Raw genomic sequence first — 107,250 nt, forward strand, 5'->3', positions numbered from 1 at the left:
TGAGGAAGGGTGTCGTAGTTTGCAGGAAGACTTAGACAGGTTGCAAAGTTGGGCCGAGAGGTGGCGGATGGAGTTTAATGCGGAGAAGTGTGAGGTAATTCACTTTGGTAGGAATAACAGATGTGTTGAGTATAGGGCTAACGGGAGGACTTTGAATAGTGTGGAGGAGCAGAGGGATCTAGGTGTATGTGTGCATAGATCCCTGAAAGTTGGGAATCAAGTAGATAAGGTTGTTAAGAAGGCATATGGTGTCTTGGCGTTTATTGGTAGGGGGATTGAATTTAGGAGTCGTAGCGTTATGTTGCAACTGTACACAACTCTGGTGCGGCCGCACTTGGAGTACTGTGTGCAGTTCTGGTCCCCACATTACAGGAAGGATGTGGAGGCTTTGGAGAGGGTGCAGAGGAGGTTTACCAGGATGTTGCCTGGTATGGAGGGGAGATCCTATGAGGAGAGGCTGAGGGATTTGGGATTGTTTTCGCTGGAAAGGCGGCGGCTAAGAGGGGATCTTATTGAAACATATAAGATGATTAGAGGTTTAGATAGGGTGGATAGTGATAGCCTTTTTCCTCTGATGGAGAAATCCAGCACGAGGGGGCATGGCTTTAAATTGAGGGGGGGTAGTTATAGAACCGATGTCAGGGGTAGGTTCTTTACCCAGAGGGTGGTGAGGGATTGGAATGCCCTGCCAGCATCAGTAGTAAATGCGCCTAGTTTGGGGGCGTTTAAGAGATCCGTAGATAGGTTCATGGACGAAAAGAAATTGGTTTAGGTTGGAGGGTCACAGTTTTTTTTTTAACTGGTCGGTGCAACATCGTGGGCCGAAGGGCCTGTTCTGCGCTGTAATGTTCTATGTTCTATGTTCTATATCAGTATCAACTACATAGGTAAGAAGAGGGATGGGGTCCTGAAAGCTAAATATAGGGAGCTGGGCAATAACTTAAAAGGCAGGACCTCCAAAGGAGTAATTTCAGGATTTGATTTGATTTATTATTGTCACATGTATTAGTATACAGTGAAAAGTATTGTTTCTTGCGCTCTATACAGACAAAGCATACCGTTCATAAAGAAGGAAAGGAGAGAGTGCAGAATGTAGTGTTACAGTCATAGCTAGGGTGTAGAGAAAGATCAACTTAATGCGAGGTAAGTCCATTCAAAAGTCTGATGGCAGCAGGGAAGAAGCTGTTCTTGAGTCAGTTGGTACATGACCTCAGAATTTTGTATCTTTTTCCTGACAGAGAGAATGTCTGGGGAGCGTGGGGTCCTTGATTATGCTGGCTGCTTTTCTGAGGCAGCAGGAAGTGTAGACAGAGTCAATGGATGGTTTGCATGATGGAATGGGCTTCGTTTACAACCCTTTGTAGTTTCTTGCGGTGTTGGGCAGAGCAGGAACCATACTAAGCTGTAATACAACGAGAAAAAATGCTTTCTATGGTGCTCATCTGTAAAAGTTGGTGAGAGTCGTAGCTGACATGCCAAATTTCCTTAGTCTTCTGAGAAAATAGAGGCATTGGTGGGCTTTCTTAACTATAGTGTCGGCATGGGGGGATCAGGACAGGTTGTTGGTGATCTGGACACCTGAAAACTTGAAGCTCTCAACCATTCCTACTTTGTTCCCATTGATATAGACAGGGGCATGTTCTCCACTATGCTCACCCCCAGTGCCATTTGCTAGTGAGAACTGGAGTAGGAGAATAGGCCAGATGAATGTATGGCTGGAGAGATGGTGTGAGAGGGAGGCATTTGGATTCCTGAGGTACTGGGACCAATTCTGGGGAAAATGGGACCTGTACAAGCTGCACGCATTTCATGCCAGCAGGGCAGGAATCAATATCCTCACAGGGGTATTAGCTATTGCTGTGGGAGAGGGTTTACACTAGAGTGGCAGAGGGATGGGAACCTGAGCAGGGAGAACATAAGAACATAAGAAATAGGAGCAGGAGTAGGCATCTAGCCCCTCGAGCCTGCCCCGCCATTCAATAAGATCATGGCTGATCTGAAGTGAATCAGCTCCACTTACCCGACTGCTCCCCATAACCCTTAATTCTCCAACTGATCAGAAATCCATCTATCCGTGACTTAAACATATTCAACGAGGTAGCCTCCACCACTTCAGTGGGCAGAGAATTCCAGAGATTCACCACCCTCTGAGAGAAGAAGTTCCTCCTCAACTCTGTCCTAAACTGACCCCCCTTTATTTTGAGGCTGTGCCCTCTAGTTCTGGTTTCCTTTCTAAGTGGAAAGAATCTTTCCACTTCTACCCTATCCAGCCCCTTCATTATCTTATATGCCTCTATAAGATCACCCCTCAGCCTTCTAAACTCCAACGAGTACAAACCTAATCTGCTCAATCTCTCCTCATAATCTACACCCCTCATCTCCGGTATCAACCTGGTGAACCTTCTCTGCACTCCCTCCAAAGCCAATATATCCTTTCGCAAATAAGGGGACCAAAACTGCCCACAGTATTCCAGCTGCGGCCTCACCAATGCCTTGTACAGATGCAGCAAGACTTCTCTGCTTTTATATTCTATCCCCCTCGCGATAAATGCCAACATCCCATTTGCCTTCTTGATTACCTGTTGTACCTGCAGACTGAGTTTTTGCGACTCCTGCACAAGGACTCCCAGGTCCCTTTGCACAGTAGCATGTTGTAATTTTTTTCCATTTAAATAATAATCCAATTTGCTATTATTTCTTCCAAAGTGAATAACCTCACATTTGCCAACGTTATACTCCATCTGCCAGATCCTCGCCCACTCACTCAGCCTATCCAAATCTCTCTGCAGGCCTTCCGCTTCCTCCACGCAATTCACTTTCCCACTTATCTTCGTGTCGTCAGCAAACTTTATTACCCTACACTCAGTTCCCTCCTCCAGATCATCTATGTATATAGTAAACAGTTGAGGCCCCAGTACTGATCCCTGCAGCACGCCACTAGTCACCACCTGCCAACCAGAAAAGCACCCATTTATTCCAACTCTTTGCTTCCTGTTGGATAGCCAATCCCCAATCCACGCTAACACCCTACCCCCAACTCCATGAGCCCCAATCTTCCGCAGCAACCTTTTGTGAGGCACCTTATCGAACGCCTTTTGGAAATCCAAAAACACCACATCCACCGGTTCCACTCCGTCAACCGCACTAGTCACATCTTCATAAAAATCCAGTAAGTTCGTCAAACACGACTTTCCTCTCATGAATCCATGCTGCGTCTGCTTGATCGAACCATTCTTATCCAGATGGTCTGCTATTTCTTCTTTAATGATGGATTCCAGCATTTTCCTAACTACAGACGTTAAGCTAACCGGCCTGTAGTTACCTGCCTTTTGTCTACTTCCTTTTTTAAACAGCGGCGTAACAGTAGCCGTTTTCCAATCAGCCGGCACTACCCCAGAGTCCAGTGAATTTTGATAAATAACCACTAACGCATCCGCAATTACCTCTGACATTTCTTTCAGTACCCTGGGATGCATTCCATCCGGGCCCGGGGACTTGTCCACCTTCAGTCCCGTTAGTCTACCAAGCGGGTTGTGTCCGGGAGACACAAGACAGGGAAACAAAGTTAAAAATGAAAGACAGAAAAGTAGAAAGTCAAAGTGGAAGGCAGAGGAAATGAGAGCGAGCAGCAAATAGGGCCATAGGACAAAGAAAAATATGTAACAATGTTATAAAGACAACGCGGCAGCACGATGGCACTGTGGCTAATACTGTTGCCTCACAGCTCCAGGGACCCTGGTTCAATTCCAGCCTCAGGTGACTGTCTGTGTGGAGTCTGCACATTCTCCCCGGGTGCTCCAGTTTCCTCTCACAGTCCAAAGATGTGCGTTAGATGGATTGGCCACACTAAATGTCCCCTTAGTGTCAGGGATTAGCTAGGGTAAATGCATGGGGTTATTGGGATAGGGCCTGGGTGGTTGGTGCAGACTCAGTGGACCGAATGGCCTCCCTCTGCACTGTAGGATTCTATGATTCGATGAAGTCTAAAGGCACTGTACCTGAGTGCACAGAGCATTCGAAATAAGTTAGATAAATTCACAGCACAAATTGGTTGGTGTACATGGGTACAATATAATTGCAATGATGGAGACATGACTGCGGGGTGACCAAGGCTGGGAATTGAATATTCAAGGATATTCAATATTTAGGAAAGACAAGCAGAAAGGGTGGAATGGTGTTGTTAGTTAAGGATGAAATCAGTGCAATAGTGAGAGGATATTGGCTTCAAAAATCTAGATATAGGCCGTAAATTTACCGGCATGCCTGCCCCGATTCCGGGTGGGCGAGGCTCGGAGAATGGCATTCTCCATTGGCCTTGGGCACGATCGTACGAAACCTGGGCGGATGTGCCGGTAAAATTCCGCCCATAGAGTCAGTCTGGATGGAGCACTAAAGCAACAATGAGTGGAAAGCATTAGTGAGAGTTGTCTAGAGACCTCCAAACATTAGTGGGAAGGTAGGGGATGGCATTAAATAGGAAGTTTGAGATTTATGTAACACGGTGCTACAGTTATCATGGGTGACTTTAATCTACATATAGATTGGGCAAATTAGCAACAATACTGTGGCAGATGAATTCCTGGAATGTGTTTGAGTTTTTTTTTGATCAGTACATCAGGGAACATGCTATCCAAAGTTGGTATTGTGCAATGTGAAAGGGTTAATTAATGATCTTGTTGTGAGGAGTTCTTCAGGGAACAGTGGCCATAACATGATTGAATTCTTCATTAGTATGGAAAGTGAAGAAATTCAATCCGAAACTAGGGATTAAATATAAACAAAGGAAACTATGAAGATATGAGATGTGAGTTGATAGATTGGGGAAATTCATTAAAAAGCATGATGATGAATGGGCAATGGTTAATATTTAAGGAATGAATGTATACATTGCAACAGTATATATTCCTTTCTGGCATAAAAACATAACAGGAAAAGCAGCTGAACCACAGCTAACAAAAGAGATTAAGGACAGTATTAGATCCAAAGTGGAATCATAAAGTTGCTCAGAAAATAGCAAGCCCTAATATTGGGGACAGTTTGGAATTCAGCAAAGGACCAAGAGGCTGATTAAGAGAAGAAAAATTGTGTATGAAAATAAACTTGCAAGCAACCTAAAACCGGACCACAAATGCTTCTATAAGTGTGTAAAAAGAAAATAATTAGTGAAGATAAATATAGGTCCATTACAGTCTGAAAGGGGAGAATTTATAACAGAGAACAAGGAAATGGTGAAAATGATTCAACAACAACTTTAGTTCTGTCTTCATTGAGGAAGACACAAATAACTCCCCAGGAATACTGGGGAATCAATGGGCCATTGAGAAGGAGGAATGGAAGGAAATTAGTTGTATTAAAAAATAGTGCCAGAGAAATTAATGGGACTGAGGGCTGATAAATTTCCCCAGGCTCGATAATCTACACAGTAAGAAGTCTCACATCACCAGTTTAAAGTCCAACAGGTTTATTTGGTAGCAAAAGCCACTAGCTTTCGGAGCGCTGCTTCTTGGGATTGTGGTCGCTGTAGACTCGATGGGCCGAATGGCCTCTTTCTACACAGTAGGGTTTCTATGATTTCTATGATTCTATGATTCATCAGGTGAGTGGGAGTTCTGTTCACAAACAGGGCATATAAAGACACAAACTCAATTTACAAAATAATGGTTGGAAAGCGAGTCTTTACAGGTAATCAAGTCTTAAAGGTACAGACAATGTGAGTGGAGAGAGGGTTAAGCACAGGTTAAAGAGATGTGTATTGTCTCCAGCCAGGACAGTAAGTGAGATTTTGCAAGCCCAGGCAAGTCGTGGGAGTTACAGATAATGTGACATGAACCCAAGATCCCAGTTGAGGACATCCTCATGTGTGCGGCACTTGACTATCATAGAACATAGAACAGTACAGCACAGAACAGGCCCTTCGGCCCACGATGTTGTGCCGAGCTTTATCTGAAACCAAGATCAAGCTATCCCACTCCCTATCATCCTGGTGTGCTCCATGTGCCTATCCAATAACCGCTTAAATGTTCCTAAAGTGTCTGACTCCACTATCACTGCAGGCAGTCCATTCCACATCCCAACCACTCTCTGCGTAAAGAACCTACCTCTGATATCCTTCCTATATCTCCCACCACGAACTCTATAGTTATGCCCCCTTGTTATAGCTCCATCCACCCGAGGAAATAGTCTTTGAACGTTAACTCTATCTATCCCCTTCATCATTTTATAAACCTCTATTAAGTCTCCCCTCAGCCTCCTCCGCTCCAGAGAGAACAGCCCTAGCTCCCGCAACCTTTCCTCATAAGACCTACCCTCCAAACCAGGCAGCATCCTGGTAAATCTCCTCTGCACTCTTTCCAGCGCTTCCACATCCCTCCTATAGTGAGGTGACCAGAACTGCACACAATACTCCAAATGTGGTCTCACCAAGGTCCTGTACAGTTGCAGCATAACCCCACGGCTCTTAAACTCCAACCCCCTGTTAATAAAAGCTAACACACTGTAGGCCTTCTTCACAGTTCTATCCACTTGAGTGGCAACCTTTAGAGATCTGTGGATATGGACCCCAAGATCTCTCTGTTCCTCCACAGTCTTCAGAACCCTACCTTTGACTCTGTAATCCACATTTAAATTAGTCCTACCAAAATGAATCAATTTTGCTCAGCGACTCTGCGTTGTCGTGAAGGCCGCCTTGGAGAACGCTTACCCGAAGATCTGAGGGTGAATGCCCGTGACCGCTGAAATGTTCCCCAACAGGAAGAGAACACTGTTGCCTGGTGATTGTCGAGCGGTGTTCATTCATCCGTTGTCGTAGCATCTGCATGGTTTCCCCAATGTACCATGCCTCAGGACATCCTTTCCTGCAGTGTATCAGGTAGACAACGTTGGCTGAGTTGCAAGAGTATGTACCGTGTACCGATGGTGGATGGTGTTCTCACATGAGATGATGGCATCCGTGTCGATGATACGGCGTGTCTTGCAGAGGTTGCTGTGGCAGGGTTGTGTGGTGTTGTGGTCACTGTTTTCCTGAAGGCTGGGTAGTTTGCTGCGGACAATGGTCTGGTTGAGGTTGTGCGGTTGTTTGAAGGCAAGAAGTGGGGGTGTGGGGATGGCCTTTGTGAGCTGCTCATCTTCATCAATGACATGTTGAAGGCTCCGGAGAAGATGTCGTAGCTTCTCCACTCCGGGGAAGTACTGGACGACGAAGGGTACTCTGTCCACCGTGTCCCATGTTTGTCTTCTGAGGAGGTCGGTGCGGTTTTTCGCTATGGCGCGTCAGAACTGTCGATCGATGAGTCGAGCGCCATATCCTGTTTTTATGAGGGCATCTTTCAGCGTCTGGAGGTGTCTGTTGCGATCCTCCTCATCCGAGCAGATCCTGTGTATACGGAGGGCTTGTCCGTTGGGGATGGCTTCTTTAACGTGTTTCGGGTGGAAGCTGGAGAAGTGGAGCATCGTGAGGTTATCCATGGGCTTGCGGTACAGTGAGGTGCTGAGGTGACCGTCCTTGTTGGAGATGCGTGTGTCCAAGAATGCAACCGATTCCGGAGAGTAGTCCATGGTGAGTCTGATGGTGGGATGGAACTTGTTGATGTCAACATATAGTTGTTTCAGTGATTGTTCACCATGAGTCCAAAGGAAGAAAATGTCATCGATGTATCTAGTGTATTGCATCGGTTGAAGGTCCTGTGCGGTGAAGAGGTCTTGTTTGAACCTGTGCATGAAGATGTTGGCATATTGAGGTGCGAATTTGGTCCCCATGGCTGTTCCGTGTGTCTGGATGAAGAACTGGTTGTTGAAGGTGAAGACATTGTGGTCCAGGATGAAGCGCATGAGTTGTAAAATTGCATCTGGAGACTGGCAGTTGTTGTAGACTGGCAGTTGTTGTTGACTGGCAGTTCTTCATCCAGACACGCGGAACAGCCATGGGGACCAAATTCGCACCTCAATATGCCAACATCTTCATGCACAGGTTCGAACAAGACCTCTTCACCGCACAGGACCTTCAACCGATGCAATACACTAGATACATCGATGACATTCTCTTCCTTTGGACTCATGGTGAACAATCACTGAAACAACTATATGATGACATCAACAAGTTCCATCCCACCATCAGACTCACCATGGACTACTCTCCAGAATCGGTTGCATTCTTGGACATACGCATCTCCATCAAGGATGGCCACCTCAGCACTTCACTGTACTGCAAGCCCACAGATAATCTCACGATGCTCCACTTCTCCAGCTTCCACCCTAAACACGTTAAAGAAGCCACCCCCTACGGACAAGCCCTCCGTATACACAGGATCTGCTCGGATGAGGAGGATCGCAACAGACACCTCCAGATGCCCTCATAAGAACAGGATATGGCGCTTGACTCATTGATCGACAGTTCCGACACGCCACAGCGAAAAACCGCACCGACCTCCTCAGAAGACAAACACGGGACACGGTGGACAGAGTACCCTTCGTCGTCCAGTACTTCCCCGGAGCGGAGAAGCTACGACATCTTCTCCGGAGCCTTCAAAATGTCATTGATGAAGATGAACATCTCGCCAAGGCCATCCCCACACCCCCACTTCTTGCCTTCAAACAACCGCACAACCTCAAACAGACCATTGTCCACAGCAAACTACCCAGCCTTCAGGAGAACAGTGACCACGACACCACACAACCCTGCCACAGCAACCTCTGCAAGGTGTGCCGGATCATCGACAGGGATGCCATCATCTCACGTGAGAACACCATCCACCAGGTAAACGGTACATACTCTTGCAACTCAGCCAACGTTGTCTACCTGATACACTGCAGGAAAGGATGTCCCGAGGCATGGTACATTGGGGAGACCATGCAGACGCTACAACAACGGATGAATGAACACCACTCAACAATCACCAGGCAACAGTGTTCTCTTCCTGTTGGGGAACACTTCAGCGGTCACGGGCATTCACCCTCTGATCTTCGGGTAAGCGTTCTCCAAGGTGGCCTTCACAACACACAACGCAGAGTCAATGAGCAGAGACTGATAGCCAAGTTCCGCACACATGAGGACGGCCTCAACCGGGACCTTGGGTTCATGTCACACTATCTGTAACCCCCACGACTTGCCTGGGCTTGTAAAATCTCACTTACCGTCCTGTCTGGAGACAATACACATCTCTTTAACCTGTGCTTAACCCTCTCTTCACTCACATTGTCTGTACCTTTAAGACTTGATTACCTGTAAAGATTCGCATTCCAACCATTATTTTGTAAATTGAGTTTGTGTCTTTATATGCCCTGTTTGTGAACAGAACTCCCACTTACCTGATGAAGGAGCAGCGCTCTGAAAGCTTGTGGCTTTTGCTACCAAATAAACCTGTTGGACTTTAACGTGGTGTTGTGAGACATCTTACCCCAGTCCAACGCCGGCATCTCCACATCATCAATAATCTGCAGCCAGGATATGAAAGGAGGTGGCCATGAAAATGGTGGATGCATTGGTTGTCATCTTCCAAAATTATGTAGATTCTAGAACTGTCCCAATGAATTGGAGCATCCGCATCCAACATTCCAGAACCGGCAGTAATTTGCTTTTATAGAGTTGAATTGGAGGGTGGCAAACGTAATCCCATTATTTTAAAAAGGAGGCAGGGTAAAAACAGGTAATTACAGACTGGTTAACCTAACATCATAGAGTCATTGAGGTTTACAGCATGGAAACAGGCCCCTCAGCCCAACTTGTTCATGCCGCCACTTTTTATTAACCACCAAGCTAGTCCCAATTGCCCGCATTTGGCCCATATCCTTCTATACCCACCGTACCCACTTAACTCTCTAAAAGCTTCTTGAAAGACAAAATTGTATCCGCCTCTATTACTACCTCTGGTAGATTGTTTCAGACACTCACCACCCTTGAAAAAATTGCCCCTCTGGACACTTTTGTATCTCTCCCCTCTCACCTTAAACCTATGCCCTCTAGTTTTAGACTCCCTTACCTTTGGGAAAAGATATTGACTATCTAGCTGATCTATGCCCCTCATTATTTTATAGACCTCTATAGGATCACCCCTCAGCCTTCTATGCTCCAAGGAATAAAGTCCCAGTCTATCCAGCCTCTCCTTACAATGCAAACCATCAAATCCCGGTAGTATTCTAGTAAATGTTTTCTGCCCTTTTTCTAGTTTAATGATATCCTTTCTATAATAGGGTGACCAGAACTGTAGACAGTATTCCAAGTGTGGCCTTACCAATGTCTTGTACAACTTCAACAAGATGTCCCAACTCCTGTATTCAATGTTCTGACCAATGAAACCAAACATACCAGACAGATCAGGCAAAAGCAAGACAGAGAGCAAGGGAAGACCAGATTAAACTGCATTTATTTCAATGCAAGAGGCCCGACAGGCAAGGCAGATGAACTCAGGGCATGGATAGGTACATGGGGCTGGGATATTATAGCAATTACTGAAACATGGCTACAGGGAGGGACAGGATTGGCAGCTCAATGTTCCAGGGTACAAATGCTATAGGAAAAATAGAACAGGAGATAAGAGAGGAGGGGGAGTTGCACTTTTGATTAGGGAAAACATCTCACAGCAGGACTGAGAGGAGATATATCCGAGGGTTCGGCCACTGAGCCTATATGGGTAGAACTGAGAAATAAGAAGGGGGAAATCACTTTGATAGGGTTGTACTATAAGCCCCCAAATAGCGGGAAATTGAGGAGCAAATATGTAAAGAGATTACAGAAAGCTCCAAGAAAAATAGGGTGGTAATAGTAGGGGATTTTAACTTCCCCAACATTGACTGGGACAGCCATAGTATTAGAGGGTTGGATGGAAAGAAATTTGTTGAGTGTATTCAGGAGAAAGTTCTCATTCAATATGTGGACGGCCTGACTAGGGAGGGGGCAAAACATGACCTCCTCTTGGGAAATAAGGAAGGGCAGGTGACAGAAGTGTTAGAACATAGAACATAGACCAGTACAGTACAGTACAAGCCCTTCGGCCCTCGATGTTGTGCCGAGCTTTCTCCGAAACCAAGATCAAGCTATCCCACTCCCTATCATTCTGGTGTGCTCCATGTGCCTATCCAATAACCGCTTGAAAGTTCCTAAAGTGTCCGACTCCATTATCATAGCAGGCAGTCCATTCCACACCCCAACCTACCTCGGACATCCCTCCTATATCTCCCGCCATGAACCTTATAGTTATGCCCCCTAGTAACAGCTACATCCACTCGAGGAAATAGTCTCTGAACGTCCACTCTATCTATCCCCCTCATCATCTTATAAACCTCTATTAAGTCGCCTCTCATCCTCCTCCGCTCCAGAGAGAACAGCCCTAGCTCCCTCAACCTTTCCTCATAAGACCTACTCTCCAAACCAGGCAGCATCCTGGTAAATCTCCTCTGGACTCTTTCCAGCGCTTCCACATCCTTCTTATAGTGAGGTGACCAGAACTGCACACAATATTCCAAATGTGGTCTCACCAAGGTCCTGTACAGTTGCAGCATAACCCCACGGCTCTTAAACTCAAACCCCCTGTTAATAAACCCTAACACACTATAGGCCTTCTTCACGGCTCTATCCACTTGTGTGGCAACCTTCAGAGATCTGTGGATATGAACCCCAAGATCTCTCTGTTCCTCCATGTTCCTCAGAACCCTGCCGTTGACCCTGTAATCCGCATTCAAATTTGTCCTACCAAAATGAATCACCTTGCACTTATCAGGGTTAAACTCCATCTGCCATTTTTCGGCCCAGCTCTGCTTCCTATCAATGTCTCTTTGCAGCCTACAACAGCCCTCCACCTCATCCACTACTCCACCAATCTTGGTGTCATCAGCAAATTTACTGATCCACCCTTCAGTCCCCTCCTCCAAGTCATTGATAAAAATCACAAATAGCAGAGGACCCAGCACTGATCCCTGTGGCACACCGCTGGTAACTGGTCTCCAGTCTGAAAATTTTCCATCCACCACCACCCTCTATCTTCTATGAGGTATGATGTGGAAATGCCGGCGTTGGACTGGGGTAAACACAGTAAGGAGTCTAACAACACCAAGTCAAAGTCCAACAGGTTTATTTGGTAGCAAACGCCACTAGCTTTCGGAGTGCTGCTCCTTCGTCAGGTGAGTGGGAGATCTGCTCATAAACAGCAAACAGGGCATATAAAGACACAAACTCAAGTTACAGAATGAATAATGATTGGAATGCGAGTCTTTACAGCTAATCAAGTCTTAAAGGTACAGACAATGTGAGTGGAGGGAGCATTAGCACAGGTTAAAGAGATGTGTATTGTCTCCAGACAGGACAGCCAGTGAGACTTTGCAAGTCCAGGCAAGTTGTGGGGGTTACAGATAGTGTGACATGAACCCAAGATCCCGGTTGAGGCCGTCCTCATGTGTGCGGAACCTGGCTATCAGTCTCTGCTCAGTGACTCTGCGCTGTCGTGTGTCGTGAAGGCTGCCTTGGAGAACGCTTACCCGAATATCAGAGGCTGAATGCCCGTGACCGCTGAAGTGCTCCCCAACAGGAAGAGAACAGTCTTGCCTGGTGATTGTCGAGTGGTGTTCATTCATCCGTTGTTGTAGCATCTGCATGGTTTCCCCAATGTACCACTCACATTGTCTGTACCTTTAAGACTTGATTAGCTGTAAAGACTCGCATTCCAATCATTATTCATTATACTGTAACTTGAGTTTGTGTCTTTATATGCCCTGTTTGCTGTTTGTTAGCAGATCTCCCACTCACCTAACGAAGGAGCAGCACTCCGAAAGCTAGTGGCGTTTGCTACCAGATAAACCTGTTGGACTTTGACCTGGTGTTGTTAGACTCCTTTCTATGAGATAGCCAGTTACTTATCCAATCGGCCAAATTTCCCTCTATCCCACACCTCCTTACTTTCTTCATGAGTTAGTGAGGGATCACTTTGGGACCAGTGACCATAATTCTATTAGTTTTAAGATAGCTATGGAGAATGATAGGTCTGGCCCAAAAGTTAAAATTCTAAATTGGGGCAAGGCCAATTTTGATGGTATCAGGCAGGAACTTTCAAAAGTTAATTGGGGGAGTCTGTGGGAAGGCAAAGGGACATCTGGTAAGTGGGAGGCTTTCAAAAGTGTGTTAACCAGGGTTCAGGGTAAGCACATTCTTCTTAGAGTGAAGGGCAAGGCTGGTAGAAGTAAAGAACCCTGGATGACTCGGAACATTGAGGCCCTGGTCAAGAAGAAGGAGGAGGCACATGACATGCATAGGCAGCTGGGATCAAGTGAATCCCTTGAAGAATATAGGGGGTGTAGGGGTAGAGTTAAGAGAGAAATCAGGAGAGCAAAAAGGGGGCACGAGATTGTTTTGCAAGATAAGGCAAAGGAGAATCCAAAGAGCTTCTATAAATACATAAAGGGCAAAAGAGTAACAAGGGAGAGAGTAGAGCCTCTTAAGGTCAACAAGGTCATCTATGTACAGATCCACAAGAGATGGGTGAGATCCTAAATTAATATTTCTCATCAGTATTTACTGTTGAGAAAAGCATGGATGTTAAAGGAACTTGGGGAAATAAATAGTGACATCTTGAGGAGTGTACATGTAATAGAGAAGGAGGTGCTAGAAGTCCTAAAGCGCATCAAAGTAGATAAATCCCGGAACCTGATGAAGGACATTGTGGGAGGAAATTGCAGGTCCCCTAGCAGAGATATTTGTATCATCGATGGTCACAGGTGAGGTGCCTGAAGATTGGAGGGTGGCAAATGTTGTGCCTTTGTTTAAAAAGGGCTGCAGGGAAAAGCCTGGGAACTACAGGCTGATGAGCCTCACATCTGTGGTGGGTAAATTGTTGGAAGATATTTTGAGAGACAGAATCTACAGGCATTTAGAGACGCAAGGACTGATTGGGACAATCAAGCATGGCTTTGTGAGTGGAAAATCATGTCTCACAAATTTGATTGAGTTTTTTGAAGAGTTAACCAAGAAGGTAGATGAGGGCAGTGCAGTTGATGTTTTCTACATGGACTTTAGCAAGGCCTTTGACAAGGTACCGCATGGTAGGTTGTTGCATAAGCTTAAATCTCACGGGATCCAGGGTGAGGTAGTTAAATGGATACAAATTTGGCTTGATGACGGAAGTCAGAAGATGGTTGTCGAGGGTTGTTTTTCAAACTGGAGGCCTGTGCTCACCGGTGTGCCTCAGGGATCAGTGCTGGGTCCACTGTTATTTGTCATTTATATTAATGATTTGGATGAGAATATAGGAGGCATGGTTTGAAGATGACACCAAGATTGGTGGCATAGTGGACAGTGAGAAAGTTATCTCGGATTGCAACAGTATCTTGATCAATTGGGCCAGTGGGCTGATGGATGGCAGATGGAGTTTAATTTAGATAAATGCGAGATGATGCATTTTGGTAGATTGAACCAGGGCAGGACTTACTCAGTTAATGGTAGGGCGTTGGAGAGAGTTACAGATCAAAGAGATCTAGGGGTACAGGTTCATAGGTCCTTGAAAGTGGAGTCACAGGTGGACAGAGTGGTGAAGAAGGCATTCAGCATGCTTGGTTTCATTGATCAGAACATTGAATACAGGAGTTGGGATGTCTTGTTGAAGTTGTTCAAGACATTGGTAAACCCATCCAGGGTTCCCTACTTCTACCAGCTTGCCCTTCACTCTGAAAGGAATGTGCTTATCCTGGACACTGGTTAACACAAATTGAAAGCCTCCCACTTACCAGATGTCCGTCAGTAATGAGGGAAATGCTAGAATCTGTAATAAAGGATGTGGTAACAGATCCCTTGGAAAATATCAACAGAATTAGACAAAGTTAGCATTAACAAACCTACTGGAGTTTTCTGAGGATGTAACTCACAGAATAGGTAAGGGTGAGGAAGTGGATGTGTTGTACTTGAATTTTCAGAAAGCTTTTATCTGACATAAGAGGTGAGTGTGCAGAATTAAAGCTCATGGAATTGGGGGTAATGGCATGGATTGAGAATTGGTTAGCAGACAGGAATCAGAATAAATGGGTCTTTTTCAGAATATCAGAGAGTGAGCAGTGGAGAAGCGCAGGCATCAGTGCTTGGGCCCCAGCTAATGTACATCAATGACTTGGATGAGGGAACCAATCTTTCCAAGTTTGTTGATGATACAAAACTTGGTGGGAATGTGAGTGATGAGGATTTTAAGAGGTTTCAAGGCAATTTAGACAAGTTGAGTGGACAAATACATGGGAGATGCAATATAATGTGCAAAGTTAACCACTTCATCCGGAGAAACAGAATGGCAGAGTAGGTGATAGATTGGGAAAAGTTGACGTACGAAGGGACCTGGTTGTCCTTGTACACCAGTTACTGAAAGTAAACAGGCAGGTGCAGCAAACAGTTAAGGAGGCAAATGGTGTATTGGCTTTCATTGCAAGAGGATTTGCATATGGGAGCAAGGATATTTTACTGTAGCTATACAGGGCCTTGGTGAGACCAAACCTGGTGTACCATGTGCAGGTTTGGTCTTCTTATCTAAGAAAGGATATACTTGCCACAGAGGAATAGTTTACCAGTCTGATTCCTGGGAAAGCAGGATTGTCTATGAGAACAGATTGGGTCGACTAGCCTTGTAACCACTGGAATTTACAGTACATAAGAACATAAGAAATAGGAGCAGGAGTAGGCCATCTAGCCCCTCGAGCCTGCCCCGCCATTCAATAAGATCATGGCTGATCTGAAGTGGATCAGTTCCACTTACCCGCCTGATCCCTATAACCCCTAATTCCCTTTCCGATCAGGAATCCATCCATCCGTGATTTAAACATATTCAACGAGGTAGCCTCCACCACTTCAGTGGGCAGAGAATTCCAGAGATTCACCACTCTCTGAGAGAAGAAGTTCCTCCTCAACTCTGTCCTAAACTGACCCCCCTTTATTTTGAGGCTGTGCCCTCTAGTTCTAGTTTCCTTTCTAAGTGGAAAGAATCTCTCCACCTCTACCCTATCCAGTAAGAAGTCTCACAACACCAGGTTAAAGTCCAACAGGTTTATTTGGTAGCATGAGCTACCAAATGCCCAATGCCCTAAAGGGGCAGCGCTCTGAAAGCTCTTGCTACCAAATAAACCCGTTGGACTTTAACTTGGTATTGAGAGGCTTCTTACTGTGCCTACCCCAGTCCAACGCCACCATCTCCACATCATTGGAATTTAGAAGAATGAGACAGGATCTCATTGAATCATATAAAATACTGATGGGGCTGGACAGACTGGATGCATGGATGCTGTTTCCTCTAGCTGGGGAATCTAGAACCAGGGGTCACAGTCTCAGGATACAGGGTAGGTCATTAGGACTGACAGGAGGAGAAACTTCTCTCAGAGGGTGGTGTACCTGTGGAATTCTCTATCACAGAAGACTGTGGAGGTTAAGTCACTCAATATATTTAAGAAGGAAATAAATTTCTAGATTATAAATGTGTCAAGGGGTATGGGAGGCAGTGGAGCACAGTAGTATGATGTTGAGGTGAAGGATCATATTGAATGGCGGAGCAGGCTTGAAGAGCTGAAAGGCCTACTTTTGCTCCTATTTTCTGTGTTTTTATGTACATATAGCCGAGGTATAGCCCTAACTAGGTGCTATCTCCATGCCTTCTCTCATATTCTCTTCATGTGATCTCTATATCATAATGTTTCCCCAGTCCCACATTAAACTGTACTAACCCAAACACCTTATACAACACCTCCACCCAATTCCTAACCCAAATATATTGACAATATAACATTTCTATGCTACTTCTTCCCACTCCCCCCACTTCCCGTGCCCACCCCCACACCGCACCCCCCCCCCCCCCCCCCCAAGTCTCTGGCTTTACAAATACAGATGATCTGGAGGCTTTACAACTCTTCCAGATCTTGTTCTCTTCCCATTCAGGGGAGTGGAGTCTCAGTGCTCACTTTTGTCATTCAGAATTGAAATAGTGATACACGATATTTCAAATATTTGGATTTCAACATCTGCTTCGCTTCTTACGCACTGGGGTATGTTCTTCTTTGTCAACAGTACGATTTGATCAGATACTTTTGGTTTAAACCGTTCCTTCCAGAGGGAATTTCCACTCTGTTCATTCTGAGACTGAACGTGGATTGTCTTTTTCAGCATTCTTCCTGGAAGTTTATGTTTCAAAAATGGAACTTTTGTTTCCACTTGTTAATTCTGCATTCTACCAACTGTTCTGATTCATTAGTAATTCCTTTTAATGTTCCAAGCATTTTTTAACTATAGTTTTCAAATACTTGAAGTTCATCAAGTTCTAATTTTTCATGATCAGGTTCACCTACACTGAACAGCTTTCCCTTAGCAGAGTTGAATTCCTTTACGCTGTCCTTCCAGCTCACATTCTTTCACTTTACTTCTGCTAGTTGATTTTAAAGCTCTTTGCATTCAGAGATTATTTTTACTTTCTCTTGCGACTGTTTGATATTTCTTGAAATGATTTTCATTTCAGCCTTAGGGATCGGTACTGGGGCCTCAACTGTTTACCATTTATATAGACGATCTGGAGGAGGGGACTAAGTGTAGGGTAACAAAGTTTGCAGACGACACAAAGATAAGTGGAAAAGTGAATCGTGTGGAGGGCGTAGAAGGTCTGTAGAGAGATTTGGACAGGCTGAGTGAGTGGGCGAGGATCTGGCAGATGGAGTATAACGTTGACAAATGCGAGGTTATTCACTTTGGAGGAAATAATAGCAAATTGGATTATTATCTAAATGGAAAAAAATTACAACATGCTACTGTGCAAAGGGACCTGGGGGTCCTTGTGCATGAGACGCAAAAACCCAGTCTACAGGTGCAACAGGTGATCAAGAAGGCAAATGGGATGTTGGCCTATATCGCAAGGGGGATAGAATATAAAAGCAGAGATGTCTTGCTGCATCTGTACAGGGCATTGGTGAGGCCGCAGTTGGAATACTGTGTGCAGTATTGGTCCCCTTATTTGCGGAAGGATATATTGGCCTTGGAGGGAGTGCAGAGAAGGTTCACCAGGTTGATACCAGAGATGAGGGGTGTTGATTATGAGGAGGGACTGAGCAGATTGGATTTGTACTCGTTGGAATTTAGAAGGCTGAGGGGGGATCTTATAGAGACCTATAAGATAATGAAGGGGCTGGATAGGGTAGAGGTGGAGAGATTCTTTCCACTTAGAAAGGAAGCTAGAACTAGAGGGCACAGCCTCAAAATAAAGGGGGGTCAGTTTAGGACAGAGTTGAGGAGGAACTTCTTCTCTCAGAGGGTGGTGAATCTCTGGAATTCTCTGCCCACTGAAGTGGTGGAGGCTACCTTGTTGAATATGTTTAAATCATGGATAGATGGGTTCCTGATTGGTAAGGGAATTAGGGGTTATGGGGATCAGGTGGGTAAGTGGAACTGATCCACTTCAGATCAGTCATGATCTTATTGAATGGTGAGGCAGGCTCGAGGGGCTAGATGGCCTACTCCTGCTCCTATTTCTTATGTTCTTATGTTCAACAAATGTTTTTAAGTGTGAGACATCCAGTGCTTTTCCTTCAGCGCAGATTTCCATTTCCCAACCTTGTTTCTGTATTTCTTTTTCTGTCTGCAGCAAATCTTTCTTTGACCTTGTCCTTCATTTTGATTTCACTGTTGGCCAGGTCTGTCTCTGGCTGCTTTAACTTCTTTCAGTTCTGCAATCATGCAATTCATGGCTTGAGTATCCACTGACAGCTTGGAAAGTTCTACGGTTTTTCCTTTCAATGCCTCTTCTCTTCCACTCACCTGGTTCTTCAGTCTAATAATATCCAAATTCACCAGCTTTTCAACTGGATATTCCTCAAAAGTGATCAAGAATTCTTTTATTGATTGTCAAATTGGAGCTGCAAGTTTTCTACATTTTTTTTTACCTGTACACAAGAATTAATCTTTTCCTTTTCTCCTGCAGTCTTTCACTTTGCAGTTTTCACACGCTCATCCTTTTGAAGCACAGCATTAACTAACTTGCTTTCCATTTCTTCATATATGCCTTTAAAAAAGTAATATTTTCAAAGTTTTCTGCCAAATGTCGTTAAGAACCTCGCTGATGTTAAATGCGAGGGTATCCCAAAAGGGTAACTTGGAACACTGGTTCTTATTGGTATAAGGTGAGGAAAGATATGCAAACCAGTGAGAAATAGTCAGCCTTGTTGTAATCAATTGGTAACTTAATTTAAAAGAAAACACACAAGACTACAATTCACTGCAGCAGGACACTTAACTGCAATAAGACTACACACACAGCATCCAATGAAGTTAACCCTTGTTCCCAACTACCTATGTTTCCTTAACTCTGAGAAATGCTCTTTTTCCCAAACAACAATCAATATCATATAACTCTATCAGTTAAATCCAGCATATAGTTAGCACCCACAGGTTATTTTCCAGATTTGGGAAGACTGTCTTCAGTTCAACTAGTGGTTTTCCTCTGTTAGACTTTTTTTAAACAGCAACTTTTGGCAACAACTTCTGGAGAGTTTGCTTTCTCCAACTGGGTGTGTCTATGATGGTAGCTGTTTCTCTCTTGCTGTATCCAGTTATTCTTCTATTCTTTTCCTTTGATGTTGTTTCTTAATAACATCTCGGACCAGGCCTTTAGCAAATTATATCCTTCTCGCTCCAGCTTGAACTCACCTCTTCTATAGTTCCAACACCTATTTCTATATACCATCCTTTTCCCCATCCCACTCAAGTAAACACTTGTTTTCCTATTGCTACACTACTTTGCATATCAAAAACACCTCTTCCGACGGCTGTATTCAACAGTTCCCCTTTTATCCAATTTCTTAATTTTATCCCAATTTCATTTTTAATCTTGATTTTACTCAATTCTTGAATCTTCCTTTTACTCCAATATTATCCAACTGTTTCCTTCCGCCCTACAGACTCTATCTTGTACCTCTTGGAATATTGAACATTGCTAAATCTTTTCGGCCAATTGGTTCTTCAGTTCTTTCAGCGTGACACTAAGTACATTTTGCTTCAATCATTACCCTTCAGAGGGACGGATTCTGACCTGAGGAATCCTGTGTGAAGGGCCTTCAACAGGTTTTCTTTTTCTTCAACGAAGTGCAATTGCTTCACATCGTTTTCTTGTAATTCAAGAAAATCTTATTGACTTTTTTCTGCTGTTGCTCAATTCCATAGTTGAGGATTCATCCATATCCTTCCTCATGATTACCTTGCTAACAATTTCACCAAATAAGTATAATCATGTATTAACTTACACTTTTTCCTTTAATTTTCTACTCAAGCCTGATGCAGTCTGGGAATCTAAACATTTCCTTGTTCATGGTGCCCAATTTCACACCCGTTCCAATCCTTAGGCAGACCCTGAGATGTGGAAAGAGATCCGGTTTGGACCAATAACATTTTGTTTAAAATAAAGTTTGAGATTCAAAATGTTTGCCAAGTGAATAATGCCACAAGATTCCACAGGTTTGAACAAATAAAATTAAACTTTACTATACATGTTCAGAAATATAAAACAATTTACAATATATGTTATAATCTAACATTCAGGTTAAGTATGAGGTACATGTGAATTAACAAGCAAGCTGCCATCAAGCACATCACATTACGCAATAGATTACAGATGTGATCAAAACAGATTTTCTCAACATCCCACCCAGGAATCTGTCACATTGTGAGCCAATTAATCTCACTGAAACTTTGTCTTTCTCATGAGTTTCCAATTTCCATTTTTGAAGATCTCTGCTTGGAATTCTTTCCAGAAGTTGCTCCCAGTCGGATGGCTTCAACAATGGTCCACCTCGCAAAGTTTTAATCTTGCCTTAAGATTCATTTCCCCTGAATCTCTGAGTACACTCAAGCTTTACCGTACAAACATATTTTGAGAACTTTAGCCATTCCAAGCAAAATACCACTGCTCCAAAGAGGTACCTTTGCTCCAATGACTCTATTTACTTAAGGTCTGCTCCCTGCAGCTCTTTAACTTAACTGAGACCTCTGCCTTTTTGTCTCTATGGCACACTTGCTGAGTCTCTGAAACGGACTAGCTCCAAACTGTTGTCCACTGCCCCTTGAACTGATCTGGCGACCTATCACAACATTCCAAGAGATTCCACCCTTGTTACTAGGCAAGAACCAATGTAACAAGCATTGGAACATCCTCTACTTTTAATGCTACGATCACTCCAGGCAGCACAGATTTAAAAACCTCTGGTTTGGTCCTTGCATGAGCTCAAATTGGTCTGAGAACTTTTCATAACATGGGGATACTTTATTTTTTTACCAGATGATGCCAAAGTAACCATTTTCTTCTTTTGCAGTTGTCAGGATTCGGCTGGCTACTGTTGCAGTCTTGCTCCTCGGTGAGGATGTAACTAGCAGGGTAGAAAAAGGGGAACCAGTAGATCTGGTACTTCAGGATTTCCAAAAGGCATTCAATACTGTACCACACAACATACAAACATATGTACGAACATACAAATGAGGAGATCCTGGATGATCTGAGTGTAAACTCCCACCCTTATTTCTCAAGAATCGGTCTATCTCTGCTTTAAAAATATTCAAAGATTCTGCTTCCATTCAGTGCCTTTTGAGGAAGAGAGTTTCAAAGACCCATGACCCTCTGAGAGGAAGAACAAGGAATATAGAAACATAGAAAATAGGTGCAGAGTAGGCCATTCAGTCCTTCGAGTCTGCACCATCATTCAATATGATCATGGCTGATCATGCACTTTCAGTATCCCACTCCCGCTTTCTCTCCATGCCTCTTGATCCCTTTAGCCACAAGGGCCATGCCCAGCTCCCTCTTGACCATATCTAACAAACTGGGCCCAACAGCTTTCTGTGGTAGAGAATTCCACAGATTCACAACTCTCTGAGTGAAGACGTTCTTCCTCATCTCAGTCCTGAATGGCTTACCACTTATTCTTAGACTGTGACCCCTAATTCTGGACTTCCCCAACGTTGGGAACATTGTTCCCACATCTAGCTTGTCCAGTCCCATCAGGATTTTATATATTTCTATGAGATCCCCTCTCATTCTTCTAAATTCCAGTGAGTACAAGCCCATTCGATCCAGTCTCTCTTCATGCACCCATCCAGATGCTTCTCAAATGTTGCTAATGCACCTGCTTCCACCACCTCCTCTGGCAGCAAGTTCCAGGCACCCACCACTTTCTGCGTGAAAGACTTCCCCCCTTTCACCTTGAACCTGTGCCCCTTATAATTGATATTTCTACCCTTGATAAAAGCCTCTGACTATCCATCCTGACTATGCCTCTCATTTTGTAGACCTCCATCGGGTCTCCCCTTAGCCTCGGTCATATGAAGAGAGCAGTCCTGCCATTCCGGGAATCAGTTGGGTGAACCTTCACTGGATTCCCTCAATAGCAAGAATGTCCTTCCTCAGACTAGGAGACCAAAACTGCTCACAATACTCAAGATGTGGCCTCACTGAGGCCCTGTATAACTGCAGCAAGAATCCCCACTGCTATACTCAAATCCTCTTGCTATGTAGGCCAGCATGCCATTAGCTTTCCTCACTGCCTGTTGTACCTGCATGCTGCCCTTCAATGACTGTTCCACCAAGAATGAGGCCACTCAGCCCATCGAGCTTGCACCGGCAACAATCCCACCCAGGCCATATCCCTAACTGATCAATCAGACGCAGCATGGATTCATGAGGGGAAAGTCGTGCTTGACGAACATGTTGGATTTTTATGAAGATGGGCGGCATGGTAGCACAGTGGTTAGCACTGCTGCTTCACAGCTCCAGCGACCTGGGTTCGATTCCCGGCTTGGGTCACTGTCTGTGTGGAGTTTGCACATTCTCCTCGTGTCTGCGTGGGTTTCCTCCGGGTGCTCCGGTTTCCTCCCACAGTCCAAAGATGTGCAGGTTAGGTTGATTGGCCATGCTAAAATTGCCCTTAGTGTCCTGAGATGTGTAGGTTAGAGGGATTAGTGGGTAAAATGTAGGGCCTGGGTGGGATTGTGGTCGGTGCAGACTCGATGGGCCGAATGGCCTCTTTCTGTGCTGTAGGGTTTCTATGATTCTTCTATGATTCATGTGACTAGGGCGGTTGATGGAGGAGAACCGGTGGATGCGGTGTTTTTGGATTTCCAAAAGGCGTTTGATAAGGTGCCCCATAAAAGGCTGCTGAAGAAGATTAGGGCACACGGAGTTGGGGGTAGTGTGTTAAAGTGGATTGGGGACTAGCTATCCGACAGGAAGCAAAGAGTCGGAATAAATGGGTGTTTTTCCGGTTGGACGAAGGTAACTAGTGGCGTGCCGCAGGGATCGGTACTCGGGCCGCAACTATTTACCATTTATATAGATGATCTGGAGGAGGGGACGGAGTGTAGGGTAACGAAGTTTGCAGACGACACAAAGATAAGTGGAAAAGTGAATCGTGTGGAGGACGGAGAAGATCTGCAGAGAGATTTGGACAGGCTGAGTGAGTGGGCGAGGATATGGCAAATGGAGTATAACGTTGAGAAATGCGAGGTTATACACTTTGGAGGAAATAATAACAAATGGGATTACTATCTCAATGGAAACAAATTAAAACATGCTACCGTGCAAAGGGACCTGGGGGTCCTTGTGCATGAGACACAAAAGTCCAGTCTGCAGGTACAACAGGTGATCAAGAAGGCAAATGGGATGTTGGCCTATATCGCGAGGGGGATAGAATATAAAAGCAGGGATGTCTTGATGCACCTGTACAGGGCATTGGTGAGGCCGCAGCTGGAATACTGTGTGCAGTATTGGTCCCCTTATATGAGGAAGGATATATTGGCATTGGAGGGAGTGCAGAGAAGGTTCACCAGGTTGATACTGGAGATGAGGGGTTTGGATTATGAGGAGAGGCTGAGGAGATTGGGTTTGTACTCGTTGGAGTTTAGAAGGATGAGGGGGGATCTTATGGAGACTTATAAGATAACGCGGGGGCTGGATAGGGTGGAGGCGGAGAGATTCTTTCCACTTAGTAAGGAAGTTAAAACTAGAGGACACAGCCTCAAAATAAAGGGGGGTCGGTTTAAGACAGAGTTGAGGAGGAACTTCTTCTCCCAGAGGGTGGTGAATCTCTGGAATTCTCTGCCTACTGAGGTGGTGGAGGCTACCTCGCTGAATATGTTTAAAGCGCGGATGGATGGATTCCTGATCGGTAAGGGAATTAAGGGTTATGGGGATCAGGCGGGTAAGTGGTACTGATCCACGTCAGATCAGCCATGATCTTATTGAATGGCGGGGCAGGCTCGAGGGGCTAGATGGCCTACTCCTGCTCCTATTTCTTATGTTCTTATGTTCTTAACTGCCCCTCGTATTTACCCTGCTAATCCCACAGACACTAAGAGGCAATTTATCATGGCCAATCAACCTAATCCGTACATCTTTGGGCTGTGGGAGGAAACCGGAGCACCTGGAGGAAACCCATGCAGGCACAGGGAGAAAATGCAAACTCCACACAGTCATCCAAGACTGGAATCAAACCCGGGTCCCTGGAGCTGTGAGGCAGCAGTGCTAACCACCGTGCCACCATGCCGCTCGAACAAAGAACAAAGAAAAGTACAGCACTGGAACAGGCCCCTCGGCCCTCCAAGCCCGTGCCGATCATGATGCCGGAACTTTTAAAAAACCTCATGCCCTTACTTGGTCCATATCCCTCTATTCCCTCCCTATTCATGTACCCATCCACATACCTCTTACATATAGCTATTGTGCCTACTTCCACCACTTCCTCTGGCAGCGCGTTTCAGGCACTCACCACTCTCTGCGTGAAAAACTTCCCCTGCACAGCTCCCTTGAACTTTCCCCCTCTCACCTTGAACCTGTGCCCCCTTGTAATTGACATTTCCACCCTCGGAAAAAGCCTCTGACTATCCACCCTATCTGTGCCTCTCATCATTTTTAGACCTCCATCAGGTCTCCCCTCAGCCTCCGTCTTTCCAATGAAAACAATCCTAGTTTATTCAACCTCTCCTCATAGCCAACACCCTTGAGACCAGGCAACATCCTGGTGAACCTTCTTTGCACTCTCCAAACCTTTCCACGTCCTTCTGGTAGTGTGGTGGCCAGAACACAATACTCCAAATGCAGCCTAATCAAGGTTTTATATAGCTGCAACATGATTTCCCAATTCTTGTACTCAATGCCCTTTCAAGGCAACCTGCCCATTCCTAGCATTGCTTCTAAAGCATTTATATCCTTCCTTAAACAAGGAGACCAATACTGTACATAGCACTCGAAATGTGGTCTCTCAAGCGGCTTGTACAACTGAAGCAAGGCCTTCCTACTTTAGCTCTCAATTCTCCTTGCAATAAACACCAACATTCTATTAGCTTTCCTAATTACTTGCTGTACCTGCGTACTAACATAACTAGGAGCAGGAGGAGGCCATCTGGCCCCTCGAGCCTGCTCCGCCATTCAATAAGATCATGGCTGATTTTTTCGTGGACTCAGCTCCACTTACCCACCCGCTCACCATAATCCTTAATTCTTTTACTGTTCAAAAATTTATCTATCCTTGCCTCAAAAACATTCAATGAGGCAGCCTCAACTGCTTCACTGGGCAGGGAATTCCACAGATTCACAACCCTTTGTGTGAAGAAGTTCCTCCTCAACTCACTCATAGAAACATAGTAGGAGCAGGAGGAGGCCCTTCAGCTCTTCAAGCCTGCTCCGCCATTCATTATGATCATGGCAGAGAGTGGCGAGTGCCTCAAAACCTCTCGCAATGAAGGCCAACATGCCATTTGCCTTCTTTACCGCCTGCTGCAACTGCATGCTTACCTTCAGCAACTGGTGCACAAGATCCTAAATCTGCTTCCCCTTATTTTGAGGCCATGCCCCCGAGTTCTAGTTTCACCTGCCAGTGGAAACAACCACTCTGCTTCAATCTTATCTATTCCCTTCGTAATCTTATATGTTTCTCTAAGATCTCCCCTCATTCTTCTAAATTCCAATTATAGCCCCAGTCTACTCAGTCTCTCCTCATAGGCCAACCCTCTCAACTCAGGAATCAACCTGGCGAATCTCCTCTGTACCCCTCCAGTGCCAGTATATCCTTTCTCAAGTAAGGAGACCAAAACTGTACACAGTACTCCAGGTGTGGCCTCACCAGCACCTTATACAGCTGGAACATAACCTCTCTGTTTTTAAACTCCATCCCTCAAGCAATGAAGGACAAAATTCCATTTGCCTTCTTAATTACCTGCTGCACCTGCAAACCAACTTTTTGTGATTCCTGCACAAGGACACCCAGGTCCCTCTGCACAGCAGCATGCTGCAATTTTTTACCATTTAAATAATAGTCCATTTTGAAGTTATTCCTACCAAAATGGATGACCTCACATTCACCAACATTGTACCCCATCTGCCAGACCCTCGCCCACTTTCTTAGACTATCTGTAAGCCTTTGCAGACTTTCAGCACCCTCTGCACACTTTGCTCTGCCACTCACCTTAGTGTCATTTGCGAATTTTGACACACTACACTTGGTCCCCAACTCCAAATCATCTATGTTAATTGTAAACAATTGCGGTCCCAACACTGATCCCTGAGGCACACCACTAGTCACTGATCGCCAACCGGAAAAACACCCATTTACCCCCACTCTTTGCTTTCTGTTATTAACCAATCCTCTATCCATGCTAATGCATTACCCATAACACCGTGCACCTTTATCTTATGTAGCAGCCTTTGGTACGGCACCTTGTCAAATGGCTTCTGGAAATCCAGATACACCACATCCACAGGTTCCCCATTGTCCACTGCACATGTAATGTCCTCAAAGAATTCCACCAAATTAGCCAAACATGACCTGTCCTTCATGAACCTATCCTGTGTCTTACCAATGGGACAATTTATATCCAGATAGCTCGCTATTTCTTCCTTGATGATAGATTAAAGCATTTTCCCTACTACAGAAGTTAAGCTAACCGGCCTATAGTTACCTGCCTTTTGTTTACCTCTTCTTTTAAACAGTGGCGTCACATTTGCTGTTTTCCAATCTGCGGGAACCACCCCAGATTCCAGCGGATTTTGGTAAATTGCTACTCGTGCATCTGCTATTCCCCCATCATCTCTTTTAGTACCCTGGGATGCATTCCATCAGGGCCAGGAGAGTTATCCTCCACTGTTCCTCAATTGTCCCACCATAAAGTTGTTGCTCATAGTCTACCTTAGCCAACTCCTCCCTCATCCCATTGTAGTCTCCTTTGTTTAAGCACAAGACACTGGGATTGGATTTTACTTTCTCACGCTCCATTTGTATTTTAAATTCAGCCATACTGTGATTGCTTCTTCCGAGTGGATCCCTAAGTGTAAGATCATTATTTATTCCTGTCTCATTACACAGCACCAGATCTAGGATAGCTTGCCCCCTCCCATTACATACTGTTCGAGGAGACTATCGCAGATACATTCTATGAACTCCTCCTCAAGGCTGCCTTGACCAATCTGGTTTGACCAATTGACATGTAGATTAAAATCCCCCATGATAATTGCTGTACCAGTTTTACATGTCAGTTATTTCCTTGTTTATTTCTCGCCCCCCCCGTGATGTTATAATTTGGTGCCTATAGACTACGCCTATCAGTAACTTTTCTCATTATTTTTAATTTCCATCCAAATGGATTCAACTTTTTTTTCCCCATAGAACCTATATCATCTCTCACTGCCGCCCTGATGTCACCCTTAAATATCAGAGCTACACCACCTCCCTTACCTTCCTGTCTGTCCTTCCGAACAGTCTGATACGCCTGGATATTTAACTCCCAGTCGTGACCATCCTGCAGCCATATCTCTGCAATGGCCACCCAATTATACTTGTTTGCAATTCATGACTCATTTGTGATTCATGCACCTCAGAGCTCTACATTTTCTCCTGTCTAAATTATACTTTTTCTCTTTTATTCTTCCTGCCAAAATGGACTATTTCATATTTGCCCACATCATATGCCATTTGCCAAACCATTGCCCAATCACATAACCCATCCATGTCCCTTTGCAGCCTCTGTATGTCATCTTCACAATGCACATTCCTACCTAGCGTTGGGTCTTCAACAAATTTAGCAACTAGACCTCCAATCCTTTCATCCAAGTCATTCACATAAATTGTAGAGTTGAGGGCCCCACACTGATCCCTGTGGCAAACCACTCATCATGCCTGCCAACCAGAAAATGACCTATTTATGCCTATCCTGTTTCCCATTTTCCATGCCAATGTTACCCCCTACACCATGAACTTTAATTTTCCACAATAACCTTTGATGTGGCATGCGTTCAAATGCCTTCTGAAAATGTAAATACAGTACATCCATCTGTTCCCCTTCACCCACAATATAAGGCTCCTTCAAAGAACTCCAATAAATTGGTTTCACTGTAACACTGTTGCCTGATTGCTTTGCACTTCCCAAATGCCGTGCCGCAATGGATGGAATTCTCCTGTCCGCCATGGGAATTGTAGCAGATAGGGGGCGACGGTCCAGTGACCTCAGGCGGGATTCTCCAGTTTTGAGGCGTGTGTGGCCGGAGAATCCCACCCAACATCTCTAATAACTAGAAGTAACTGGCAAGTAATTTCCTGCTTTCTATCTCCCTCCCTTTGGCATTTTCCAATCTAATGAAACCGTCCCAAATCTAGGGAACTTTAGAAAATTAAAATCAACCCACCAACTGCCTCAGTCGCCACTTCTTTCAAGACTCTAGGGAACCTGGGGATTTATCAGCCTGCTCTGTAGCACTTCCCTGGTGATTGCCATTTCCAGATTTAGTTATTTCTGGGATGTCAATTGCATTCAGTTCAATTAAGCTGAGGTCCCTTATTTTCCATTCATTTCTCAGACTCACTTTCTACAACTTTCTAGGACCAATGATCACTAACTGCTTTATCTACAGAAACTATCCATCTTGATATTTCTAGCTAACTTTCTCTTTTACTCTTAGTTCCTCAATCTTTGTCATCTTTTCTGTTCTTTCTATTGTTCAATTTTCAGAATTGTCACCAATCGTTGCACAATTATATGCTTTTTCCTTAAGTTTGTTAGTCTTTTTTTAAGTTAACCCAGATGATGGGCCCACCCACTTTTGGTATGTCTATTCTGAAATATCCCTTTAAATGTCTGCCATTGCATCTCCATTGATATACCCCATAACCTCATTTGCCATTCACTTTAGCTAGCTTTGCTTGCATGCCTTCATAATTGCCCTCAAGTTTAAACTAAAAGCATTGGACAATGCATGTAAAATCCAATTATCATCATTACTCCTAGTGGTACGTTCATTCTGAGGTTATCAATTAATCCTATCTCATTGCACAATTCCAAAGCAATTATCCTAAAAACATTCTATGAACTCTTCTAAGCTACCTTTGCCCATCTGATTTTTATGTAGATTAAAATTCCCCATGATTAACACTGTACCTTTCTGACAAGCTCCCATTATTGCTTCTGTTATACTCTGTCCTACCATGTAGTTACAATTAGGGGGCCTGTCCACCACTCAAGTCACTCCTTGACTTTATCCTTTTTCATTTCAACCCAAACCACTTCGATGTCCTGGTTTCCTGAACCTAAGTCACCCTTCTCTAATGTGCTCATATCATCATTAATTAACAAAGCCACCCCTCCATCTTTTCCTAGCCTCCTGTCCTTCGTAAATGTGTCTCACCCTTTACTATTCAGATCCCAATCTATGCCACACTATAGTCATGCCTATCAGATCATACTTCAATTTCTGCTCAGTTTACCCATTTTGTTGGGACGCGATGTACATTCAGATACAGAGTTTTGTCATATTTTTGCATTATCTAGCCTCGTGCTGATTTATTCCCCTTCTTGTCATGGTCTATTGGTTCCCATATTAATACCTTTCTCTCTACTCCTTGGTATACCACATCTTCTAAAATTTGATCCCTTGCCCCCACTATTTATTTTCATTTTCCTCATTGTCCCTCGTTGCGCAGCTCACTAGAACACTAGCCAAAAGATTAATACACAAGATAAGGGCTCAGTAAGTTGTGGGGTGGTATGATTAGCATGGCTAGTGGATTGGTAAGCAAACAGGAAGCAGAGAGTAGAGATGAGTGGGGCATTTTCAGGTGGGTAAGCTGTGACCAGTGGAGTGCTACAAGGATCAGTGCTGGCGCATCAATTACTCACAATCCATTTCCAAGACTTGGACGGAGAGACAGAGTAATATATTTGAAGAAAAAAGTGGGAACATTAGTTGTGATCTTTGGAATTCTCTCAGGACCCTGCAGATTTTCAGTCATTAAGTATTCTTAAAACGGACTGACAGATGTTTGGGAATAAAGCAGGAAGGAAAAGTTGGGAATGAAGGTCAACTACGATCTTAACTAGAGGAGCAGGCACATCCTTATTTCTAAAGTTACTTGTTTCTTATTGCAAGAAGCCAAAAGTTGGACACAAATACATAAATAATTCTACTAGAAAAAGTTAAAAAGTCTCAATAAGCTAAACACACTTTGCCTTTATTCTCATCACTTCCATTGAACCCAAAAGAAATACCATGTCCAGGAGGCCAAATTCAAGTCAAGCATTTCAACAAATAGCCTTGATATTGTTGTTGAGGCTTTCCGCCCAACTCTTCAAAATGGAAAGAGTTCTTCAAAACAATTCTCTCTTCCCAATATTATAACCCAAAGAAAAAAAGTGTTTGATGTGTAACCATAGTCCCCTTTCTGTGGGATATCAGTGAACACCTACTGATGTAAATAAAAGGGGGATTTATATCTCCTCTACCTCCCAAATGTTTAATGCAAACAAGGTGTGAATTGGCTACCAGTGTGTATAGAATTTGACCCAGTTCAATGTCAATTCAAGTGTGTGCAAGAGACGGTGCTGCTGCAATAGGGCAAAGAAAGCGCAATATCATTTTGAAACACTGCTGCTCTTTTATTTTACATCAAGAATGGCAACATTTCAGACAATCTTTGATAAAATCCTTCTAAATGTTTTGTAATTACTCCCAACTCTTGAAACATCATTGTCCAAATGATTTTATTGTTCATAAATCCGCAGTCACAGAATTAAGACAAAAACTGAATAGTTAATGGGGAAGAGAGATGCAAGAGATGAAATGGTAGCTAAATATTTATTCAAAAGTTGATTGAAAATAACAACTTTAAAAAGGATCAAGTATTCTCACATAAAAGCCCAAAGCAATGCGAATTACATTTACATGCAGCATTATTTAATATTTTACCCAGACAATTACAAATGGTGCAGAAACAGACATTCAAAAGCAATACGGCAAAATAAGCTGCAAAACATATATTCATGGCCCTAAACACTGATACCTGGGAATTGCCATTACAGACCTGGTGGCCTCCACATTATTTGGTCTGTTGCGAGGTTGAAGAGAGGGCAGTGTTCATTTCTAGTGCCATAAATGTTGTACAGTCAGGTTTGCACATGTTTACAGCAGGTTAAGTTCTGTACATTTAGTTTGTTGGAAATACTGAGACTTGTAATTTACATCAGGTCCCGACCCTGGTGCTGAAACTCAATGTGACTTTAGCTCATCAGGAATGCAAACAGCAACTACCTCAATGGTGGGAAATTGCCTCCTGCGAAGCTTAAGACATCTTCACTTCAAAAAATACATTATAGCTAACTCAACAATTGAATACATTTGGATGAAAGCACTTGATCAATATTGATAGGATCAAGGCAAGTGCGGACTGGAGCAATAACTCTGCCCCACTTACAGCAAGGTAGGTACAACACTCTCTAATTCCCTGGATAAGCAGCAAATGAAACAGGAAAGGGAATTGAGGCCTGCTCAGGAAAGGATGCGGAATGTGTTAATGGCCTCTGTCTCCACACAAAACTCATCTAGTGCTAAAACAAAAATCCTGATGTTTTGAAGTCTGACTGATGGAGCCAATCGTCATTGTGGAGTGTTACTTTATTACCAGACGTCACGGTGCACAATTGCGAATGGCAGCAAGAGTTTTCTGTCTAGTCCCTCAATCTACATGTTGACTTATGATTAATCTCTGGTTCTGAAATTTTTTTATGGACACAACAGAATGACAACTGTATTCAGATGATGAACGAATAGCAGCCTGAGTGTGAGAGAACCCTAGCCAGTAGAACTGACAGCAGTTAAGCAGTTCACAGAGCCTCTGCCTTCTTCCTATTACTTACAAGCAAGAGATCCCACCTCAGGCCAAATCCATTGGTTGGGATCTCCTGCCCAAGCTGTCCAGCAAGAGACTACCACATGGAGCAAGTGACAGCATCTTGTTGATCAGTGAGGAATTCCTAATGTTTCATGAAAATCCATTTAGTGTAAATCTTAAATTACACAATCTGAAGCATCAGTGTAGACGCCAGCACAAACATCACTGACGCAAACACTCCCACAGATCAGTGAACAGTGATTTCATTTGGCTCCACTCACTTTGAGGATAGGAGCAGAGATTTCATTCCACGTGGCCATTAGTAGATTCCGCGCTCTCTCTGTTAGCTCTGGTACATCGTCTGTGGTCAGGCCACGAGTTTCCAAAGGAGGAAGAACCTGAACTGTACACTTACCTGGAAATAAAGAGAAGCCACATCACATTGGGATAGGAGAGTTTTGCTGCCCCCGTATACAGTTCGGACGGTGCCACGGTTTAATATATTTCTCCATTCAACCCCAATAAAGCTGGGGGTGGGGGTTACACAATTCTTTCCAAGCACTGGAGTCTGTGCTGTTTAATGCAGCTCAGATTGGGTAGTGTTTGGGAGGGGGGGGGCACAATGTGAATGGAGACAGCCATCTGGCCTCTTGTGCCTGTCCTTTCAAAGTATCATGAAATTAATAGACTCCCCTGTTCCTCCCTCAAGTCCTGCAATGTTTCTTTTCCCTTCAAATATTTATTCTTTTTTTCATTATTGAATCTGCTTCCACTGCCTTGTCAGGGAACACATTCCAGATCATTAAGTTTACACAATTACTTCTATACGTGGAGAAAGATTTTAGTAAATCAGCCACACATTTCTAAACACTTCAAAGACTAGACTCAAGCGTTCGAGCTTGGCTGTAATTATGGGCGGCACGGTGGCACAGTGGTTAGCACTGCTGCCTCACAGCGCCAGGGACCCAGGGTGGCATGGTGGCACAGTGATTAGCGCTGTTGCCTCAGCGCCAGGAACCTGGGGTGGCACGGTGGCACAGTGGTTAGCACTGCTGCCTCACAGCACCAGGGACTCGGGTTCAATTCTGGCCTCAGGTCACTGTCTGTGTGGAGTCTGCATGTTCTCCCCGTGTCTGTGTGGGTTTCCTCCGGGTGCTCTGGTTTCCTGCCACAGTCCAAAGATGTGTGGATTAGGTGGATTGGCCATGCTAAATTGCCCCTTAGTGTCAGGGGAATTAGCAGAGTAAATATGTGGGGTTACGGAGATAGGCCTGGGTGGGACTGTTGTCAGTGCAGGCTCGATGGGCCAAATGGCCTCCTTCTGCACTGTAGGATTCTCTGAAAATCAGATTAATTGAAGAGCTGATGAGCAGGAGAACCCAGCTTTCAAATACAGCAGCTTTGAAGATGTGTTAAGGGAATTGAATCAATCATTTGAAAAGTTAAGTAAAAGTCGAGAAACAAGAGTTCAAACTCATTAATGCCACAATTCAATGGATGCAAAAATGATTTGTGTGAAAGAGTTGAAGGGCAGGAGTGTCTGTCCTTCAGTGAGTGGTCTTCAGATAAGAACAGAGGCAGCCTGTTTTCAGGCTGAGCCAACCCACGGTAACAGTTTTAAAACTTCTAGTTAATGAGCAGACTATACAGTCTGAGACGAGGAAAGGGCTGAAATGGGCCTTCTTCAGGCAAGTTGACAAAGTTCAGATACATACCAGAGGTAAACCTTTTCTCTGCTCTGTTGTAGAAGTCATTGTAAGAGGAGAACACCACTGGGATAATTGGAACCTGAAAACAGTAGATGTAATTAAACAGTTCAATAATCAATGTTGGCTGGACTATTGCTTCCTCTGCTCCTGGAATCAGGTATCCAACTTCCCTGAAGTTTGGTACCCACGACCAAGATAAAGTAAGCAAATGTCAAATCTGAAATATATAAATAAAAGATTCTGGAACTGACAGCAAATTCTTCAGTGTGGGTGAAAAACTGGTAACATTTCAGATGCGACCTCTGAAAAAGACGGAGTTGACATTAGGAAGACTAAATCCGAGTAACACTGATTCTGAATAGAAAGAGGTTAGTGAAAATGAAAAGGATAATCAGGTCTCAGCACTGCTCCATAATCTCAATAGGACTTTCAGGAGCTTTGAACATCTTTCCTTCCAGTCAAATACCTTCAGCTAAAGGCAGAAAAGAGAGCTGGCCCTACATCCCCCTCTTTTCCTCACTTTAAACACAGACTGTGGGTATGGAAGCTGAGCTGCGTCTCACGGTCATGGCTTGAAGCTCGACTTAAAGCTGAGCAAAAGCTTTTCGGCTACATTTCAGTGCCGGGGCATGGGTGGGTCACAAGGCAGAGGGTTGGGTGTGGTGGTTGAGACTGCGTAATTGGGCTACAGTGTCAGAGGGGCAGAGCCTTTCAGATGAAATGTCAACCTGAGGCCTACAGCTTCCCATTCACATGGTATGATTTGAAGAGCTGTGGAATTCTTCCTGGAGCTCTGGCCAATATTTACACCCAACCAAACACTTCTAAACATTATCTGGCCTCACACCTACTGTTTGTGGGAGCTTGCTGTGGACAAATTAGCTGTCATCTTTTAGACTCTGGACCAGCTTTGTGATATCCTGTATAAATGCAAGTCCTGTCATTTTTACCGTCCAAAGCAGATGACTTTTGCACATTTGGGACTTTGCACAGCTCTCCAACCTTCATACAAAAATTAGGTCGGTAAAAAGTTATTCTTCTGTACTTTTGACCACAAATAGCCCCCTTTTTCCAGTTTTCTATTGGCTTGTTCACACATCTTTTTTAAGTTCAAACTGATGTGGTTCAGAGACAGAGCTGGGAAGATGAGAACATACTCTGATGTGTGGGATGTCAGTATATTCCTCAGGATCTGTATTGGGCCTCACTTTTCATCTTTCAATGAAGGAAGAAAGTTATTTATCTAAGTTTGCAAATGACATTACTGACATCAAGCTTGGAGACACAATAAGCTGTGTATATGATAACACATCAGTCAAGAAAGGTACACTGCTGTAGTAGGCAGCACACTGAAAGACACCAGGATATTAGAGTTAAACAATGAGGGTATGTTGCATAAACGTGGCTAGGATTTCCTCGAGCGCACAATACAACAGGTTTCGGCAACACACACACTGCAATACAATAGGTCCTCACTTAGTGTCCCCAAAAATCACGTCAAATGAAAAAACTTTAAGCGAAATAAATGCAAAAACTCTGACGAGTCACATGGACTTGAAACATTAACTCTTACTCTCCCCACAGATGCTGCCAGACCTGCTGAGTTTTTTTCTGACTAAATGAAACATTGGTTCCCATAGGAATCAATATTCAAACTGTATTTAGGTTGTACATGAACCTGTTCATCAGAAAAAAACAAATATTCAAACCTTATACCCTCAAGTTGAAAGATTTTACATTCCTACATCGGTAAATGAAATAAAAGTTTAAAAATAAAGAAAAAAATTCCACTTCATGTATTTCCTGCACACTGCAGATCCTACTTCCCAAACTTCCTGCTCCTTGATCCTTCTGGATCTCTGAGTTCTGGCCTCCTCGTCTCCCCTTCCTGACCTCTCCGTTCCGACCATGTGACCTTTCACCCTCTTGCTGCTTCCCTCTCCTGAACCCTCACTCTGCACAGGGGTTCAGAAGAGCAGCAAAGCAAAACTTTTATTTTTTAAGGACAGATTGTAGCAGCCAAGATCAACACTTATCAGAACTTGGGCTCTGGATTGGATCTGGATCTTCACCAGGAACGTAAGTCTGGGAGGGAGCAGGGAAGAGGCCACAACTTGGGACACTGAGGGGCAGAATAGGGCGCTCCAAACTGGCACCAATCGGATCACACAAGAAGCGGCATTAAAATGAATCTCACGATGCTCAACGAGATGACATGCCCCATTAACTAACTGATGTCCAACACACAATGAGAACTTATTGCACACAGAACACGTTTGGACCACTAAATGCCAAACTGAAAATTCTTTGTTTTCTACACAACCTGAACCCAGGAACCCCACATTCCAAACCCCAGTGGAACCTCACCTCTCTGTTAGCACATTTCCCACATTGGAACTGTTTTTACCTGTGCCTGCACGGCCAAGTGGAAAGCTCCTCGCTTAAAAGGCAGCATGTTGCCATCATGATTTCTGGTCCCTTCTGGAAACACCCACAATCTGATCTGGAGGGAAACAGAGGTAATATCAGTACAGAATATGGTTAAGCTAAAAGCCAAAGCATAACCTCAGTTTGAGGTTTATTACCAAATAGCACTCAAAAACACTTGCTTTAAATTTACATTAAGCTCCTAGAGTACTGCATCAATCGTTACCTCTTCATGGTCCGGTCTGGCAAAAGATCATCAGCCTAAAATGTTAGCGGTTTTATTCTCTCCAAATATTTCCAGCATCCGCAATATTTTACTTGTGTTATGACCTGGAAATTCTGCCAGAAAACCTCAACTTGAAAATATTAAAGACACAACTAGGGACAGCTCTCCTCGAACAGCAAAAAACACTTTAGCGGGAGAAAACAAACAGGCAAATAGAAAACAGCAAAGATTCATCAGATATTTGAAGGAATGGTTTTGGGGAGGTTCTGAAGCAGAGAGTATTCGACAGGGGCAGAGCAGCTAGCTGGGCACCCGGACCTCAGGGCCAGAATGCCCAGTGGGCAGCCAGACCTCAGGGCCAGAGTGCCCAGGACACCAGGGCTCATTGCGTCTTGGAAGTGCAGCAGAGAGGGAGAGATTCGCGAGAGGAGTGCTGCGGGTAAGCGCTGTTATTTTTTAACTTACTTTTTCGCGGGTTTTTTCTTTAAAAATATCTAAACCCGGAAGTGGTCGCGCAGGGAGGTCTGGGAGAGAGAGATTTTTTTTTCCCCCCAATAAATTGGAACAGAGAGGAATCCCGATACTCTACACTTGTAGAGTATCCCACCCTCCCTCCTCCTCTAACCTAAAAAAAAGACTCAGTGAGAGCAGGGCTTTGGAGAAAACAGGAGGAGGAAAGGTAAGTTTAAAATTTTCATTCACTTTTTTTTTCCCTGTGTGTTTAAAGGGGCAATTATGAGTGTGAGGCCAGTATGTTGTTCCCAATGTAGGATGTGGGAGGTCCTGGAGGCTCCTAGCCTCCCGGACGACCATATCTGTGCTGGGTGTGTTGAGCTGCGGTTCCTAAGGGACCATGTTAGGGAACTGGAATTGCAGCTCGAGGACCTTCGCCGGGTTAGGGATAGTGAGGAGGTCATTGACAGGAGCTATCGGCAGGTGGTCACACCGGGACCACGGGAGGAGGGTAACTGGGTAACAGTGAGGAAGGAGAAAGCTCGGTTGATGGTGAGCACCCCGGTGGATGTGCCCCTTAATAATAAGTACTCCTGTCTGAGTACTACTGGGGTGGACAGCCCACCTGGGGGAAGCAGCGGTGGCAGTGTCTCTGGAGCTGAGCCTGGCCCAGTAGTGCAAAAGGGTAAGGAAAGGAGGGTAGTGCTAATTGGGGACTCTACGGTGAGGGGGTCAGATAGGCGTTTTTGCGGACACAGACGGGGCTCTCGGATGGTGGTTTGCCTCCCTGGTGCAGGGGTCCGGGATGTCTCTGGTCGAGTCTCAGAAATCCTGAAGGGGGAGGGAGAGGAGCCGAAGGTCGTGATGCATATAGGTACTGCTGACATAGGTAGGAAGAGGGAAGGGGTCATGAAAAGAGAATATAGGGAGTTAGGTAGACAGCTGAGAAAGAGGAATGCAAAGGTAGTAATCTCGGGATTGCTGCCTGTGCCGCGGGAGAGTGAGAACAGGAATCGGTGGAGAATGAATGCGTGGCTGAGGGACTGGAGCAAGGGACAAGGATTTGGGCATTTGGATCATTGGGACCTCTTTAGGGGCAGGTGTGACCTGTTTAAAAAAGACGGGTGGCACTTGAATCCCAGGGGGACCAATATCCTGGCGGGAATGTTGGCTAAGGCTACTGGAGAGACTTTAAACTAGAAAGGTTGGGGGGAGGGAATCGAAATGAGGGGACTGAGAGCGAGGAGGTTAGCTCGCATATAGATAAGGAATGTAAACAGGGTAAGAGGGAGGTTAGACGAGTGATGGAGAAGGGAAGTGCTCAGGCTGAAGGTCTGAGATGTGTCTATTTTAATGCCAGGAGTGTAGTGAATAAAGTGGATGAGCTTAGAGCGTGGATTGCTGCTTCGAATTGTGATGTGGTGGCCATTACGGAGACTTGGATGTCTCAGGGACAGGACTGGGTGCTTCAGGTGCCGGGTTTTAGATGTTTCAGGAAGGACAGGGAGGGAGGCAAGAGAGGGGGGGGAGTGGCACTGTTGATCAGGGATAGTGTCACGGCTGTAGAGAAGGTGGACGCCGTGGAGGGATTGACTACGGAGTCTCTGTGGGTGGAGGTTAGGAACAGGAAGGGGTCGGTAACGTTGCTGGGTGTTTTCTATAGGCCGCCCAATAGTAACAGAGATGTTGAGGAGCAGATGGGGAAACAGATCCTGGAGAGATGTAGGAATAACAGAGTTGTCGTGATGGGAGATTTTAATTTCCCAAACATAGATTGGAATATCCCTAGGGCTAGGGGTTTGGATGGAGAGGAGTTTGTTAGGTGTGTCCAGGAGAGTTTCCTGACACAGTATGTGGATAAGCCTACTAGAGGAGAGGCTGTACTTGATCTGGTGCTGGCTAATGAACCTGGACAGGTGGAGGATCTCTCGGTGGGTGAGCATCTTGGGGATAGCGATCATAATTCTATCTCCTTCACGATAGCATTGGAAAGAGATAGGATCAGGCAGGCTAGGAAAGTGTTTCTCTGGAGTAAAGGGAAATACAGTGTCATCAGGGAGGAAATTAGACGGGTAAATTGGAAGGAGGCATTCTTGGGGAAAAGTACCGAAGGAAAGTGGAGGATTTTCAAGGAATGTTTGTCTGGAGCTCTGCATGACAACGTTCCGATGAGACAGGGGGGTGTTGGTAGGGTACGGGAACCATGGTGCACGAAGGTTGTGATGAACCTGGTGAATAAGAAAAGAGAGGCGTACAGAAGGTTCAGAGAGCTAGGAGGTGTTAAGGATTTAGAGGAGTATACGGGATGTAGGAAGGAGCTTAAGAAGGAAATTAGGAGAGCGAGAAGGGGTCATGAGAAGGCCTTGGCGGGTAAGATTAAGGAGAATCCCAAGGCTTTCTACAAATATGTCAAGAGTAAAAGGATGAGATGTGAAGGCATAGGACCCTTAAAAGGTGAAGGGGGAAAAGTTTGTGCGGAACCGTTAGAAATGGCGGAGGTGCTTAATGAATACTTTACCTCGGTATTCACGGTGGAAAGGGATCTGGGTGGTTGTACTGCTGGTTTGCGGTGGACAGAAAGGATCGAGCATGTGGACATAAAGAAAGAGGATGTGTTGGAACTATTGAATGGCATCAAGGTTGGTAAGTCGCCGGGACCGGATGGGATGTACCCCAGGTTACTGTGGGAGGCGAGGGAGGAGATTGCGGAGCCTTTGGCGATGATCTTTGCATCGTCGATGGAGATGGGAGAGGTTCCGAAGGATTGGAGGATTGCAGATGTGGTCCCTATATTCAAGAAAGGGAACAGGGACAGCCCGGGAAATTACCGACCGGTGAGTCTAACCTCAGTGGTTGGTAAGTTGATGGAGAGGATCCTGAGAGACAGGATTTATGATCATCTAGAGAAGTTTAGTATGATCAAAAGTAGTCAGCACGGCTTTGTCAAGGGCAGGTCGTGCCTTATGAGCCTGGTTGAGTTCTTTGAAAATGTGACCAAACACATTGACGAAGGAAGAGCGGTGGATGTGGTCTATATGGACTTCAGCAAGGCGTTCGATAAGGTCCCCCATGCAAGACTTCTTGAGAAAGTGAGAGGGCATGGGATCCAAGGGGCTGTTGCCTTGTGGATCCAGAACTGGCTTGCCTGCAGAAGGCAGAGAGTGGCTGTGGAGGGGTCTTTCTCTGCATGGAGGTCAGTGACCAGTGGAGTGCCCCAGGGATCTGTTCTGGGACCCTTGCTGTTTGTCATTTTCATAAATGACCTGGATGAGGAAGTGGAGGGATGGGTTGGTAAGTTTGCTGATGACACCAAGGTAGGTGGTGTTGTGGATAGTTTGGAGGGATGTCAGAAGTTGCAGCGAGACATAGATAGAATGCAAGACTGGGCGGAGAAGTGGCAGATGGACTTCAACCCGGATAAGTGTGTGGTGATCCATTTTGGCAGATCCAATGGTATGAAGCAGCAGTATAATATGAAGGGTACCATTCTTAGCAGTGTAGAGGATCAAAAGGACCTTGGGGTCCGGGTCCATAGGACTCTTAAATCGGCCTCGCAGGTGGAGGATGCGGTCAAGAAGGCGTACGGCGTACTGGCCTTCATTAATCGAGGGATTGAGTTTAGGAGTCGGGAGATAATGCTGCAGCTTTATAGGACCCTGGTTAGACCCCACTTGGAGTACTGCGCGCAGTTCTGGTCACCTCATTACAGGAAAGATGTTGAAGCCATTGAAAGGGTGCAGAGGAGATTTACAAGGATGTTGCCTGGATTGGGGGGCATGCCTTATGAGGATAGGTTGAGGGAGCTTGGTCTCTTCTCCCTGGAGAGACGAAGGATGAGAGGTGACCTGATAGAGGTTTACAAGATGTTGAGAGGTCTGGATAGGGTAGACTCTCAGAGGCTATTTCCAAGGGCTGAAATGGTTGCTACGAGAGGACATAGGTTTAAGGTGCTGGGGGGTAGGTACAGAGGAGATGTCAGGGGTAAGTTTTTCACTCAGAGGGTGGTGGGTGAGTGGAATCGGCTGACGTCGGTGGTGGTGGAGGCAAACTCGTTGGGGTCTTTTAAGAGACTTCTGGATGAGTACATGGGATTTAATGGGATTGAGGGCTATAGATAGGACTAGAGGTGGGGATGTGATCGGCGCAACTTGTGGGCCGAAGGGCCTGTTTGTGCTGTGGCTTTCTATGTTCTACCCTGATTGGCAATGGGAATAAGGCTGGTTTTACCCACACTATGCCATCCTGAAGGCCTGCTATTTCTCATTTGTTTATTTATTTATTAGTTATAAGTAGGCTTTCATTAACACTGCAATGAAGTTACTGTGAAAATCCCCTAGTTGCCAAACTCTGGCACCTGTTCGGGTCAATGCACCTAACCAGCACATCTTTCGGACTGTGGGAGGAAACCGGAGTACCCGGAGGAAACCCACGCAGATACGGGGAGAACATGCCAACTCCACACAAACAGTGGCCCAAGCCGGGTCCCTGGCGCTGTGAGGCAGCAGTGCTAACCACTGCGCCACCATGCCACCCTGCTGCACTGGAGAAGGTGCAACAGTGATTCACCCGAGAGCATTTAACAGCTCGGGAAAGGCTGAACAGTCTGGGAAATCTGTCTCTAGAAAAGAGAAAACTGAAGGGCGACCTGATGGAAGTTTGTGAAGCAACAGAGGATCATCGGAGTTAGGAGCAGGAGCAGAGGCCACTCAGCCCCTCCTTGAGCCTGCTGCCCCCCCCCCCCCAATATCCCTTGATCCCTTTAGCACCTAGAGCTAAATCTAATTTCTTCTTGAAGTCACATATTTTGGCCTCAAGTCAGCTTCATGGTAAAAACTGGGCGACATGGACAAGTTGGGCCAAAGGGCTTGTTTCCCTGCTGTAAACCTCTGACTCCATAACTATATTCTGTGGTAGTGAATTCCACACATTCACCCACCTTCTGGGTGAAAACATTTCTCCTCACTTCAGTTCTAAAAGGTTTCCCCCTTACCCTCAAACTATGACCCCTAGTTCTGGACTCTCCCACCATTGGGAACATTCTTCCTGAATCTACCCTGTCCAACCCTGTTAGAATTTTATAAGTTTCTATGAGATCCCCTCTCTTCTAAATTCCAATAAATATAATCCTCACCAACTTAGTCTCTCCTCATATGACAGACCTGCCATCCCAGGAATCAGCCTGGTCAACCTTCGCTGTACTCCCTCTATAGCAAGGACATCCTTCCTTAGATAAGGACACCAAAACTGCACACAATACTCCAGGTGAGGCCTCACCAACTCCCTATACAATTGCAGCAAAATATCCCTATCCTCAAATCTTCTTGCTATGAAGGTTAACATACCATTTGCCTTCTTTATTATCTGCTGTACCTGCATGTTAGTTTTCTGTGACTCATGAACGAGGACACCCAGATCCCTCTGCACCGGAGCACCCCGAAGTCTCTCCCCAGTTAAGATAATAAGTCACCTTCCCATTTTTCCGACCAAAATGCACGACCTCACACTTATCCATGTTAAATTCCATCTGCCATCTTTTGGTCCACTCTCCTAACCGATCTATATCCATTTGCAAGGTTCTTATTTCCTCATTGCAACTCACTGTCCCGCCTATTTTTGTGTCATCAGCAAATTTGTATCGAAGTCGTTAATATAGATTGTAAATAGCTGGGGCCCGAGGACTGAACCCTGTGGCACCCCCACTCGTTACTTCCTGGCATCCAGAAAAAAAACGATTTATCCCAACTCTGTCTTCTGTCCATCATGATGTGGAGATGCCGGCGTTGGACTGGGGTAAGCACAGTAAGAAGTCTCACAACACCAGGTTAAAGTCCAACAGGTTTATTTGGTAGCAAATACCATAAGCTTTCGGAGCGCTGCCTCTTCGTCAGATGGAGTGGTTATCTGTTCTCAAACAGTGCAAACAGACACAGAAATCAAATCAGTATTCTGTAATTTGATTTCTGTGTCTGTTTGCACTGTTTGAGAACAGTGAACAAATATGTGGGGGTAGGGCCTGGGTGGGATTGTGGTCAGTGCAGACTCGATGGGCCGAATGGCCTCCTTCTGCACTGTAGGGTTTCTATGATTTCTATGATAACCACTCCATCTGACGAAGGGGCAGCGCTCCGAAAGCTTATGGTATTTGCTACCAAATAAACCTGTTGGACTTTAACCTGGTGTTGTGAGACTTCTTACTGTTCTGTCCATCAGCCAGTCACCTATCCAAGCTAACAAAATACCCTTAATCCCATGTGATCTAAACTTGTGAATTAACTTTTTGTGCGGCACCTTATCCAAAGCATTCCGGAAGAATCCGGTACTGTATCCTCAACAATGACCAAAGCAGCAGAACTTCCATGAGGACAGGCAATGATATCCACAAGATATATTTAGAATACAGGAGGGTACACAAACACCAATAGATGTCTGTTAGTGGTTTTCTTGGGTATGGCCAAGAGCCAACAGGGGGGATTATTGTAGGGTAATATCGGGGATTGTGTCTTTTGTATTTTAATTTATATGTCCATTCATATTTAATTTAATTGAGTTTTTTGAAGGGGTAACCAAGAAGGTCGATGAGGGCAGTGCAGTTGCTGTTGTCTACATGGACTTTAGCAAGGCCTTTGACAAGGTACCGCATGATAGGTTGTTGCATCAAGTTAAATCTCACGGGATCCAGGGTAAGGTATCTAAATGGATACAAAATTGGCTTCTTGACAGAGGGTGGTTGTAGAGAGTTGTTTTTCAAACTGGAGGCCTGTGACCAGTGGTGTGCCTCAGGGATCAGTGCTGGGCCCACTGTTATTTGTCATTTATATTAATGATTTGGATAAGAACATAGGGGGCATGGTTAGCGAGTTTGCAGATGACACCAAGATTGGTGGCATAGTGGACAGTGAAGAAAGTTATCTCCAATTGCAACAGGATCTTGATCAATTGGGCCAGTGGGCTGATGAATGGCAGATGGAGTTTAATTTAGACAAATGTGAGGTGATGCATTTTGATAGATTGAACCAGGGCAGGACTTACTCAGTTAATGGTAGGGTGTTGGGGAGAGTTACAGAAAAAAGAAATCTAGGGGTACATGTTCATAGCTCCTTGAAAGTGGAGTCACAGGGGGACAGAGTGGTGAAGAAGGCATTCGGCATGCTTGGTTAGATGTGCATTAATGTGTAGGTTAGATGGATAGGAAATGTGTGGGGTTACGGGAATAGGACCTGGGTAACGTACTCTGTCGGGGAGTCAGTGCAGACTCAATGGGCCAATTAGCCTCTTCTGCACTGCAGGGATTCTATGATTCTATTCTCTTTGGACCAAAGGAGATTTGATAGAGGTGTACAAGATTATAAAACGCTTAGATAAAGTAGACAAAGAAAACTGTTCCCATTAGCAGCTGGTACAATGACCTAAGGATTTAAGTGCTAGGTTTTGGGCAACAGATGAAGAAGGAATAGGAGGAATAACTTTTTAAATGCAGACCTGGAACACACTGTCTAGGAGATCGATGGAAGCCAAGAAAATGAAATAATTGAAAAGGAAATTAGATGGGAACTTGAGGGAAATAAACTTGCAGGATTACAGGGATAGAGCATGGGAATGATTCCTTAAAAGAGGGCTGACATGGTCTCAATGGGATGAATGGTCTCCTTCTGGCCCGTAAAGACTATGACACTGAAGAAGTTTAACACCATCAAAGTAGCCTGCTTGATTTGACACTCCATCCACCACCTTAAATATTCGCTCCCTCCATGACTGATGTACAGTGGTAGCACTGCGTACCATCTACAAGATGCACTGCAGGAACTCACCAAGGCTCCTTAGACAGCACCTTCCCAAACCCACAACCACTACCACTTAAAAGGATAAGGGCAGCAAACACAAGGGAACATCACCACCTGAAGGTTTCCCTCGAAGTTACTCACCATCCTGACTTGGAAATATATTGCCATTCCTTCACTGTTACTAGATCAAATCCTGGAATTCCCTCTTTAACAGCACTGTGGGTGTACCTACACCAACGGACTGCAGCGGTTCAAGAAGGCAGCTTGCCACCACCTTCTCAAGGGCAATTAAAATATAGGCCGAGCCAGCAAGGCCCTCATCCAATGAAAAAAATTAAAAACAATACCACATTGAGTGGGCTAAGGTGACTAGCATAGATGCAGAAGGGGAAACTCAATAAACATGCATGGATAAAAGAAACAGGGTATTTTATAACTAGATAGAGGAGGATAGGAGGCAGCTAGAGTGGGTCAAATGGCCTGTAAATACTTGGGAACTTCAAATTCCCCTCATCCAAGAGATGGGGGAGAGTGGCAGAGTAGTAATTTTATTGGACTAGTAATCCAGAGACCCAAGCGAATGCTCTGGTGACAAGATTTCATGGGAGCTGATGAAATTTGAATTGAATTAATAAAACTCTGGCACATAAAGCTCGCCTCAGTAATATTATCTATGAAACTATCATCGATTGTCCTAAAAATCCACCTAATTTACTATAGGCCTACATGTGACTCTAGACCCACAGCAATGTGACTCTTTACTGCCCTCTGAAATAGGCAATAAAATTTTGGTCTTGCCAGTGAAACCCATACCCCATGGAAGAATAAAGGAAAAAATATAAACACTGCCTTTAACTGGGTTTGAGTCTCGAGATAAGGGAAGAATGGAGGAGGAAAGGTGTGGGAATGGGTAGAAAGATAAGTGGAGAACACATGGCATAGTTAGAATATCATTGAATAATATAATTTGGATATCATTGTAATCTTACTGAAGTGTACAAGATTCTAACAGGACAGATGTAGGAAAGATGTGTTCTCCGGTGGGGGGGGCCTAGAACAAGAGGGCACAGTTTCACAATAAGGATAAGCCATTAAGACTGAGTTATAGAACATAGAACAGCTACAGCACAAACAGGCCCTTCGGCCCACAAGTTGCGCCGAACATGTCCCTACCTACTCGGCTTACCTATAACCCTCTATCTTACTAACTTCCATGAACTTATCCAAAAGTGTCTTAAAAGACCCTATCGAATCTACCTCCACCACCACTACCGGCAGCCGATTCCACGCACCCACCACCCTCTGAGTGAAAAACTTACCCCTAACATCTCCTCTGTACCTTAAACCTGTGACCTCTTGTGGCAACCATTTCAGCCCTGGGTAAAAGCCTCTGAGAATCCACTCTATCAATACCCCTCAACATCTTATACACCTCTATCAGGTCACCTTTCATCCTTCGCCTCTCCAAGGAGAAAAGACCTAGCTTTCTCAACCTATCCTCATAAGGCATGCCACCTAATCCAGGCAACATCCTTGTAAATCTCCTCTGCACCCTTTCTATGGCTTCCACATCCTTTCTGTAATGAGGCGACCAGAACTGGGCACAGTACTCCAGGTGGGGTCTGACCAGGGTCGTATACAGCTGCAGCATTATAGAACATAGAACAGTACAGCACAGAACAGGCCCTTCGGCAACACGATGTTGTGCCGAGCTTTATCTGAAACCAAGATCAAGCTATCCCACTTCCTATCATCCTGGTGTGCTCCATGTGCCTATCCAATAACCGCTTAAATGTTCCTAAAGTGTCTGACTCCACTATCACTGCAGGCAGTCCATTCCACACCCCAACCACTCTCTGCGTAAAGAACCTACCTCTGATATCCTTCCTGTATCTCCCACCACGAACCCTATAGTTATGCCCCCTTGTAATAGCTCCATCCACCCGAGGAAATAGTCTTTGAACGTTCACTCTATCTATCCCCTTCATCATTTTATAAACCTCCATTAAGTCTCCCCTCAGCCTCCTCCGCTCCAGAGAGAACAGCCCTAGCTCCCTCAACCTTTCCTCATAAGACCTACCCTCCAAACCAGGCAGCATCCTGGTAAATCTCCTCTGCACTCTTTCCAGCGCTTCCACATCCTTCATCTCACGTGAGATGCCATCATCTCACGTGAGAACACCATCTACCAGGTACACGGTACCTACTCTTGCAACTCAGCCAACATTGTCTACCTGATATGCTGCAGGAAAGGATGTCCCGAGGCATGGTACATTGGGGAAACCATGCAGACACTACGACAACGGATGAATGAACACCGCTCGACAATCACCAGGCAAGACTCTTCTCTTCCTGTGGGGGAGCACTTCAGCAGTCACGGGCATTCAGCCTTGGATCTTCAGGTAAGCGTTCTCCAAGGCGGCCTTCACAACACACGACAGCGCAGTCGCTGAGCAGAAACTGATAGCCAAGTTCCGCACACATGAGGACGGCCTAAACCGGGATGTTGGATTTAAGTCACATTATCAGTAACCCCCACAGCTTGCCTCCTGGGCTTGTAGAATCTCACTAGCTGTTCTGTCTGGAGACAATACACATTTCTTTAACCTGTGTTTAATGTTCCCTCCACCCACATTGTCTGTACCTTTAAGACCTGGCTGGCTGTAGGATTTGCATTCTAATCAGTATTCTGCAACTTGATTTTGTCTGTTTGCCCTGTTTGAGAGCACATTTCCACTCCATCTGACGAAGGAGCAGTGCTCCGAAAGCTTATGGTATTTGCTACCAAATAAACCTGTTGGACTTTAACCTGGTGTTGTGAGACTTCTTACCGTGTTCACCCCAGTCCAACGCCGGCATCTCCACATCATTTCGATCAGATAGCCAGTTACCTATCCAATCGGCCAACTTTCCCTCTATCCTACACCTCCTTACTTTCATCATAAGCCGACCATGGGGGTCCTTATCAAACGCCTTACTAAAATCCATGTATACGACATCAACTGCCCTACCTTCATCAACACACTTAGTTACCTCCTCAAAAAATTCTATCAAATTTGTGAGGCACGACTTGCCCTTCACCAATCTGTGCTGACTATCCTGGATTAATCCGCACCTTTCTAAATGGTCGTAAATCCCATCCCTAAGAACCTTTTCCATCAATTTACCAACCACCGAAGTAAGACTAACCGGTCTATAATTACCAGGGTCATTTCTATTCCCTTTCTTAAACAGAGGAACATTAAACATTATCTCCCGATTTCTAAACTCAATTCCTCTATTGATGAAGGCCAGCATTCCATACGCCTTCTTAACCACAGCCTCCACCTGCGACGCTGCTTTGAGCGTCCTATGAACCCGGACCCCAAGATCTTTCTGATCTTCCACACTGCCAAGCATCTTACCCTTATTATATTCTTTCATCCTATTCGACCTGCCAAAATGAAGCACCACACACTTATCTGGGTTGAAGTCCATCTGCCACTTCTCCGCCCAGTCTTGCATCTTATCTATGTCTCGTTGCAACTGCTGACATCCCTCTACACTACCCACAACACCTCCAACCTTTGTGTCATCAGCAAACTTGCCAACCCATCCTTCCACTTCCTCATCCAGGTCATTTATAAAAATCACAAAGAGCAAGGGTCCCAGAACAGATCCCTGGGGCACTCCACTGGTGACCGACCTCCATGCTGAAAAAGACCCATCTGCAACCACTCTTTGCCTTCTGTGGGCAAGCCAGTTCTGAATCCACAAGGCAATGTCCCCTTGTATCCCATGTCCCTTCACTTTCTCAATAAGCCTTGCATGGGGCACCTTATCAAATGCCTTGCTGAAATCCATATAAACTACATCTACCGCTCTTCCCTCATCTATGTGTCTAGTTACATCTTCAAAAAATTCAATTAGGCTCGTAAGGCATGATCTGCCTTGGACAAAGCCGTGCTGGTTATTTCTGATCATACTATTCCTCTCCAGATGTTCATAAATCCTGCCTCTCAGGATCTTCTCCATCAACTTACCAACCACTGAGGTTAGACTCACGGTCTATAATTTCCCAGGCTATCTCTTCTCCCTTTCTTGAATAACGGAACCACATCCGCAATCCTCCGGAACCTCTCCTGCCTCCATTGATGACGCAAAGATCATCACCAGAGGCTCAGCAATCTCTTCTCTCGCCTCCCACAGTAACCTGGGGTACATCCCATCCGGTCCCGGCGATTTACCTAACATGATGCTTTTCAAAAACTCCAACACATCCTCTTTCCTAATGTCCACATGCTCGATCTTCTCAGTCCACTGCAAGTCTGCATTGCAACTACCAAGATCTTTTTCCACTGTGAATACTGAAGCAAAGTATTCATTGAGTACCTCTGCCATTTCTACTGGTTCTCTACAGACTTTCCCACCGTCACATTTGATAGGTCCTCCTCCTTCACATCTTATTCTCTTGCTCTTAACATACTTGTAGATTGCCTTGGGGTTTTCCTTTATCCTGTCTGCCAAGGCCTTCTCATGACCCCTTCTTGCTCTTCTAATTTCCCTCTCAAGTTCCTTCCTACTAGTCATATACTCTTCTAGATTTCTAACATTACCTAGCTCCCTGAACCTTTTGTAGGCTTTTCTTTTCTTCTTGACTAAATTCGTTACAGCTTTCGTGCACCATGGTTCCTGTGACCTACCAAAACTCCCGTCTCATTGCAACGTTGCTGTGTAGAGCTCCAGACAAATTTTCCTTGAAAATTTCCCACATTTCTTCTGTACATTTCCCTGAGAAAACCTTCTTCCAATTTATGCTTCTAATTTCCTGCCTAATAGCCTCATAATTGCCCTTACTCCAAATAAACACTTTCCTAGCTTGACTGATCCGATCACACGGTACGGTAGCACAGTGGTTAGCACTGCTGCTTCACAGTTCCAGGGACCTGGGTTCAATTCCCGGCTTGGGTCACTGTGTGGAGTTTGCAGATTCTCCCCGTGTCTGTGTGGGTTTCCCCCAGGTGCTCCGGTTTCAAAGAACAAAGAACAAAGAACAATACAGCACAGGAACAGGCCCTTCGGCCCTCCAAGCCCGCGCCGCTCCCCGGTCCAGGATTGAATCCTGAATCCAGGATCCCCGCCCAATTTTCCAGCCTATCTACATACCAATATCCTATCCACCGAGCTGTCCCTCACAGCTACGATGCTTTGTTCATTACAACCTATTAACTCACCCCCACCCCCCTATTCCAGACCATGTGATCCCCAGGGAGAGGCGAAAACCCAGAGTGAAAAACCCCAGGGCCAATATGGGGAAAAAAAAAATCTGGGAAATTCCTCTCCGACCCCCTGAGGCGATCGAAACGAGTCCAGGAGATCACAATGGCCCTGATCGGAAAATGCTTCCCAACCCTAGTCATTTCCACTTCCATGAACACCATATGAATTCCCTGCCCCCGAGACAGGTTCCCAACTATCCGCAGTCTCGCTCTGTACTGGCACCAGCAAGATGATCATAGAATGAAGCCTTGAAACGAGAAACAAGGAACAATTAGCCCGCGCCGCTCCCTGGTCCAAACTAGACCACTCTTTTGTATCCCTCCATTCCCACTCCGGTCATATAGCTGTCTAGATAAGTCTTAAACGTTCCCAGTGTGTCCGCCTCCACCGCCTTGCCCGGCAACACATTCCAGGCCCCCACGACCCTCTGTGTGAAATATGTCCTTCTGATATCTGTGTTAAACCTCCCCCCCTTCAAAGAACAAAGAACAAAGAACAGTACAGCACAGGAAACAGGCCTTCGGCCCTCCAAGCCTGTGCCGCTCCTTGGTCCAACTAGACCAATCGTTTGTATCCCTCCATTCCCAGGCTGCTCATGTGACTATCCAGGTAAGTCTTAAACGATGTCAGCGTGCCTGCCTCCACCACACTTGGCAGCGCATTCCAGGCCCCCACCACCCTCTGTGTAAAAAACGTCCCTCTGATGTCTGAGTTATACTTCGCCCCTCTCAGCTTGAGCCCGTGACCCCTCGTGATCGTCACCTCCGACCTGGGAAAAAGCTTCCCACTGTTCACCCTATCTATACCCTTCATAATCTTGTATACCTCTATTAGATCTCCCCTCATTCTCCGTCTTTCCAAGGAGAACAACCCCAGTCTACCCAATCTCTCCTCATAGCTAAGACCCTCCATACCAGGCAACATCCTGGTAAACCTTCTCTGCACTCTCTCCAATGCCTCCACGTCCTTCTGGTAGTGCGGCGACCAGAACTGGACGCAGTTCTCCAAATGTGGCCTAACCAGCGTTCTATACAGCTGCATCATCAGACTCCAGCTTTTATACTCTATACCCCGTCCTATAAAGGCAAGCATACCATATGCCTTCTTCACCACCTTCTCCACCTGTGTTGCCACCTTCAAGGATTTGTGGACTTGCACACTTAGGTCCCTCTGTGTTTCTAGACTCCTGATGACTCTGCCATTTATTGCATAACTCCTCCCTACATTATTTCTTCCAAAATGCATCACTTCGCATTTATCCGGATTAAATTCCATCTGCCACCTCTCCGCCCAATTTTCCAGCCTATCTATATCCTGCTGTATTGCCCGACAATGCTCTTCGCTATCCGCAATTCCAGCCATCTTTGTGTCATCCGCAAACTTGCTGATTACACCAGTTACACCTTCTTCCAAATAATTTATATATATCACAAATAGCAGAGGTCCCAGTACAGAGCCCTGCGGAACACCACTGGTCACAGACCTCCAGCCGGAAAAAGACCCTTCGACCACTACCCTCTGTCTCCTATGGCCAAGCCAGTTCTCCACCCATCGAGCCACTTCTCCTTGTATCCCATGAGCCTTAACCTTCTTAACCAACCTGCCATGTGGGACTTTGTCAAATGCCTTACTGAAATCCATATAGACGACATCCACGGCCCTTCCTTCATCAACCGTTTTTGTCACTTCCTCAAAAAACTCCACCAAATTTGTAAGGCACGACCTCCCTCTTACAAAACCATGCTGTCTGTCACTAATGAGATTGTTCCGTTCTAAATGCACATACATCCTGTCTCTAAGAATCCTCTCCAACAACTTCCCTACCACGGACGTCAAGCTCACCGGCCTATAATTTCCTGGGTTATCCCTGCTACCCTTCTAAAACAACGGGACCACATTCGCTATCCTCCAATCCTCAGGGACCTCACCCGTGTCCAAAGAAGCGACAAAGATTTCCGTCAGAGGCCCAGCAATTTCCTCTCTCGTCTCCCTGAGCAGTCGAGGATAGATGCCATCAGGCCCTGGGGCTTTGTCAGTTTTAATGTTCCCTAAAAAACCTAACACTTCCTCTCTCGTAATGGAGATTTTCTCTAACGGGTCAACACCTCCCTCCGAGACACTCCCGGTTAACACGCCCCTCTCCTTCGTGAATACCGATGCAAAGTATTCATTTAGGATCTCCCCTATTCCCTTGGGTTCTAAGCATAATTCCCCTCCTTTGTCCCTGAGAGGTCCGATTTTCTCCCTGACAACTCTTTTGTTCCTAACGTATGAATAGAATGCCTTAGGATTCTCCTTAATCCTGCCTGCCAAGAACATCTCGTGCCCTCTTTTTGCCCTTCTAACTCCCCGTTTGAGATCTTTCCTACTCTCTCTGTATTCCTCCAGAGCTCCATCTGTTTTCAGTTGCCTGGACTTAACGTACGCCTCCCTTTTCATTTTAATCAGATCCTCAATTTCCCTGGTTATCCACGGCTCTCGAATCCTACCTTTCCTATCTTTCCTTTTTACAGGCACATGCCTATCCTGCAGCCTTATCAATAGTTCCTTAAAAGACTCCCACATGCCAGACGCGGACTTACCCTCGAACATCCTCTCCCAATCAACATCCACCAATTCCTGCTTAATCCGGCTATAGTCAGCCTTCCCCCAATTTAGCACCCTGCCCGTAGGACAGCACTCATCCTTGTCCATTACTATCCTAAAGTTAACAGAGTTGTGGTCACTATTTGCCACATGTTCCCCTACCGAAACTTTGACGACCTGACCGGGCTCATTTCCCAGAACTAGGTCCAGTATAGCCCCCTCTCCAGTCGGGCTATCTACATACTGTTCCAAAGAACCTTCCAGTACGCATTTTACAAATTCCTCCCCGTCCGGTCCCCCAGCTCTAAGCACTTTCCAGTCTGTGCCAGGGAAATTAAAGTCCCCCACTACAACAACCCTATGTTTTCTGCACCTATCCAGAATCTCCTGACATATCCTTTCCTCCACTTCCCGTGGGCTGTTGGGTGGTCTGTAGTACACCCCCAGCATAGTGACTGCACCCTTCCTGTTTCTGAGTTCCACCCACAGCGACTCAGTACATGACCCCTCTAAGTTGTCTACCCTCTGCACCGCGGTAATATGCTCCTTAACTAATATCGCTACTCCCCCACCTTTTTTAGCCCCTCCTCTGTCTCGCCTAAAACACTGATACCCCGGAATATTCAGCTGCCAGTCCTGTCCTTTTAACCAAGTTTCCGTCACCGCAACCACATCCAAATTCCGCACAAGCATTAAGGCCCTAAGTTCGTCTGTTTTACCCGTTACACTCCTCGCATTGAAGCAGATGCACTCCAGACCTCCAGGCCCAGTCAGGTCCTCCTCCTCCAGAGTGCTCCTCTTCTTAGCTAGCCTTGCCCTGGCCCCCAGCTCGACCCCAGCCTCAGTATTTACTGACCTCCTGTTTTGTTCCCCACCCCCCTGCCACACTAGTTTAAATCCTGCCGAAACACTCGAGCAAAACTCCCAGCCAGGATATTTGCTCCCTTCCAGTTAAGGTGTAACCCATCCTTTCTGTACAGTTGCCATCCTGACTTGAAGATTTCCCAGTTATCTCTGAATTTAAAACCCTCCCTCTTGCACCAGTCCTTTAGCCACGCGTTCAACTGTAGAATCTCCCTGTTCCGAGCCTCACTTGCACTAGGCACCGGGAGCAGTCCAGAGATTGCTACACTGGAGGTCTTACTTTTTAGCCTAGCACCCAACTCCCTGAATTTCTCTCGTATGACCCCCCTGCTCTTCCTACCTACATCATTTCCCCCAATGTGTACAATCACATCCGTTTGACTACCTTCCTTTTTAAATATGCTTCCTACCCTCTCGGAGACATCCAGTACCCCGGCACCAGGGAGGCAGACTACCATCCTGGATTCTCGTTCAGTCCCACAGAAGCGCCTGTCCGTGTTTCTAACTATTGCGTCCCCCACAACTATCGCTCTCCTAAACCCCTTCTTTCCCTTCCGGACCCCTGAGCCTGTCCCCGTGGAGGCGATCTGGTCCTCGTGGCTTACCCCTGGAGGGTCATCCCCCTCCACAGAATCCAAAACAATATACCTATTGTGGAGGGGGACAACCACAGGGGATCCCTCCACAGACTGCTCACTCCCTTCCCTTCTCCCATCTGTTGCCCATCCCTTTCTCTTATGGGAGACTGCCACTGGGGTGCTTTCTGGCACATCACCCTTCTGACTATTACCCCTCCTAACCGTGACCCACGTGTCTTCCTTCCGAGACCCTGGTGTCACTACCTGACTATAACTTTTATCTATGACTCTCTCATTTTCCCTAACTAAACTGAGTTCATTGAGCCTCAGCTCCAGCTCCCTTACACGATCCTTCAGGAGATGCAGTTCCACACATCTGGCACAGATATGGACTTCCGGGAGGCAAGTTGTCTCCAGGAACTCCCACATCCCACACCGAATGCAGTATACTGGCCTCCCACTCATACCAGCCATGTCCTTTTTAGTTTTGGGGATAAAACAAAAAGGGGGTGTAACCGAAGAAAAACAAACAAACAACCTTCCTCGCCGAAGCCCTGTGAGCCAAAGCCCTTTTAGCTCTCACTCTGTCCCCTGCTCACTCCACTGCCCGCTAACGACGCTGCCCGCTCAAAGGTGCGGCCTACTTTTAAACCCTCCAAAATCTTCCCAGGCTGCTGCTGGGCCTATTTCCTGTTTAGAAAAAAAAAACCTCCGATTTTTTTCACTAATTGAACTGAAAAATAATTAAATAAATTAATTACTCTACTGCAGCCCGAGCAGCACTCCCACAGTGAGACACCAACTGTCACACTCTACTGCAGCCCGAGCAGCACTCCCACAGTGAGACACCAACTGTCACACTCTACTGCAGCCCGAGCAGCACTCCCTCACTGAGACACCAGCTGTCACTCTCCACTGCAGCCCGAGCAGCAGTCCCTCACTGAGACACCAACTGTCACTCTCCACTGCAGCCCGAGCAGCACTCCCTCACTGAGACACCAACTGTCACTCTCCACTGCAGCCCGAGCAGCACTCCCTCACTGAGACACCAACTGTCACACTCTACTGCAGCCCGAGCAACACTTTCCTCCCACAGTCCAAAGATGTGTGGGTTAGGTTGATTGGCCAGGCTAAAATTGCCCATTAGTGTCCTGAGATGCGTAGGTTAGAGAGATTATTGGGTAAATATGTAGGGATATGGGGCCTTGGGTGGGATTGTGGTCGGTGCAGACTCGATGGGCCAAATGGCCTGTTTCTGCACTGTAGGGTTTCTATGATTCTCTCCAATGCTAATGTAAAGGAGATAGAGTTAGGATCACTATCCCCAAAATGCTCTCCCATTGAGAGATCTGACACCTGCCCAGGTTCATTCCCTAATACCAAATCAAGTACAGCCTCTCCTCTTGTAGGCTTATCCACATACTGTGTCAGGAAGCCCTCCTGAACACACCTAACAAACTCCTCCCCATCTAAACCCCTTACCCTCGGGATATTCCAATCGATATTTGGGAAATTAAAATCTCCCATCACGACCACTCTGTTATTATCACATCTCTCCAGGATCTGCTTCCCAATCTGCTCCTCCACATCCCTGCTACTATTGGGCGGCCTATAGAAAACACCCAGTAAAGTTATTGACCCCTTCCTGTTGCGAACCTCCACCCACAGAGATTCCATAGACAATCCCTCTGTGGCGTCCATCTTTTCTACAGCCGTGACACTATCCCTGATCAACAGTGCCACTCCCCCGCCTCTTTTGCCTCCTTCCCTGTCCCTCCTGAAACATCTGAAACCCAGCACTTGAAGTATCCAGTCCTGTCCCTGAGATAACCAAGTCTCTGTAATGGCCACCACATCACACTTCCAAGTAGTGATCCACGCTCTAAACTCATCCATTTTATTCACTACACTCCTTGCGTTAAAATACACACATCTCAACCCTTTGGTCTGAGCGCTCCCCTTCTCCGTCACCAGCCTATCCTCCCTGTGACACTGTCTACAAGCCTCTTTTATTTTTAAGCTAACCTCCTCTCTCTCAGTCACCTCATTTTGATTCCCACCCCCCAACCGTTCTAGTTTAAACACTCCCCCATAGCCTTAGCAAACCTTCCCGCCAGGATATTGGTCCCCCTGGGATTTAAGTGAAACCTGTTCTTTTTGTACAGGTCGCACCTGCCCCTAAAGAGGTCCCAATGATCCAGGAACCTGAATCCCTGACCCCTGCTCCAATCCATCAGCCACGCATTAAGTTAAGCAGGAAATTCTTCAGTTAGAGGGTGGGATACAAGGATAGTGAGGGAAGATGGTGTTGCAGTAGATCAGTCCTATCTGGTTGGATGGCAGGGTGGGCTGAGTGGCCTACTCCTACCAATGACATTGCAGTCAAACAAGTTGCAAACATAAGCAAAAAGCATTTTTAAATAGAATGGTTCCTTATATCTGTTTGAGTTTCTTTAGCTGTAAATCAGCGATTTGGAATTTATTCTGCAGCATTCGTTGTGCTGATGACCTAGTTGAAGTCCAAAGATTTACTTCACATCTGTAAATTGTTCATTGGATACTAACTGCGCAATTTCAATTTGAAACAGGTTCATTTTGCTTGTATTGGCTCTCACTATATATTCAGAATCAGGAAGATTGATACAGGTTCAGACGCTTTAACCAGTGATCTTATTTACTCACATTCTCTTTCAGCATGGTCTGAGCAGCCTCGGTCATCACGCTTTTGGCATCAGTTTTTTTCTGCCGGTTGATGAAGATGATGCCAGCAAGCCAGCACACCAACCCCACTGTGCCAGCATACATCAGCTCTTTCTTTGCAATCGCAACACAACGATCAGGGAGGATCTCCATCATACCTGCAAAATGAGACCGCTATCACAATGATTTCCTCATATTAAAAAAATGGATAGGAGGAGAGGGCAGCTGGCACACAGTCATAGTCATCGAGGTTTACAGCATGGAAACAGGCCCTTTGGCCCAACTTGTCCATGCTGCCTTTTTTTAAAACCCCAAAGCTAGTCCCAATTGCCCGCATTTGGCCATTATCCCTCTATACCCATCTTACCCATGTAACTATCTAAATGCTTTTTAAAAGATAAAATTGTACCCGCCTCTACTACTACCTCTGGCAGCTTGTTCCAGACACTCACCACCATGTGTGTGAAAAATGTGCCCCTCTGGACCCTTTTGTATCTCTCCCCTCTCACCTTAAACCTATGCTCTCTAGTTTTAGACTCTGCATTAGGGTTAACCCTAACCTTTGGGAAAATATATTGACTATCTAACTGATCTGTGCCCCTCATTATTTTATCGACCTCTATAAGATCACCCCTCAGCTCTCTACGCTCCAGAGAAAAAAGCCCCAGTCTATCCAGCCTCTTATAACTCAAACCATCAAGTCCCGGTAGCATCCTAGTAAATCTTTTCTGCACTCTTTCTATTTTAATAATATCCTTTCTATAATAGGGTGACCAGAACTGTACACAGTATTCCAAGTGTGGCATTACCAATGTCTTGTACAACTTCAACAAGATGTCCCAACTGTTCTGACCAATGAAACCAAGCATGCTGAATGCCTTCTTCACCACTCTGTCCTCCTTCACTGCACTTTCAAGGAGCTATGAACATGTACCCCGCGAGCTCTTTGTTCTGTAACTGTCCCCAACGCCCTACCATTAACTGAGTAAGTGCTGCCCCGATTTGATCTACCAAAATGCATCACCTCGCATTTATCTAAATTAAACTCCATCTGCCATTCGTCAGCCCACTGGCCCAATTCATCAAGATCCCATTGCAATCCGAGATAACCTTCTTCACTGTCCACTATGCCACCAATCTTGGTGTCATCTGCAAACTTACTAACCATGCCTCCAGTATTCTCATCCAAATCACTAATATAAATGACAAATAACAGTGGACCCAGCACTGATCCCTGAGGCACACCACTGGTCACAGGCCTCCAGTTTGAAAAACAACTCTCTACAACCACCCTCTGGCTTCTGTCATCAAGCCAATTTTGTATCCATTTAGCTACCTCACCCTGGATCCTGTGAGATTTAACCTTATGCAACAACCTACCATGCGGTACCTTGTCAAAGGCCTTGCTAAAGTCCATGTAGATATCAACTGCACTGCCCTCATCTACCTTCTTGGTTACCCCTTCAAAAACCTCAATCAAATTTGACAGACATGATTTCCCACTCACGAAGTCGAGCTGACTGTCCCTAATCAGTCCTTGCATCTCTAAATGCCTGTAGATCCTGTCTCTCAAAATACCTTCAAACAACTTACCCACCACAAATGTGAGGCTCACTGGCCTGTAGTTCCCAGGCTTTTCCCTGCAGTCCTTTTTAAACAAAGGCACAGCAATGGCCACCCTCCAATCTTCAGACACCTCACCTGTGACTGTCGATGATTCAAACATCTCTGCTGGGGACCTACAATTTCCTCCCTAATCTCCCACAACGTCCTGTGATACACTTCATCAGGTCCCGGGGATTTATCTGCCTTGATGCGCTTTAAGACATCCAGCTCCGCCTTCTCTGTAATATGTACACTCCTCAAGACATCACTATTTATTTCCCCAAGTTCCCTAACATCCATGCTTTTCTCAACAGTAAATACTGATGAGAACTATTCATTTAGGATCACACCCATCTCTTGTGGATCCACACATAGATAACGTTGTTGATCTTTAAGAGGCCCTACTCTCTCCCTTTCTGCCCTTGATGTAGTTGTAGAAGCTCTTTGGGTTCTCCTTTACCTTATCTGCCAAAACAATCTCGTGACCCCTTTTTGCCTTTCTGATTTCTCTCTTAACTCTACACCTACACCCCCTATACTCTTCAAGGGATTCACTTGATCCCACCTACCTATGCATGTCATGTGCCTCCTTCTTGTCCAGGGCCTCAATATCTCGAGTCATCTAGGGTTCCCTCCTTCTACCAATCTTGTCCTTCACTCCAAGAGGAATGTGCTTACCCTGAACCCTGGTTAACACACTTTTGATAGCCTTCCACTTACGAGACGTCCCTTTGCCTTCCCAGACTCCCCCAATTAACTTTTGAAAGTTCCTGCCTGATACCATCAGAATTGGCCTTGTCCCAATTTAGAATTTTAACTTTTGGACCTGACCTATCATTCTCCATAGCTATCTTAAAACTAATGGAATCATGGTCACTGGTCCCAAAGTGATCCCTCACTAACACTTCTGTCACCTGCCCTTCCTTATTTCCCAAGAGGAGGTCAAGTTTTGCCCCCTCTCTAGTCGGGCCATCCACATACTGAATGAGAAATTCCTCCTGAATATACTCAACAAATTTCTCTCCATCCAACTCAAATACTATGGCTGTCCCAGTCAATGCTGGGAAAATCCCCTAATATTACCACCCTATTTTTCTTGGAGCTATCTGTAATCTCCTTACATATTTGCTCCTCAATTTCCCACTGACTATTTGGGGGCCTATCAAAGTGATTTCCCCCTTATTTCTCAGCTCTACCCATATAGACTCAGTGGCCAAACCCTCGGATATATCCCCCCTCAGTCCTACCGTGATGTTTTCCCTTATCAAAAGTGCAACTACCCCTCCTCTCTTACCTCCTGTTCTATCTCTCCTATAGCATCTGTCCCCTGAAACATTGAACTGCCAGTCCTGTCCCTCCCTTAGCCATGTTTCTAGTAATTGCTGTAGTATACCAGTCCCACGTACCGATCCATGCAGAGTTCATCTGCCTTGCCCGTCAGGCCTCTTGCATTGAAATAAATGCAGTTTAATCTGGACTTCCTTTGCTCCCTGTCTTGCTTTTGCCTGATCTGATTACTGACACTGCCTTTACTATTTAATGTGCTCTCTAACTTCTGTGCTGGCCTCAACCTTTTCTTCTGTCTCCCTACTGCTTTGGATCCCTTCCCCCTGCCAAACTAGTTTAAACCCTCCTGAGTGGCTCTAGCAAATTTCCCCGCCAGGATGTTAGTCCTGCATTGTACAATAGGAAATAAATAAGCCTCAATCATATATATTGCAGCATAGTAGATCATTCAGCCCAATATCCATGTTACGCATCAGCTGGTACACGATTCTAATCCCTCATTTCTCTGCAGATACAGGTAAAATCATAAGACTGGGTACAACTAGGCTTTCACATTGAACTCAAGCGCAGTCTGCTTTTTGGATTTTTAGAGGTTGCTTTCTCTGTATCTCTTGCTCTGTCTGAAGTGAAGACTGGAATCTGCCAAGAAATAAGCCTTTCTCTCGGAGATTTTACTGTTTGGTGGTGGAGCTCTCTCTGGAAGTTGCTGCATGAAAACTAGAAGACAAGTGTCTGGCTGGATCGCTCTCCAGAGGTGTCAAAATATCTATGTAAGCATCTTTGGTTTCTGTGCTAATTGGTCCTATAGGGTTGGGGGCAAGGGGGGGGGGGGGGGGGGAGAGAGGAGGAGGAAATACTGCTAAATTGAACGCTACAGATAGCTAGCTATTAAGAATTATATTTTGTCATGTTTAAATATTTTAATTGGTAAAAGCCATGCTAATTCTTTGTTATATTCTAACTGTTCTTAAATAAAGTTTGTTTTGATAAAAGCTTCCTAGTGGGTCAAATGAATCACACCTGGAGTGAAACACCTTATGCTCATCCTAATGCCAAAATCAAATGCAAAATTTCATCAAATATCTTGAGCTTCTGATCTGGTCCTTAACAATTCCCACAGGGAAAAAGATAGGACAACTAAATCCAGAGCTCCCTAAATGACAAGACTGAAAGAGGCAACAGAAAAAAGTTGGTAATATAAGAAGCAACCAAATTCAAGCAAGAAAATTCAAAGAAGAAGCCAGAAGGAAATCCAAGAGTCAATGAAGGATCATAAGAAGAAACAGGCAGCTAACTTAAAAGGGAATCCAAAAGTCTCCTAATAAGCATACAAATAGTAAAATAGTAAGAGGAGGGGTGGAGGTCGATTCAGGATCAATAAAGGAATTTACACACGGAGACAGAGGTTCTGACTGAAATGCTAAGTAAATCCTCTGAAAATACCTTTGTCAAGGAAGGTGCTGCCAAAGTTATAACGAAAGAGGAGGCAGTTGAGATACTGAATGGGCTAAAATAGATAGAGGAAGTTTTAGAAAGACTGGTTGTATTTAAAATTGGTAACTCACTCAGGCCAGATGGGATGTGAAAGGATGCATTGGCCTTGGAGGGAGTGCAGAGAAGCTTCACCAGGTTGATACCGGATATGAGGGGTGTAGATTATGAGGAGAGATTTATCCTAGGGTTCTCTGGGAGGCTAGAGAGGAGATTGCAGAGCCTTTGGCTTTGAGCTTCGTGTCGTCATTGTCTACAGGAACAGTGCCAGAAGACTGGAGGATAGCAAATGTTGTCCCCTTGTTCAAGAAGGGGAGTAGGGACAACCCTGGTAATTATAGACCGGTGAGCCTTACTTCTGTTGTGGGCAAAGTATTGGAAAGGATTATAAGAGATAGGATTTATAATCACTGAGAAAGGAATAATTTGATTAGGGATAGTCAGCACAGTTTTGTGAAGGGTAGGTCGTGCCTCACAAACCTTATTGAGTTCTTTGAGAAGGTGACCAAAGAGGTGGATGAGGGTAAAGCGGTTGATGTGGTGTATATGGATTTCAGCAAAGCGTTTGATAAGGTTCCCCATGGTAAGCTTTTGCAGAAAATACGGACACATGGGATTGAGGGTGATTTAGTGGTTTGGATCAGGAATTGGCTAGCTGTAAGAAAACAGAGGGTGGTGGTTGATGGGAAATATTCATCCTGGAGTTCAGTTACTAGTGGTGTACCGCAAGGATCTGTTTTGGGGCCACTGCTGTTTGTCATTTTTATTAATGACCTGGATGAGGGCGTGGAAGGATGGATTAGTAAATTTGCGGATGACACTAAAGTCGGTGGAGTTGTAGACAGTGCGGAGGGAAGTGGCAGGTTACAGAGGGACATAGATAAGCTGCAGAGCTGGGCTGAGAGGTGGCAAATGGAGTTTAATGCGGAAAAGTGTGAGATGATTCACTTTGGAAGGAGTAACAGGAATACAGAGTACTGGGCTAATGGTAAAATACTTGGTAGTGTGGATGAACAGAGGGATCTGGGTGTCCATGTGCATAGATCCCTGAAAGTTAGCACCCAGGTTGATAGGGTTGTTAAGAAGGCATACGGTGTGTTAGCTTTTATTGGAAGAGGGATTGAGTTTCGGAGCCAGGAGGTCATGCTGCAACTGTACAAAACTCTGGTGCGGGCACATTTGGAGTATTGCGTACAGTTCTGGTCGCCGCATTATAGGAAAGATGTGGAAGTGTTGGAAAGGGTGCAGAGGAGATTTACCAGGATGTTGCCTGGTATGGTGGGAAAATCGTATGAGGAAAGGCTGAGGGGCTTGAGGTTGTTTTCGTTAGAGAGAAGGTTAAGAGGTGACTTAATAGAGGCATACAAGATGATCAGAGGATTAGATAGGGTGGATAGTGAGAGCCTTTTTCCTCGGATGGTGATGGCTAGCACGAGGGAACATAGCTTTAAATTGAGGGGTGAGAGATATAGGACAGATGTTAGAGGTAGGTTCTTTACTCAGAGAGTAGTAAGGGCATGGAATGCCCTGCCTGCAGCAGTAGTGGGTTCGTCAACATTAAGGGCATTCAAATGGTTATTGGATAAACATATGGATGATATTGGAATAGTGTAGATTAGAGGGGCTTTAGATTGGTTCCACTGGTCGGCGCATCATCAAGGGCCTGTACTGCGCTGTAATGTTCTATGTTCTAGATTGAGCAGATTAGGTTTGTACTCGTTGGAGTTTAGAAGGCTGAGGAGTGATCTTATAAAGACATATAAGATAATGAAGGGGCTGGATAGGGTAGAAGTGGAGAGATTAAAACAAAGAACAATACAGCACAGGAACAGGCCCTTCGGCCCTCCAAGCTCGCGCCGCTCCCTGGTCCAAACTAGACCATTCTTTTGTATCCCTCCATTCCCACTCCATTCATGTGGCTATCTAGATAAGTCTTAAACGTTCCCAGTGTGTCCGCCTCCACCACCTTGCCCGGCAGCGCATTCCAGGCCCCCACCACCCTCTGTGTAAAATACGTCCCTCTGATATCCATGTTAAACCTCCCCCCGCCTCACCTTGAACCTATGACCCCTCGTGAACGTCACCACCGACCTGGGAAAAAGCTTCCCACCGTTCATCCTATCTATGCCTTTCATAATTTTATACACCTCTATTAGGTCACCCCTCATCCTCCGTCTTTCCAGTGAGAACAACCCCAGTTTACCCAATCTCTCCTCATAACTAAGCCCTTCCATACCAAGCAACATCCTGGTAAACCTCCTCTGCACTCTCTCCAAAGCCTCCACGTCCTTCCGGTAGTGTGGCGACCAGAACTGGGCGCAATATTCCAAATGCGGCCGAACCAACGTTCTATACAACTGCAACATCAGACCCCAACTTTTATACTCTACGCCCCGTCCTATAAAGGCAAGCATGCCATATGCCTTCTTCACTGCCTTCTCCACCTGTGCCGTCACCTTCAAGGATCTGTGGACTTGCACACCCAGGTCCCTCTGCATATCTACACCCTTTATTGTTCTGCTATTTATCGTATAGTTCCCCCCTACGTTAGTTCTACCAAAATGCATCACTTCGCATTTATCTGGATTGAACTCCATCTGCCATTTCTTTGCCCAGATTTCCAGCCTATCAATATCCTTCTGTAGCCTCTGACAACGTTCCTCACTATCTGCAAGTCCAGCCATTTTCGTGTCGTCCGCAAACTTACTGGTCACCCCAGTTACACCTTCTTCCAGATCGTTTATATAAATCACAAACAGCAGAGGTCCCAATACAGAGCCCTGCGGAACACCACTAGTCACAGGCATCCAGCCGGAAAAAGACCCTTCCACTACCACCCTCTGTCTTCTGTGACCAAGCCAGTTCTCCACCCATCTAGCCACCTCCCCCTTTATCCCATGAGATCCAACCTTTTGCACCAACCTACCATGAGGGACTTTGTCAAACGCTTTACTAAAGTCCATATAGACGACATCCACGGCCCTTCCCTCGTCAACCATTCTAGTCACTTCTTCAAAAAACTCCACCAGGTTAGTGAGGCATGACCTCCCTCTCACAAAACCATGCTGACTATCGTTAATGAGTTTATTCCTTTCTAAATGCGCATACATCCTATCTCTAAGAATCCTCTCCAACAACTTCCCGACCACGGACGTCAAGCTCACCAGCCTTTAATTTCCCGGGTTATCCTTCCTACCTTTCTTAAATAATGGGACCACATTAGCTATCCTCAAATCCTCTGGGACCTCACCTGTGTCCAGTGACGAGACAAAGATTTGCGTCAGAGGCCCAGCGATTTCAACTCTCATCTCCCTGAGCAGCCTGGGATAGATTCCATCAGGCCCTGGGGATTTCTCAGTCTTTATATTCCCTAAAAAACCTAACACTTCCTCCCTTGTAATGGAGCTTTTCGCTAACGGGTCAACATTCCCCTCCGAGACACTCCCAATCAACACATCCCTCTCCTTTGTGAATACCGACGCAAAGTATTCATTTAGGATCTCCCCAACTTCTTTGGGCTCTAAATGCCTTGGGATTCTCCTTAATCCTGTCTGCCAAGGACATTTCGTGACCCCTTCCTGCCCTTTTAATTCCTCGTTTGAGTTCTTTCCTACTTTCTTTGTATTCCTCCAGAGCTCCCTCCGTTTTTAGCTGCCTGGACATAACGTGCGCCACTCTTTTCTTTTTGACCAATCCCTCAATTTCCCTGGTTATCCACGGTTCTCGAATCCTACCCTTCCTATCCTTTTTTAAACAGGCACATGCCTATCCTGCAGCCCTAACAACTGTTCCTCAAAAGACTCCAACATGCCAGATGTGGATTTACCCTCAAACAGCCTCTCCTAATCAACAGCTGCCAATTTCTGCCTAATCCCACTAAAGTTAGCCTTCCCCCAATCCAACACCTTACCCTTGGGACACCACTCATCCCTTTCCATCACTATCCTAAAGCTAACAGAATTGTGGTCACTATTTGCCACATGTTCCCCTACCAAAACTTTGAAGACCTGACTGGGTTCATTCCCCAGTACTAGGTCCAGTATAGCCCCCTCTCTAGTTGGGCTATCTACATATTGTTCCAAAGAACCTTCCTGTACACATTTTACAAATGCCTCCCCATTCAGATTCCCAGCCCTACGCGATTTCCAGTCTATACCAGGGAAATTGAAGCCTCCCACTACAACAACCCTATTTTTCCTGCACCTATCCATTATCTCCTGACATATCCGTTCTTCCACTTCCCTTGGGCTGTTGGGGGGCCTGTAGTATACCCCCAACATAGTGACTGCGCCCTTCCTGTTTCTGAGCTCCACCCACAGTGACTCGTTACATGACCCCTCTGAATTGTCCTCCCTCTGCACCGCTGTAATATGTTCTTTAACTAATGCTGCTACTCCCCCACCTCTTTTGGCCCCTCCTCTGTCTCGCCTAAAACACTTGTACCCCGGAATATTCAGCTGCCAGTCCTGTCCCTCTTTCAATCAAGTCTCTGTCACCGCAACCACATCCAAATTCCTCGTAAGCATTAAGGCCCTACATTTGTCTGTCGTACCTGCTACGTTCCTTGCATTGAAGTAGATGCACTCCAGACCTCCAGGCCCAGTGAGGTCATCCTCCCCCAGAGTGCTCTTCTTCTTTGCCAGCCTTGTCCTGGCCCCAAGCTCGTCCCCAGCCTCTACACTTGTAGACATAATCTTTTGATCCCCACCCCCCTGCCATATTAGTTTAAACCCACCCGAAGTGCACTAGCAAAACTCCCAGCCAGGATATTCGTGCCCTTCCAATTTAGTTGTGACCCGTCCTTGCCCTCCACTCTTGAAAACTTCCCAGTGATCCAGGAATATGAATCCCTCCCTCCTGGACCAGTCCTTCAGCCAAGCGTTCAATTGTACTATCTCCCTATTCCTAGCCTCACTGGCCCTAGGCATTGGGAGCAGCCCAGAGATTGCCACCCTGGAGGCCCTACTTTTTAGCCTATTTCCCAACTCCCTGAATTGCTCTCGTAGGATCCCCCTGCTCTTCCCATGTACGTCATTTGCACCAATGTGTGCAATGACATCCGCTTCTTTATCCTCCCCTTTTAATATGCCTCTTATCCGCTCTGAGACATCCAGTACCCCAGCCCCAGGTAGGCAGACTACCATCCTGGAGTCCAGTTCGCACCCACAGAATTGCCTGTCCGTGTCTCTAACTGATGCGTCCCCCACCACTATTGCTCTCCTAATTCCTCTCTTTCCTTTCCGGACCACAGAGCCCGACTGTGTGTCAGTGACCTGATCACTGTGGCTTAGCCGTGGAGAGTCATCCTCCTCCACACTATCCAAAACAATATACCTGTTTTGGAGGGGGACAACCACAGGTGACCCCATCACTAATTGCTCAGACCTCTCACACCTGTCGCCGAGCCCTGGACAGCCACTGGAGTACTCTCTGGTACGTTACCCTTATGACTTTTACTCCTCCTAACTGTAACCCACGTGTCTTCCCCGAGGCCCCGGTGTAACTACTTGCCTATAACTCATGTCTATTTGTCTCGCATTCTCCCTGACTAGACTAAGGTCATCAAGCCGCTGCTCCAGTTCCCTGACGTGGTCCCTCAGGAGCTGCAGTTCCACGCACCTGGCTCAAATGTGAACCTCCGGGCAGCTAGGTGTTTCCGGGAACTCCCACATCCCACACCGAAAACAACAAACTGGCCTATCATTCATAGCTACCCTTTTCCTTTAGAGGAATGGGGAAGAGAAAAAAAAAACGTACCCCGCTATCGCCCTTTCCCCTGAAGCCCTGTGAGCCAAAGCCCTTACAGCTCACACTCTACTCCCTGCTCACTCCACTGCCTGCTCCCGACGCTGCCCGCTCAAAAGTGTGGCCTGCTTTTAAACCCTCCAAAAACCTTCGCAGGCTTCTCCTGGGCCTACTTCCTGTTTTGGATTTTAAAAAAACCTCCGATTTTTTTACACAAATTTAACTGAAAAATAAATAAATAAATCACAAGCACAAACACACTGCCTTACCCTCAGCCTGCTCCTGTGGAACAATGAGATTCTTTCCACTTAGAAAGGAAACCAGAACTAGAGGGCACAGCCTCAAAATAAAGGGGGGTCAGTTTAGGACAGAGTTGAGGAGGAACTTCTTCTCTCAGAGGGTGGTGAATCTCTGGAATTCTCTGCTCACTGAAGTGATGGAGGCTACCTCGTTGAATATGTTTAAGTCACGGATAGATGGATTTCTGATCGGTAGGGGAATTAAGGGTTATGGGGAGCAGGCGGGTAAGTGGAACTGATTCACTTCAGATCAGCCATGATCTTATTGAATGGCAGGCAGGCTCGAGGGGCTAGATGGCTTACTCCTGCTCCTATTTCTTATGTTCTTATGCATCTGAGAATGTTAAGAGGAATTACAGAGTCAGCCATTACTGTACAGAAGCCTGCCATTCAGCCATCAGGTCCATTCTGATTAGAGCAATCCAGTCAGTCTCATCCCCAAGCTCCACTCACATTGCCTTGCAAGTTTATCAAATGCCTACGCAATTTCCTTTCAAAGTCTCTGCAAACACCATCCTCCTGGAAAGAGGGTTCCAGGCTATCACTTGTTGTGAGAAAAGTTCTTCTTTATATCCTCGCGACATCTGTGGTTCAAAATCTTAAATCTGTGGGACCCCAAGTCTTTGTATAATCAGGCAAGAACAGCTTTCCTTTGTTTAGCTTATGAAAACCTGCCATAATCCTATACACCTCTATCAAATCTCTCTTCAATCTCTTTTGCTTCAGGGACAACAATCCCAGCTTCTCCAACCTGTGTCACTAAATTCCCTCATCCGTGGAACCATTCTGGTAAATCTCCTCACGGACCCTCCCATCCTTCCTAAAAAATGCTGACCAGAACTGGACACAATACTCTGGTTAAGGCCTAACCACAGCTTCCTAACTGTCAAGAACAGAAGGAATAGGAGTAGTAGGCCATTCAGCCCTTCTAATCTGCTCCACTATTTAATGCGATCATGTCTGATCTTTGACTTCAAACACCATTAGAAGCACTGGGAGGCCGTCAAGGAGGAGACAGCAAGATACAGGGCAAACATGCTCCTGAAAGACACAGAATAGGACCAAGACCAGAACCCTGGATATCAAGGGACATAAAGGTCTGGATTAAGAAAATAAAGAGAGGATTCTGGCAGGTACCGAGGGCTCAATACAGCAGAGTCCCCGGAGGAGTATAGAAAGTGGGGGGAAAACTTAAAAAGGAAATGAGGAAAGCTGAGAGTACATGAAAAAGCTTCGGTAGGTAGCATAAAAGGCGAAACCCAAAAAGGTTTTTTAAATATCTAAAAAGCAAGAGAATAACTAGGGAAAGAGTAGAGCCAATTAGGGACTACATAGAAAGTGTGTGTACGTACCCGGAAGACGTGGGTACTGTCCTCAATAAATACCTTGCAACGGTCTTCACAACGGAAGAGGATAGGTGCAGACATCAGGGTGGAGGACTGTGAAATACTAGGGGAAAGAGGTGGTACTGGCAGGTTTACCAATCTTAAAATGGATAAATCCGCAGGTCTGGATGGGACTTATCCCAGGCTGTTGAGGGAGGCAAAGGAGGAGATATCAGGGATACCTGCAGTAATTTTCAAATTTTCTCTTGCCACAGGTGAAATGCCAGAGGACTGGAGGACTGCTAACATTGTCCCATTATCAAAGAAAGGAGGTAGAGATAGACCAGGAAATGATAGGCCAGTCAGTCTAACCTCGGTTGTGAAGCAAGGCTTGTGAAGTTACTGGAAAGAATTCTGAGGAACAGAATATATCTGCACTTGTATAGACATGGATTAATCAGGGTTATTCAGCGTGGGATTGTTAAGGGAAGGTCATAGAAACATAGAAAAACTACAGCACAAAACAGGCCCTTCAGCCCCACAAGTTGTGCCGAACATATCCCTACCTTTTAGGCCTACCTATAACCCTCCATCCTATTAAGTCCCATGTACTCATCCAGGAGTCTCTTAAAAGACCCTATTGAGTTTGCCTCCACCACCACTGATGGCAGCCGATTCCACTCGCCCACCACCCTCTGTGAAAAACTTCCCTCTAACATTTCCCCTGTACCTACCCCCCAGCACCTTAAACCTGTGTCCTCTCGTAGCAGCCATTTCCACCCTGGGAAAAAGCCTCCGAGAGTCCACCCGATCTATGCCTCTCAACATCTTATATACCTCTATCAGGTCTCCTCTCATCCTACGTCACTCCAAGGAGAAAAGACCGAGCTCCCTCAGCCAATCCTCATAAGGCATGCCACTCAATCCAGGCAACATCCTTGTAAATCTCCTCTGCACCCTTTCAATCTTTTCCACATCCTTCCTGTAATGAGGTGACCAGAACTGAGCACAATACTCCAAGTGGGGTCTGACGAGAGTCTTATATAGCTGCATCATTATCCCCAGACTCCTAAACTCAATCCCTCGATTGATAAGGGCCAGCCCACCATACGCCTTCTTAACCACCTCCTCCACCTGCGGGGCCGATTTGAGAGTCCTATGGACCCGGACCCCAAGGTCCTTCTGATCCTCTACAGTACTAACAGTCTTTCCCTTTATATTGTACTCCTTCATCCCATTTGACCTGCTAAAATGGACCACTACGCATTTATCTGGGTTGAAGTCCATCTGCCACTTCTCCGCCAAGTCTTGCATCCTATCTATGTCCCTCTGTAACTTCTGACATCCCTCCAGACTATCCACAACCCCACCAACCTTCGTGTCGTTGACAAACTTACCAACCCATCCCTCCACTTCCTCATCCAGGTCATTTATGAAAATGACAAACAGCAAGGGTCCCAGAACAGATCCCTGGGGCACACCACTGGTGACCGACCTCCATTTAGAAAAAGACCCATCTATACCCACTCTCTGCCTCCTTTGGGCAAGCTAGTTCTGGATCCACAGGGCAGCAGCCCCTTGGATCCCATGCCCTCTCACTTTTTCGAGAAGCCTTGCATGGGGGACCTTATCGAACGCCTTACTAAAATCCATATAAACCGCATCTACCGCTTTCCCTTCGTCAATGTGTTTAGTCACATTTTCGAAGAACTCCACCAGGCTCGTAAGGCACGATCTGCCTTTGACAAAGCCATGCTGAGTATTCTTGAGCATACTAAACCTCTCTAAATGCTCATAAATCTTGTCCCTCAGGATCTTCTACATCAGCTTACCAACCACTGAGGTTAGACTCACCGGTTTTGTCACGTTTAAATCAAATTCTTTGATGATGGTAATGTATTTGATGTGGTCTATATAAACTTTAGCAAGGCCTTTGAGAAGGTCCCTCAGGGCAGACTGGTCAAGAAAGTAAGAGCCCAAGGAATCCAGGGCAAAATGGCACACTGGATCCAAAATTGTCTGACAGACAAAAAGGGGATGTTTGTGACTGAAAGTCTGTTCCCATGGAGTTCTGCGAGGCTCGGTGTTGGGGCCCTTGCTATATGTGGCATACATTAATGATTTGGTCTTAAATGTAGGGCGTATGATTAAAAAGTTCATGGATAACATGAAAATTGGTAGGGTGGTAAATAGTGAGAAGGATGGCTGTAGACTGCAGGAGGGTATCATTGGACTGGTCAGGTGGGCAGAGCAGTGGAAAATGGAATTCAAGAGCAGTCTTGGTGGGTCGAAGGGACTGTCCCTGTGCTCCACTGTTCTAGCCCAGAAAAGTGAGGTAATGCACTTGGGGAGGGCTAACAAGGCAAAAGATTACACTATGAATGGTCGGAGCCTGGAATGTGACGATCAGGAGGATCTTGGAGTGCATATCCACAGATCCTTGAAGGTGACAGGGTAGATAGATAGGATAAGGCATTTTATACATATATTAGGAACAAGAGGTGGCTAGAGAAAGAGTTGATCCACTTAAGGACAAAGGAGGGAAATTATATGTAGAACTAAAGGAAGTGGGTGAGATCCTTAATGAGTACTTTACATCGGCATTCACAAAGGAAAGGGACATGTCAATTGATGGTGTCTTGGAGGGGTGTGTAAACCCTTTAGAACAAGTATCATTATGAGGGAGTAAGTTTTAGGTAAATTAAAAAGCATTAAGGTAGACAAATGACCCCATTATTTACCCCACTAATCCCTCTAATTTACACATCTTGGGACATGAAGAGGCAATTTTAGCATGGCCAATCTACCTAACCTGCACATCTTTGCACTGTGGGGGAAACCCACGCAGACACAGGGAGAACGTGCAAACTTCACAGTCACTCAAGACCACAATTGAACCCAGGTCACTGGTTCAGTGAGGCAGCAGTACTAGCTATCTTAAAGTGCTAACCACCTCCTTAAAGACTGAGTGGAGATTTGATAGAGGTGTTCAATATCAGGAAGAAGTCTAGACAGAATAAGTAGAGAGAAATTGCTCCCATTGGCAGAAGGGTTAAGAACTAAAGGATACTGATTTAAGGTGGTTTGCAAAGGAATTAATAAAGGCAGAAGGAAAAACTTATTTTACGCAGGCAGCTAGGATCTGGAATGCCCTGCCGGAAAATTTGAGACAGATATATACAGGACTTTAAAATAGAGAAGTGAATAAGCACCAGAAAATAATTAAATTGTAGAGCTACGACAAAAGGCTGGGGGAGTGAGGTAACTTACACTTTCAGACCTGGCTGATGAATGGCCCCTTTCTGTACTGTAATCATTCTATACTGTAATTTCTTATTTAACATTGTAGTTGTGTTCCCAAAAAATTCTAATCTGTGAAACATTATTAAGCAAATCATATTTTCCCATTGCAACCAATGCAAAAGCTTTAGCGAAGACTTTCATCAGAAAAAAAACCTTTTATAAATTCATAAATTGATGTGGGCGCCCTGGCTAAGCCAGCATATATTGCCTCAAGAAGGTGGTGGCGAACCCGCTGCAGTCCATGTGATGTAGGTACACCCATAGCGTTGTTAGGGACGGAGTTCAGGGTTTTGACCCAGCAACAGTGAAGGACGAGAGATTTTTTAAAATTCTTTTGTGGGACATGGGCGTTGCTGGCTGGCCAGCATTTCTTACCCATCCCTAGCCTAGTTGCCCATGAGAAGGTGGTGGTGAGCTGCCTTCTTGAAACACTGCAGTCCACGTGATCCGTTGGTTGTGGGATCACTTAGCTCTGTCTACTACTTGCTGTTTGGCATATAAGTAGTACTGCTGGGTAGCTTCACTAGGTTGACACCTCATTTTTTAAGGTGTGCCTGGTGCTGTTCCTGGCATTGAACTAGGGTTGATCCCCTGGCTTGATGATAATGGTAGAGTGGGGGATATGCCGGGCCATGAGGTTACAGATTGTGCTGTAGTACAATTCCACTGCTGTTGATGGCCAGTTTCGGGTTGCTAGATCTGTGCGATGTCTATCCCATTTGGCACGGTGATAGTTCTACACAACACAAAGGAGGATATCCTCAATTTGAAGGCGGGACTTCATCGCCACAAGGACTGTGTGGCAGGGGGAGGAGACACAGACTATTTGCAGGATAAAGGCAGAGCACTACACAGTAAAATAATCAAGTCAGAGGAAATGCAGATGTATTAAATTTCAAGGGGGTAAGACAAGGCTGGAGGCAACATCCTGGTGAATCTACTCTGTACCCCCTTGAGTGCCACCACATCCTTCCTATAGTGAGGTGACCAGGAACACTGTAGGGATTCTACGACCAGAACTGCACATAGTACTCTAGCTGTGACTTAAACAACATTATAGCTCCAACATCACCTTCTTGCTCTTATACTCTATACCACAACTGATTAAAGCAAGTGTCCCATATGCTTTCTTAATTATCCTATTCACATGGCGGTGCGGTGGCCTCACCGCTCCAGGGACCCGGGTTCAATTCCCGGCTTGGGTCACTGTCTGTGCGGAGTCTGCATGTTCTCCTCGTGTCTGTGAGAGTTTCCTCCAGGTACTCCGGTTTCCTCACAGAGCCCAAAAGACGTGCTGGTTAGGTGCATTGACCATGCTAAATTCCACCTCAGTATACCCAAACAGGCACCAAAGTGTGGCAACTTGGGGATTTTCACAGTAACTTAATTGCAATGTTAATGTAAGCCTACTTGTGACATTAGAACATAAGAACTAAGAGGAGTAGGCCATCTAGCCCCTCGAGCCTGCTCCGCCATTCAATAAGATCATGGCTGATCTTTTTGTGGATTCAGCTCCATTTACCCACCCGCTCACCATAACCCTTAATTCCTTTACTGTACAAAAATTATTCTATTCTTGCCTTGAAAAACATTCAATGAGGTAGCCTCAACTGCTTCACTGGGCAGGGAATTCCAGATTCATAACCCTGTGTGTGAAGCTCCTCCTCAACTCAGTCCTAAATCTGCTCCCCCTTATTTTGAAGCCACGCCCCCTAGTTCTAGTTTCACCCGCCAGTGGAAACAAATTCCCTGCTTCTATCTTGTCTATTCCCTTCATAATCTTATGTTTCTATAAGATCTCCCCTCATTCTTCTGAATTCCAATGAGTAAAGCCCCAGTCTACTCAGTCTCTCCTCATAAGTCAACTCCAGAATCAACCTAGTGAATCTCCTCTGCACCCCCTCCAGTGCCAGTATATCCTTTCTCAAGTAAGGAGACCAAAACTGTACACAGTACTCCAGGTGTGGCCTCACCAGCACCCTATACAGCTGCAACATAACCTCGCTGTTTTTAAACTCCATCCCTCTAGCAATGAAGGACAAATTCCATTTGCCTTAATTACCTGCTGCACCTGCAAACCAACTCCTTGAGATTCCTGCACAAGGACACCCAGGTCCCTCTGCACAGCAGCAAGCTGCAATTTTTTACCATTTCAATAATAGTCCGTTTTGCTGTTATTCCTACCAAAATGGGTGACCTCACATTTACCAACATTGTACTCCATCTGCCAGACCCTCGCCCACTCACAGACTATCGATATCCCTTTGCAGACTTTCAGTATCCTCTGCACACTTTGCTCTGCCACTCGTCTTAGTGTCATCTGCGAATTTTGACATTACACTTGGTCCCCAACTCCAAATCATCTATGGCACGGTAGCACAGTGGTTAGCACAGTGGTTAGCACAGTAGCACAGTGGTTAGCACTGCTGCTTCACAGCTCCAGGGTCCTGGGTTCGATTCCCGGCTCGGGTCACTGTCTGTGTGGAGTTTGCACATTCTCCTCGTGTCTGCGTGGGTTTCCTCCGGGTGCTCCGGTTTCCTCCCACAGTCCAAAGATGTGCGGGCTAGGTTGATTGGCCAGGTTAAAAATTGCCCCTTAGAGTCCTGAGATGCGTAGGTTAGTGGGATTAGCGGGTAAATATGTGGGGGTAGGGCCTGGGTGGGATTGTGGTCGGTGCAGACTCGTTGGGCCGAATGGCCTCCTTCTGCACTGTAGGGTTTCTATGATTCTATGATAAATCGTAAACAATTGCGGTCCCAATACTGATCCCTGAGGCACACCACTAGTCACTGATCGCCAACCAGAAAAACACCCATTTACCCCCACTCTTTGCTTTCTGTTAGTTAACCAATCTTCTATCCATGCAAATACATTACATTGTGACACTAATAAATTTTTTACAACGTGCTCTGCCGCCTTCAGGGATCTGTGAATAAGTACTCCAAGATCTCTGTTCTTCTGAACTTCTTAGTGTCCTGCCATTCATTAAATATTCCCTTGTCTTGTTACTTCTTCCAAAGTGCATCACCTCACACTTATCAGGGTTAAATGCCATCTGCCACTGCTCTGCCCATCTGATTGACCTATCTGTATCTTCCTATAAGCTACATTCTTCTTAGAACAGTACAGCACAGAACAGGCCCTTCGGCCCACGATTCTTCACTATTAACCACCCTACCAATCGTGGTGTCACCTGCAAACTTGCTTTTCATTCCCCCTACATCATTTATATCACTTACATATATAACAAACAATAAGCGTTGCAGCGCTGAACCTTGTGCCATTGGACACCGGCCTCCAGTCACTTGAACAGCCTTCTGCCGCCACCCTTTGTGTCCTATTACTAATCCAGTTTTGGATCCATCTTGCCACATTTCCCCAAATTCCATTCGTTTCAATCTTCTCAGTCAGTCTCTCATGTGGGACCTTATCAAAAGCTTTGCTAAAGTCCATATAAACTACATCAACTGAACTTCCCTCATTCACATATTGTTACATTTTCAAAAAATTATCAAATTTGTTAGGCATGACCTCCCTCTGACAAAGCCATGCTGACTCTCCCTAATTAACACATGCCATTCCAAGTGGAGATTAATTCTTTCCTTCAGAATTTTCTCCAGTAGTTTCCCTACCACTGACGTGAAACTCACCGGTCTGCAATTTCCTGGTTCATCGTGGTCGGAGAGAAATTAAATATTTGTGTCAGAGCCCCTGCAATTTCCTGCCTTGCCTCCCACAGCAGCCTGGGATGCAGTTCATCAGGATCTCGAGATTTGTCCGTTTTTAAGACCCTAACCCAACACTCCTCATTTCCAATGCCAACCTGTGCAAGGTCCTCAGTCCCCTTTTCCAAATTCTGTACCTATGTTCTCCTTCTCCAGAGTGAAGACCAACATCTTTCCAATGCCCTGCGGTTTCACACTCAGATTGCCCCATTGGTCTCCAATGGGCCCTATTCTTTCCCTGATTAATCTCTTCCCCTTAATGAATAAAATATCTCAGGATTTTCTCTAATCCTGTTCACAAGTCTTTTTGCATGCCCCTTTTTGCACTCATAATTGCTTTCTTAAGTTCCATCTTGCACTTCCTATATTCCCCTAGGGCCACAGCTGAATTGCCCTCTTTGGACTTTGGCCATAACAAACTTGAGCCGTACTGTGTTGTGGTCACTATTGCTAAAATGCTTCCTCAGTGCCACATTAAATACTTGTCTGGCTTTGTTCCCTAGATTCCAGCACTGCTCCATCCCTTGTTGGGATATTGATACAAAATATTGATACAAAAGACTCCCTGGATACATTTCAAGAAATCCACCCCCTCCCAGGAATGTGGCTGCCCCTTACAGGTTCATATGTTCTACCCACAAAGCCTCATTTGAAGACCCTGCCAAGATATCATCTCTCCTTATTGCAGTAATTGACTCCTTAATTAATATTGTTTCACCACCTCCCTTTTTACACCATCCTCTGTTGCACCTAAAGATCCTATACCCTGGAATGTTGAGTAGCCAGTCCTGTCTTTCCCCCTACCAGAGGCTGGTGGTAATCTAGAACTTTCTGCCAGAAAGGGTGGTGGAGATGGGAACCCTCACAACATTTAAGAAGCATTTAGATCAGTGCTAAAAATACCATGGTATGCAAGGCTATGGACCAGATGCTCGAAAATGGGATTGGGATAGGTGCTTGATGGCCAGCGCAGACATGGGTCAAAGGGCCTCTTTCTGTGATGCAAAACTCTATGGTTAGGACACCTGATGGAAACTTGTTTTTGCGAATGTTCTAACATTCTAACATAAGGTCCAAGTGCAGGTCAGTGGGACTAGGCAAAAAATGATTCGGCACAGACAAGAAGGTCCAAAAGGCCTGTTTCTGAGCTGTAATTTTCTATGGTTCTATGGTTCTATTAATGGCTATATAGTCCCTATTCTAAGACTGACATTCTGGCTAAACATTGACAATGTTAAGTGGGAACTTATTGTAGTTCTTCAGGCTCCTGGAGTTCTATGCAGCAAGGAGGGGATTGGGCTTAACTACAATACATCTAAAACTCAACAACCTGCAAGCTCAGCTTTACATCTGATGAAGGACCAATAGTTAAAATGCCAAAGACAGTGACGGAGGGAATCTTCATTGCAGCCAAAGGTCATTATGACCCGAATCATCACAAAATCCAACTAACACCACCATACAGACCTCCCAACAGCCAGTGTGAAGTGGAGGAACGGATGTCAGCAGATTATGGGAAGATGTAAAAACAACAGGGTTGTTGTGGTGGGCGATTTTAACTTCCCCAACACAGACTGGGATTCCTTTAGTGCCAGGGGCTTGGACGGGGCAGAGTTTGTTCAGTGTGTCCAAGAGAGCTTCTTGAGGCAATATATAGATAGTCCAACTCGGGAAGGGGCTATCTTAGACCTGGTTCTGGGAAACGGGCCCGGACAGGTGATTGATGTCTCAGTGGGGAACTATTTTGGGAACAGTGATCACAATTCTATAAGTTTCAAGATACTTGTAGAAAAGGATAGGCGTAGTCCCAGAGTGAAAGTACTAAACTGGGGGAAGGCTAACTACAAAAGTATTAGGCAGGAGCTAGGGAATATAGACTGGAGGTGGCTGTTTGAAGATAAATCCACATCCAATAGGTGGGAGTCTTTTAAAAGTCAGTTGTTAACAATTCAGGACAAGTATGTCCCTGTAAAAAGGAAGGATAAAGACGGCAAGATTTGGGAACCCTAGATGACAAGAAAGATTGTGAGCTTAGTGAAAGAGGAGGCATACATAAATTTCAGGAAATTGAAAGCGGAGAAGGCTCTTGAGAAATACAAAGAAAGCAGCAAAGAGCTTAAACAGGGACTTAGGAGGGCAAAAAGGGGCCGTGAAATGTCCTCGGCAGGCAGGATTAAGAAGAATCCCAAGGCTTTTTATGCATATGCAAGGAGGAAGAGGGAGCTAAGGAAAGGGTGGGTCCACTCAAGGAGATTGGAAGGAGTTTGTATGTGGAGCCAGATGAGGTGGGTGAGGTCCTTAACGAGTACATTGCATTAGTATTGAAAAAGGAGAAGGATGTGGTGGATGGTGAGCATAGAAAGGAGGATGTTGACATTCTTGGACATGTTGAGATAAAATGGGAGATGGTATCGGAGATTTTGAAAAACATTAAGTCCCTAGGACCAGATAGGGTCTAGCCCAGAATACTGAGAGAGGCAAGGGAAGAAATTGCTGAGGCCTTGGCCAAAACCTTTGTATCCACTTTCGTCACATGCGAGAGTTGCTAACATTGTTCCTCTGTTTAAGAAGGGCAGAAGAGACAATCTGGAAATTACAGGCCTGAGTCTTACATCAGTGGTGGGGAAATTATTGGAGAAGATTCTTAGGGACAGGATGTACTCACATCTGGAAGAGAATAGGATTAGCGAAAGGCAGCATGGTTTTGTGAAGGGGAGGTCATGGCTCACAAACTTGAGTGAGTTCTTTGAAAAGTGACAAGAAAAATTGACCAGGGCAGGGCAGTGGATGTTGTATACATGGACTTTAGTAAAGCCTTTGATAAGGTTCCTCATGGCAGGCTGATACAGAAGGTGAAGTCATATGGGATCCGAGGTGAGCTGGTAAGATGGATACAAAACTGGCTTGGGCACAGAAAGCAGAGAGTAGCAGTGGAAGGGTGCTTTTCTAACTGGAGGTCTGTGACAAGTGGTGTTCCACAAGGATCAGTGCTGGAGCCTCGGTTGTTTGTAATATATAGAAATGATTGGGAGGAAAATGCAGGTGATCTGATTAGTAAATTTGCAGATGATACAAAAATTGGGGGAGTAGCGGATAGTGAGAAGGATTGTCAGAGGATACAGCAGGATATAATCAGCTGGAGACCTGGGTCGAAAGATGGCAGATGGAATTTAACCCGGATAAATTGAAGTGATGCGATTTGAAAGGTCTACTGCAGAAGGAAAGTATACTGTAAATGGTAGGGCCCTTAGAAATATTAGCATACAGAGGGATCGAGGCGTGCAGATCTACAGTTCCCTGAAGGTGGCAACTCAGGTGGACAAGGTGGTCAAGAAGGCGGATGGCATGCTGGCCTTCATCGGTCGGGACGTTGAGAATAGAAATTGGAAAATCATGTTGCAGCTGTATCAGACTTTGGTTAAAGCTGCATTTGGAGTATTGTGTACAATTCTGTTCACCACACTACCGGAAGGATGTTGATGCATTGGAAAGGGTGCAGAAGAGGTTTATAGAATCACAGAAGAGGTCCTTCGGCCCATCGGGTTTGCAACAACGCATGAAAGGCCCTGACCTGCCCACCTAATCCCACTTGCCAGCACTTGGCCTATAGCCTTGAATGTTATGGCATGCCAAGTAGTTATCCAGGTACTTTTTAAAAGGATGTGAGGCATCCTGTCTCCACCACCCTTCCAGGCAGTGCATTCCAGACCATCAACACCCTCCGAGTAAAAGAGTTTTTCCTCAAATTCCCCCTAAACATCCCACCCCTCACTTTTAACTTGTGTCCCCTCGTAACTGGTCCTTCAACTAAGGGGAACAGCTGCTCCTTATCCACTCTGTCCATGCCCCTCATAATCCTGTACACCTCACTGGTCTCTGCTCCACAGAAAACAACCCAAGCCTATCCAACCTCTCTTTATAACTTAAACTTACCAGGATGTTGCCTGGTTTGGAGGATATGGACTCTGAAGAAAGGTTGAACAAACTTGGATTGTTTTCATTGGAGTGTCGGAGGATGAGGAGGGACCTGATAGAGGTTTACAAGATTATTACAGGCTTGGACAGGACGGGTAGTCAGAGCCTTTTTCCCAGGGTCAGAGGGTCAATTACTCGGGGCCAGAGGTTGAGTGAGTGGGGGAAGTTTAAAAGAGATGTAAGGGGCAAGTTTTTCACAGAGAGAGTGGTGAATCCTGGAACGCACTGCCGGAGGTGGTGGTGGAAGCAGATTCTATAACAACGTTCAAGAGGCATCTGGATAGATACATGAATAGGTAGGGAATAGGACCACGTTGAGGCAAGGAAATATTTAATTAGAGAGGCAACTGTGTCGGCACAGACTTGGAAGGCCGACGAGCCTGTTCCTGAGCTGTACTATTCTTTGTATACACACAGAGCAAGTAGGCGACTCACTGGCAAGGCTCATCCTTACCCATCAGATCCAGAGAGCTCTGGTGATTGGAGATGATGACATATGGACCCTTGGCATCCAGATTTTCCAATCCCTTCACTTCTAGTTTAATTCCATACAAATTCTTGATGTGTTGCAACACACTACGGACTAATCTAGAACAAAAACATAAAGCAAGAAATGTGGTTAAAAGAAATGGAACGTGGAGAAATTGATACGTCAAATAATCAGATCGGAGGGTCGCCCCGAACAAATTCTATAATTAGCATGCAAACCCTCCTTGATAAATTTCTCTACAGTTACACAGCAGGTAACCCTTAGTCCAATTAACTATTTTTTAGGGAAAGGCATAAACTCATTAATGCTTTGGCAGCTAATTAAAAATTTATAAATGGCTTTGTATATGTTCCTGAATTATAGGTAATTCAAGGGTTATAGGAACAGGCAGGAAATTGGAGATGAGGGCAAGATCTGATCAGCCATGATCTTGTTGAATGGTGGAACCAGCACAAGGGCTGAATACACAAGAACAAGAACCAGTGGATGTGGTTTATTTAGACTTTCAGAAGGTTTTCAACAAGGTCTCACAGAACAGACTATGTAAGCAGTCTCACAACACCAGGTTAAAGTCCAACAGGTTTATTTGGTAGCACGAGCTTTCGGAGCGTTGCCCTTTCATCAGGTGAGTGAAGAGTTCTATTCGCAAACAGGGCATATAGAGACACAAACTCAGTTACAAGATAATGGTTGGAATGCGAGTCTTTACAGGTAATCAAGTCTTTATAGGTGCAGACAATGCGAGTGGAGAGAGAGTTAAGCACAGGTTAAATAGATGTGAATTGTCTCCAGCAACGACAGTTAGTGAGATTTTGCAAATCCAGGCAAGTCGTGGGAGTTACAGATAGTGTGATATGAACCCAACGTCCCAGTTGAGGCCATCCTCACGTGTGCGGAACTTGGCTATCAGTTTCTGCTCAGCGATTCTGTGTTGTCATGAAGGCCGCCTTGGAGAACACTTACCCAAAGATCAGAGGCTGAAGATCCAACCAAAGGACACACCCATCAACTCAACAGACTGATCAAGACTTTTGATCTGGACCTTCAGAGTACCCTCCGTGCTCTCATCCTACGTATCCTCGTGTTGGAGATTTCTAATGTCTCCCGAAGATACACAAGGCCAACACACCCGGCCGTCCCATCGTATCAGGCAATGGGACCCTGTGAGAGAACCTCTCCGGCTACGTCAAGGGCATCCTGAAACCCATTGTACAAAGAACCCCCCCCCCAGCTTCTGTCGCGATACTACGGACTTCTTACAGAAACCCAGCAACCATGGAGCAGTTGAACCAGGAACACTCCTCGTCACAATAGATGTCTCGGCACTCTACACCAGCACCCCCACGACAATGGCATTGCTGCAACTGCCTCAGCACTCAACACCGACAACTGCCAATCTCCAGAGGCAATTCTACAACTCATCTGCTTCGTCCTGGACCACAATGTCTTCACCTTCAACAACCAGTTCTTCATCCAGACACACGGAACAGCCATGGGGACCAAATTCGCACCTCAATATGCCAACATCTTCATGCACAGGTTCGGACAAGACTTCTTCACTGCACAGGACCTTCAACCGACGCTATACACTAGATACATTGATGACATTTTCTTCATTTGGACTCATGGCAAACTGAAACAACTACATGATGATATCAACACGTTCCATCCCACCATCAGACACACCATGGACTACTCTCCGGAATCGGTTGCATTCATGCATCTCCATCAAGGACAGTCACCTCAGCATTTCATTGTGCCACAAGCCCACAGATAACCTCACGATGCTCCACTTGGAACATAGAACAGTACATCACAGTACTGGCCCTTCGGCCCTCGATGTTGTGCCAAGCTTTGTCCGAAACCAAGATCAAGCTATCCCACTCCCAATCATTCTGGTGTGCTCCATGTGCCTATCCAATAACCGCTTGAAAGTTCCTAAAGTGTCTGACTCCACTATCACAGCAGGCAGTCCATTCCACACCCCAACCACTTCCACCCTAAACACGTTAAAGAAGCCATCCTCTATGGACAAACCCTCCGTATACACAGGTTCTGCTCAGATGAGGAGGATCGCAACAGACACTTACAGACCTGAAAGACGCCCTCGTAAGAACAGGATATGGCACTCAACTCATCGATCAACAGTTCCAACACGCCACAGTGAAAAACTGCACAGACTTCCTCAGAAGACAAACACGGGACACAGCGGAGAGTACCCTTCGTCGTCCAGTACTTCCCCAGAGCGGAGAAGATACGACATCTTCTCTGGAGCCTTCAACATATCATTGATGAAGATGAACATCTCGCCAAGGCCATCCCTACACCCCCATTACTTGCCTTCAAACAACCGCGCAACCTCAGACCATTGTACGCAGTAAACTACCCAGCCTTCAGGAGAACAGTGACCACGACACCACATAACCCTGCTGCAGCAACCTCTGCAAGACATGCTGGATCATCGACACGGATGCCATCATCTCACGTGAGAACACCATCCACCAGGTACACGGTACATACTCTTGTGACTCAGCCAACATCGTCTACCTGATACGCTGCAGGAAAGGATGTCCCGAGGCATGGTACATTGGGGAGACCATGCAGACGCTAGGACAACAGATGAATGGACACCGCTCAACAATCACCAGGCAGGAGTGTTCCCTTCCTGTCGAGGAACACTTCAGCAGTCAAAAGCATTCAGCCTCTGATCTTCAGGTATGCGTTCTCCAAGACGGCCTTCACGACACACGACAACACAGAATCGCTGAGCAGAAACTGATAGCCAAGTTCCGCACACATGAGGACGGCCTCAACCAAGATCTTGGGTTCGTCACACTATCTGTAACCCCCACGACTTGCCTGGGTTTGCAAAATCTCATTAACTTTCGTTGCTGGAGACAATTCACATCTCTTTAACCTGTGCTTAACCCTCTCTCCACTCACATTGTCTGCATCTATAAAGACTTGATTACCTGTTAAGACTCGCATTCCAACCATTATCTTGTAATTGAGTTTGTGTCTATATATGCCCTGTTTGTGAACTGAACTCTTCATTCACCTGATGAAGGGGCAACGCTCCGAAAGCTCGTGCTACCAAATAAACCTGTTGGACTTTAACCTGGTGTTGTGAGACTACTTACTGTGCCTACCCGAGTCCAACGCTGGCAACTCCACATCATAACAGACTATGTAAAGTTGAAGCACATGGGATTGCAGTAATGTCTTGAGATGGACAGAAAGCTGGTTAGCAGATAGGAAGCAAAGAGTTGGCATAAATAGGTCTTTTTCTGATTGGCAATCAGTGATAAGTAGGGTTCCGCAGGGATCTGTGCTAGGACCCCAATTGTTCACATTATATATCAATGATTTGGAAGAAGGAATTGAATATATTATCTCCAAATTTGCATATGATACAAAGTTGGGTGGGTGAGCTGTGAGGAGGATGCAGAGATGCTTCCGTGTGATTTGGACAGGCTCAGTGTATGGGCATCTGCATGGCAAATGCAGTATAATGTGGATAAATGTGATGTTATCCACTTTGGTAGCAATAATTGGAAGACAGATTACTTGAATGGGTGTAAATTGAGAGAGGTGGATACTCAGCGAGACCTTGATGCCCTCATGCATCAGTCGCTGAAAATAAGCGTGCAGGTACAGCAGGCAGTGAAGGAGGCAAATGGTATAGGGATAGGGATGCTTTGCTGCAATTGTATAGGGCGTTGGTGAAGCCACGTGTGGAGTATTGTGTGCAGTTTTGGTGTCTTTATCTGAGGAAGGATGCCCTTGCTATAGAGGGAGTGCAGCAAAGGTTTACGAGGCTGATTCCTAAGATGCAGGTCTGTCATATAAGGAGAGACTAAGTTGGTTAGGATTATAGTCACAGGAGTTTAGAAGTGAGAGAGGGGTTCTCAGAAATTTATTAAATTCCATCAGGGGAGATTCAGAAAGAATGTTCCCAATGGTGGGCGAGTCCAGAACTAGGGTTCATAGCTTGAGGCTAAGGGTAAACCTTTTAGAACTGAGATGAGGAGAAATTTTTTCACCCAGAGGGTGATGAATGTATGGATTTCAAGAAGAAATTAGATATAGTGCTAGGGGCTAAAGGGATATGGGGGGAGGGGGAATCAGGATATTGAATTTGATGATCAGCCATAATCAAAATGAATGGTGGAGCAGACTTGAAGGGCCGGATGGCCTACTCCTGCTTTTAGTTTCTATGTAACGCAAGAAATAGGAGTAGGCTACCAAGACATTCAAGCCTGCCCCACGATTCCATACAATCATGGCTGTTACGCTGTTAAGCCCTCCGAAGATCTTATATGAATAAAGTCAACTCTCTCTCTTCTGAACTCCAAGGAATACAGACCCAGACTAATTAGAAACATAGAAAACTACAGCACAAAACAGGCCCTTCGGCCCCACAAGTTGTGCCGAACATATCCCCACCTTTTAGGCCTACCTATAACCCTCCATCCTATTAAGTCCCATGTACTCATCCAGGAGTCTCTTAAAAGACCCTATTGAGTTTGCCTCCACCACCACTGTTGGCAGCCGATTCCACTTGCCCACCACCCTCTGTGTGAAAAACTTCCCCCTAACATTTCCCCTGTACCTACCCCCCAGCACCTTAAACCTGTGTCCTCTCGTAGCAGCCATTTCCACCCTGGGAAAAAGCCTCCGAGAGTCCACCCGATCTATGCCTCTCAACATCTTATATACCTCTATCAGGTCTCCTCTCATCCTATGTCACTCCAAGGAGAAAAGACCGAGCTCCCTCAGCCTATCCTCATAAGGCATGCCACTCAATCCAGGCAACATCCTTGTAAATCTCCTCTGCACCCTTTCAATCTTTTCCACAGGAGGCAGCTTTCCATTAGCCACTGGTGGGATCGTCCATTCGTGCTGATGTCTATGGCGTTTTGGTGGCTTGCCTGCTCCATCGCCACGGGATATGAGCAGAGGAGGCAGCCACCTTCTGTCAACTTTGGTAGGACTGGAATATCCTGCCAGCAGGAAGGAACGGAAAATCCCACCCAAGGACTGAGTTTAAAGACTGTCCTCAAGGTGTTTCCAAACCACCAAACAGAATTGTGGATTTCAATCATCTTTACCTTCTCAAGGGGACATGGATGTATTCAGTCCTGGGCCCGCTAATTGGATGCAAATTACAATTTTAATATTTAAATCAGCTCCGGGCCAGAAATTGGCACAGAGCTGACGACACCGGAAGTCCTGGCTCCAGATGTGCACAGAGGCCATGGCACCCAGTGGGCAGCCCGCTAAACTGCCTCCTCTGATGTCTAGAGCAGCGCAGCCTCCCACAATGCCCCAGGATACACTTCAACAGGTCCCGGGGTTTTATCTCCCTTGATGCGTTTTAAGACTTCCAGCACCACCTCCTCTGTAATACTCCTCCAGACATCACTATTTAATTCCCCAAGTTCCCTAACATCCAAGCCTTTCTCAATAGTAAATACTGATGAGAAATATTCATTTAGGATCTCACTCATTTCTTGTGGATCTACACATAGATGACCTTGTGAAAACCGAGGCAAAATACTCATTAAGTACCTCTGCCATTTCTACTAGTCCCGTACTGATTTTCCCACCTTCACCTTTTATAGGCCCTATTCCTTCACGTCTCATCCTTTTACTCTTCACATATTTATAGAACGCCTTAGGGTTTTCCTTAATCCTACCTGCCAAGGCCTTCTCGTGACCCCTTCTGGCTCTCCTAACTTCCTTCTTTAGTCCCTTCCTACAAGCCGTATACTCATCTAGATCCCTATCTTCGCCACCAGCCCTTAGAGCCAATCCTTATCTCGAAGTTACGGATCTGACTTGCCGACTTCCCTTACCTACATTGTTCCAACATGCCAGAGGCTTGATAGTCTCTCTTGATATTACAACCCTCTCATCCCAGGAATTAGCTGGTGAATCACCTTTGAACTGCCTCCAATGTTACTATATCGTTTTTTAGGTAAGGGGGCCAAAACTGTGCGCAGTATTCCAGGTCTCAGCAACACCTAGTACAATTGCAACAAAACCTCCCTATTTTTAAACTCCAACCTCTTTGCAATAAAGGCCCATTTGGCCTATTCCTGTTCTTTCTTATGAGCTTGTTAGAGGTGTGTACACTTAGTTAACTAACCATAGAATCCCTACAGTGCAGAAGGAGGCCATTCGAGTCTGCACCAACAACAATCCCACCCCAGGCCCTATCCCCACAACCCCACACAATTACCCCGCTAATCCCTCAAACCCACACATCCCAGGATACTAAGGATAATGGCCAATCAACCTAACTTGCACATCTTTGGAGTGTGGGAGGAAACTGGAGCACCCGGAGGAAACCCACACTCACATGGGGAGAACGTGCAAACTCCACACAGACAGTGACCTAAGACCGGAATTGAACCTGGGTCACTGGAACTGTGAGGCAGCAGTGCTAACCACTGTGCCACCTTGCTGCCCTAACACAATATTTTTTAAAGCATTAGCAGTACCTGATGGCTGCAAGTGATATTGGTAACACAGTCAACATATTCAAGCATAAAAAAGCAAGCCCAATTAAAACAAGACACCAGCTTGCAGGTAGTTTTAATTAAAATAAAGAAAAATGTATAAAAGGAGGGTAGTGACCTTTCATTGCCATTCCCTACATTTGATCCCAGGATGGGACAAATATCTGCTGGATTTGCCTCTCCATAAGACATAGGAGCAGAATTAGGCCACTCAGCCCATCGAGTCTGCTCCGCCATTCAATTGAGTGATACTTTTCTCATCCCCATTCTCCTGCCTTTTCCCCATAACCCCTGAACCCCTTATTAATCAAGAACTATCTATCTCTGCCTTAAGGACACTCAATGACCTGGCCTCCACAGCCTTCTGCGGCAGAGTTCCACAGATTCACTACTCTCTGACTGAAGAAATTCCTCCTCATCTCGGTTTTGAAAGATCGTTCCTTTAGCCCGAGGTTGTGCCCTCTGGTTCTAGTTTTTTTTCCTTCTAGTGGAAACATCCTCTCCATGTCCACTCACTCCAGGCCTCGCAGTATCCTGTAAGTTTCAATAAGATCCCCCTCATCCTTCTAAACTCCAACCAGTAGAGACCCAGAGTCCTCAACCGTTCCTCATATGACAAGCTCTTCATTCCAGGGATCATTCTTGTGAACCCCCTCTGGACCCTTTCCAAGGCCAGCACATTCTTCCTTAGATCATAGAAGAATCACAGAATCCCTACAGTGCGGGAGGAGGCCATTCGGTCCATTGAGTCTGCACCAACCACAATCGCACCCAGGCCCTATCCCCACAACCCCACATACTTACCCTGCTAATCCCCTGACACTAGGGTCAATTTAGCATGGCCAATCCACCTAACCCACAGATCTTTGGATTGTGGGAGGAAACCGGAACACCCTGAGGAAACCCACACAGATATGGGGAAAATGTACAGACTCCGCACAGACAATGACCCAAGCCGGGAATCGAACCCAGGAATCGAATCCACGTCCCCAGTTTAGAAAGTAGTCTATGCCTCCATTCCTCCTTCCAGAGTGCATAACCTCACACTTTTCCACATTATATTCCATCTGCCACTTCTTTGCCCTCTCTCCTAACCTGTCCAAGTTCTTCTGCAGCCCCCCTGCTTCCTCAATACTACCTGTCCCCTTATATATCTTTGTATCATCTGCAAACTTAGCAACAGGGCCTTCAGTTCCTTCTTTCAAATCATTAATGTATATCGTGAAAAGTTGTGGTCCCAGCACCGATCCCGGAGGCACACCACTAGTCACTGTCTGCCATTCTGAAAAAGACCCCTTTATCCCCACACTCTGCCTTCTGCCAGTCAGCCAATCCTCTATCCATACCAGGATCTTACCCTTAACACCATGAGCTCTTAACTTATTTAACAGTCTCCTATGCGGCACCTGGTAGTGGGTGCCTGGAACTCGTTGCCGGGGGAGGTAGTGGAAGCAGATACGGTAGTGACTTTTAAGGGGCGTCTTGACAAATACATGAATGAGATGGGAATAGAGGGATATGGTCCCCAGAAGCGTAGGGGGTTTTAGTTAAGACAGGCAGCATGGTCGGTGCAGGCTTGGAGGGCCGAAGGGCCTGTTCCTGTGCTGTAACTTTCTTTGTTCTTTGTTTGTTCCTTGTCAAAGGCCTTTTGGAAATCTAAATAAATCACGTCCACTGGTTCTCCTCTCTAGAGCATTTGCCTTTTTTCAAGAAACTTAAAATACTTTACTTAGCAGCTTGAAAACAGAATGACTAACCAGCTGGAAAGGGTCAAAAAATTTGGAATTAACTATCATTGGTCATTGTAAAAACCCATCTGATTCACTAATGTTCTTTCGGGAAGGAAATCGGTCATCCTTACATGGTTGGCCTTGCATGTGACTCCAGACCCACAGCAATGTGGTTTGCTATTAAGTTTCCTCTGAAATGGCCTAGCAATCCACTCAGTTCAAGAGTAATTAGGGATGGGCAACAATGCTGGCCATGTCTGTGGTACCCACATCCCACAACAGAATAAATGAAGCAGTTAGAGAAAGGTTAGAAGAAACCTTAACAGTAGAACAGAGGCACAAAATTAAAAGCACAATGAAGATTAAATAGCTAATTTCTTCATACCTAATGATGAATCAACTTGTACCATATGAACAAAGAAAATTAAAGCACAGAAACAGGCCATTCGGCCCTCCAAGCCTGCACCGATCATGCTGCCTGACTTAACTAAAACCCCCTACCCTTCCGGGGACCAAAATACATGGTTATCGATCTTTCAGTCATTGGAAACAGCTTCTCACTATTTACTCTTACTAAAATCCTCCAATCCCCTCTGCTTCAAAGGAGTACAATCCCCAGTCTCGTCACATGAGAGCAACCCCTCCCTCATTCCTGGTATCATTCAAATAAATTTCTTCTGTAAGCTCAAACTCCAAATAAATAATCCAAATGCACTCTGTATAATTGCACGGATTTTTACAGATGTACCACAGAAAACGCTGACCAAGACCGCAAGAAACTACAAAGGATTGTGAACGTAGCCCAGTTCATCACACAAACCAGGGGTACCAATATCCTGGCAGGAAGGTTGGCTAAGGCTACTGGGGAGACTTTAAACTAGAAGGGTTGGGGGGAGGGAATCGAGATGAGGTGACTGAGAGCAAGGAGGGTAGCCCGCAAATAGAGAAGGATTGTAGACAGTGTAAGAGGGAGAATAGACGAGTGATGGAGAAGGGGAGAGCTCAGACCAAAGGTTTGAGATGTGTCTATTTTAACGGCAGGAGTGTAGTGAATAAAGTGGATGGCTTAGAGTGTGGATCGATGCTTGGAAGTATGATGTGGTGGCCATTTCGGAGACTTGGGGACAGGGACAGGACTGGATACTTCAGGTGCCGGGCTTCAGATGTTTCAGAAAGGACAGAGAGGGAGGCAAGGGGGAGGAGGGGGGGTGGAGGAGTGGCACTGTTGATCCGGGATAGTGTCACAGCTGTGGAGAAAGTGGACGCCGTGGAGGGATTGTCGACGGAGTCTCTGTGGGTGGAAGTTCGGAGCGGGAAGGGGTCGATAACTTTGCTGGGTGTTTTCTATAGGCCGCCCAACAGTAACAGGGATGTTGCGGAGCAGATAGGGAAACAGATCCTGGAGAGATGTAGTAATAACAGGGTTGTCGTGATGGGAGACTTCAATTTCCCAAACATCGATTGGAATATCCCGAGGGTAAGGGGGTTGGATGGGGAGGAGTTTGTTAGGTGTGTTCAGGAAGGTTTCCTGACACAGCATGTGGATAAGCCTACAAGAGGAGAGGCTGTACTCGATCTGGTACTGGCTAATGAGCCTGGACAGGTGTCGGATCTCTCAGTGGGGGAGCATCTTGGGGATAGTGATCATAACTCTATCTCCTTTACGCTAGCATTGGAAAGGGATAGGATCAGGCGAGCTAGGAAAGTGCTTATCTGGAGTAAGGGGAAATATGAAGCAATCAGGCGGGAGATTAGAGGCGTTGATTGGAAGGAGGTATTCTCGAGGAAAAGTACCGAAGTAAGGTGGCAGATTTTCAAGGAATGTTTGTCTAGAGTTCTGAATGACAACGTTCCAATGAGACAGGGAGGTTTTGGTAGGTTACGGGAACCGTGGTGCACGAAAGCTGTGCTGAACCTAGTCAAAAAGAAAAGGAAAGCGCACAAAAGGTTCAGAGAGCTAGGCGATGATAGGGATCTAGATGAGTATACGGTTTGTAGGAAGGGACTTAAGAAGGAAATTAGGAGAGCCAGAAGGGGTCACGAGAAGGACTTGGCAGGTAAGATTAAGGAGAACCCTAAGGCATTCTATAAATATGCAAAGAGTAAAAGGATGAGATGTGAAGGTATAGGAAAGGGAATAGAAATGACCCTGGTAATTATAGACCAGTTAGTCTTACTTCGGTGGTTGGTAAATTGATGGAAAAGGTCCTTAGGGATGGGATTTACGACCATTTAGAAAGATGCGGATTAATCCGGGATAGTCAGCACGGATTCGTGAAGGGCAAGTCGTGCCTCACAAATTTGATTGAATTTTTTAAGGAGGTAACTAAGTGTGTTGATGAAGGTAGGGCAGTTGATGTTATATACATGGATTTTAGTAAGGCGTTTGATAAGGACCCCCATGGTCGGTTTATGATGAAAGTGAGGAGGTGTGGGATAGAGGGAAAGTTGGCCGATTGGATAGGTAACTGGCTGTCTGATCGAAGACAGAAAGTGGTGGTGGATGGAAGATTTTCGGATTGGAGGCAGGTTGCTAGCGGAGTGCCACAGGGATCAGTGCTTGGTCCTCTGCTCTTTGTGATTTTTATTAATGACTTAGAGGAGGGGGCTGAAGGGTGGATCAGTAAATTTGCTGATGACACCAAGATTGGTGGAGTAGTGGATGAGGTGGAGGGCTGTTGTACGCTGCAAAGAGACATAGATAGGATGCAAAGCTGGGCTGAAAAATGGCAAATGGAGTTTAACCCTGATAAATGTGAGGTGATTCATTTTGGTAGGACTAATTTAAATGTGGATTACAGGGTCAAAGGTAGGGTTCTGAAGACTGTGGAGGAACAGAAAGATCTTGGGGTCCATATCCACAGATCTCTAAAGGTTGCCACTCAAGTGGATAGAGCTGTGAAGAAGGCCTATAGTGTGTTAGCTTTTATTAACAGGGGGTTGGGGTTTAAGAGCCGTGGGGTTATGCTGCAACTGTACAGGACCTTGGTGAGACCACATTTGGAATATTGTGTGCAGTTCTGGTCACCTCACTATAAGAAGGATGTGGAAGCGCTGGAAAGAGTGCAGAGGAGATTTACCAGGATGCTGCCTGGTTTGGAGGGTAGGTCTTATGAGGAAAGGTTGAGGGAGCTAGGGCTGTTCTCTCTGGAGTGGAGGAGGCTGAGGGGAGACTTAATAGAGGTTTATAAAATGAAGAAGGGGATAGATAGAGTGAACATTCAAAGACTATTTACTCGGGTGGATGGAGCTATTACAACGGGGCATAACTATAAGGTTCGTGGTCGGAGATATAGGAAGGATATCAGAGGTAGGTTCTTTACGCAGAGAGTGGTTGGGGTGTGGAATGGACTGCCTGCAGTGATAGTGGAGTCAGACACTTTAGGAACATTTAAGCGGTTATTGGATAGGCACATGGAGCACACCAGGATGATAGGGAGTGGGATAGCTTGATCTTGGTTTCAGATAAAGCTCGGCACAACATCGTGGGCCGAAGGGCCTGTTCTGTGCTGTACTGTTCTATGTTCTATGACCTATAAAATGTGAAGGTGAGAAAGTCTGTACAGAACCTTATGTGAGGAATAAAAGAATGACCAGGGTGAGGTTGGGGCCGGTCAAGGACAGCAGTGGGAATTTGTGCATGGAGACAGAAGAGATAGGAGAGGTGATGAATGAATACTTTTCTTCGATGTTCACCAAGGAGAGGGGCCATGTTTTTGAGGAAGAGAGGGTGTCACAGGCTGATAGGCTGGAGGAAGTAGATGTTCGGAGGGAAGATGTACTAGCAATTTTGAATAAACTGAAAGTTGATAAGTTCCCTGGGCCTGATGAAATATATCCTAGGATTCTTTGGGAGGCAAGGGATGAGATAGCAGAGCCTTTGGCATTGATCTTTGGGTCCTCACTGTCCACGGGGGTGGTGCCAGAGGACTGGAGAGTGGCGAATGTTGTTCCTCTGTTTAAGAAAGGGAATAGAAATGACCCTGGTAATTATAGACCGGTTAGCCTTACTTCGGTGGTCGGTAAGTTGATGGAAAAGGTCCTTAGGAATAGGATTTACGACCATTTAGAAAGATGCAGCTTAATCCGGGATAGTCAGCATGGATTTGTGAAGGGCAAGTCTTGCCTCACAAATTTGATAGAATTTTTTGAGGAGGTAGCGAAGTGTGTAGATGAAGGTAGTGCAGTTGATGCCATATACATGGATTTTAGTAAGGCGTTTGATAAAGTCCCCCACGGTTGGCTTATGAAGAAAGTAAGGATGTGTGGGATAGAGGAAGGTTTGGCCGATTGGATAGGTAACTGGCTATCTAACAGAAGACAGAGGGTGGTGGTGGATGGAAAGTTTTCAGACTGGAAACCGGTTACCAGCGGGGTGCCACAGGGATCAGTGCTTGGTCCTCTGCTATTTGTAATTTTTATAAATGACTTGGAGGAGGGGGCTGAAGGGTGGATCAGTAAATTTGCTGATGACACCAAGATTGATGGAGTAGTGTACGAGGTGGAGGGCTGTTGTAGGCTGCAAAGAGACATAGATAGGATGCAAAGCTGGGCTGAAAAATGGCAAATGGAGTTTAACCCTGATAAATGTGAGGTGATTCATTTTGGTAGGACTAATTTAAATGTGGATTACAGGGTCAAAGGTATGGTTCTGAAGAATGTGGAGGAACAGAGAGATCTTGGGGTTCATGTCCATAGATCTCTGAAGGTTGCCACTCAAGTGGATAGAGCCGTGAAGAAGGCCTATAGTGTGTTGGCGTTCATTAACAGGGGGTTTGAGTTTAAGAGCCGTGGGATTATGCTGCAACTGTACAAGACCTTGATGAGACCACATTTGGAATATTGTGTGCAGTTCTGGTCACCTCACTACAAGAAGGATGTGGAGACACTGGAAAGAGTGCAAAGGAGATTTACCAGGATGTTGCCTGGTTTGGAGGGTAGGTCTTATGAGGAAAGGTTGAGGGAACTTGGGCTTTTCTCTTTGGAGCGGAGGAGGTTGAGAGGAGACTTGATCGAGGTTTATAAGATGATGAGGGGGATAGATCGAGTGAACGTTCAAAGACTATTTCCTCGGGTGAATGGAGCGGTAACTAGGGGGCATAACTATAGGGTTCATGGTGGGAGATATAGGAAGGATGTCCGAGGTAGGTTTTTTACTCAGAGTTGGTGGGGTGTGGAATGGACTGTCTGCAGGGATAGTGGAGTCAGAAACTTTAGGAACATTTAAGAAGCTATTGGATAGGCACATGGAGTACTTCGGGATGATAGGGAGGAAATAGCTTGATCTGGGTTTCAGACAAAGCTCGGCGCAACATCGTGGGCCGAAGGGCCTGTTCTGTGCTGTACTGTTCTATGTTCTAAGTAGCAGAGGTGCTTAACGAATACTTTACCTCGGTATTCACGGTGAAAAGAGACCTGGGTGGTTGTATTACAGGATTGCGGCGGACTGAAAAGATTGAGTTTGTGGTCATTAAGAAAGAGGATGTGTTGGAAATTTTGAATAGCATCAGGATCGATAAGTCGCCAGGACCGGATGGGATGTACCCCAGGTTACTGTGGGAGGCGAGGGAAGAATTGCAGAGCCTCTGGCGATTATCTTTGCGTCGTCGATGGAGACGGGAGAGGTTCCGGAGGATTGCGGATGTGGTTCCTATATTCAAGAAAGGGAATAGGGATAGCCCAGGAAATTACTGACCGGTGAGTCTAACCTCAGTGGTTGGTAAGTTGATGGAGAAGATCCTGAGGGACAGGATTTATGAATATTTAGGGAGGTTTAATATGCTCAAAAGTAGTCAGCACGGCTTTGTCAAAGGCAAAGAGCCTGGTGGAGTTCTTTGAAAATGTGACTAAACACATTGACGAAGGAAAAGCGGTAGATGTGGTTTACATGGACTTCAGCAAGGCATTCGATAAGGTCCCCCATGCAAGACTTCTCGAGAAAGTGAGAGGGCATGGGATCCAAGGGGCTGTTGCCTTGTGGATCCAGAACTGGCTTGCCTGCAGAAGGCAGAGAGTGGTTGTAGATGGGTCTTTTTCTGAATGGAGGTTGGTCACCAGTGGAGTGCCCCAGGGATCTGTTCTGGGACCCTTGCTGTTTGTCATCTTCATAAATGACCTGGATGAGGAAGTGGAGGGATGGGTGGCAGGTTTGCTGACGACACGAAGGTTGGTGGTGTTGTGGAAAGTTTGGTGGGATGTCAGAAGCTGCAGAGTGACATAGATAGGATGCAAGACTGGGCGGAGAAGTGGCAGATGGACTTCAACCCGGATAAATGTGTAGTGGTCCATTTTGGCAGGTCAAATGGGATGAAATCATAGAAACCCTACTGTACAGAAAGAGGCCATTTGGCCCATCGAGTCTGCACCGACCACAATCCCACCCAGGCCCTACCCCCATATCCCTACATATTTTACCCACTAATCCCTCTAATCTATGCATCCCAGGACACTAAGGGGCAATTTTTAGCATGGCCAATCAACCTAACCCGCACATCTTTGGACTGTGGGGGGAAACCGGAGCACCCGGAGGAAACCCACGCAGACACAAGGAGAATGTGCAAATTCCACACAGACAGTGACCCAAGCTGGGAATCGAACCCAGGTCCCTGGAGCTGTGAAGCAGCAGTGCTAACCACTGTGCTACCATCAGGGGTAAGACTCTTAGCAATGTAGAGGATCAGAAGAGTCCATAGGACTCTTAAATCGGCCTCGCAGGTGGAGGAGGTGGTTAAGAAGGCGTATGGTGTGCTGGCCTTCATCAATCGAGGGATTGAGTTTAGGAGTCGGGGGAATAATGATGCAGCTTTATAAGACCCTTGTCAGACCCCACCTGGAGTACTGTGCCCAGTTCTGGTCGCCTCATTACAGGAAGGATGTGGAAGCCATAGAAAGGGTGCAGAGGAGATTTACAAGGATGTTGCCTGGATTGGGTGGCATGCCTTATGAGGATAGGTTGAGGGAGCTCAGTCTTTTCTCCTTGGAAAGACGAAGGATGAGAGGTGACCTGATAGAGGTTTATAAGATGTTGAGAGGTATAGATTGGGTGGATTCTCAGAGGCTTTTTCCCAGGGCTGAAATGGTTGCTACGAGAGGACACAGGTTTAAGGTGCTGGGGAGTAGGTACAGAGGAGATGTCAGGGGTAAGTTTTTCACTCAGAGGGTGGTGGGTGAGTGGAATCGGCTGCCGTCAGTGGTGGTGGTGGCAAACTCAATAAGGTCTTTTAAGAGACTTCTGGATGAGTACATGGGACTTAATAGGATTGAGGGTTATAGGTAAGTCTATTTATAAGCCTAGGTAGGTAGGGACACGACCGGCGCAACTTGTGGGTCGAAGGGCCTGTTTGTGCTGTAGTTTTTCTATGTTCTAAACCAGCCTCCTGTTCATTGACTCCGTCTACACTTCCCTCTGCCTCGGAAAAGCAGCCAGCATAATATCACAGCAGTAAGGAGGGAGGGTATTTCTGAGGGTTCGCCCACTGAGTCTATATGGGTAGAAATGAAAAATAAGAAGGGGGAAATCACTTTGATAGGGTTGAACTATAGGCCCCCAAATAATCAGTGGGAAATTGAGGAGCAAATATGTAAGGAGATTACAGATAGCTCGAAGAAAAATGGGGGATTTTACCTTTCCCAACATTGACTGGGACAGCCATAGTATTAGAGGATTGGATGGAGAGAAATTTGTTGAGTGTATTCAGGAGGAATTTCTCATTCAGTATGTGGATGGCCCAACTAGAGAGGGGGCAAAACTTGACCTCCTCTTGGAAAATAAGGACGGGCAGGTGACAAAAGTGTTAGCGAGGGATCACTTTGGGACCAGTGACCATAATTCCATTAATTTTAAGATAGCTATGGAGAATGAAAGATCTGGCTCAAAAGTTACAGTTCTAAATTGGGGCAAGGCCAATTTTGATGGTATCAGACAGGAACTTTCAAAAGTTGATTGGGGGAGTCTGTTGGCAGGGAAGGAGGCGGCTGGTAAACGGGAGGCTTTCAAAAGTGCGTTAACCAGGGTCCAGAGTAAACACAATCCTTTTAGAGTGAAGGGCAAGACTGGTAGAAGTCGGGAACCCTGGATGACTCAGGATATTGAGGCCCTGGTCAAAAGGAGGGAGGCATATGGCATGCATAGCAGATCCCTTGAAGAGTTGCGGAGTTTAATAGTATGAGGCAACCTTATTGAGACATAGAACATAGGGAGCTTGATAGGGTAGATGCTGACAGGTTGTTTCCCCTTGTGAAAGAGTCTCGGATCAAAGGGTATAATCTTCGAGTAAGGGGTTTGCCCAATTAAGACAGAGATCAGGAGGAATTTCTTCTCTCAGAGGGTAGTGAATCTGCAGAATTCTTTACCAGAGGGCTGTATAGACTGGGTCATTTGGTTCAAGGCTGAGAGACAGACTGATTTTTAATCAGTAAGGGAATCATGGGTTATGGAGATAAGGCGGGAAAGTGACGTTCTGATTCTCAAACCAGATCAATCATGATCTCATTGAAAGACAGAGCAGACTCGATGGGCCGAATGGCATACTGCAGCTCCTATGTCTTATGGTCAGCATAAATGGATGACACAAAGATAGCAATATGTGAAGAGGACGTAAGGAAGCTACAAAGGGACATAGATTGGTTAGGTAAGTTGACAAAGATCTGGCAAATGGAGTATAATATGGGAAAATGTGCAACTGTCCATTTTGGCAGGAAAAATAATAAACATTTACTTAAATGGTGAGATACAACAGAGCAGCGATTCAGAGGGATCTGGGTGTCCAAGAGCATAAATCAGAATAGGCTAGTATGTAGAGCCAGTGAGTAATTAGGCAAGCTCACGCAATGTTATCAATTGTGAGGGAAAATGAATATAAAAGGAGGAGGTTATGCTTCAGTTGTACAGAGCACTGGTGAGACCACTCTGTATTATTCCTGCCCAAATGGACAATTTCATATTTTGGAGATGGGAAGTATAATGAGTGGCGTTTCCCTGCTGTTTATTATATTCCTTATGTTGATAACAATGGGATTTTTAAAATCTTTGGTACACAAGTAACCATTGAATAAGGACAGAAAACTGGAAGAGCAGAACGGCAGAAATCAGCAAACAGTCAAGATCAAACCCAGCTCACTGATAACAAGTGACAACAAGAGCCCAGGTAAAAGGTAGTCGACAGTCAGATACTGACCCGACACTGTTGATGACTCACTCGGGTTCAATTTGCACAACAGTTCAAGTTACATGATCAAACATGTCATTTCCTAGCTTTTCACAGGCGTGCCCTGTGAAAGAGGGGATGGGGAATGGGGGGTCGTGCGCGGGCGGGCGGTGCGGGGGCGCGAGGCGATGCGGGGGGGGCGATGCGGGGGCGGGCGATGAGGGGGGAGGAGCGATGCGGGGGGAGGAGCGATGCGGGGGTGGCGATGCGGGGGGCGGGGATGCGGGGAGGAGCGATGCGGGGGGGGGGGGGCGGGCGATGCTGGGTGGCGGGCGATGCTGGGTGGCGGGCGGGGCGATGCGGGGGGGGGGAATGGGGGGGGAGGGGCGACGCGGGGGCGACGCGGGGGAGTGGGGGCGACGCGGGGGAGTGGGGGCGACGCGGGGGAGTGGGGGCGACGCGGGGGAGTGGGGGCGACGCGGGGGAGTGGGGGCGACGCGGGGGAGTGGGGGCGACGCGGGGGAGTGGGGGCGACGCGGGGGAGTGGGGGCGACGCGGGGGAGTGGGGGCGACGCGGGGGAGTGGGGGCGACGCGGGGGAGTGGGGGCGACGCGGGGGAGTGGGGGCGACGCGGGGGAGTGGGGGCGACGCGGGGGAGTGGGGGCGACGCGGGGGAGTGGGGGCGACGCGGGGGAGTGGGGGCGACGCGGGGGAGTGGGGGCGACGCGGGGGAGTGGGGGCGACGCGGGGGAGTGGGGGCGACGCGGGGGAGTGGGGGCGACGCGGGGGAGTGGGGGCGACGCGGGGGAGTGGGGGTGATGTGGGGCGATGTGAGGGGGGTGAGGTGATGTGGGGGGGTGTGATGTGTGTGGGGGGGGGTGTGATGTGTGTGGGGGAGGTTGATGTGGGGGGGTGGTGTATGTTGGGGGGGGTGTATGTTGGGGGGGTGTATGTTGGGGGGGTGTATGTTGGGGGGGGTGTATGTTGGGGGGGGTGTATGTTGGGGGGGGTGTATGTTGGGGGGGGTGTATGTTGGGGGGGTGTATGTTGGGGGGGTGTATGTTGGGGGGGTGTATGTTGGGGGGGTGTATGTTGGGGGGGTGTATGTTGGGGGGGTGTATGTTGGGGGGGGTGGGGGTGATGTGGGGGGGGTGGGGGTGATGTGGGGGGGGTGGGGGTGATGTGGGGGGGGTGGGGGTGATGTGGGGGGGGTGGGGGTGATGTGGGGGGGGTGGGGGTGATGTGGGGGGGGTGGGGGTGATGTGGGGGGGGTGGGGGTGATGTGGGGGGGGTGGGGGTGATGTGGGGGGGTGGGGGTGATGTGGGGGGGGGGGGGGGTGGTGATGTGGGGGGGGGGGGTGGTGATGTGGGGGGGGGGGGGTATATGTTGGGGGGGATTGAGGGATGAATCACCCCCCCGCACTCACTTCATGTTCTCCACATCGCGGCCTTTCCTCAGGCAGAGCGGGATGACCGGCACCGCCAGCGCCATGATCCAGCTGTAGTAAAAAGCCATCTTGCTGTAGTAGCGGAAGCCGGGGCTCAGCAGCCAGAGCAGCGGCACCAGCAGCGGCACCGCCAGCAGCAGCCAGAGCGGGGCCATGGCCCGAGGCCCGGAGGCCGGCCTGGGGGGAGCGTCAACCGAGCCCGCCGCCGCCTCGGCGTCTCCCGGTCCCTCGGCGCCTCCCGGTCCCTCGGCGTCTCCCGGTCCCCCGGCCTCTCCCGGAGCCTCGGCGCCTCCCGGTCCCTCGGCGTCTCCCGATCCCTCGGCCTCTCTCGGAGCCTCGGCCTCTCTCGGTCCCGGAGCCTCCGCGGATCCAGGTGTCTCCCAGGTCCTGGCGCCGGTCTGTTTCCGGAATCTCCCCGCGCGGAGTTGCTTCCGGGAGACGCTAACGCGCATGCGCGAGTCGGATTGGCGGGTTCCGCCAGGCGACAGGCTGATGTTTACATTTATGTAGCGCCCACCGCCTCCCACTGAGCTCACCCAGCCTTCCCCTGGGTGCGGGGGGAGTCTGGCTGCGCCCAGTATTGATTAACCTTTCTGAACCCCACCCCAGGAGGAACCTGGAAGGAAATTTACAAGTGGTGATGTTCCCTTGCATCTGGAGAGAGTGGAGAAGATTCTGAAATGAAATGTGCCATTATGTGGAAGGTGGCACAGAAGCTGTTGCAAATGGAGAATTGGCTAAGTGCTTGAAGGAAAGAGAGTGAATTCTGCTTTGAAGCACTGTGTATCTAAAATTGAAACCCTGGTGATAGTTTCTTCATTTAAATATTCATTAAATCTGGTTATTTTTGGTTTTGAATCTCCACAGGGATCTTAACAAAACTGGAGATTCGAATGTGGATGATCTGAACTGAATCAGATTGAAACGGGGTACACTAAAACTCCAATCAGGCTAGACTAATGTAGAATTTGCCAGGGAAATGGAAATGATTGTCAATATGTGGTGTGGGTCGCTGAAGGTGGGTCAGAACTTTGAATAGCTGAGGGAGGTGATGTTGGTGGAGAATTCAAAAGTAGTGTTTCTTTGGGGCTAGGGTCTCACATGGAAGGGAATAAAGTTAATCAAATAAGGGAAGCCTCGGAACGGCAGACTCATAAGATGATTGATAACAAGCTCAGAGTTGACTCATAAGATGATTGATAACAAGCCCACTTTGGAAACTCACAGAGAAACTTGAGAGATCATAGGGTGAAGACACAGGCATGCCTTATTGTAGTGAGAGAGACAGTCCAGAAAATAGGTTTGATTCAAGGGGACCAAAATGTTATCTTTGTCATTAAATAGGACATGTGTATGCTGAATGTTTGAAATTAAAATGACAAGAATGTAGCATTTGTAAGGTTGCATAGTATTCTTCCAAAAAATACTGTCCCAGTGAGTAAAACTTATGACAAGCAGATAGGTTTGCATATGTTTAGTCAGAGTGCAGAAAATGATGGAAGTTTTCGGTTTGAGGTGAAGTTTCCTCTTTTGTCTGGTGATGGACAGATGTCATTGTTAGTCTTTGAGATACAGAAGCAGCACAGTCACTAATAGTGGTGGTGACATGAAATTCTGTCCAAAACATTCGCTGAATAACTAAGCATTGATTCGGGGTATTGATGCAAATTATTCACTCATTGATTTGTATAGGGTTAATTTAGAATGCACCAGACTTACTGGTCCTGACATTGTTGGGGTTGTTCATAATTTCTTATGAGGAAAAGACATGGCTGAGGATAAGGTATTGTCTTCTCCAGTGGATTTGGTAATGCCCATTGAGGCAGTACAGGAAAAGCTGAGTGACTTCAAAGAATCCAGGATTTTCAAACCCTGCTTGAAAATTAAGATGTTGACTAAGCTGTGTCCAAAGAGTTAGACACTCAACCTGATCTTGATTTGATTTGACTTGTGTTATTAGTGTTAAAAGGACATTGGAGCATCAGGCTGGAAAGGAAGAGTTGATGGCAGTTGGAGACCATGTAAAGTCATCTGAATTAATAACGCAGGAAAAGCATGAGCAAGATAAAATAGATAGCAACAGTACTCAAAACTAATGATGAAACAAAGGAAAGGAACACTTTGAAGGAGTGTGAAAAAGCTCTGTCCAATGTTGCCATTGTAGAGTTCTGAGGAAGGATACATGTTCCTGAGCGTAAATTAAAACTTCAAAGCAAAGGCAATTGGTCTTGCTAGAATGGAATTAAATAAAGATCAAATGCAATGGAGGGTGGAAAGCAAAAGGAAATGTAAAAAAATCTGTGTTAAATAAAAAGGAATATCAAGCTTTCTTAGCCGAGCAGCGATATAACCTGAATAAAATTCTTAAAGTAGCTAAAGAGGATAACTGGACTAAAAAATCAACTACTTGAAAAATGAAGCAATGCTAAACTTGCATGACCTAGAAAAAAAGCAAAGGGTTAGACCATGAAGAAGAACCTGGAGTTAAACAAAGGTACATAGGAACAGGAGTAGGTCATTCAGCCCATCGACTTGCGCGGTCATTCAATATGATCATGGCTGATCGGAAACTTGAATGCCTTTTACCTTCTTGCAGAGCAAGCTTGAAGGGCTGAATTTGCCAACTTCTGCTCCTGATTTCTATGTTCCTAATTCCTATGTTCCTACCCATTATCCCTATAATCCGTTCTGTTACTGTTAATCAGCACTCTATCAATCTCTACATTAAACATGGTAAGAAGTCTCACAACACCAGGTTAAAGTCCAACAGGTTTATTTGGTAGCACGAGCTTTCGGAGTGCTGCTCCATCATAAGGTGAGTGAAGGAGCAGCATTCTGAAAGCTCGTGATTCCAAATAAACCTGTTGGACTTTAACTTGGTGTTGTGAGACTTCTTACTGTGCCCACCCCAGTCCACATCATGGCTACATTAAACATGTTCATTGAATGAACTTCTACAGCTCTTGAGGTAGAGAATTCCAAAGATTCACAACCCTCTGTGTAAAGAAATGTCTCCTCATCTCGGCCCTAAGTGGCATTCACCTTAGTTTGAAATTGAGACCACTGGTTCTAGACTCCCCAACTAAGGGAAACATCTTATCTGCATCCACCTTGTCTATTCCTATAAGTATTTTGTAAGTTTCAATTAGATCACCTCTCATTCTTCGAAACTCGGGAACGCAGGCCTGATTTGTCCAATCTCTCTTAAGACAGTTCCACCATCCTTGGAACATGTCTAGTGAATGTTTGTTGCACTCCCTCTAAGACAATAATATCCTCTTTGAGGTAAGGAGACCAAATTTGCACACAGTACTCAAGGTGCAGTCTAAACAAGCTTCTATACAATTGAAGCAAGACCTCACTACTCAAAGAACAAAGAAAATTACAGCACAGGAACAGGCCCTTCAGCCCTCCAAGCCTGCACCGACCATGCTGCCCGAATTAACTAAAACCCTTTTGGGGACGTTATCCCTCTATTCCCATCCTATGCAGGCTGTTGGACTGGACGGGATTGAGGTTCATAAGGAAGAGGTGTTAGCAATTCTGGAAAGGGTAAAAATAGATAAGTCCCCTGGGCCGGATGGGATTTATCCTAGGATTCTCTGGGAGGCTAGAGAGGAGATTGCAGAGCCTTTGGCTTTGATCTTTGTGTCGTCATTGTCTACAGGAACAGTGCCAGAAGACTGGAGGACAGCAAATGTTGTCCCCTTGTTCAAAAAGGGGAGTAGGGACAACCCTGGTAATTATAGACCGGTGAGCCTTACTTCTGTTGTGGGCAAAGTTTTGGAAAGGATTATGAGAGATAGGATTTATAATCACCTAGAAAGGAATAATTTGATTAGGGATAGCACGGTTTTGTGAAAGGTAGGTCATGCCTCACAAACCTTATTGAGTTCTTTGAGAAGGTGACCAAAGAGGTGGATGAGGATAAAGCGGTTGATGTGGTGTATATGGATTTCAGCAAAGCGTTTGATTAAGGTTCCCCATGGTAAGCTTTTGCACATGGGATTGAGGGTGATCTAGTGGTTTGGGTCAGGAATTGGCTAGCTGTAAGAAAACAGAGGGTGGTGGTTGATGGGAAATATTCATCCTGGAGTTCAGTTACTAGTGGTGTACCGCAAGGATCTGTTTTGGGGCCACTGCTGTTTGTCATTTTTATTAATGACCTGGATGAGGGCGTGGAAGGATGGATTAGTAAATTTGCGGATGACACTAAAGTCGGTGGAGTTGTAGACAGTGCAGAGGGAAGTGGCAGGTTACAGAGGGAAATAGATAAGCTGCAGAGCTGGGCTGAGAGGTGGCAAATGGAGTTTAATGCGGAAAAGTGTGAGGTGATTCACTTTGGAAGGAGTAACAGGAATACAGAGTACTGGGCTAATGGTAAGATACTTGGTAGTGTGGATGAACAGAGGGATCTGGGTGTCCATGTGCATAGATCCCTGAAAGTTGGCACCCAGGTTGATAGGGTTGTTAAGAAGGCGTACGGTGTGTTAGCTTTTATTGGTAGAGGGATTGAGTTTCGGAGCCAGGAGGTCATGCTGCAACTGTACAAAACTCTGGTGCGGCCGCACTTGGAGTATTGCGTACAGTTCTGGTCGCCGAATTATAGGAAAGATGTGGAAGCATTGCAAAGGGTGCAGAGGAGATTTACCAGGATGTTGACTGGTATGGTTTTTTTGCATCCGTATTTACTGAAGAAACGGAAATAGGGCAAACTGGTAGGGAGGTCATGGAACCTTTACAGATTAAAGGGGAGGAGGTGCTCGCTGTCTTGAGGCAAATCAGAGTGGATAAATCCCCAGGACCGGACAGGGTATTCCGACGGACCTTGAGGGAAGCTAGTGTTGAACTTGCAGGGGCCCTGGCAGACATATTTAAAATGTCAGTATTCACGGGGGAGGTGCCAGATGATTGGAGGGTGGCTCATGTTGTTCCGTTGTTTAAAAAAGGTTCCAAAAGAAATCCGGGAAATTATAGGCCAGTCAGTTTGACGTCGGTGGTGGGCAAGTTATTGGAAGGTGTGATAAGGGATAGGATCTACAAATATTTTAATAGACAGGGACTTATTAGGGAGAGTCAACATGGCTTTGTGCGTGGTAGGTCATGTTTGACCAATCTATGAGAGTTTTTCGAGGAGGTTACCAGGAAAGTGGATGAAGGGAAGGCGGTGGATGTTGTCTACCTGGATTTCAGCAAGGCCTTTGACAAGGTCCCTCATGGGAGGTTAGTTAGGAAGGTTCAGTCGCTAGGTATACATGGGGAGGTAGTAAATTGGATAAGACACTGGCTCAATGGAAGAAGCCAGAGAGTGGTTGTGGAGGATTGCTTCTCTGAGTGGAGGCCTGTGACTAGTGATGTGCCGCAGGGATCGGTGTTGGGTCCATTGTTGTTTGTCATCTATATCAATGATCTGGATGATAATGTGGTAAATTGGATCAGCAAGTTTGCTGATGATACAAAGATTGGAGGTGTAGTGGACAGTGAGGAAGGTTTTCAAAGCTTGCAGAGGGATTTGGACCAACTAGAAAAATGGGCTGAAAAATGGCAAATGGAATTTAACGCAGACAAGTGTGAGATATTGCACTTTGGAAGGACAAACCAAAGAAGAACGTACAGGGTAAATGGTAGGACTCTGAAGAGTGCAGTTGAACAGAGGGATCTGGGAATACAGGTACAGAATTCCCTAAAAGTGACGTCACAGGTGGATAGGGTCGTAAAGAGTGCCTTTGGTAAGAACATAAGAACATAAGAAATAGGAGCAGGAGTAGGCCATCTAGCCCCTCGAGCCTGCCCCGCCATTCAATAAGATCATGGCTGATCTGACGTGGATCAGTACCACTTACCCGCCTGATCCCCATAACCCTTAATTCCCTTACCGATCAGGAATCCATCCATCCCCGCTTTAAACATATTCAGCGAGGTAGCCTCCACCACCTCAGTGGGCAGAGAATTCCAGAGATTCACCACCCTCTGGGAGAAGAAGTTCCTCCTCAACTCTGTCTTAAACCGACCCCCCTTTATTTTGAGGCTGTGTCCTCTCGTTTTAACTTCCTTACTAAGTGGAAAGAATCTCTCCGCCTGCATCCTATCCAGCCCCCGCATTATCTTATAAGTCTCCATAAGATCCCCCCTCATCCTTCTAAACTCCAACGAGTACAAACCCAATCTCCTCAGCCTCTCCTCATAATCCAAACCCCTCATCTCCGGTATCAACCTGGTGAACCTTCTCTGCACTCCCTCCAATGCCAATATATCCTTCCTCATATAAGGGGACCAATACTGCACACAGTATTCCAGCTGCGGCCTCACCAATGCCCTGTACAGGTGCATCAAGACATCCCTGCTTTTATATTCTATCCCCCTCGCGATATAGGCCAACATCCCATTTGCCTTCTTGATCACCTGTTGTACCTGCAGACTGGGCTTTTGCGTCTCATGCACAAGGACCCCCAGGTCCCTTTGCACGGTAGCATGTTTTAATTTGTTTCCATTGAGATAGTAATCCCATTTGTTATTATTTCCTCCAAAGTGTATAACCTCGCATTTCTCAACGTTATACTCCATTTGCCATATCCTCGCCCACTCACTCAGCCTGTCCAAATCTCTCTGCAGATCTTCTCCGTCCTCCACACGATTCACTTTTCCACTTATCTTTGTGTCGTCTGCAAACTTCGTTACCCTACACTCCGTCCCCTCCTCCAGATCATCTATATAAATGGTAAATAGTTGCAGCCCGAGTACCGATCCCTGCGGCACGCCACTAGTTACCTTCCTCCAACCGGAAAAACACCCATTTATTCCGACTCTTTGCTTCCTGTCGGATAGCCAGTCCCCAATCCACTTTAACACACTACCCCCAACTCCGTGTGCCCTAATCTTCTTCAGCAGCCTTTTATGGGGCACCTTATCAAATGCCTTTTGGAAATCCAAAAACACCGCATCCACCGGTTCTCCTCCATCAACCGCCCTAGTCACATCTTCATAAAAATCCAACATGTTCGTCAAGCACGACTTTCCCCTCATGAATCCATGCTGCGTCTGATTGATCGAACCATTTCTATCCAGATGCCCTGCTATCTCCTCTTTAATAATGGATTCCAGCATTTTCCCTACTACAGACGTTAAGCTGACCGGCCTATAGTTACCCGCCTTTTGTCTCCTTCCTTTTTTAAACAGCGGCGTAACATTAGCCGTTTTCCAATCAACTGGCACTACCCCAGAATGCAACGAGTTTTGATAAATAATCACTAACGCATCCACTATTACCGCTGACATTTCTTTCAATACCCTGGGATGCATTCCATCCGGACCCGGGGACTTGTCCACCTTCAGTCCCATTAGTCTACCCAGCACTGCCTCTCTGGTAACATTAATTGTATTAAGTATTTCTCCTGCTGCCAACCCTCTATCGTTAATATTTGGCAAACTATTTGTGTCCTCCACCGTGAAGACCGACACAAAAAACTTATTTAAAGACTCAGCCATATCCTCATTTCCCACTATTAACTCCCCCCTCTCATCCTCCAAGGGTCCAACATTCACTCTAGCCACTCTATTCCTTTTTATATATTTATAAAAACTTTTACTATCATTTTTTATATTAATTGCTAGCCTAGCTTCATAGTCTATCCTTCCTTTCTTTATCGCTTTCTTAGTCTCTCTTTGTTGTTTCTTAAATTTTTCCCAATCACTTGTTTCTCCACTATTTTTGGCCACTCTGTACGCAGCTGTTTTTATTTTAATACTCTCCTTTACTTCCTTCGTTATCCACGGCTGGTTCTGCCTTTTCTTACAATCCTTGTTTTTTGCTGGAATATATTTTTGCTGAGAACTGAAAAGGATCTCCTTAAAAATCCTCCACTGTTCCTCAGCTATCCTACCTGCCAGCCTGCTCTCCCAGTCTACCTTAGCCAATTCATCCCTCATCCTATCATATTTCCCTCTGTTCAAACAGAGGACACTGGTTTGGGACCAAACTTTCTCCTCTTCCATCTGAATCAGAAATTCGACCATATTGTGGTCACTAGACCCAAGAGGGTCCTTCACAATAAGATCCTTAATTCTACCTACCTCGTTACACAATACCAGATCCAAAATAGCTCGTTCCCTCGTCGGTTCCGTAACATGCTGTTCAAGGAAACTATCCCGACAGCATTCTAAGAACTCTTCCTCCATTCCACCCTTACCGACTTGAGTCTGCCAGTCAATGTGCATGTTGAAGTCCCCCATGATTATTGCCGTTCCGTTTTTACACGCATCCCTTATCTGCTTGTTTATAGCCCTCCCTACCTCAACATTATTATTTGGGGGCCTATATACCACACCTACTAGTGTCTTTCTCCCTCTACTATTCCTCATCTCTACCCATAATGATTCCACGTTTTGTTCCTCAGAGCCTATGTCATCCCTCAGTACTACCCTGATATTATCTCTTATTAATAGCGCGACCCCACCA

The 107,250-nt window shown here is 46.0% G+C and overlaps 1 protein-coding gene across 1 annotated transcript; it reads right to left on the reverse strand.

The window, feature by feature from the left end:
* Positions 1–30,865: 30,865 nt before the first annotated feature.
* Positions 30,866–99,220, reverse strand: agpat2 (1-acylglycerol-3-phosphate O-acyltransferase 2 (lysophosphatidic acid acyltransferase, beta)). The gene is made up of 6 exons (XM_078226149.1): positions 98,775–99,220; positions 79,912–80,045; positions 56,684–56,859; positions 36,235–36,330; positions 33,834–33,906; positions 30,866–32,533 (listed from the first exon to the last, which is right to left on the reverse strand). Exons 1-6 carry the CDS (start codon positions 98,948–98,950, stop codon positions 32,382–32,384), a joined length of 807 nt encoding a protein of 268 aa, XP_078082275.1. The 5' UTR covers positions 98,951–99,220; the 3' UTR covers positions 30,866–32,381.
* Between the last annotated feature and the right edge of the window lie 8,030 nt (positions 99,221–107,250).

This window comes from Mustelus asterias, chromosome 13 (genome assembly GCF_964213995.1).
Source record: "Mustelus asterias chromosome 13, sMusAst1.hap1.1, whole genome shotgun sequence".
Taxonomy (NCBI): domain Eukaryota; kingdom Metazoa; phylum Chordata; class Chondrichthyes; order Carcharhiniformes; family Triakidae; genus Mustelus; species Mustelus asterias.

Coding starts and splice junctions, on each gene's coding strand:
- agpat2 (XM_078226149.1), bottom strand. CDS start 98,950: ATGGCCCCGCTCTGGCTGCTGCTGGCGGTGCCGCTGCTGGTGCCGCTG. Junction 80,046..98,774: donor CGCGATGTGGAGAACATGAA/GTGAGTGCGGGG, acceptor TTTTTGTTCTAG/ATTAGTCCGTAGTGTGTTGC. Junction 56,860..79,911: donor GAGCTCTCTGGATCTGATGG/GTAAGGATGAGC, acceptor CTCATTTTGCAG/GTATGATGGAGATCCTCCCT.